At 46.6% G+C, this 144179-nt stretch overlaps 1 protein-coding gene across 1 annotated transcript; it reads left to right on the top strand.

Moving 5' to 3' along the window:
• The first annotated feature begins 74728 nt into the window (after positions 1-74728).
• Positions 74729-143939, top strand: LOC126541301 (clavesin-2-like). Its single transcript, XM_055076542.2, has 8 exons — positions 74729-75361; positions 118514-118818; positions 127634-127793; positions 130316-130377; positions 134710-134903; positions 138077-138187; positions 138253-138352; positions 143553-143939. Exons 2-8 carry the CDS (start codon positions 118560-118562, stop codon positions 143705-143707), a joined length of 1041 nt encoding a protein of 346 aa, XP_054932517.1. The 5' UTR covers positions 74729-75361; positions 118514-118559; the 3' UTR covers positions 143708-143939.
• The last annotated feature ends 240 nt before the right edge of the window (positions 143940-144179 follow it).

The raw sequence follows: 144179 nt of genomic DNA, 5'->3' as shown, positions 1-144179 counted from the left end.
TGCTGTTAGGGAGTGGAACCACCTCGACTCAGCAATAGCTGATATAGACTCGCCTTCAATTTTTAGTAACATGATAGAAAAGAATAAGGAATGACTGCTAGAAATATTTTAGTCTTATGCAAATTTGTTTCTTACATTGTTTAGATCTGTATTTTATGTTATGTTATATTAGATTGTATTAAGTTATGCATTGTTAAGTTGTAAATGGTTGTGTTGCATTTATATTTCACGAGATTGTATTGAATGACAATTTATTGTATTTATAACATCTGTTTTATTGTTATAGCTGACTTCACTAATTATATGCATGAAACGATGTCTTTCTTTTTTTGCATTTTGTATTTTTCCAGACTGTACTGTGTAGCTACATGTAGCGTATCTAGTTTATTGTACTTTGTATTAACATGTTCTATGAATAATGTTGTATCAACGCTTACATTGTAGCAATATGCCCACCTGCTATGGTCTCGATAAAGAGACTGACAGTATTGAAAATAAATAAATTACGAGCTCCAAAATATATTGTCGCAGCACTCCTAGGGCGAATACGGCTTGGTCTTCGTCTTCGATCACGGCACCGTAGTCATCTGCAACCTCGTCGTCGGACTTCTCGGCATGATCACCGTTGAACTTGGCGAGCTCATTCGTGTTTTTCTCGAGACGCTGAAAGATAATCCGGAGCAACGCCTGGTTGAATTCGTTGAACTCGATGAAATCGCTGATCTCGTTCAGAAGTTGGGCCTGCTGAGCTCTTCGAGCTGCGCGCATCTTTTTTGGGCCGTCTAAGTCGAAGTCCTGCTTCGGGATTTTGGCACCGAATGTAAAGAAGGCCTTTTTAGTAGAAGAACGTGCATATTCGTAGGGAACCGACAAGACACCCTTGGATAAGAGAGACAGCAAGTCATCCTGGCGTTCACTCTAAAGATGCATAAGTTGTTAGCTCGCTGGAAGCGCTCGCTCCTGCTGTATGTCTATTTCCTTTCGGTTCTAATGCTAAACACTGCGTTTTTCCGCAGGGGCTTCCCCTTCATACCGACGTATCGAAGCTCAATGTCAGCACTTGTCCGATACTGATTTGAATGTTCACGGTGCACCTAGGCGAACCGAGTGCTACCAACTAAATCCTTTGTTGCAACTTTGACCCCGACTACCTTGATGAGGCGTATCTCTTCTTTGTCGGCTGTAGTTACGATTCGTCTTTACAAGACCTTGCACAGCACTAAATGGAACGGCTGGTATGCTGTTGTTTAATAAGTACTGAAGGGAGGAAAAACAGACAACCTCAGAGGCCACTATACTAATGCACAGTTAAAAAAATGAAGCCGCGCCTTTCCTAATATCACACGCACACACATTCCATAGACAAATGTCCATTCTAATTTTACAATAACAACGTAAAAATCCACAACAACAAAACAAAAACCTTCGAGAATAAGAGTCCTATTTGCAGTCTCATTATTATAGGTTCCTGCGCACTGTGCTATAAGTACACTATCATGCGTGAATAAAGAGAAAATCAGACATCCATCCGTTCGTAGCAATTGCTACAAAGGAAACCCATACGGATTCCTCGAAAGAAAGGCCTCAGAGTTGAAGAAGAATTCGTCCTGGTCCGGGACTCGAACCCGGGACCAGCGCCTTTCCGGGGCAGCCGCTCTACCATCTGAGCTAACCAGGGGGCTAGCATTTCTTTCGAGGAATCCGTATGGGTTGCCTTTGTAGCAATTGCTACGAACGGGTGCATGTCTGATTTTCCCTTTATTCATTACTTCTCTCCACCTTGCGGGTTTCCGCAGAACTACTACGTCAAACGCTTGCCTTTGCTTCGTGTTATCGATAAATTCGACTTCGCCCTGCCATTTGCTAGCCGCGTGGTTAGCTCAGATAGTAGAGCGGCTGTCCCGGAAAGGCGGTGGTCCCGGGTTCGAGTCCCGGACTAGGACGAATTTTTCTTTAACTCTGAGGCTTTTCTTTCGAGGAATCCGTATGGGTTTCCTTTGTAGCAATTGCTACGAACGGGTGGATGTCTGATTTTCCCTTTATTCATTATTTCTCTCAACCTTGCGGGTTTCCGCAGTACTACATTATCATATGCGTACTCACACGAATCCCACTATATTGTCATTGTTCTGCGAGTTATAAAAGCAAACACTAATTATTTGCAAGAATCTAAAAAGAAGCAAACTAATTAGATTGTTGTCCGCAAGCAAATCTCTTACAGCTATCAAAGCACATATCTACTTAGCGGTGCGCAACCAAGAACCAAGTATTATGGTTACAGAAGAATCACGCTTATCCAAGTGGCTCTTATCGCCTAAGTAGACTGTCTGATGATAATATTTCGCACAGTTTATGAGCAAGTTCTCAAGAGAAGCGTCAGAGGTGTCGGAGAAGGGGTGGTTGGATGTCGACACTATTTTAGAACAAAAAGAGCCCAAAAACATTTTCGTGCACTTTTTGTTCGCGCACATAGTGTACCAACTAGCCCAACAGCAAACTATCTGTGACGCAGGTCACACGCAGGTCAAGAAACAAGATATGTAGGCCATATCCAGTCGTAAACTGCGTAAAATGACGCAGAACATATGGTTAATTTTCATTTAAAAATAAACACGTGGACGGCTTGCTGGATGAACCACATAACTTCTGATAGTGTGCTACGCAGCTTCTAAAACGTGAGCCCTATAACATAAAATTGCAATCTGTTTTTATTCCGAAATGCTGGTGCGAAATCTAGGTAACTGCCGACGGCAGCATCAGGTGGTGACCCGCAGCGTTGTTTGAACCGACGAACCAAACACTCTCCTAATTTTTAGGAGGTCACTTTTGTTTGCTTTCAAAACGAATAGCATTGCCTATCTTGACAGGTTTTTCTTATCTAATTGGCTGAGAACAGGCGAGTGCCACGCAGCAGGGGCGATGGTTTCGGTATGGCCGAGCTGGTGCCGTGAAAGTAAAGAACCGGATGAGGAGGGTTGTGCTGGCGTCTACGATTGGTCCGCTTCCCCTTATTCAGCTTGCGGTGGCTGATCGAAAATCGCGGCGGCGTGCAACGGGAGGTTAAAAATGCCGCTAAAACGGATTCTCAGCCGAGTAGAGTTGGCAGAGCAATGTCGCATACGTGCCCAGAGGTCTCGATAACGTTATATTGTGACGCAAAATCTTATACGCAAATAAATCTATTCTTCCCGGGGGCTCCATGTAGAAAGTGTCACAGGGACCGGCGGGCAGCCATCTTGTCTTTCTTTCAGAACGGGGCAGTCTCCGGCTATTCAGAAAAAAAAATTCAGTTTTGTTTGGCATATTAATGCGTCTTAACGCATACACGTCACTTTGACTAGTGAGTTTTCGCGGTTTTGTGACGTCGCGTGACAGACAGGCAAATTGGGCGCAGCCCGAAAAAGTTTGACCAATAGCAATTGGTCAAACAACGCCTTCTTCGCTAATGGCTTAAAGGGCATTGAATCAGAAATTAATATATATCTTTCGTTCCGTATAATTATGCATAATTAGTGCATAATCATATCATGTCACATGGGGAATTTTCGCAATTTCGTGACGTCGCGCCACAGACAGGCGTAGTGGGGGGTAGCTGCAAATTTATTTCACCAATCATGGAGTGCTGACTGCAAAATTGGAATACAAAACTTTGGAATAGCTTTACGTTATAGTGCCCGCGGTTTCTTTTATTCTTTTTTCGGAATCTTCTAGTTTGCCGCAAATTGCCCCCATATATGGAATCTATGAGAGTGTTCTAATTCTATTGATTTAGTCAAGCACACACTTTGGCGATAGCACTCTTGTAAATATATACTGTATTTATATTTGCTTTCTTATTCGCAGCTCCTACCATGGTACTCGCCCTTCCTGTTGTAATCCCATGAGGGATATAGAGTATGTAAAATAAATAAAGAAATACGTGAAGCCCCGTTCATTGCCTGCAGTGCATAGTAATACATTGAAAGTTTGATTGACGCGCTCTTCTAGATGAGACATATGGACAGACCGAAAAATGATTACAGTCCAAGAGAGAGAGAAAAAATAATGCAGAGAAAGGCAAGGAGGTTAACCAGAGGTAGTTCCGGTTGGCTACCCTGCGCAGGGGGAAGGGTTAAGGGGGATAAAAAGAGAAACAGAGTGGAAGGGGGAGATAGAAAGAAAGGGAGATAAGCACGAACAAAGCGCGTACACTATAGAGCGGTAGGGGGCGGCATTCTTAGAGTCTGTCGTGAAGCCCCGTAGACCGCAAGAACCTTAATAGTGCGAGTAAGGCGTTCAACGCGGATGTTCTTTCGGACCATTGACCTAAAGCTTTTAGTTCTGAAAGTGGACGATTGTCCAACTGGTCCAGTACTCTGCACATCACTTGTCTCTCCGCACTGTGTCGCGGGCAGACACAGACAATGTGTGCGAGCGTCTCGTCGATGTTACATGTGTCGCACGTGGGGCCAAGACAGTCCAAAACAATTCTCAGAACTGGATGAGACTGCACACCAGCCAAATATATTAAGGATAGCGATATAAGCAAGTTGCTGCTCTATCATGTCGAAAATTCAGCTCTTAAACCCGACCAAAAGGAAGGGAGAGAACACACCACGAGCGCTTCACCAAAGTGCTCCTAGCTGTAATGATCAGCTTGGCCAGCTGTGCTGTAGCCACTCTACTTGCTGTAGTAAATCAATTTCAGTTGTAGTTTATTCCTATTTGAGATTACAAACGTTACTGAAAATCCCCTAGGCCCTTAGCAAATACTGCTAGCTCTGGGCCCACGCAAACGCATACAAAACACCATTGCAACTCAGGTTAACAGGTAATGTGATTTGCAAGTACCGATTCCGCTAACATTGTTGTTAACAGGATATTAATAAATTTGTTATAGCACAAGAGAAAAACCAACAATAGCAAAATTCGGTTCTATTACAACACAGAAACATACTGATTATGAATTATAATTTGCTTAAAAACGTACAAATATCTTGGATTCTCTTTTATCCTCTTCGGAAGATTATTCCATATTTTCGTTCCAATGTAGGCTAACCTGCGCCTGCCGTACAAGTTGCTAACAGGTGGCACGTTAAAATTTTTGTTCAGTTGTGTCCTTGTGTGTCTGTGTGGTGTGATGAAAATGGTACTTGGAAGGGGGTTATTGTCCGAAAGTATAGCATGAACTGAGCACACTGCTTTGAAATCTCTAACAATGAGGATTCGCATAATGTTAGGTTTTTTGGATAGCGGTTCTGTGTGTTCCGTATATATAACCAGAATCACAAGGTGTTCTGTAGTCACTACACCTGTCCTGCTGAAAATACTCCGTCGAAGCAGGAAATCAGAACGCCGACGTAACAAGTGACCTTTCGTCCCAAGGCCATATAATCCATGTACGTGGTTTCCAGCATCAAAAGCCCTGCGGATGTCAAGAAAACTTACGATTGTGTATCGGCCACGATAAACACAAAACCATTGTGTTTTACCGTTTTGCACATACACGACGAGGTGAAGAATGGGGTCCACTATACTTCTCCGTGCACAAAAGCCGGACATCTGTTGTGGGAATGCTCCACTAACTTCGAGCCACCACTAAAGTCTGCATGTCAGTGCGTCTTGCGATGTTTGATGCTGCCAATTAAGCGAGCATTGATTACATACTGTGTCAATGTCCTCGGTTTGATTTACAAGGACAATCACCCTCGACGCATTCCGACGACCGGGCGATCCGGCACTCTCCGTACAGACACTACTGCTGGAACACCACCTCCATCTCTCGTCGGCCAAAAAGACTGCGGTTCCACATTTGAACTTCATGAGGACGACTGGCCCGTACGAACTTCTTCGACTGCGTGCTGCCGTCCGCTCGTGTGCAGGCATTCATCGTGTCTTTTTTTTTTCTTTCCCTTCCTCTTTTTCTATTCTCCTGCTCCCCTCCACCAGCGTAAGATATAGTCAATCAGACGCTTTTCCTCTCCTTGTGCATGGGAACGAAAGGCTGGCGTCGCGAGGTCTAGCAATGCGTGAAGATATGAAGGCGAATCAGAAGGCAGTTATTCCTGTTTCTCTTAGCCAAATTACGGCTAAAACATCTATTCCCAGCCGTGGATCTTTCTTGGACCGGCCCGGCCTTATCTTCCGGTAGCTCCGCGGAACGGCGCTGTTGTTAGTTGTTGAAGATGGCGGTTGTGCTTCACACGTCCACGGCGTACGAGCAACAAATTGTAATTCGTTTTCTATAGAGCAAGGCAGGGATGCCCATCGAAATCAACAGGGAAATGCAGCCCACGTATGCGGAATGAGAAGTTTGAGATGGTGGTGTTGTGAGTTTGCAAAAGGCCGTAGAGACTTGCATGACAATGAGCGTTCGGGGAGGCCGCGTGCGTCGCTGATTGACAAAAGGGCACCTCAAATTTAGTACTGCGATGGGACGAATGTCTAAACCGGTGTGGTGCCTAAGTCGAAAAATAGTGTAACATACGTAGAATAGTACGTATATTTGTAATTACCTGTATGTGCCTTATTTTGGCTAACAAATAAAGCGGGCAGATCCCCCGCCTTGTGGGAGTCGATGTTATGCGAAGCAATCTGTGTGGAGCCTACCAAGCTAACGAAACTACGATGGGCGAACCAAGACGTAGGCGGCTGTTTCAGGACCTACATGACACGCATGTCATGACATTCATATCATGACCTATCATTTATGTTCGTCATACACTTTTGTCATACTATGCCAATTTCGGTACATACCAGGACGTACGCGGCTTTTTCATTACCTACTTGACACAAATGTCATGATATTCATGTCATAAACTATTATTTATGCTCGCCATACACTCTTGTCTTACTACGCCAATGTTTGTACCTACAAAATTAACGAAACAACCTGAGAGCAGCAAGACGTAGGCGATTGTTTTGTGACCTACATGTCACACACCTCATGATATTCATGTCATGACGGATAATTTATGTTCATTACACACTCTTGTCATCCTATGCCAATTTTAGTACATACCAACTTACCTAAACGACCATGAGAGCACCGAGACGTAGGCGGCTAGATAGATAGATACTGTCAAATTAGCAAATGTTCACCAAGAAATGCTTCGCATTTAAGATAGGGGCACAGGCTTTCTAATTCGCCCTAGTATATTCTTTACTCAAACAAACTAGAACGTCTGTGGTTGGTTGAAGGCTCACGCAATTTTAAGTCTCACAGCGAAGCATGTGCCAATGGGGACATCCGAAGCGGACTACCTGCCAGAAATTTTGAACACCTGGTGCTTTTCGACGCGCGCTCAAAATCGCAGCGCATAACTCTTCATTTTTTACTGACATGATATATAAGGAAATGTTGGCGCGCAAATAGGGCGACGGCTACTCCTTGGCTCTTGAATATGTGGTACACACAAAATGCAGTTGCAGCATAAACCATAGAACAATTTACAACATAATTAAAACAAAATCGCGTTGTCACATGCAAGTCAAAGTAACAAGACGAGATCGCAAAGACGCACTTAAAACGATAATGCCAACAGCGATGTCACATAACTCTCACAAACACTCAAGCAACGTTGCTAACCACAGTAATATCACATATACACCTTGAAAATAAAGATACAGCATTATTTCATGAGAATTTTTTCCGTGCGTTATTAACGGCCAATGTGCTGCTATATTCCAGAAAAATGTGCTATGCTATTAAAGCGCGCTTTTACGTTGCCTTTGTTGGCCATGACGCTAACTTCTTCAAACTGAGAGGTCTACGGTCTAGTGTCATTAAAGACGACTTAAGTCGGCGTAGCTTGGCATGTCATGATGCGGAAATTCAACAAGGGGATTTGTGTCTTTGTCAAGAAAACCACGACCACACTGATGAACTTCAGCGTGGCGAATTCTGAGTCAAAAGTGTTTTCTGTAGGCGGTGCCCGGCCGTAAGCGATGAATAAGGGTTTCGATGTTTCTATCTAAAGGTAATTGAATGTTGAATTCAATAAGTGGACGAATAAGAAATTTAGAATTTATTAAATTCTGGAGCCATATGAAAGCGGCCACCATGGTCGACAATCAAAGCCACGATCTCTCTCATCAGCGTAAATCAGTAAGCGTGGAGCCGCCACCTATATCTTTGAAATGTTTAATGAGTCTATTGTGTACTTATGGCACCCAAAGAGATTCCATGCTTTAACATAAGCTGTGAAATACGCCTTGGACGACACGCTCGTGGTTTTGCAAACGTCTTAGCGAGCACTGCCGCCGCCTTCAGGAAACAGAATGGCGAAGAAAGCAGTGAGGACGCTTGTGACACCACAATCTACTCGGGTGAGAGCAATGAGTTTTCAGACGACACTTTTTGGGGTTGTTCTGTTCTGCAGGGAGAAGAGATAAATGGAGCTAAACTTTCCATCTGGTTCGCCTAGGTCTGCTGTAAGGACTCTGCAAGTTCTTGAGCCAGTCACCATCATTTTAGTTGAAACACCTAAACAGGCAAAGTTTATCTATGCATCTCGAGATTCTGGCGCCAAATAAGGCAATGGCCTCAGAATCAACACGCGCAAGAATATCCTTGCAACAGATGTACAGTGAACTTACGGGCGCGTTAAATAGCTTGAGCCAGGTAACAAACCTCGGTAGTATGCTAGACCGCTCTCATGTTTCGTCCGACAAGGACGTCGCCATTGGTGTTATCTACGCGTGCATCATCGATACGAGGCAATGGATAAACGTCCTTCTTGGTGATCTTGTTCAGATGGCGATAATGGACACCAAATCCCCAGGTGGTGTCTCTTTTCTCGACCAGGACAACTGGTGAGGCCCGCGGTCTAGCGGAAGGCTCGATGATGTTCTTCTTCAGCATCTTCGCGACTTCGCTTTGAATGATGCTGCGCTCTGCAGCAGACACGCGGAAGGGGCAGCGATGGTAGGGACTTGCGTCGCCGGTGTGAATCCGATGAGTGACTACGACTGTCTGGCCGAGCGGGCAGTGACCGAAAAAAAATATCGCGGTAACTAAACAGAATGCGCCTAAGGTCTTCAGTTTGAGCTGACAGAGGCAGAAATAGTGGGCGCTAGCGGAGATATCTCGTACTCGTGGACGGATGACAGAGGGGCCACTGTCATGTCACCGGGATGAACATGTGCAACAGACCCAAACTTGAGAACGGGAAGCCAAGTAGAATTATCGACAATGATGACAATGGTACTTGGGAGCGCGACGTCATGCTGTAGAATAACGTTGACTAGCGGAGAGACGATTTAGTCGCCATCAGGAACTGTGGTCGAGTGTGAGAAGGAACAGAAGTAGCGGCTTGAGGCGGCAACCGGGTGAATTCGGCAGAACACAGGGATGGATGATCTGCATCAGAAACAAAGTAGCTGTCAGCAGGATGATCCAACTGCACAACACCTGTAGCGCAGTCTATTAAGGCAGAATGGGTCGAAAGAAAGTCCAGCCCCAAAATCAGGTCATGCGGACAGCTCTAGCACAATAAATAAGATGGTGGTTTGATGGCGGGCAATCGTTACTCGTGCTGTACACATGCCGACAACCGGTGGTGTACTGCCGTCGACAACGCGTACTGTGCACGGTACGGCAGGCGTGAGGACCTTTCTGAGTCTTTTGAGAAGGGCGGCACCATTAGAGACATCTGCGCACCGGTGTCAACGAGGGACTTGACAGGGACTCCATCCACCTCAGCGTCTAATATACTTCCCAGGGTAGGTAATGTGATCAGAGGATTTGCAGGCCGGGTCGTTGATGCAGCGTCACCTCCGGGAGCTGCACCGACTAGTTTTCCTGTGGCACCTACGCGGGGGAACAAGAACGGCGGGCCTGCGGTGAACGAGACCGATGACTTAGGGGTGATGGTGACTGGCTGGTTCGGAAGGTCGGAGGTACGTTGTCAGTATTCATAGATGAAGGACGCACAGAGAAAAGGGGAGCACCTTGATCTGGACGGTCGGACGGGAAGCTCCACCTAGGGGGCGATGACCAACGACGGCGGCAATGACGAGTGATATCTCCAACAAGCGCGCAATTGAAACAAATCGGATTATATTACGCTGTCCTCCAGTCGGCCTGGTTACGACAGCGAGTTAGAACCGCTGAAAACGGGGAATCAGTGCGTGGGTGGTGCGGGTACTGACTGACAGCGGCATCACGAATGGGGCAGAGAGACGGAAGGCCATATTTGCTATCTCTTGTCTGACAACGGCCTGTATAAGCGAGAAAGAACACGCTTTGTCTGGGCAATGCTAACCAGGAACGGCGGGAGGCATGGCTTCGAGCTCGCGAAGAATTAACCGCGCCAAATTTCCTTGTCGAGACAGAGGAGGCCCACGTGGCTGCTCCTCACATGAAGACGTCTAAGCGGTGTTTGGTAGCCTGTTGAACTGCTGCGTAATGCGGCGACTCTTTATTAGTTTGAAATTGCAACAACCTTTGATGATCTCGCCCACAGAGTCATAGTTCTTGCAGATAAGCAGGTTAAATGTATCATTTGCTATGCCCTTCAAGATGTGGCCACTCTTGTCGGTCGCGTTCAAGTCTTTGTCAACTTTACGACAGAGCGCAAGGACATATTGAATATATGCTACGCAAGATTCTGTTGACATTTGAGCACGGGTCGATAGCTTCTTCGCTGCCAGCTGACGGCCAAAAGGCTTTCCAAAGAGGTCTAGAAGCTTCTGCTTGCAGGCGTCCCAACTGGTTAGGTCGTGTTCATGGGTCTCGTACTATGCTAACTCTATGTCTCGGAGGTAGAATATCACATTCGCTAGCATTAACGTCAGGCCCCACCGATTATTTTCGCTTACACGTTCATACCAGGAAATCCAGTCTTCAACATCCGTACCATCGATGCCATTGAAGGTCCCTAGGTCTCGCGGCTGGGACAGCATGACGGAGGTCAGAGTCTGCAGCGCCGGAGGTGGGCGGTCGATCATTCTCGCTCTTTGGCTGTCAATCATTGTGTCAGGGCTCACGCGGCGACCGCTGTGGAACTCCGTGTTGATTGGCACCCCGCACGCCCACCAAAATGTTGTGAGGCGGAGACAAGCACGAATGTTGTTTATGCAAGGCGAATGCTGAAGGCACCAGCTGACACTAGAACATGGCGGCCGAAGCGCCCCAGCAACAATACTTATTCGTCATCGTCTCTTGTCTGCACGTCCTGTTCTGCATCGCTACACTATCGACGTGGCCATTTCTAACGTGGCTCCACAATACTACCAATCCACCTACAGATAGAGCTGTTATCACGCAAGTTTCTTGCATCGGCAAGTCAAGGGTGCCAATGTTATATACAATGGTCAGTCGCTTCTGTCACGCGTCAAGGTTGACCATTTGCGGCATATAGCTCGTCTCTTCATACGAAGACCACTTCCTTGCAGGAAATGCATGAAGCATGGACATGTTACCAGTGTGTACACAAACGAGACAACGTGCTTCCCCTGCCCCGAACCTCACAGTACTGATAGGTGCACCGCCACCGCTATGAAGTGCTCTGTCGTGGACCCCGCGATACGTCTTCCAAGGAGTATCCTCTAATTCAGGAAGAAATGCTCATCTTGAAGCAGCTGGTGAGTGACCACTTCTATTACCGAGAGAAACTGCTGACGTTATTAGAAAACAACGCCGACCACGCTCCTGTCGCCAACGTTAAACAAAGGCCTCCACAGCTTCCATCATGCACATGTGACGTCTGTCCCCGCCACCTCCTTTGGCACCCAGGCCAAGCATACTTGACTCCAAGAGCAAGGATGCCAAGGAGAATGATGGCAAGGACAATGAAGTTTCGTAGAGCGCACCTGCTGATTCTTGCCTACACTCCGAGGGTGCCATCCATCCTCTGACTTGGAAGGCACAGCAACAGCAGGCAACTGCCCATCAGCTCAAGAGAAAATGCCACAGAAGGACCGTTAGGCCGTCCTCGTGGTGCAGTCACCAATTGATGCTTGTCGGATGCTGCTTAATGATCAGCAGACACCGTCAGCTCAGAGCGCCTTACGAATACTGGAGGTCTTGCATCCAGTGCTTAAATGCCCTCAATAGGCATCGTGGCCTTTTGCAAACCAAGATCCTTGACCAATGGCCATGCGCGCCGTTGGCGCAGAAAGCGACGGAAACATTCATGCAACACCTCAAGTCGACAAGTCTCCGCGACCGCATATACACTTGCTGTGCATCTGCACCTGTGCGCACAACTAGTGCTCTTTCTTTCCCACTTCTCTCTTTTCGCCTCTATATCCCGTTGTCCCAGAGCAGGGTAGCAAACTGTATAGTTGCGTCTGGTGATCCTCGCTGCAATTCACCTCTTCCATCTATCTTTCTCTTTCTCGATGCAATCCAACATGATAAAACGCAGCTGTACGTAGGTGCAAACAAAACAAAAAACGAAAAAAGGGGCCCCGGTAGCGCAATTGACCGCCCAAGCTGCCAGCAACAGCGCGGTTGCATTGTATACGTTCTCTCAGCCATTGCACAACGAAACGATGTCAAATAACAGTCCTGAAGCACGACGCAAGAGAACCAAACGTCACAGCCTTGCCGCGTAACTGGTTTTATTTACCCAGAAAAGAGCAGTCGAAGAAGCCTATTTATAAACTTTGCCAACCAGCGGGACCGGATGTCCCCCGACGATAGCACAACAGTATAGATGAGCCTCAGATCCCTCGTAACCTGTTCGGTTCTTTAATAGGACACTGAATGTTCTAGTTTCGTAACACCGGCTAAGCGCTGGCTATGAGGAAATACAGAAGCGTCTACAGTGCAGCGGCGACAACTTGTTTTATTATAGCACTGTATAAGGCGTAGCCCAGACTGAAAGTGGAGCGTTTAGGGCACTAGCCGTTGATTTTCCGCTCTACGGGCGCATTTCGCGTGGCGTTAACCGCCCCACTGTACTTGCTCTGCACCATTACGTACCCATAGAGAACTTCAAAATTTTATGGTGTCTCGGACGTGCGCACTATCGAGTGCCATAGCTTGGCTATGAATCTCATCAATTCGAGATGCAGTTGCCGGAATCACGCTTTTTCGTGAGGTTTCTTGCTTCTTTTTTTTCTATAACCAGGCAATTTGTTTCTTTTTCTTTTTCTTTTGTTTTTGCTTACGCGTAGTATCCTAACATCCTTGAGCAAATCTGTTTCCTGCAGGGCATGGTTTAATCAGATCAAAGCAGTCATTATTAAAACTAATGTGCGAAACGAAATTGCTTTTAATTATTTATGCAACGCTCGGTATAGCGAAATGATAATAGGTCAAATGAAGCTGAATAATCGTGGGTATATAATGAGTTAATGGCAGGGACCCCGTTTTCAAAGAGTGCACTATTATTTGCATTGTCTGCAGGGCCGACAGTGTAGCAGACAGGAGGAGTCGTGGTCTCCGTGCCCCTCCTCCGATGCCTTGTCATCACGCATCATTCGATACAACTGAATGGAATAGTATAAGAAAAGGCGATCAGCCGAGGTGTCTATGATGCCTGTATTTCTCTCGTTGCGTGGTAGCCCCACCTTCGCTGACAGAAAGAAAAGGAAAGGCAGTGAAGTTGCGCAGGTTGCAGCTGGTTCTCCACCATAAAATGGGGGAGGGGGAAGCTTGAAGAAAAGAAAAATGTAAAAAGGAAAAAAAGGGGGAAAGAATAACAAGGGAGGCAGGCGCACACACAACAGAGTTGCCCGTGCGGTCGGGTAAACAACTGTGCTACAATCTGGGGGATCCTAACAACAGCTGCGTTTTCGTCGAGGGACCGAATAAACTTATATAATGACTCCTGAAATACAAGGTATGGAATAAATATTGTGCTACCTTTATGACAAAAGGAAAAATACAAGAGCGCCACTATTACGAAATGGAGGTGCATTTATAAATTTGATTTTCAATACTGCAAGTCTCGTTTCCAGGCCATAGCAGCCGTGTGTATGATGCTTTGATTTGTACAAAAAAAGATTAGCGAAGGGTCAGTGTAGATACATCTAATAAATAACCGCGTCCATGCACTGAACATACAAGTATTAGAACATTCAGTACACTTCAGACGCAGATTATATGAATACTTAGAATAATATCACCGCGCACATGCCACGTACATACACATATATAGGCCATTGACAATTACGTTTGTCATGGTTGTCGTAATTTACAAAGAGCGAAAATAATAATGAAATGTGGCTAGTGGAAAGGCGCATTCTTGGTGTCACCTAAATACGTACTATACCTAAGCGCTAACGACAGCTGAACTCTTTCCGAGGTTTAGTTGCTTGCCTTTCAGACGAAATGCCATTTTTGTGAGGAGCAAGCAGTTCATTGCACTCAGTGATAAATAAAACTTCAATATACAGTGTGTGGACAGTTTCAAATCTTTTCGAGTAGCGCGCGCATTTTCACGAACAGATGGGGCCCAAGAGAGGGGAAGAGAGTAGTTGTGTGTGTGTGGGGGGGGGGGGGGGGGGGGGTGCACGATGATGGGCGTGAAGTAGGAGAGAGGTGGCTGGGATTAAGGGAGGGGGTTGGGGTAGGGCACGGTTATCAAACCGGTCCTATATGCCCACGTGCAGCCACCGGCACGGATTCGGTCTCGCGATCGACACGAAGTGTGGGTTCTCGCACTTTCGGTATTTGAATTGCACGAAACTGTGCTTAGCAATTTCCCTACCCCGGAACATCGAACAGCCTCCATATAATACGTCAGTGGAAAGTAAAAACTATCCCTCTGCCTTGCAACTCCCGCACAGGATGGCAGAAAACGATCCTGTGAAACGGCCGCGTAAAATTTTTCGCTGAGTTGGTCTTCTTGCTTTTGATCATATATGACCAAAAGCACTGAGCAGAATCTCAGTAAAGTTGTTACCACCATCCCCCATATAATGGCGCTTGCAATTTACGGCCGCTCTTTGGCTCAGCGAGAGCGTCAGCGTTACAAATTATGCCTGCGGTGCGGCATTGGAGTTTCAATATTAATAAATCATTACTAACGCTGTAGGGCATTTGGGTGACCGTGAATGAACGAAGAGGCCCATGTTTATCTCAAGGAAGCATGGAGTCGCGGATACAATTCACGCTCGTTGGGTGCACGCGGGCGTGTGTGAGGTTTGTATGTCTGTGTGTTTGCTTGTGCATGTGAGACTGATTTTAGGCGCATCAAATGGCCAGACATTTTTCACTATAACATCGAAAGCTTGTCATCTTGCATGTTCATTCTGGCAACGCGTTTGCACGTGTTAATAGTTTATAATACCGAGATCTCACTCAGCTTCTTTCTTTCATATTGCAACACGCCGGCTGGTCATTCCATTAATATAACGAGATTCTATGAAACGACAATCACGGGCCTTTTACAGCGCACGTACAGAAGAGATCCCGCCGAGCATAAACGCACGTTGCAAGGCAGGTCGGTTAACCCTAAGGATCCTTATCGACGTCGCGAGCATTTGAATGCTGCACACCAGCCTTCGCGCGCCCTCCAATCGAAACCAGCGCGCCACACGTAATGCAGTTCGGGGACATGCAACAGCCGAAGGAGGAGGAGGAGGAGTAAGGGCGACGGCAACGTCGAACGCGGGCAGCGAGCGAAGACCTGCATGCTGGATCGGGCGGCCACTGCCGTTGCATCGTCGAGGCGAGCGTTGTCGACTGCCCAAGCGGCGGTGGCTGCTGCCTACATACGAGAGCATCGGCAATGGCAGAGTGGGCCAGCTTGTAGCAGAGATTGAGACTTCCGACGGCTGGGGTCACGGGAACGGAGCAGGCTCTCTAGGTGACGTCGAGCGAGAGGAGAAGAGGAGGTGAAAAAAAAAAAAAACGAGAAAACCAAGAAGGCGGTGGCAGTCAGCCAACTCATTCCGTAAGCTTATAAGCGATCGCCTAACGCGACTTGCAATATAGCTGCGTGGAAAATAAGCTCGTGTGTCCGCGCCGAGCGTTTAAAGCCCGTCTTCAATCTCTACCGGGTCACATTCGCACAGGTGAAGGAAACACAGCTGCCGCCACCACGGCAGCCTCACACGTGCAGCCATATGCAGAGCTCCTGTGCCGACCCATGCGGGGAGAAAATTTGGACAGCCATTAATCGCCGACGCCCGCAGTGAAAGCTACCGGCGAGCTCTCACACCGGGAAGTGCATTATAGGGGAGGGGGGAGGGGCGAGAAAGGCTGCTCCTGAATTGCAAGCACGCCCGAGACTATACGTAATACGTGACATCACAGTCTCCCCGGAAAGGAAAAGGCAGGCCTGCAGCTCGATTAAACGAAAATAACCCAGAGCAGGTACAAGCCGGACGCTTATCGGAGAGCCTTCTATGTTTCTTGTATTGGAAGCGAGAGATTGCGGCCACGATATAACCGCCGCGCCCGCTGGTCGCGCAGCGCTTCTTTTTCCGGGATACAGACGTCTGCGTGCCTTTGTTGCATAAGGTATTTTGCATAAGATGCTGGGTGCAGCGGCTTTCTGTCGCCACCGGCGTGAGCGCGCCGGCAAAACAGTGCAGTGCTAGGTAACATGGACTCTAAGACATGACCCCACGAGCGCTGTCGCGATAACGACAGCGAAGAAAACTTTCAACGGGAAAGTGTGCGTACTACGTAGTGACATTCACGGCTGTGACTGTTTTGCAAGGCGCCTCTCCCGCTCTGTGAATCGAGATTCTTAGAAGAAACTCGTCGCCTTAGTTTTTTTTATGAACAACTCTGTTAGTTTTGCAAGATCGCATCGAACTGTTTGCGTTGACTACGGTCGAATCGTCACTCATTCACATCGTGCTTACTGTGGTCACATCTTGGTCACCTTCTCGCTCGAGGCAACGTGATTCGTGGTACGGTAATGCTGGCGTGCAAAATTTGCACACAATAATAACGATAAGGAAAGCACAAAAGCCGACACAGACGCTGCGTTTCTCGTTCTTCTTGCGCCCATGTTTTGCACGTCCGCCGATTCGTATAACGTGAATTCTCACAAACTTTCTCAGCTTCTTTCTTTCTATACCAAAAAAATATGAGTTTTTACACTCATCACAGTGCTACGGACGATTTCTGATGTTTTGGCTAGATTATATGAGCAACGAAAATCATGCCAGTTTAAAAAAAAAGAAAGAAGGAGAGAGAAAGTGAGAAAGGAAGAAAAGTAAGAAAGAAAGAAATCATTGCGTAGTGATAACATTATTAAAGCTCGAGACCTGTTAGTCGGAACGAGGATTTCTTCACTAAACGCTCACTTCACCAACGTATGTCACCAAATCAATACCAAATGCTTGCACGTCCTATAATGAAAAAGCGGCTGGAGGTTTACGAACTTTGTAACGCTTCTTATTAGAACCAATTGAGAAATAGCCTCTAATAACGACGCGCGAACAAGTACGTATCATTGACTGAAATAATTGTGTCGTTTTGTGGAAACCTTTCAATTATAAAAAGAAAGTAGCCGGCACCAACATTTCCTTGAACACACACAACTACAAGAAATAAGAAATAATAATAACAGGGACCACTAAGTGAGATTTGCTTACTTCTTGCTGCAAATTCGCGTGATTGCACTAACAAGACGCTCATTCAGTTATAGAAGAACATTAAGCAGAGCCGACCCACATAAATAAATATGTCGCATTGTTTGCGCAATGCTGGCCCCGCGGGGTAACGCGAGGCAGTGTCTGTAAAGTGGTCACCGAAGCCCATGCTCATGCACACATTATACGCATAAGATCTTCTCAAGTATTGTTTTTTTTTTTATCGACCACCATCATGCGGTGCAAAAGGCATCCAGGTTATGAACGTATAAAGCATCGCATGCGTTCGCCAATGTTATTGGTTGTGACAAGGTCGATTGATGATTTAGTGACATTCCGCACTATCGGTGTCTTGATGTCCTCATGAGGCAACTCAAAGAAGGTGTCAATTACCTCTTCTTCTTTCTTTCTTTTTCTCTTTCTTTCTTTGTTTGTTTCTTTTCTTTTCTCTTTTAGCGTCCGCGCTGAAGTCTCCACGAGCTGCACGTTGTCGCGGCACAGCGTGATTTCAATGACGGCCCTTCCTTGACGGAAGGGGTGAGAGGATCGAAAGCAGTGGCAACTACAGCACCGTCGGGCGCTCCTTGAAACCGCAGGGCTGGAAAGTTCGGTTTCGTGCTTCGTGCTGGGCACGGAGTGCTGGTTTCAGGTTCTTACCGCAGGGCTGGACAGTTTGGTTTGGTGCTTCGTGCTGGGCACGGAGTGCTGCTTTCAGGTTCTTGTAACCTATTGCTTGAAATGATTCTTTTATACTCTTATGCTTATTTCACTAGATACTGGTTATAACCAAATGTACGGTGTTAGTTTCAGCAACATAGTAGCAGCTTGTATTTATATTTTTTACCATGTTTGATGGGCTTTTTTGTACATTGATACATTTGTGCTGAACTGTTTTCACGGACACCTCGCCGAGTTCACTACTGTCCCTTTATTCATAATCCAGGATGGAGGCCTCGTCAGGAAACACGCTGTGCCCGTTTTGTTTTGGCTCATCTCGTTGGCCTGATACATTTATGTATATGTATACATGTCTGAATAAACGTAAATTTAAATTGAAGTTCTCAGATTGTAACCACTGCTGCTATCCACCAAGCTCCCTTTCCCGCGACCTCGAAGATGGTCAATATTGAGTTACTCGAAAGCAGCACTGCAGTCTTTGCTATCAGTCCTGCGGCGTGGACCACACGAATAACTGGTATTTGAGACTAGAGAACTAATCCATACCTCGACTAAGAAAGGACACCACGTGACATTGTAGTGGCTTCCAAGTCACTGCGGCGTCATAGGGAACGAACACGCCGATAACGCTGCTCGATCGGCTCTTCAAGGCGACGAAGAGGAGCCGATACCATTATCAAGGACAGATGCCGCTAGAAAACTTCGAATGCTCAGCCGTGATATCGCGTTCTCCATGTGGAACGCATGAAGTTTTCAAAACAACCGGCTGCGCAACCTAGACTCCTCTCTACGCCTTTGCATTCCAGCTGAACTCTGCCGCCGCGAAGCTATCCTGCTTTGTCAAATATGGCTAGGGGTGGCGTTCACCAAGTCTTTCGCTTCGTGAATCGGATGGGCCGACGACGCCTCGTGTGATGACTGTGGTAACGAGGAGACTACTCAGCACCTTCTCTGTGACTGTCTTCGCTATAATTTACAGAGACGATCGCTCGCAATCGCGATAGCGCGCTTTGACCGAAGACTTCTAACAGAGGATGTTATTTTAAAATGCCGCCATCACAAGCCATCGCAGCAGAGGGCGATGAGGGCGATGAGGGCACTGTTGCAGTTTTTAAAGGCAACAGAATTGGACAAGTGGCTGTAGCCTGAACAGATGTTGATAGTGCTGCAAGTGTTACTGTGCTGTGCGGTGACAGTATGCGGTGACAGTGACCGACTGTGATTGTGTGTCTATGCTCCTTTCTTTCTTTATCTCTACTTTGTTATCACTTTACCTCCCCCTCCTCTTTCCCCTCTGGTTAACCTCCCTGCTTCGCCCCTTTCCCCTCTCTATCTCTCTCTCTCTCTCTCTCTCGATGGACATATAAAGTATACCACGTCCCTGAGGAGTGGTGTATACCGACGCTTCGTGCAAGGCGTGATAGCGTGCCAGACCTTAGACATTACTGATGGCGCAGTTCACTAGGGCGAACAGGAGCACTCAAAAGCGTCCTTAAGGTGCACTCTCAAGAGCAGCTGCGTTTAAACTGGCGAAATGGAGCAGGAGCCCTGTGACCCAATACCAGAGCAGGAGCAGGTTGGCGATGCCCAGAGCTGTTCGAGCTGCTCTTGCGCAAAAGGTGGAGTGCGAAGGAAGTCACAGGACGCAAACGCATCGTATGCTTTTATATTGGTTGATTGTAACTCTTATCCGAAATAATTGCCTGTAGCCTGTTTTGTGTTGTGTTTTCGTCATAGTGTTTTATACAATAATTAATAGAGGGAACTTTGGCGCCAGTGTCTACAGGAACTGCAAGCCAGGTGGTTCAGCCAGCATGGGAATGATGGCTAGTTCATGGTTTTGCCTAAACTTAGTCCTTTTAGCTTCAAACGGCTTAGCAACTTTGTAACTCGTAATTTTCAACGTAGCACTGTGTAATAAACAATTAAGTAAACAATAATAAAGTTGTCCGACGGCTGGATTCGAACACAGAACATCTAGCACAGAAACCTGATATTGAAAACATTACGCCATGGACCCATGCGTGGACAAGCGGCATAGGACGCCCTTCTGAGTCTCTCGCCGGGATAGAGTTCCCTCCGATAATTACTAGAGAAAACTCTGGCGCTGCAAAGTCTATCGTGAAGCCCCGTAGACCGCAGGAACCTTCACAACGTGAGTAAGGCCTTCAGCGTGGATGTTCTTTGGGAGTACTGACCTAAAGCTTTGAGTTCCGATAGTGGACGATTGTCCAACTGGCTCCGTACTCTACACATCACTTGTCTCTGGGCGCTATGTCGCGGGTAAACATAGATAATATGTGCGAGCGTCTCATCACTGTTGCATGTGTTGCAAGTGGGGCTGTTGGCCATTCCAATGTAGAAAGCATATGAGTTCGTAAATGCAACGCCCAGCCACAGACGATACAGCTTGGTCTGTTCACGTCGTGGTAACCCAGGCGGTAGGTGCCGCCCCCTACCGCTCTGTAGTGTACGCGGTTTATTCGTGCTCGTCTCCCTTTCTCTTTATCCTCCCCTTCGACTGTCTTTCGCTTTTTATCCCCCTTAACCCTTTCCCCCGCACAGGGTAGCCAACTGGAACTACTTCTGGTTAACCTCTCTGCCTTTCTATGCATCCTTCTGTGTCTCTCTGGCGCTGCAAGCATTCAGCCGCCATGGGAATGATGCGCTCCGAGAGAAGGTGCGAGGGTGAAGGTGTATCGCATTACCAGCTTGTTTACCTTCGTGTGGTGATTGTCACGAGAACTTGGCTTCTCAGCCACCGTTGTCGCCGTATACACTGAACAAAAACAACGGAAACCATAGAGTTTCGTACAATAATTGCTATGGAGAATTCTGGGGCAGCAATCGTTCAGCCACCAAGGGAATAATGGGCAGATATATAGTGGATGGATTTGTCTGATCTTCGCGCTTGCGGATTTAGACGTTCTTGTGGCTTTGTTTAGTACGATTTATAAGCCTTCATTGTCGTAAATTTCAGTGAAATTTGTACTTTTCTCGGTCCAGAAGACACTGCGAACACACACACAATCGCTACTAATTGCAGCAGTCCAGCCTGTCGAGGTGGCCAAATCAAAACGCGTCCAGCGTCTCAAGGCACTGGCTTGCCCGCGATAAAGTGATAAGAGCGTTTTATGTCGCTTCTCGATGCATGTGTCCGTGGCGTAATAGTTTCAATGTCGGGCTTCTGTGCCCGAGGTCTTATGTTCTGCCGTCGGACAATTTTAATAATGTTTACTTAAGTATTTATTACACAGTACTTTATTCAATATGACAGTTTTAAGAAGTGGTGGAGGCATTTGAAGTCAGAAAGACGAAGTTTAGGCAAATCCGTGTACTTCCCATGATTCCCATGCTAGCTGAACCGCAGAACAAGAAGCTCCATGGTTCAGAGTCTTCTTCACTTAGGAAATAGAGGTTGCTCTGAAATTCCGGACAATGAAGGCAGATGAAGCGTAATAAACAAAACCAACAAGAACGTCTGGATAGACAACACAAGCGTGAATATCAGCCACATTCATGTACTGCCCGTCAGTCCCAGGGTGTCTGAATGATTGCAGCGCCAAAATTCCCCCTAGTAATTATTTTAGGAAACTCTGTGGTTTCCGTCGTTTTGGTTCAGTGTACGGCAGCATGATGGCTGAGGAGCGAAGTTCCCGCGATAATCACCGCGAGAAGGTAAACAATCTAGTCACGCGAAACACCTTGCCCTTGCACCTGCTCTCGGAGCGCACGGAACGTTTCAATGGGGAAGAGAGCAGTTGTGCTCTCGTTGAGCTACTGCTGGCCCTCTCTGCTCTTTGCCTCCGCTCTTGTTGTCCCAGTGGAATGCGACTTAACGCAGCAGCACAGGGAAGACTAGGGCATAAGAAAGCGCAAAATAGACGCCGCGAACGCTGAACTAACGATTGAGCTTTATTGGCGACGAACCCGCATTTTTAGATACAAATAGTCGGTTTCATTAGCTAATTAAAAGAACACCAGAAACAAAAGAAAACACAAAATAAATATGTGATTGCATCTTTCGACAGTCATCGTTTATCACAGCGCGTAGTCATACTATAGAACGGTGCAGGAAACGAAGTTCTTTTGATTCTACGAACCAAATCTGTCCACACACCGTGATAAACAAAGGCTGTCCAGAGATGTAATCGCATATCTCTCTTGTATTCTTTTTCTGACCGTGACCTCGAAACTGATTATTTGTGCCTCTAATGTCGGATCATCGGTAGTGGTCCTAAGTTTTTAGCTCATCGTTCGTTTCGTCTCTATTTCACGTTCTTTTCTACTTCTCTTTCCTGTGCTGCTGTCTTGGTAAGTCGATGGAAATAGCCCATCAACTTGAGCTTAGCTAAGAAGATGTTGGTAGAGAGAGTTTACAGGTGCTCTGAGAAGTGCGCAAATGATCGCCACTCGCCGCTTGTCTCTTACCGACAATCGTCTTGTAAGGCAACGGAGGAGAGGCATACAAAGGCATCGACGGTACACCACCGGATCCATCTTGACCGCACGCGCATCAGCCGTCGCTTCTGTTCCACAGTGTGAAACACGAGAACGGAAGCGTGTCCACTCTGTATGTGTCCAGAAGTGAGTTGTCACTAGCCAGTGGAATCCGTCACGTGACGCTAACGCACAAGCGTTATGGATGCTGTGCTTTCCAGCCTAGCGGAGGGGAGCTGTTTTGGAGCGTGCAAACCCGTGCCAAGCTATAGAACTCGCGAGCTCAACGTAACCAAAATTCATTGTGCGTAAGCCCGCCTAACGCGATGGTTGCATTAGCTGTTTTTCATTTGCTTCAGCGACAATCATGCGTTACGCCGGCTGTTCCTTTTATTTATTTATTTATTTATTTATTTATTTATTTATTTATTTATTTATTTACCCTCAGGGATTGCACATTGAAGAGAGGAGGGGCATATTACTACTTATTACTATAATACACAAATATTCATAGTCTACTTCCTAGAGTTTCAGGTTCCGCGGCAATGTTGCGCACAAGAACGAAACTGCTAAAAAACAAATACAAGAAAATGCGAAATTTGCGAAGTACTTCTGTGAACGGTGCCACGTGCGCATGATTGCACGCTGTCACGCATCCAACACGAGGCCTACGCGCTCTGCATTCTCTTTTGTATACACCTCTCCAATTAATGCTAATTACAGACCCTGTAAGGTGACTGAATTAAATATAGTCCTGCACTTACGTTCGCTGTGCAGCGCGCACTGGAAATTTTCCGTGGTCGCGGAAAGGCTTCACGACTTCGGACCGAGCATATGAAATAGGGAAAACCGGCGGATGTAACAACATTCGTATATTAATTTAAAAAAGAAAGGAAGAAAGAACACAAACGTGTGAGGGTCTGACACACCGACATGCTTTGCACGTGGCGCCCTATATTTAGAACTCACTTTGCGCAACGCAGCAAGGTACTTTTCCTCGACGGCGGTGCAGAACAGGCAGGTAAGGAAGCATTACAAAAAAAAAAAAAAACTACGCGTTGACCATTTCTCAGCCCCTTCACTGTTATGCCGTTCTAAGTTGGCCCCCAGTCCTCTGCCGCCACCGGTCGCTCAGCAGAGAGTAGAGGAATACGCTTTTAACACAATTAGTTTTTTCATACCCCTATTGTTGCATGCAGTTTCGTAAAGGAAGTGGTACGCGTGCGGGGTTCGATGGTCTTGATTAGGTATGAGAAAACGCACGTCCGTAGTGCAACGTGAACTTGCTTCCCGACCGTTCTCCGTATCCAAGTTTCGTTTACCCATTGTTACTGCGCTTTTTCATAGCACTGCGGATGTACGGTGCGGCGTCGAGGAGAAAGCTTTACTTGATGGTAGGTAAGTTGAACCTAGCGGGCTCGCGGCACTCCGGAGAATGAGGCTATGAAAGCTTGTAGTTCGCATCGCTGTACTTTGCCCTCAAGTTCCCTGCGTCGTGGAGGAAACCCCGAAAGCAACGTATGGAGTACGAAGCTTCGTTGTAAACCTTGGCAGTTTACTGCTTTCGTCTCGCAAGTGGTGGAAAAAGTAGGCGAAGGATAGACGCTGGGAATGGGTGCGTCAACTTCGGCCAGCCGTGAGAAGTGTGCTACAAACCCAAACTTTTTGTTTTTGGTGTGCACTAAGAATTATTATTATTGTTATTGTTTCTTTTGAAAACATATATAGATTTAACAGGAAAGCCAAAGCGAGGAGCAGGCTGGCACCTGCCACCGGCAGGGGCACAGCGCCTCCCTACTTTTCTGAAGGGAGGTGACAGCAACGAAGAAATGGAAGATAGGAAGGAGGGGAGGAAAGAGGAAAAAACGATCATTACGTTCAGGCAACAGGCAAAGAACAGAAAGTGAGGGATGCCGATCACCGAGTCATGTTTGTCGTCATCTCGTGTCTCCGTCCAATTCGCGTCGCATCGGCTCAACAATGTGCCAGGGCTTCCAACCTCAAGTTTGCCGGCAGTCGCAGGCGCCATTCCTTCTTCTAGATGACCGCAGCGTCTCCAACGTATCAGGTCGCCGGCACTGTGAGGCGCTCGCGACGCCCGCGATGTTTTCAAAATTGCTCTTCGCGTCACCGTTGTTTCGCGGTGGGGCGGCGGTCGGGTAGCCAAGTATAGCCCGGTACTGCTGCACGGGAACTGTCACGACGGTGACCGAAACACTCTATAGCCGGCAGTCACCTGACAAGTTTGACGGTTTCACGAGTGAATGGTATGAAAAGTAACGCAGGCAGGGTGGGGGTAACCACCGTCCACCAAACCAAGTAAGTCGGAATGCGAAAGTGTTGCTGTTTTACTAAGGGCCAAACAATGAAATCTTCCTTACCTCAGTAAGGAAGCCTTCATTGCGGTGAGGCTACCTTATGTCGCTCTGAAAGCTTCTTTACTGAGGGGCCCTCGGTGAAGGCTTACTTGGTGCTTCCTCAGCATAAGGTAGCTCCAAAGCTACCTTCATGCGTCCTTACGCCGCTCCTGGCCCTGAACGAGCGCTTCACCCCACTGCTTAACCACGTGACGTTTGCTTGCGTATGCACGCTGTCGCCCACCTGCGGAGAAGCGCTAGCACGGTACGTCTTGCCAGGCATGCTCGTTTCAGTCACGCGTGCGGCATGAAAGCGTTGCTAGGCGTTGCTAGGCGTTGCACGACGCCGGCATGCCAGCGTTGATGGAGCACATCAAGTTTTGCACTGTAATGCGCTATTTTTTTAAATTTAGTAAACAAAACTAGAAGAAAGCGTTCACGCTTCTCTATATTAGCTCTTCAATTTAAAGATTATGCGACGATACAACATTTTTTAATAGAATAATGGTGTTCGCGTAAAGATTTTAAGAGATAATCTCGAACCCAGGCATGCGGCAACCGCTCCTTACGTGAGGACGGGTGAAGGGAGCTTTCAGAGTACGCTTGCTTCCTCCATCGATCCTTCGCTGTAAGGAGGCCTCACGTAAGGTTATGAAGCGCTCGAAGGAAAGGAACGTTTCATTGTTTGGGCCTAAATGTTTTCTATTATTCGCGGCGGCGTTGTTGCTTCGCACTCGTGACGTCAAAAATACCGATGCAGCTCTACTTTAAGTGCTTTGAGCGACACAGTCAGATTGAAGGAATCAGGCGCAATTTTTGGACTCTCGCATTCACGCACACGCTCCCTGTCTTTCCTCCCCTTTTGTCTCTCTCTCTCTCTTACGGGGAGTGTACTTTGGGACCTTGAGTTACACTTAAGGCTACGTGGTGCTAAACGGGAAAACAGAGCGCACTCGCAGTAAAAAAACAATTGGCGACTGACTCAAATCGCGTTTTTGGAAGATGTAGTTAAAATTTAAAAAGAACAGAAACCTTCGAAAAAGTTATTGCTTTAGTTGTATTATAAATAAAAAACAATATTAATCTATACTTACTCAACAACAGACGAAAATATTTTTATTATAAGAGTGTTGAAAGTCAATGCCCGCCAAGACGAATGCCTAGCCAATCCAGAATAATTTGTGGCGTGCGACAAGGCGGCATTTGATCCTGCTAGAACAAAATGACAGTGAGTTCTGTTATGATTATGTTGTTAACAGCTGTTCAACAGCTAAAATGAACATCTGTGTCCTTTTTCTATGCATTACATGTTGTATCGTTGAAACCGCTGGCGGCGAGGCTACGCACTCGGCCAGCAAAGTGCCTTCCATGAACGCACTCCGACCGGAGTACACTCTTCTGCGAGTACACTCCGCTTGCGTCGTTTAGATTTGGGAAAGCGCACTTAAAACCGAGTGGCACTCTCCGTGAGCGCACCTAACTTGCCCGCTTGACAGGGGTGTTAGTATAAAAATCCGGCAGATCCCACGCCCTGTGGGAATCGATGTTATGCGAAGCACTGTGCGAGGAGCCGACCAAGTTATACGAAACGACCATGAGAGCACCAAGACGTAGGCGGCTGTTTCGTGACCTACAGGTTACACATGTCATGAGTGAGACTCATGTCATGACCGATCCTTTATGTTCGTCATACACTCTTGTCATAGTATGCCAATTTCGGTACATACCAAATTAACGAAAAGTAGACTTAGGCAGCTAGAGAGATATTATCAAAGTGACAAATGTTCGCCTAGAAATGCTTCGTATTTGATAGAACAGCAAGTTCTACTTCGACGCAGTTAGTGTCGGCCGAGTGGCACTTGAAACGCACATTGTGCTTTTTCGTGCTTGTATGATAGCGCGCTGTATCGAGAACAGTGGCAAAGTACGTGTTTGATAGTCTCCTCGCCGTCGCAGGGACTGCAAGCCGCGCTCTCATCCCCACTCGGAAGGCGAAAGTTCTTGTGTAAGTGACACCAAGCCACAGTCGGCAAAGTACTGCTGTCTCGAGTCGAGAGAGTCCAGATGGGGGTCGAAGTCGAAGGGACGAGTCCCGTCGGTGTAAACATGTGTGCGTCAAGCTTAGTATGTTTCATAAAGTTCTGATGGCTTCATTTGCAAGCACACGAATTTTCATTGCAGCGTCTGTTCTTGAGAATGGAACCGAGTCTTGCTAGCCCTCCTCATGTGCAGATCATGCTGCTGCATCGGCATGTTCATTGCCCATTAGGCCACAGTGGCTTGGAATCCAATGTAACGTGATGTCGTGTCCTTGCTCGATGAGGTGGTGAAGCAGCAGTCTGATTTCTAGAACTAGTTGTTCCTGGGGTCCGCGGCGTAAGGCAGATACCAAACAATGAAGAGCAGCCTTGGAGTCACTGAACACGCTCCCTTTCTTGGGTAGTTCATCAGAAATTACACGAAATGCACAACGAATAGCAGCGAGCTCCGCGGCAGTCGATGTAATCTTGTGAGGTAGTCCAATTTTCATGGTGGAGGTATTCGCAGGAAAGATCACCGATCCTACAGACCCATTCACCGTGGTTGAAGCGTCAGTATATAGATGATGATGCTCGTTGTACGTCTCGTACAGCAAGAGCAGTGAAAGCTGCTTGAGTGCTGGATACGAGAGTTTGGCATTTGTTCGCATTTCTGGTACCATTAGTCGAACTTTTGCTTGAGCCAAGCACCATGGGGGAAACGGAACTCTCGCTGGAGCTGTATAACCTGATGGAAGGTACGCACAACAGGGCAGGAGTGTTTTACAAGAGGAGGCACGTGGTCGATCCATTGGCAGTGAGGTTAGATGATGGGCAGGGGCTCGAGCAAGGTGTCTTACGTGTTCCCTCAGCGCTTCCATGACTATATGGGTCTTGGCTGGGAAATCGTGCACAATCGCAATTGTTTCAGCTGTTGACGAGCACCGCGGCAATCCAAGACACACTCTAAGTGCCTGGGCCTGGCTGCTTTCGAGTGTACGGATATTAGTTCTGCAGGTGTTGGTCAGCACAGGCATGCTGTATCGCAGATACCCAAGAAAGAGCGTCCTGTATAGTTGCATCATTGCATGTACTGACGTACCGCAGGCTTTTCCTCCAGGAAACTTGAATACATTAGAAACATCCGTCAGGCGCTTCTTTAGGTAGGCCACATGATGACTCCAGCACAGGTCACGATCAATGATTACGCCTAAGAATCGGTGCGTCCTGACATAAGGTATGCTTTGACCGTCGATAGAGACATTCGCATTTTTCTGGTGAGATCTTGAGGTCTTGTTCATTTAGGTACGTCGATGTGAACATCGCAGCTTTTTGAAGCCTTGCGCGTACCTGCGACCATGTCACACCAGATGCCCAGACGCAGACTTCGTCGGCATACATTACATTTTAACTGTGTTCGGAAGTCGTTCCACGAGACCAATGAGTACAAGGTTGAAACGCGTGGGACTCAAGGCACCGCCTTGTGGAACTCTATGGCGTGTATAATATTACAAAGTTGGGCCAGCTTCAGTGTTAATAGAGTCTGCCTAGGTAAATAACTGCATGTACAACAATATAATTGATCGCCTAGGCCCACTGATTGCAATGCTTCAAGTATGGCGTCATGAAGAACGTTGTCATAGGCTCCCTTTATATCTAAGAACATTGCGACAAATAACCTCTTACACGTCTTTTGGTGTTGAACATTTAAAATCAAGGGTTAGACTTGTGTTATCGGCCACTTGATTTTTTTTTTTAATTTTTGACCTCTTAAAAGAACACCTGCTGGTTTACGCGCAGTATGAATCTATAGAAGATGAAGCTATAGTAGTTCAGCCAGGAAGCTTATATATGTGTAATTATATAAAAAGATTAGTCAAACTGCAAAATAATGTTGGACCTTAATTGGTTGGCTGGCCAAAAGTCATATTTACACAAATACCTGCGGAAAGAATGGTCGTTCTTGGTACTAGTCTCACTTGTATTTTTGATTCAATCACTGGCAGTATCGGTGAGTCTGCACCATTTCAATTTTCAAGCGGCTCAAGTTCGTGCCTTCATCTGCTGGACGACATCATCGTAAAGCGTACATTTTCTCGTTTTCGTGTTTAGCCTCTTCTTTAGCCGTCGTGAAGCTTAGCCTTATTCACACAAAAAAAATATGGGGTTTAGCGTGCCAAAACCACTTTCTGATTCTGAGGCACGCCGTAGTGGAGGACTCCGGAAATTTCGACCACCTGGGGTTCTTTAACGTGCACCTAAATCTAAGTACACGGGTGTTTTCGCATTTCGTACCCATCGAAATGCGGCCGCCGTGGCTGGGATTCGATCCCGCGACCTCGTGCTCAGCAGCCCAGCATCATAGCCACTGAGCAACCATGGAGGGTCTTATTCACAACGTATTTGTGCGGTTCAAAACATCGTTTACTTGCGTCATCCTTTGAGTTCCTTCGTGAATGCAGCCCCATCGCAAGCCTTGGAACGGAGAATGTGTGCCTGTTTGGAATATCGAACGACAACCGCTGTGTTGAAACTTCCTGCAATCCTCCATACGCCTCACCAACCAGCACATTGGAGAGCGTCCGAGATCTGGCAATGCGCAGCAACAACGGTGCTTGTGACGTTGTAGGCCATGCAATCCGGGAGAGTGAGAGAAAAGAAAGACGTGGTCAGCGAACGCGAAGATGATGGACAGAGCTAATTCTGTTATGCGCTATGCTTGAAAACAGAAATTAATGACATGCGCAGGTGAAGGGGGAATGCAAAGAAGAAGTCAGATATGCCTGCACTGTCGAGAAAATTCAAAACCAGTCAGAGCCAATGTCAGGGCCAATCCAGCAACACACGCATTGAAAACACGATCAACTCTTTATAACTAAGGGGAGGGGGGGAGGGGTTCTCGATCGTGCGCAGCTGTAGGCTATTGGTTATATTTCAAATACACCAACCCTTCCACCCTTTCCTCATGGTTTCCTGCTTGGACCGGATACCTCCCCATGGAGCAGTTCCAAGTTATCGCAGAATTTTTGTGCCAGTAAGAGGGACTCACAGTTAATTGGCACTGTTTGCTTTCTCTAGCCTTCGTCAATTATGGAAAGCTGGTCGAGTTCCTGAGTAGAGTCACAGTTGCATATATCATTTAAAGGCTCTCTTTCTCCCACCCCCTCCTGCGATTACAAAAAAGAAGCGAAGAACAATCGTCCAGGTTCCGCGCATGGCAGCTGCAACACCACCTCTCCTCCTTCTCGCCATGTGAAATGACTTCCTCCTCTGTTGAGCGGCGGCGGCGTCACAATGGTTTGGAAGTGCACGATGTTGCAATCATGCCAGTGTATACGATGGAGCGCATGCGGCGACGTGAGCCCCGCTTCGCGTAACATGTGACTGCTTAGGCGAGCGAATGGTCGTGTGGGGTTTACTGCGCGTGCAATTACAATAACGTGCAAGGGCGAAATTATGCGTTGCTATTTAAAGCGCCAGTGAGGTAACGCTCTCATTGACCTATTACGCGTGATGACGCGGAAGTTCTATGGCCGACGCGAGAAAGGAAACCTCAGCGACGCGGGGGCCCTTCACAAACTCAGAATGCGTGACCATCCAGGGCAAATACCTGTATGCGAGCGTTGTCAAGGAGCACTAGTTGGTGTCTAATAATAGACTCTTTCGGTGTATACGCAGATGATTCCCTATGAGGTTTCGTAGCATTTTGATGACTGGACTCAGCCATTAGCGTTCTACCTGCTTGTGGCAGTCAATTGCACACATACGGGACATGCGCGTACGTTTAAATAGACTTTATATAGCTTCATTTTCGATGTTGTTGTAAAATGACCGACACAGCAGCGATAAAGTGCCAAGGTACTGGTTGACAATGGCCGCTTCCTTTCTCTCTCTCACGTGCACACGCATGCACCCAGACACGCACACACGCACGCATGCACACGCACAAAGTCTCAGCAATGTTTTACCAATGTGAGGTCAGGAAACGCCTTACCAGCAGACGGAAAACGCCGTCACCAATTATGAGGAGGCTGAGAACACTGCCGGCAGTAAGTTCCTCGATATACGCCACTGTGTAGAGGACCGCGGAGGAGCCCTTTCAGTCGTGGACTGCGCAAATCTCGCTGAGCTTGGGCACCGCAATGTAGTTAGGCGAAGGAGAGGCGCTGGCTCTTAACTCCCTGGTAGTGGGCACGCGCCGTCTCTAGCACCAATTTATTCCCATTTTTACTTTCCGACTTCGCCCACCCATTCCTACGGTTCGTCTTTCCAGATCGTGGCAGTGGAGCGTGGTGAGCGCATTGCTAGCCGACCAAGTATAACAGTACTTGCGTCATACTTAGTACAATCTCTACCATAGCAATAACACGAGTATTTCGCTGCATGTTTCGCTTACACTGCTTTTTCTAATGTTACATTAGAAGTCACTCGAAACGCTTCCCGTGATAGGAGCTGATATCGAACATAGGGAGTTGCTATTTCCCGTTCACACTGTCCTAGACTGGAAGTCTGTGTAGGAGTGATAATCGATCGAGACCTTTCCTGGAGTACTCATGTCTCCTACCTAAAAAGGAAATTAGTCATGATAACCCACTTGATCAGATTTCTTGCGGGAAAGTCATGGGGTGCGTCTGTGAGTGCGATGCTCCAACTCTATAACGCACTATTCCTTGGTCTCCTGCGCTATAGCTTACCTGTACTATGTGGGACCGGCAAGACCAACCTCCGTGCCCTCCAATCTGTACAAGCTCAAGCTCTGCGAATTTGCCTTGGTCTTCCCAGATGTGCGTCCACGGCAGCAACAATAGCCATCGCGCATGACCACCCCATCAACACGTATCTTCAAGTCGACACCTTAAGGATGCATATCAGGCACTTCGCCCGACTTCCATCGCATCATCTCGCCTCCCTTCCTGCCGCTCGACCTCGTTCAGCGTTTAGCAAGATTATTGCCGCCAACCATGGAACTTTACCGTTGAACTTCACGCCTGCAGCACGACCATCTCAACCGCTGTGGTGCCTCCATCCACTCCAGGCTCTTCTTGTTATTCCCGGTATTAAAAGGAAAACGGAGATGTCAACTTTCGCCCTCAAACAAACCGTGCTTTCAATGCTACATGAACAGCACAGAGGACGCATCCACGTTTACACAGACGGTTCTGTATCCTCTAATAGTTCAGCTGGAGCAGTGGTGATTCCCGCAGAGTGCGTTACCCTCAAGTTCAAGACATCTCACATCACATCATCGACGGCTGCAGAACTCGCAGCTATCCGTGCTGCTCTGGAGTTTATTGTTCACAAATCATCACATTCATGGTCCATCTTATGTGACTCAAAGGCAGCTCTTCAGTGTCTGATGTCCCCTTTCAACCATGGACCAAATGAGCAACTAGTCGCAGACATCCGACTACTCCACCATCACGCAATCAACAAGGGACACAACATCATCTACCAGTGGATACCGGGTCACTGTGGAATTTCAGGAAATGACAGTGCGGATGACGCTGCCCGGTCGGCTCATAATGGTGCCCAGATTACACCCATACCGCTGTCAAGAACAGATGCAGCCACAAGTATTCGCTCCCTCGCCCGCGAGCTTACACAGAATCTGTGGAACACCAGTGCATTCACTAATGCACGTCTCCACAAATTGGATCCACGTCTGCAACTCCGCCTACCACCAGGGTTGCCACGAGCGGAAGCAACACTTCTGTGCCGCCTGTGGCTCGGCGTGGCATTCACAAACTCCTATTCATTCCGCATTGGAATGGCCGACAGCCCTACTTGTGACACCTGCGGCTGCGAGGAGACGATTGAACACCTCCTTTGTGACTGTCCCCGTTACGCAGTGCGAAGGAAAGTGCTCGTGACCGCTCTCGCAAAACTGGACAATCGCCCCTTTACAGAGGAAAAAGCTCTAGGACACTGGTCCAGACGGGCTTCGGCACTCAAGGCCTTAAGGGCTTTGTTGAAGTTTTTAAGGACATGCCAATTGTGTGACCGCCTCTGAACGTTGTAGCGCGTAGTTTCGCGTTACTGTGTCAATTTTCTTTGTTTTTCCATTTTTTTCCTCTTCTTCTTTCTCCTTTTATTCCCTTTACCCCTTTCCCCAGCACAGGGTAGCCAGCCGGGACTTACACTGGCTAACCTCCCTGTCTTTCCTCTCCTTTGTCTCTCTCTCTCTCTCTGTCTAGTTTAGTGGTTCATCGTTATAATGAATTCTCGGGAGTTTTTTGCACTTCACACTATTTTTCCGCCAGTCAACAGAGCCTGCATCCCCTAGACACGAAATTAGCAGGTCCATAGAATTTTTAACAAGTGCGCCTACCTCACACAACGATCTTGTACGTGGCGTATTCGTGGTTTGAATACGGTACAACCTAAGATACGTATTCACGTATCATAGGTTGTAATCAATTGTTCTGCCCTAAATCGTAAGCAGACAGCTGGAAAAAGAAATGCTTTGCAGTAGCAAGTCGGTGAATGACAAAGTTTGCTTGACTGGCTTGGTGACGTATTGAGAGCAATTTAACAAGACGGAGAAAAAATGGCCTCTTTCTTTTCATGGCTGGAAAAATTCGTCAGCAACACTTTTAAACTTCCTCTTCCCTTTCTAAACCCCTGAGCAAAAAAAAAAAAGAAAAAAGATAAAGGGAAGAAATGTGAGCAGTTACTTCTTGACCTTGTCGTAAGTACACCTGCAGAGTTACTCGTGTAATATGTAGTATCATTTTTCTTTATTGCACTGCATTGAACAGATTAGCCGAGCAGTCTGAAGCCGCAAAATGGTTAACAGATAGAATGTAGGCTATCGGTTATCCAGTTTTGTTTCAGTATAATGAAGCAGAAATTTTGACTAGTTGTTTTAAACTAGGCACGATGGAAGAAACGCGAACATACGGGCACACAAAAACAAAGGAACACATACAAAGCGCTGCGCAGTAATGTTTTGTTCGTGTTCCTTCCTCTTCCTTGTGTACCGTCTGGTCACGCTACTTCCATCATGTTTTGTTACATTATTTTGATACTTTCAAAAGGCTTTTACAAGCGATAAGACTTTGTTCCCTAGGGGCGCTATAACGTAAAACTATTCCACAGTTTTCGAATTCTGTAATCAGCGTTCCACGATTGGTCAAAAAAAAAAAAAAAATTCGGGCAACCCCAACTTCGCCTGTCTGTCACGAAGTGTAACGAAAACCGTGGTACTTCCCCATTTGATATCACTGTACACACCAATGACGCACGAATAGACCGAATAAAATAAAAATAATTATTTCTGATTCGACGCCTTTCGCCATTAGCGCTCTGTTATTGATCAAAAGTATTCACGCTGTACCCACTTCGCCTGTCTCTCCCGCGACGTCACAAAACCGCGAAATCTCACCGCGTCAAAGGGATGTGCACGCGTTAACGATGCATTAATATGCCGAAAAAAAAACTGAATTTTTTTCTGAATAGCCGGAGACGACCCCGTTCCGAAAGGAATATAAACTGGCTGGCCGCCGATGGCTCTGGCACTGGTTACTCGCACCTACCGGAGAGCATGGGTTTATTTACGTATAATAAAGCTTTTTGCGTGGCCGTGTAATGCTATCGAGCGCTTTCGGCCCGTATGCGACATCACTCCGCCAACACTTCAGTGCTAAGGATTCGTTTTAGCGGCATTCTTAATCTTCAGTTGCACGCCCCCGCAACTATCGACCGGCCACCCTTAGCTAGTAAGGGGAAGTTGACCAATCGCAGACGCCGGAACCACCATCCTCATATGCTCATCAATTTTCATTGCACTGGCTCGGTTCGAATCCCTCTCCACTTGAGCGTGCTCCAAGCCTCTTGTCAGCCAATTAGATAATAAACACCACTTAATGTAGATAAGGTTGTTTGTTTTGAAAGCCAGCAAAAGTGACCGTCTATAAACGAGGAGAGCGTTTGATTGGGCTGTTTGCACACCCCTGCGTGTCACCGCCCGATGCTTGCGTTGATATTTGAGTAAATTTGACGTCAGGAGATCGGGGAAAAAATGGAATAGATTTACGTTATAGGGCCCCAGAATTGCATTCACAGACCCCTTGAACTTTTTATTATAATAGTTTAGGCACAGTATTTAGATGACTCAGAAATTGCACTACTACGGATTACATAGTGTTATATACCAGTAACCGGCACTGATACGAGCACGTGAGTCAACTTGTGTTCTTAATATGCTTCTCGCAGTGTTTTCCTTTCTTACTTACTCGGCAAATTGGGAAGCCAGCATTCTTACGCTAGGAGCTGTTTTTCAGGTTACAGTTATGTTATACCTCTTTTCTTGATTTTGAACTTATACTTTTTTTTAGCGCACTTGCTTCCTTTGCGCTGGCGTACTCGCACATTCGCGCACGCCTGAGCGCGCGCATTCGCGGGCGCGCCAGCGTTCATCCACACCCAAATGCTTTCAAATACGCACATATAAAGACCTGCTGCGCATTCGTAAATGCACACAAGTCCGTGACAAGTTCCATCACAAACCTCTATTCTTGGTTTTGGGACACCTCGCTTGAAAGAAGCCGTTCACAGCGTCTAGGCTACGCTCCAGCACGAAGTACTGCTCTGTGGACTCCACGTAGCCGCTTAAAGTGTTCTCTCACTTTCGTAGCCCCAAGACTGCTTTTTATAGGCATAACTTCTTCCGTTGCCGCCATGACTACAGCTTCATGGCCAGAGAGAGAGGGGGAGAAAGAAGCAAACGAAACACAGGGAAGTCATTCATAGGATCTCTACGGTTGGCTTTATATATACATATATATATATATATATATATAACGAGAAGAAAGGGGGTTAACCGAGGGGCCCGATTTTTATTAGTCATAGCATAAGAAGCCAACAAACATCATCAAGCTTATTTTACGCATATTTCCGGCGTCAGTGCATTTCCACGTCACGACATACCACTCAAAAACGAACGCTTCCAGACGATCCAGTAAAAACGAAACCAAGGACAACATAGGGGAAATTACTTGTGCTTAATAAATGAAACAAAGAAACGATAAACTAATGGAAATTAAAGTGGATGACAAAACAACTTGCCGCAGGTGGGAACCGAACCCACAACCTTCGCATTTCGCGTGCGATGCTCTACCAATTGAGCTACCGCGGCGCCGTTTTCCCATCCACTTTCTTGGGTATTTATGTGTCCTAGTAAAACCCTGGGAGTGTTAGCCAGTGCCACCACTCAGACCTTGGCGGCGGACGTGGAACGTCTTTTCTACTAGTCCAGCCTATGTCACCCTGCACTGTAGTCAGGGTGATATGTCGCATTTGTAGTCTTCCCGCGAGCGCCCAATGCGAGGCGACCCACTGACATTTGGTTCCCATCAAGTCCTGATTGTACCCCTGATTTCAAGCAAACTACCGCATTTTTAAAAGTAAGTCCTGGAACGCGATGCGGCGGAGGCGAGCGTTATCTGGAGGTGTTGTAAGGAACCGGGCGCGTCGCTCCGTGGCCTCCAATATTCGAGCAGACGCCGTGGCCGGTCTATGACTGGTAGAAACGCTGCAAAATAGGTTTGCTTGAGTTTCCGCGTAACAGAATGATGTTTTCTCGAATTTTCAGATTACAATCCGACGCTATCATGTGTGTAAGTCGCGCTTTACGATTTTTCTGACGTATTTTACGTTGAGAAATTCGATTAGTTTCGTAGCTTCTTTGCGCTGCATGGAGGGTCCGCGTGGTTGTGTATGCGTGGTTGAGTTTGCGTGGCCCGTTATGGTTTTTGGCGAAACGACGGTCGACGCGGAACGTCGACGCCGGACTATTTGCGACACGGGGCCCTTAACGCTGTCGCGTTAAAAAAGCAGGCGCTCTGCGCAAAGCCCGTGCTGCTGACAGGCAGCGCGTGTGCCTGCAGCACAAGTTCAGCCAACGTGCCGCTGGGAAGCTCTCCAGCAGTGTGCCTAAGCAAGTTTATGATGATGATCACAACGACGACGATAAGAACGGCGACACCGCTGCCTTTAAAGGTCTTGATTTCAGATGCCTGCGGCCTTCTTATTATAATGCTTACGTTTTCAGACAGCCCTGTTACGGCGTTATAATCCAGCGCGCAAGGAGCTTGCGACAGACAGAGGAAACAAAGTGCAACGTTTGACAAAATTTCAAACAGAGCGCAATAATTAGCCGGGAAAATAAAGAACAAGCTGGCATGGTTAACGTACTGGACTCGTTTCTGCTGTTTTCTGGTAGTTCTATCACGGCCTTCCGCACACCGCCCTCTTCCACGATATTCTCCTTTATGTCCGCATTTACGATAAGGCTACAGGTGTGTTCGTTGCACGGCCGTATCACGGCACTTCTAGGCGTTGCGATCATTGTGGAAGCAAGACAACAACGCAGCACTTTTATGTGCGTGTTTCGGCGTGTTTCGTAATCCCGGCATGGCGCGGACAAGCCGTTTAGTTAGCGTCCACCTTGGCTTAGCGGGTTGGGAACCGATATCAATATCGGGGTCACCGAATGGCTTAGCACGAGAGACTCTATTTCGGGACTCGTGGAGCTGAGCCCCCTTTTCCTGTCGTCGCGGTGGGCCGAAAGAACCGCGACGACAGAACCGGTGACAGAACAAGCACCTGTGGTGGTACCCGTTATTATCTTTCCGGTAGCACAGTGTTTGGGCCGAGACGCACGAACGCTGACATTGTTGTACCGCCAAATACGCGGCAGTGCCCCTAATTTATGCATTACAGGTAGCGGAAAGCCAAGCAAGGCAAATTGTCGGGGATGCGGCGTCCAACTGAACGAAGCTTATTTTACGCATATTTCCGGCGTCAGTGCATTTCCACGTCACGACATACCACTCAAAAACGAACGCTTCCAGACGATCCAGTAAAAACGAAAACGTGTATGCAGTCAGGGCCTAACATCAGCGCCGCGGGAAAGTGAAGTCAGCTTCCTGTTCTTCCAAGTGACGCTTCAGTGCACGTAGAGCAGTCGGGAAGGCCGCGTTCGCCATCGGTCTCCGGGAAATACTATTCAAAGCCAATCTAGACTGATGAAGCGCAGCGGGCTGGACGAGTTGGAAGGCGTCCATTAAGGGCACCGTGCTGTATGAAATGAAGAAATGAAGAACATAGACGGACATAAAAAAAGACGAGACCAGTGTTTTCTAGAAACTGAAATTTGTTCAGGAGGATTCGGTGAGCTCCGATTGGTGAGCAATAACTAGCTTTGTATTACTCGTACCAGATTCAGATTCAGATTTATTTATCTTGAATTTTTTTCCAAGAAAAGTACAGAAGCTAATAGTACGGCAATACCTTACAGAGGCCTCTGTACCAGTTGTACAAAAATATAATACGTAGAAAGTAAAAAAGTTCGCAGCATGTGGCAATTTTCTGATATATAATATATATACTGTACGTATACATTGAATATATCAAGAGCTAGACAGTACCAATTTTCCCTCTGTTTATTGCGGTACTTGCTTTTTTGTCATGTGACACTGGAAGCCGGTCTTCTCGCATGACTGAGTTCTTAAATATATTGCGTTACCGGTGGGCGACATTGTGTAACTTGGAGGCAGCTCTACAAACTCAGCAATTTTGTCTGAGTCCCGGTTATCGCAGGCATCTAGTACACAAAATAAGGCACTTTCACCATCAAGCGCTGAAGAATTGGCGTGAAATTTTTTCGTGTCTGCCTAGTGATAGCGGAATTGTCAACGTTGATGGTGCAGTTAAACCTGCGCCTTCTGATCCCCAACATGATCAGCATGCACATATACTCGTATATCACTGTCGAGAGTGGATATGCTCCACGACAATTTACACGCACAAGAACACAAAAGTCCTATAGAGCTTCTTAAAGGCGACGGAACTGGAGGTCCATCTGTGACTATGTCAATAAAGAATCATATGTGGGTGTGCCTTAACCCATAAGCTGGTGGGTCTTCCTCTTTGCCCATTTCCCATTCCATAGTGTAGGTTAGCACACCTGGCAAGACCTTGGTTGACCTCCCAACCTTTTCTCCTCCTGGTCATCTTTCTTCTTCTTTTTCTGCTTTGTATTCTGTGAATTTCACTTGCATGCAGTGAGAGAAGAAATATGCTGCAGACCGAATTTATGCCAATTACATTGGGCTGAGCAGCACAAACCAGGTATTTTTATTGAACCGGGAGAATCTGCCTGGCTTTGGGAGCGTTCTCACACTTCTTTGAATGCGATGTATCGCTGTCACCGCAAACACAAGGGGAAAGCTTTTTTCATCAGTCTACATATTTAAGCACGCCATCTATGCTCATGTTCACTTACTTAATTATCCCTCTAGCAGCTCTGTAGAGCTCATCCGAAGAGATTATTTCTCCGTCATGACAAAAAATGTAATTACCATTAGATGGAAAAACTATCATGTGTGGGACGAGGAAACGAATACAGTGGGCAAAAAATTATTGTGCCTAAAAAAAAGAAATTTTCATCCCTACTTCTCTCTGAAATATTTTACAGACTGTATACAGACGACCACAGAATGGTCTCCTGTCATGACATCACTCCTGCACTACATACGATCCCACTCAACAAAAGCAGAATCGCCATTCCCTTAAGAAACGCTTAACTCAGACAAACCCGGCATTGTAGTGAAAAAGTAGGACATCCTGTCCTACTTTTGTCTGTTCTACATGCGGCATGTTAGAAATGAAGCCACGGTTGTGTTATAGACTTGCTTCAGGGATTTGAACTGAATGCATCACATACGTTATGTTACTATTTACCGCATGCATTTCCCGCCTGCTAACATGAAAGCGTAAGTATTACAGGCCGTTTATTCTTAGACGGAGGGCACCCACACCCTATATATTGCTAAAGAAGAGGGAGTTGCGCATAGACAAAGAAAAATGACAGCGGGAACAAGAGTGTATCAACTGCTGTGGTTTCATTTTCATAAACGCAGTAGAGTTTTGTTTGTCGGTTGTTCTTCTTGCTTCTGCGCTGGGACGTGAAGTTTCTCCGATTATTATCGGCAGTGTTGATTAAATGCAGGCAGGAAGTGAAGAGCAGATCGAAAAGCAATATTTATAGGCAAGCTTTCCTGTATACATGGTAAATGAAAAAAATGAATTACAACTTGAACAACTGAGAAACAATTCGACTGTTTCAATGACTGTTAGAACCCACACTCGTTCTCACGTACATAGTACGGAGCCTCACTGATCTATCAGCAATCCTGATTTCAGAGAAAGCACATCGTCTCGATTATTCTAACTCAAACAGACAAAGAAAATTTCGAGGATGCGTAATCTTAGCCTCTAAGAGTGGAAGGCGATAGCATTCAAAGATCCCTGAATGCTTCTCACGCTTCCCTCAACGGCGGCTTATTTACCCGTAATGTTTACAGGGAAACGTAATGTTACAGGGAAGACGAAGTGCCTTTCAGGCAGAACGCCGAGTCTTCCAGCTCTACTCATTTTGTAAATTTCTTGGACTCTGCCTTGAACTGCTGTTTCCTCCTTAACTGCGACGGAGATGGAGTCTCACGCGCGTCCGCCGGACTCGGCAGTGTCCGCGACGGCTGCCTCCAGGAAGCGCAACGGCACCGAGAGCGACACTGACAGCGACGACACGATGCAGTACTATGTCAGCGGTGAAGATTCTTGTGACGACACCTTCGAGCTGGTGCGGAGTCGTAAAGCAAAGCGAAGATTTCTCAGCGCATCATCGAATTCGAGTGAGTCCACCGTGAGATCTTCGCGCAATACCGAGGAGCTCATCATCCTGTTCGCGCCAGTTCTCGCCACTGACAACCTGAGACGCCTCAACAGGCAAGCCGTGTCTTCACATCTAGAGGCGCTAGTTCCGAATGAAATCAAAGACATCAGAGTGAACACCCGTAAGAACGTCCTTGCGATTGACGTAGAACACGCAGCTGCGTTGGATTCTTTGCGCAATGTCACGGAACTTGACGGGATGAAAGTCCGCCCTCATATTCCGCTGGGCAAACAAGTCAGTACTGGCGTAATTTACGATGTTGACGAGACCATTGTCGACTCCGATCTGTCGATCTTAATCAAGCCGGCTACCGAAAACACCGTCATCACAAACGCGTTTCGTCTCGGCACGTCACGGTGTGTGAAGATCATATTTAAGGGCGAATCCCTCCCATCGCATGTAAAAGTGGGCCACTTTCGACACGCAGTTCGCCCATTTATACCAAAACCGCTGCAGTGTTGGAAATGCATGAAGTTTGGACACGTGAGTAGTGTGTGCAAGAACACTTCCGTCTGTTCTCGCTGCACTGGGCCCCACACCACTAACACGTGCAAGGCCAATGTGCTGAAGTGCACAAACTGTAGCGGCCCTCACGATGCATCCTCGAAGGAATGCCCTTTGATACGAAAGGAAATGGCAATATTGGAAAAAATGGTTAGAGACCACTCGTCTCACCGAGAAGCAGCAGCATCTATTAAGCGACGACGATCACGTCGCCGACGTCGATCAAGAACCTCCAGAGCCTCTGCAGAACGCCAGCCGCGGACATTACCACCCGCTCTTCCGCCCCGGCCAAACGCAGTCAGCTCAAAGGACACAGGTGCATCGAACAGCACGGCTGCTGACGCTTGGCCTGCACTCCCGCGGCTACATGCCCCTACTGAGCAAAATCAGAGCTCTACAGCAAGGGATACCTCATCTGTTCCTGATAAATTGTCAGACCAGGATCAACAAGTTGTTGTCATGATAAGCTCTCTGATGAGTGCTATTCGTGTTCTCCTGGACAAGCTACAGACACCAACAGCTCGAAGTGCGTTGCAAGTGCTGGATGCCATCAATCCGGTTCTTGAGAGCCTTCAGAAGTCCAGTGCTTGAGGGCTTCTACAGCGGAACCACGGCTCATCGACAACAACAGCGATCGTTCCGGGATTATGTCAGAAGTGCCTCCATATTCCAATGGAATGCGAGAGGCTTGAGGTCACGTATTTCGGAGTTGCGGCAGTTCGTGTTTGACAACCACTTCCCTATACTGGTTATCTGTGAACCGAACTTATCAGCCTCCATAAGACTATCAGGGCATGAACCTTTTGTTTCAACCACGTGTGTCCGAAGTAGTAAGGTTTTGGTTTACATCCGCAAAGACCTTACGTATTTTTCCCAACCCGTAGCGCCACACGACGGTAACCAATATGTCTGTGTTACTGTGAAAAAGAAGAGGCTGTCTTTTACTCTTATTGGCGTCTACCTATCCCCAACCAGTCAGTTTGATAGCAAAAGACTAGAAGATATCATGACTGCTACTCCCGGTCCTTGGATAATAACAGGGGATTTCAACACTCACCACCATATATGGGGAAGCTCCAGGATAAACTCGAGGGGCAGTTCACTAATATCTTTTGCATCTGGCCACAACCTATGTCTTCTAAACGACGGAAGCCCGACATTTCTGCGAGGAACAACGTACAGCAGCTGCCTTGACTTGACTTTTGTGTCACGTTGCCTGACTTCGAGCGTGCAGTGGTTCACCGATATTGAAACCCATGGAAGTGATCACATTCCGACCTATGTGAGAATCGATGGATTAGACGTCGCATTACCAGTTGTATCTCGCCAAATCGACTGGTCAGTCTTTCAAGCTCGTGTAGAAGACACATGCAAGAAACGTATTGCACGCAAATTAGAAGAAATAATTGCTGACGCAATGCAAGATTGCACGCGTTGCTTCACACATTCATCAAAGCGTACAGAGAATGACATTGAGTTGGAAAGGCTTCGTGCACTACGTCGCCGAGCTGAAAGGAGGTACAGGCGCACGAAGTCAATTCTTGACCTCAGAGAAGCTCGGCGCATGCAAAAGAAGATAAAGCGGCGAATGGATAAGCTAGCGGATCAAAGATGGAAATGCTTTTGCGAGTCACTGGACCCCCGCAAGCCATTATCCCGTGTGTGGCGTACCCTACGGGGTCTTAGCTCAAGCCCCCAGCAACGACGCCCTTTCAACGCCCTTGCTCTCTATGATAACCGACGCGAGATAGAAGTTGCGGAGGATTTTTGTGCGAAAGTCGCCGGCGGCACAAATTTAGTCTTTGACATGAATTTAGGTGACATCCCCGGTCCACGAGATACAAGTATGGACGTTCCATTCTCTATGGAAGAGTTAGAAGCTGCTATGGCGCTCTGTAGGTGTTCATCTTCACCAGGGCCCGATGGGATAACATATAGTGCTTTGCGCCACCTAGGTCAAGAAGCACGAAGAGAACTCCTCAGCCTTTTTAACAGCTCATGGCGAGATGGTGTCGTCCCACAGGAATGGAAACGAAGCCGCCTGGTACCGCTACTAAAAACTGGAAAGTCACCGCTCGAACTGGCATCGTATCGGCCGATAGCACTTGCCAGCTGCGTCGGGAAACTCATGGAACGTATGATCCTCATGCGTCTCGAATGGTACCTTAAACACAACAAAATTTACCCTGACTCAATGGCGGGATTTCGACGAGGCCGTTCATCGATTGATAGTGTCATCGATCTGGTATCATCTGTAGAACAACAAAAATCTCGGAAGCGATTATCAGCAGCACTCTTTCTTGACGTGAAAGGCGCCTACGACAATGTTTCCCATCAAACCATTCTAGACGCACTTCTGACAGTTGAACTAGGAGGGCGAGTATATCGATGGATCAGAAACTACTTGACACGAAGGTCCTTGTTCGTGCGTACGGAAGATGGTCCGACTACCGACCACTACACATGCGGAGGCGTTCCCCAAGGCGGTGTTCTAAGCCCTGTTCTTTTCAACCTCGTGCTTCTTGGGCTGGCTGAATCCCTACCGGAAACAGTGAGTGTTTCAATATACGCCGACGACATCTGCATCTGGACATCAGCGGTCACTCGCCTGCAGGTTCGCGCAAGGCTACAGCAAGCAGCAACACAGGCATCTGACTATCTTCGGACACAAGGGCTTACCATCTCAACAGAAAAATGTGCGTTAGTCGCTTTTACGCGAAAAGCGATGTCTGGTTATCCAGTGTACATCAATGGCCAGCCTATCTGCTACAAGAAAAATCATCGGTTTTTGGGTGTCACTGTTGACCGGGACCTCTCTTGGAGCCCTCAGGTTGCCCACTTGAAGAAGAGGCTCACATCTATTGTTCACATCTTCAAGTTCATCGCCGGCAAAGCATGGGGATCGTCAGTGGGCTCCATGCTACAGTTATATCGAGCACTCTTTATCGGATTTCTACGCTATAGTTCTCCCGTGCTTGCGAAAACATGCAAGTCAAATCTTCGAGAACTTCAGAGCGTGCAAGCACAGGCACTACGTGTTTGCCTAGGCCTTCCGCGGAGCACCTCAACAGCAGGAACCATTATAATGGCTCAAGACCATCCAATCACGACTTACATCAGCACCGACTCGCTTAGGGCCCATGTTCGTCATATTTCACGGATTCAATCAAGCTTTCTTGCCTGTCTGCCAGAACGACGACCACAGGCATCCTTCTCCAACGAGGTCAGCAAGCATCGTGCCTCCCTACCATCGGGCTTCACACCATCAGCACGTTCAACCTCAGCTTTGTGGTGTTTAAAACAACCTCAAGTGCGTCTTACGGTTCCAGGGATAAGAAAGAAGACCGACCTGCCTACCTTGGCCTTGAAGCAAGCAGCTCTGGATTGTTTGCACACTTTCTACTTTGACCGCGTCCACATATATACGGATGGCTCTTCCACCCAGACCAGCTCCACCGGGGCAGTGGTTATACCATCACGATCACTAAGCATCCGATACAAGATTTCTCACTTGACAACATCGACCGGTTCGGAGCTTGTTGCCCTCCGAGGTGCCGTAGATTATATTAACAACCAACCGGCTAATCGGTGGGCAATATTCTGTGATTCAAAGGCGGCCTTACAATGTCTTCTGTCATCTCTTCGTCGCGGGTCCTGTGAACAACTAGTGTCGGAGATACGAGAAATGCACCATGGTATCATAGCGAAAGGACACGACGTCGTGTTTCAGTGGCTGCCTGGCCATTGCGGTATCTCCGGCAACGACGTCGCTGACGAAGCTGCTAAGAAAGCACATGAAGGAGCAACCCTTGTTTCTATAGCTTTATCGCGGACTGACGCAGCCCAACACTTAGGCAAGCTAGCGCACCGTATGACATTGGAGAAGTGGCACACACCTGATTTCACTCAACATCGATTGCATTCCCTCGATCCATCTATGCAACTGCGGCTGTTACCAGGGCTTCCGCGTAATGAGGAAACAATGCTGTGCCGCTTACGCTTGGGCGTCGCATTCACGAATGCATATACGTTTTTATTTGGAATGGCTGATAGCGCCGAGTGCAATGCCTGCGGTGTCGAAGAAACTATAGACCATCTACTGTGCTACTGCCCATCATTTGAAAATGAAAGACAAGAACTCTGCGCAGCTCTCAACCAGTTAGATAGAAAACCGTTCACCTTGAACAAGATCTTGGGACCATGGCCTCGCATATCGCAGCTACAAAAGGCCACAAAAGCGCTGCTGCGATATTTGAAAGATACAGGGTTGAGTCAGCGTCTGTGATCCGGACTGAGTGACTGAACGATATCCCCGGTGGACTTTCTCTTCTTTCTTTAATCTTTCCGTCCCCGTTTCCCTTTCCCCAGTGTAGGGTAGCCAACCGGGCTCAGTCCTGGTTAACCTCCCTACCTTTCATTTATCATTTGCTCTCTCTCTCTCTCTCTCTCTGGCGCGAACGCTATGAACGAAGGCGAGCATTGTGGTTCTTTTTTTGTTGGTGTGCCAGGAACCTAAGGGCCCGCGCAGCTCCTACTAAAGCAGATCTCAAACGGCAGCTCAAAAATGTTATAGTGTTAAAAGGGGTTTGTGTTAGAGTTTCCGCGTAACAGAATGATGTTTTCTCGTAATTCAAATTGCACTCCTACGCTATCACGTGTGCAGGTTGTGCGTAAGTCGTACTTTACGATTTTTCTGCGTATTTTACTTGTGAAATCGAATTAGTTCAGTAATTTTCTTGCGCCACATGGAGGGCCTGCGTGGTTGGCGGTGCGTGGTCAGAAAATATTTTCGCCGATGCGACGTCCAACGCGGGACGCCGGACGTGGTACTGTATATATCGGACACCATTTTCTGTAATGTGACTATTAGTTTATGTGTAACTGTGAGTTTCCGTGGGTCTATGTGGTTATATGTTAGTGAGTGTGGATTCGGACACTTGTTTCAAAACGTGTCGTGTATACAATTCTTCGTACTTTGTATATGTTATCGTTCTGGTGGAATTGTGCCGTCATTGTGACTCAGTGTTTGTATCGTCTTTTGTTCAAACAAACTTTTTATAAAACACCGACTCCGGGATTTCTACGACACGGCGCGATTAACGTTATCACAGTAAAAATGGCGCTAGGGCCGTTGGCCCGTCCCACAGATGCAATTGCCAATGAGCGCTAAAAGTTCGTTAAGCCACAACGTGAAGCGATGAGCTTTCTCTTAAAAGTAAACGTATTGGAAAACAAAGCTGTTTTCCTTCTTCCTACAGCTCCGTTCACATATCCTATTTCCACGTAGTCAGTAACGGCCTCAGCAAAACACGACGGGCCCACACAATTTATTCCTAGGCCATCTCAAACCTCGGCAACGTCTCTAGCCCACAAAGGTCTCGGAAGCCGGGGCCCCAGCACCGCTTATCGCAGCCCCAATCAAGGTTTGTCCACATGGAAGAATTATGACCAGCAGTGGCATCCGAACTCTGTGTCTGCAAGACAACATTACCCTAATGCGCTCTTCGAATGCGCACTGCACTTCTATACGGTTCGCTCTGTAAGTCGTCATTGGGCACCACGTGGGCTGTTTTAAGCACTCAACAAACGATCCCGACGGTTGCCGCCTGGACGCGCCGGGAAGACGACCCCCGCTCCGTACTTGAAACATGCGGTCATTATCGCTAGGCCACTGTAAACATCGGCGGCGTATCCAGGACTCGGGAGCCGGCGTCACAACACCAAGTACAGCAGTCCCACTCAAGGTTTGTCTGCGTGGACCTATTATGACCGTCGGTGGAATTCTAATTCAGTGCGCACAAAACCGCGTTCTCCGAATCCGTTCTCCGAATCCGCACTGCCTCCCGCCCACTCTCGGCGCGCACCGTGACTCGTCACTGGACACCACGCGGGCCTTCTGACCCCTCAAAAACACAAACGGTTGCCCCCCGGACGCGTAGGAGAGTGGACCCCTCTCTATACCTAAAACACGTCGGCAACTCGCGACACTTGGGAACTATAGAAAACAATCATGCGACCTTGCAACCGCCTTTGACCTTTTGACAGTTTGTTTTGGCTTATTGTTCACTGTCCGCTAGGAAATCTCGCAACACGCGCAGTCAAGACAAGCAAGTGCCTATCCAGCTTTTTTTTTGTTCCGGTAACGCCGCATTAATTGAAAGCTTTGCTGAAATGAATGAGGCATTCTCAGCAGACTGCAATGTGGAAAGACCTACTATCTGTGCATCGAGGCCTGACGTTGCCATGGCCGATTACCGAAGGTCCTGGTTTTTCAACCTGAAAGTGTAACCTCTAGTCCCGCTAACACCATTAATTTCATTTTTCTGTTTTCAAATGCCTCTTCCTCTAAATTTATCAGCATTTTCTTTTTTACGCGGAAATTTCAGCCCTCAGTGTCGCTGCAACAACTTATCTTGGATATACTTCGCACGAGCGCATTGGCGCTAAGGATAGCAGAACCCCTCAGACCGATGCGTATACCTGTGTTCATAAGCACATAGTCCACACTAAGTAAAAACGCTCTTTGTGTTCACACCACCGCATTTTCGCTCGTTAGTGACGAAATCTTGCCTGTGTTGTTTCGGCCCTGTTTACGCTCTACTTGCTGACAATAACAACACAATGCCTAGCCACTTCTTTTCGCTCTTGTAAAGCGATCCTCGCCAGTATCGCAAACTCGGGCAGAGCTTTCGAAAGTTCTCGTTTGCGTCAGGCCTCTCGCTTGTTTCAAAACAACCCTTCAATCTGCTCGATTTTCTTAACGCCTTTTTAAAATCCGCCGCCCCACAGTGCACCCATGTGCTCTCACGCACTTCTATCTCAGCGTGTCCCGCGCTTGCACCGACCTGGCTAGCTTTCAGCGACCTGGATCTGGAGGGTTTCTTCGCCTTCGACACGCGCAAAAGCTGTTGCAACGTTAGGCGGGCCGCTTAATACGCACGCACACACACACACACCGACGCACCTCCATTCTGCCGCAATAGTCAGGAGAGCCGTCGCTTATGCATGTGCTAAACTCAAGGCCAGAAGATTCGACCGACGAGCCGCCACTGTCGGCTAGGCAGCACTTTTCTTCCTTCCGAAGAAGTGGGATGAGGGGGGGGGGGGGGTCGTGTGTGTTTAGTCTTTATTGCCTTTTTCGTTTTATTTACGCTCGCACGTCACAGAGCCCCGGAGAGCGCCGAACCCTACGCACGGCAGCGAGTGAACGTTGTGAAACGAGCTGCCGGCGGCAACAGCACCACGAAGCAGCCTAGCCAGCCTGTGGCACACTTCCGTTGCGCGGTCGTTGAACGGGGTCAGTGGTTCTTTGTACTCGACGCCGGCGAACGGCCTTCACACGATCACGGGATGGCGGAACAAGTTCCGTCGGAACGCCGCGTGCGCTGACCGCCGCAGCTGCGTGTGCGGCGGGTCCGGAATCGTTTTTTTTTTTTTTTTTTCTGCCCGTGGGCCTCAGCGGCCGATGCCGCTCACTTCCGATGTAGAGCAGTACAGAAGGGCGCGAGGGAGAGCTCACTCTGTGGCGCCTGTACAGCCCGAGGGTCCCGAGCCGCGAAACGAGAGCCTAGAAGTCTTGCCTCACCTCAGTCGGAACAGTTTGAGAAGAGCTACGCTCAGCTGAATTCGTATACAGAGCATCCTGTGGTCACAGGCAGGGCGTTCACCCAATAAATCAGCTGTTTTGAAATTCTCACTCACTTGCAGCGTCGCCTTCACTGAGAAATTGTGGTATAGGGAAGATTGGATCGTGTCGACTCGGAGTTATTATGCGGCCAAAGCACCAGCTGTGTTACTCGCAAGTATTTTCCCTGTACTCATTAGAACTCTGCTTGTCGTCAGCTTCCCTTTTTCTCTACTGCCCCTCGAAATACAATAATTGAATCCAAGACGGAAAAAAAAGCTAAACGCATCATAATCTTCGATCATCATATGCACTAAGGTTTCGGATCGCTGTGTTGGGTCTCGCGGATGAACGCCCACGTCAGGGCGATATTTCTTGTAGTGAGGCTGCTAGTGAGGCTACGGGCCTTCGATAACGTTATTTGCGTGTTTCTTCATTGTCCTTATATACTGACTACAATTGTGTAGGTTGACGCGAAATGTAAAGGTCTGCCTTTCGGACTGCCTGAAGTTCAGTGGATGCATGTCGACATTGTTTTGTTCTATAGGCGAAACCGTCGCGACACTGTAGAATGAAACGATGCGTGCGTGCGTGTGTGTGTGGGGGGGGGGGGGGGGGTGGTACAACAAAAGACGTAGCTGATGCAGACGATGATACCGTGCCGCCTGAGACACAGGAGCCAAGGAGCCACATTCCTAAGCCTATGCTCAAATGTGAGCTGTCAATGATCATGGTACACACGCTTTTTTTTTTTTATTGGCTCTGAAGATATTCAACGTTTCATGAAACGCAGCCTGCACAAAGCTTTGCCTCTTCATACTGCTGAGCTGCACGCTCTAGTGGAAAAGAACCATCACATTACATATTAATGAATTCCCGGTCACTGTGATCTACAGTGCGGTGAACTTGCCGATGCTGAAACGAACGAGCTCTAGGTGACTGGGAGCCACTGCTGGTGATTTTATTTTCAAGAGCAGGTGTCCGCTGTCTTCTCTCAAGCCTTACACTAAACTTGACAAAAAAGCATGGGGACCATCAAACGTATCACCATAGTCGCCTCCAGAAATTGGGGAACAAGATAACATTTATGCTACCGCCGATAATGCAGGGCAGCAGTGCTAGTCTTCTGCCCAAGCTTAGGCTGGGAGCAGCTGTGCCAAGTATGTGTGGGAGGGAGAAATCAAGGAAAGGAAAAGCAGGGAGGTCAAGCAGACGAATGTTCGGTTTGCTACCCTACACTTGACTATGACAAAGGGGAATGAAAGGAGGAAAGAGGGAGCGTGAACACTGCGTGCGCGCAGGAGGGTGCACTGGACTTGAAGTTACCTCAGGCCGGTGCACTTCAAGTGGCTGCACCAGTGCATGGATGGCCTTTTCACCAGCGACGGATGCGGCCATGGTCCGAGTATCTCTGGCTAAGTAAGTGGTCTCGAGTCTATCCGGCTTAAATTTTTCAGGAGAAAGAATCGTTGAAAGTAGCAGCGAGAAGAGGTACGCTCAGTAGTTTCCTCGCACCTACAGGAGTCGCACGTCGGGCTATCAGTATTTCCAACACGATAGGATTAAACGTTCGTAAGCGCCACTTCCAACCATATGCGTGCGGTAGAGCAACGTTGCTTGGCAGCGGGAAAAGCTAGATGGCACTTGTAGCAGTAGCGAGGGGTCCAGCTAACGAAGCCTGCAAGATGTACTGACTCGCCCAGCTAGCTACTGTGCTGCGATTGGAGACCCTCGGTTACGTCCAGGAAACTCGTCTTGTTTTGAAGGTAAGCAGACGAAGTTACTTGGCAGCATGCGTAGTCGACAAAGGTATTGGAAGCGTCTGGGTGACTTCGTGGGCACACCCGGCAGCCTTGTCAGCAAGGTCATTGCTGACGACGCTGAAGTGAGCCAGAATTCACTGAAAGGTGACGTCGAGCCCTGTTTCCAGAGCGCGAAGGGGTATTAGGTAAATACCCCCCCCCCCCCCCCCCCCCGGTATTAGGTAAATACACCACCCATGCTCCGGAAACAGGGCACAACATAGTTTTTTCAGCGGATTCCTGCTCACTGTGGCATCGTGGGCAACGATTTTGCTGACAGAGCTGGCCGGTCTGCTCGTGAAGGCTCCCAGACGCGCTCAATACATATGGCAAGGATGGACGCTGCCAGGGATATTCGTCTGCTTGCAAGCAAAAAGTCACAAGCATCCTGGAGTTCAAATGCCTTCAATTGCCGATTGCATAAGCTGGACCCCTTGCTACGACTATAACTGCCAGCCTTTATCTGCCGCTTGTGGCTCTCAACCTTACTCTGCCTCTTATTGCTGGGAGTGGCGTGCACGAACGCTTATTCCTATCGTATGGGAATGGCCAAGAACCCGAGGTCCGACTCCTGTAGGTGCGAGGAAACTATCGAGCACCTATTGTGTTTCTGTCCCCGCTACGACGAACAACGCCTGTCTCTGCGGAGAACTTCAAACCCACTAGACGCGAGACCGTTCTCTGAGACAAAGATACTAGGACCGTGGCCACACCATTCACTGGCAAAAAAAAAAGCGGCCGTGGCTTAGCTTGGTTAAGCCTGGTGATTGCGAAGCTATAGTAGCGCCCCTGGTGAGAGGAGTGGGAGTTAGGCCGCCGTTGGTGGCTACCGCCTCGCCTCGTGACGGCGTGAGATGGGGCCCCGTTTTTACACAGCTGGTGTGACGTCACACCGACTGTGGCGCCCCTGGTGAGAGGAGCGGGAGTTAGGCCGCCGTTGGTGGCTACCGCCTCGCCTCGCGACGGCGTGAGATGGGGCCCCGTTTTTACACAGCTGGTGTGACGTCACTCTAGGTCACGTGGTGTAACGTCACGCAGCGAGGTCACGCTAAAGGTCAATGGTGCCTACCACCGCCTCGCCATGGAACGGGCTGAAGTGCGACCTAAAGTAGTATTGCTTCGCAATAAAAAGTTATTGGTCTGCAAGTACAGTACTTGAAGTGCACTGGTTTAAAAGACTGCTTATGGCGTCCCTGTGAATACTCCAACATACATGCACTCAGTGCTCACTCTCTTCCTCTTTTCCGCTTTCTCTACCCCCTTTTCCTTACCTCCAGTGTAGGGTAGCAAACCGGAGGCATGTCTGGTTGACTTCCCTGCCTTTCTTCTCCTTGCTTTCTCTTTCTTTATCATTGGGATAGCCGGCCCTTCCTTGGCATATTTTAACGGGATCTCATCATTTTATAAATACAAACAACAACGGCGATGCTACAGCAAAAAATAATGATGATGACAAGGGCAATAAAAGTGGCAAGGCTCATGTTTCGACGTGATGCGGTCGCATCTAAAGCGCGTTCCTAAAGCTCGTGTCCCGCTACAAACTGCACATAGTACGCGACATGTGTTCACGTTCAGTTTCGCTCTTAATTTGCCCTGACGGTACATACGTCTCAATACCCGTACGTAACAAATATTGTGAGCGAGAAGAATAAGGCAATGCGAAGTTCGCGTTGTTTCTTTAGTCGCAACCATACGAAGCAACAGATAATGAAACCACAGAAAACGTAGAAATTATTTGTTGTTTTATCGAAATGTACAAATAATAAGGTAAATGGGAATGTATATTGTTAGGATCGGCCTGCAGCTATTTCAGCCCGCTGCACATGTTCCGATCCAACCGGGACGGTGGCGCACTTCAGAGAACTGCGGATAACCGGCAGCCACGTGCAGAGGGGTCAGCTCAGGGGAGTTCTCGAGGGGAGGTAATCGGCGGAACCTCCCCATGCGCTTTTCGAGACACCAGACAATGTGCTACTCGGGCGCGCCACCCGGGACGGCTCCGTGTCCGACGAAGCAGGCTTTGTGCGCAACACGACAACTCCGCCCTGTTCTGCTATGAGTGGGGGAGTTGCCGCGGGAACGCCTACAGGGGCTCCTTCCCACGCGCCGACCAAGACGCAAGACAATGTGGTACCCGGGCGCGCTACGCGGGTCGGCTCAGAGTTCTACGAAGCCCCTCTAACGTCGGCTCCGGACCATTGCACCTATGTGTGTGTGTGTGGGCGTGTGTGTGAGCCCTCATCCTCCTCCAAGTCGAGAGCCCGCCTCCTCCAAAAGGGCGGGTCATCTACAATGAGGTCAAACTATGACGTCGAGGGGAGTGCTTATAAGCAGCGATTGTCGGCTGCTAGTGTGTGCTCGTTGTCGTGCTCGTTGTCGTGCTCGAAATGTACTCGTGAGCTGTGTGCTCGTAAGCTGTTTGCTGTATGCTCGTCTTGCGGTCCCATTTAGGAGTCACGCTAGACTGTCGATGCATCTCAGGTTCAACTGTAAATAACATGTAAATAAATCCTGCTCTCCTAAGTCCCGACGAAGAGTCAAGCTCCTTCCTACAGCTACGACTGCCAAATCTTACATCTGAATGGCAGCGGTGAGATCGGCCTACAGCTCGTAGATCGTCCGACAACTCTAACAAATGGTGGCAGCGGCGAGATCGTCCGACGAATCTTACAATATAGAGGAAAAGATGACGAAGCTGGATTCCCCAGCTGTCTTCATTGTCTGTTACTTCGTATGGTTACCACATGTCATGCATGTTATACAAAAGGATGATCGTATGCATTTATTGTACTCTAATCCTTCGCCATATTCGCACGCTTTCTCGTTGACGCATGATGAGAGCGTCCGTTCTGCTCTCGTTGTTCTGCGAGATGCCTGGTGACGAGCTGCCGTTTGCACTTGTTTGTGAAATGCCTGGTTTACCAGCAGCCCGTATCTTTGATTGTACTCTCACCGTGAGTCTGGCGACAACATGAATCATTTTCTTGGTGGTTTCGTGTCGCCAGTAATGAATCCTCTTGGCTGAAATCTCACGAATAAATTTCTGATGAGGCGGTAAGCCCCAGGCACCACTACATCTGCGGCTTTCAGTTTACCCTTCCATGCATGGTATTACATGCGCTTGAAGTGGAAAGCTTACGACAGGAAGAAGAAAAATGGGAACGAAAGCGCCGCCTCTTAATTTGTTTGCTTTTTGCGTCTGACGCACCCCGCAAAACTCTAGAGCCAGCGGTCGGTCTAGAATCTCGTGCTTCCTGCAGCACATCAACGCTTTCACTGCCTCACCGCTGTGACGCATGAGCTAACTCCGTTTACCTGGCCACGCAATGTCGACTCTCGCCCGACGTGGCTCTAAATGGAAGGAAGCGCCGGCCAGGCATACCAGGCTCGACACGCTTCCGGAAGCGCTGACTCGTCGGTTCCGGCTTCCTGTTCCCGTTGCACAGTTAAGAGGCGATTCACCTGGTAAGTAGGTCTGGAGCAGGACCCGTCAAATGCGCCCGTGTAAGCCGCGTTCGTGAATGACGCGTTTTTGTTTGGCCACCGCTTTAAGCGCGAACGGTGTGGCGGCGACCTGGTCAGGTGAGGCGCTGTCAACGTAGCTGGAGAAGAAAGGCACGGTCAGCTTTTGCTGCTTTCTTGACCGCCCAACCTCGCTTTCTTGTGGCAGGTCAGCTCCGTGAAGGTGACACTGACCTTCGGTGGCAACAGTGCGTTGTTAGCGTCAAACGGAGCTCCCGTGTACGAGCGGAACTCTTTTAAAGGCCCTCGTGTCCTTGTCGGCGACGGTGTGCCTCACAGAGGACCCGTTTCACGGGCTCACTTGTTTTTCTTTTTTTTTTGTTTTTTTTTTACGTTTCTCCCTAGCTTTAACATTGCTGAAACGGAGCAAATGTTTTCAAGGATATCGGAAGCACCTCGTGCGTGGAGAATAAAGGGAGACGACCTCTGGCTCCTTCAGTAAAAAGCTATGGGATACGGCTACACGAACTATGTATACTTTTGTGAAACACTAGTTAAATTGACATCTCTTGAATAAGCATTTCAGATGAACGAACATTTGTAACATTTCATGGCGAAACCATGCTCAGGCTACTCAAGTATAAACTTCAGCATACTAATTTAATGCAACTTTAGGTAGTACGAATGCTTTTCAAGGTACACTCATGTGTTTATTGTCTTCCTATTTATCGCTTTTTATTGCTGCTATCTCCAAATGATCGTTGGGGGAAGTGCGCGTACCACAAAGCAAGACTAATCATGCGAATCTTCGTGACATTCGTAACACTGGCGACGCAGGCTTTGAACTGCTTCAGAGATAGAGCCAACCGAATTGTCTAAATTGATGTCGTAGTTAATTTGCAAGGACCATCACGCATAGTGGTGGCGGTGTTATAGACATGGATGAAGGAAATAAGCTAGAAGAGAGCATTGCGTCACGCTGCCAACCTCGGCAAGCGAACTGTCCGGGGAGTAATTCCCTCCGCTTTGGCCCGCGGAGTATGGGCCCAATATGTGACCTCCGGTACTCGGTGTATTGGTTGGCAATGCTTGGTTCCCGGTAGCTTTTAACTGATGCGGTACTTGTTCGGTTACCCTGCCGTGAGTTTCCCAGTAGAGCTGGAGCACTAAAACTTGCCGCGCGCTCTGATATGACAATCGCGTGTTGGGTCGATACGTTTGGCTTCGATAGCGTTGCGCAATGCTCTCCCCTAAGTCTTTCCTTCTCCCGTGATAATATATATGTAGATCATCGCACAATGGAATTAATTGTGCCGGAGGTGGCGCTTCAGTGCATTGACAGAGTGACCGAGTTTACACTGCCATTTTTAATGAATACACAACTGGAATGAAATGTATAAGGTCGTATTTGGAAGATGAAGAAATTCTATGAAATTTCGTATACAAATCGAAATAAACTTCTTGGAAAATTTAACACTGTTATGTTGTTGTTTTTTGAGGTGACAGCAAATCTTTGCCCACGCGCGCCAATGTTTGCTTCGGGAAACACTCCCGCAAGCTCTCAAGATATATTTAAAGAACATTTGGAACTGCAGGTTACCGCGAGGTCAGTGGGACGAACACATCGCAAGTCAGCGCTTGGAATGTTTGCTAGCGCTCTATACGCGTGATGCAAGCGCAGCTATTCTTCCGCCATGCATGCATTTCTTGCCACCAGAGAACATTCTATACTCAAATTTATGTTTTAACTCAAGGCAAAACAGAGCGCGAAAGTCATTAAGCACACTCCGGAGAGATGTGTAATTTCGCTGTAGCTATAGGACAATAAACAGCCTCTTTAGGACACATTGAAAATGTACAGCCTATCTAAACAAAAACTCGCCACGTTGAAAAAGTAGAGGCCGTGTCAAATGGTCAAGTGCCGCCTTCACAAAACTAGTCATATGAAATAACAGCACGCGACTGGTCAACATTACTGTACAGACGAATCACGGCAACGACCGAACGGCAGCATAGACACTGGCCAATTACGAGCACTTGTTGCATCGAGAAAAAGAAAACATAGTGAACTCTAAAGCCTTTATAACTTTCTTTATTTCTTTCTACCTTTAAGGATCAAGGGCATTACAGAGGGACACTTGCTTCAGTTCCAACTTGAACTGGACTGTACGGTTCAAAGGAAGCAAAGTAATGCAACATCTGTTTTAACCCAATTTATAAAATCAATCCCAAAGCGAAGCTCTCGTAACAGTATTCCTGCTCCTCCAATTCCCAATAGGTTAGTAAAACTTCTTGAGCGTGTTGGTGGGATTCATTAAACATGGTTTCTTGGAGCTAGATGGGACACACAAAAGGAAAGACAAACACACACACAGCCTCACGGGTGTCTTGAAGTGTCCTAAGAATATCGCGCGAACTATTTGCAATCCCATCCGTCTGGCTCTATTAGTTTCTCAGTTACGCGTGTAATGCAGTGGGCATGCTCAAAGCCGAGCCTGTCCATTTGATTTCAGTGCAGACTCGATCTAGATCCGTTGTTTCGCTAAGCAAGCTGATCTGCTAACCACGCAATATATCGTCTATTGTTGTAGCATGTGCAGGTCACCGTGGTCACAGTCGCCAGTTTCACTCGTCTTTCAATGTGTTTTACGACGAAGATTTCGAAATCAGGAAAAATAAATCAACCTTGTATCACCTTTAAACGGTGATGCCTGAGGTGGAATAAGAAATAAAAAAAGCAGGTTATGGTATCTTCCCAAGTCAGTGACCCATTTCCCGCATTACGCAACATATTTCTACCACTGGATGATTGAATCTTACCAGAGCGAGCCGTGGTATGAGCCCCGCACTCGCTGTGCCGTGACATACAATTAAGGAATACGCCGACCTATCGCAATGAGCACTGCTCGCGCGCGCTATTATGTTCCGGCTGGACGGTGACGCAAGACGCGCAGCGCGTTTCGTATTCGAGTCAAGGCTGGCTGTTTGCGATGTCGGACAGTTGGTCCGGGGCGCGCACTGTCTGGCTTGAAGCGGCTCGTCTGCGAACGCCGATGAATGGCAGCAGCTACTGTGTGCGCTAGATGTTGTGTATCATAATTATAACTGTGAATAAGACGATATTCACTTTCGTAGACACCACTGATGGGTCGCAGCACAGAACTCTGCCATTAGCGTATGCGGCCGTCGACTTGCCAATGATATGACGAAGAACGCGATTCTCGACATGCCTATATATGGCTGTCACCATCAGGCGGCTGTCTGAGGATTAGCGAAGAGCACCTGCTTATAATAACACGGTTACGTTACACTTTATCATATTGTGTTAAGGAACCCAATGCAAAAACAAATCACTCTGTTTTTGCTTCGGGTCCCTTAACACAGCATTAGAAGATGGGAATATGGGGCTGCAAGGGAAGTAAAAATGCTTTAGTGGTAACCCGTAAGATATGGGCATCTTTCTCTAATATCCAGGTAAACAATTAGCACTTGGTGCTTCTATGGCTTGATGTAAATGTATATAAATGTAACTATGCGGTGTCCTAACATGATGGAAGGCATCAACGTCTGACCGCATATAGCAGACATAACTTTCACAAACGTAACAAGGTTTCATGCCGTGTACGGAGCCATTTAAATATTTGTTTTGCTAGGTAAAACCCCCAATTCAAGCAAATGTTATCTACGCCAGTAAAAGAGAACTCCTACCAGTGTGAACTTTCCTTTCCGAAGCATGGTAACAGTGACAGCGTAACTTTCCAAAAAACGAAACTGAGCCTTAACCGCCACTCCCATCCACCTTAGGGAAATAGAAAACTAAAGAACTTATTAGAATAGCGGTTTGGATGAGTTTATCTCAGTCCATGGCGTGATTGCAGCGCTTGTGTTTGTTTTTCCGTTAACCTCACGTGTGTCTTCCCGCAGTTCGGTGTCTTGCGCTGTAGTGACGCCGTGATCTAAAACCAATCTTCAAAGCATAGAGAGAGAGAGAGAGAGAGAGAGAGAGAGAGAGAAGAGAGTTTAACGGAAACTGAGGGTGTCAGTCCCACTATATGCATAATCTGTTTGCATGGCTAGAGCACTTTCTACTTAATCGATCCCAGTTCGTTGCATTCAACAACCACTTCTCTACATCTAGCCCTGTTGAATCTGGCGTTCCTCAAGGTTCAGTGTTAGGCCCTCTCCTTTTTTTGATTTATATTAACGACTTACCCAATGAAATTTCTTCTAACATTTGTCTCTTTGCTGACGATTGCGTTATTCTTCGTGAAACTTCTGACGCCGATGATGCTAACATTCTGCAAAACGACATTAACGCTGTCTGTAACTGGCGCGACCTGTGGTTAATGAAACTAAACCCAAGTGCAAAACCATGCGTGTAACCCGCCGTGAACTTCCTCTTCCGACCTATTACCTTAGTAATACTGCCATGGAAGCAGTTCCATCCTACAAATACCTAGGTGTACATTTAACCTCTACTCTTTCCTGGTCTTTACACAGCGACAGCGTAATCAATAAAAGTAATCGCATGTTAGGTTATATCCGCCGAAACTTCTCTTCCGCTCCGTCATCATTAAAGTTAATTTTATACAAGACGCTAATTAGGAGTAAAATGGAATACGCTTCGTCAATTTGGGACCCATATGCTGAGACACTAATCCAGTCTCTCGAACGTGTTCAAAATAATGCATCGCGTTTCATCCTAAGCAATTATAACCGCACGGCTAGCGTAACTTCTATGAAAAACATTCTCCAACGTCCACCACTTTCTGCTCGTCGCAAATGCTCTCGCCTGGCTTTGTTTCATAAGATATACTTCCATAATTCATATCTGCGCGATAATCTTATTTCATCCCCAACCTACATTTCTTCTCGCATTGATCATCATCACAAAGTTGGAGTTTTGCAGTGTCGCACTAGAGCTTGTCACGAGTCTTTTCTTCCTAGGACGTGTCAAGAATGGAACCACCTTCCCGCCGCGTTGATTGCAATTGAAGACCAGGCACAATTTCGTACGGCCATAATCAACACAATCGCTTCGAGCTTCACATGTGTATGACTACATCACTTGCTGCCTTCTTTGCTTTCTTTGTTATGTAAACTTTTTTTATTACCCCACTCCCCTCTGTAATACCTTGTGGTCTTGAGGGTATAATAAATGAAAAAAAATGAAATGAAAACTGACAATTTCAGATGAGGTTTTGAGATTATATGAAGAGGAAAGCAATACAAGAGGTGGAGAAAATGAAAAAAGAAGAAGAAGAAAGTTAAGAATAAATAAACAAATCAAGTTCAGACGGCAAAGCGGAAACGCAATCCGAGCCACGAATGCATTGCTGTTGTACTTCAGATCATAGAAAACAACAGTCAGTAGATGCTGATTAATGTTTCCTCTGAATAGGAGCGCCATCGCAGTGTTCTCGTTTAGCATGCTGCTGGTATAGACTGCCGCTGCTGCAATTAAATCCTAATAAAAAAATTTTGGCAGTAGCATGTAAAAGTGATGCAGTTGGAAAGGGACCGTAGTTATCAATCTCGTCGTGCTTCATCTATAAACGCCATTCTGGCGTTTGCAACTCTGACCAGAAACGGTTTCCCTGAGCGTTCGCGAAGCCAGAGAGCGAGGGAGGCACAATCACGACACAGGTGCAAACTCTCAGTCGACGCCACTGACTGCGGTGGTTGCCGCACGACAGCGAAAACCGGTATCTGGCCTCAAAGGGGTAAACAAAAGAAAGGAGCCAACTTGCGGTATTGCCAGCAACCTCATGCTGACAGAAAAACGACAGAAGAGAGAAATACGCTTTCCTTTGTACGACAGGAGCCCAGACTTCCATTCAGCAACGCGTTGCTCGCCAGACATCTCGTGCAGCTTCCGCAATAGCAGCAGGAGCGACGGGATGTACAGCCTACGTGACTCTTATAGGGGTGAACAAGAGCACCGCTCCGTACTGCGCCAAACGCTGAAAGGGAGGGCTTGCAGTATGCGGACAAAACCGTGCGCGCCACCTCCCCGAATCGCGAACGATACGTCGAAAAAGCTTCCACGAACCAGGTCGGGCGTGCCGCTTTCCTGGTGAGCGCGAGGAGCGGAAACGTTTCGCCGGCTGGTCTCGATGAATCATCACTCATCGAGGGCGGCTATCTTTGGGCCAGGTGCCTCCGCGAAGTGAAGATCACATTTTCCTATGGGCGAGAAGAGAGGCGGATAGGTGGCAGCAGGAAAGGTCACCGCCAAAGAAAGGCCTCTGTTTTCGAAAGTTTCGGTCATTCCCGCAGCAGCCACCCTGTTTGCTGCATACGGCCTACTCAACGTATCTTGTTCTTTCACCCTTCGTTCTCCCTTAAGCCTGCATTTGTTACCGTAAGAACTGGGAACCGTTTAAGCCCAGCGGATAGCATAGTACCGGGGTAGCATAAGAAAATAAATGAGGATTGTAAGTTCATGGCTTGGATAGCACAGAGTTTCGGTTGCCACTCATGACGTTATTGTGCAACGATTATCTGATGATAAGTGCTAGCTGAAGAGAACGTGATGACCTTAAGCGTAAATCAAAGTCACTAAAAAGTGCGCATTCACTTTTTTTACTTGCATTAAGGTCTACTTGTACTATATTTTGTTTCTCGCTATGTACAAGCCCATGAATTTCAATGAGCGAGAATAACATTCAGCAACATCATGCATGCCACGGCCAACCACTACAACTGTGAATTGACGTAAAACCTCTGGGAATCGGTACCGCAGCCAGAGAATCGGCACTGTCCCATGCTGATTAAAAACGTTTCTTTGGTGGTACGGACAAGCGAGTAAGGCAGAAAACAAGCTAACAAACAAACAAACAAACAAACAAACAAACAAACAAACAAACAAAAACATGTCAGGTCTAATAAGAAAAAGAAAGCAAGAAAAAAGAAAATCCTCGTAATGTAGACTTCAGATAATTGGAAAATGAGTAAAAATGTTGCTATAGCAGTACGAAGTGTTCAGTTAAGAGAGAGAATCAGCAATACCAAAATAAAGCAGAGAATACAAACCCATGTCTCCTCAAAAGTTAAAACAGAAAAGAAAAACAATTGACCTCACCGCATTTGACCTCGACTTTGATTACCCGAGTTATTCCACACGCACACACACACATGCACACACACAAAAAAGGGGCAAAGAAAAACAAAAACAAACAACAGACTTCAGAGAGTCCTTCGGATCTGAATTCACTTACTGCGGCAACAGAATTCTTCACACAACTTCCTTTACGTGCGATATAGTAACGCATGTCGTGTAATCCGAAATACATGAATAGATATCAGCACTTTCAAACTGCTCAGCTTTAAGTCAACACGTTTTAATCATTTGAAACATGTAGCAACGCTTTATCGGACCTTACGTTCGCAACTGTATGGTCAGCTTTTATTGCGGTAGCAATTATACGCACACTCCATCCGAATTTTCGCCGTCGTCGCTGTCGCCATCGGCGTTGCCGCTAGGCTCTGCATATATTTAGCGAAACGTATTCTATATGCCATGACATGCTGTAGGGCATGCTGAAAATGTGGGTTATTGCTAAACTATGCAATCACTCAAGTTGCTCATACCAGTTCTTACATTCTTCACTAAAGCATTCCTCAGAATTTTGAGAATGGCTGTCCACAAACACATGTCTAGAAACATAACGCTCACAGTGCATGCCTTAAATCTTCCCCAACTAATAAACGTTAGAAGTGCAAAAACTTTATCAGAGCTCAACGCTGAAATTGATGTACTTTTACTGCCGCGGCATTTACCGGCAGCGTAATTGTGCCTGTGCGATGTCATTATAGGCCCTACGCGACGTGGTAAATCTTTAAGGCTGCCAGAAATTTTTGCGCACCTGCGTATATCGCGTCTGCGTTAGTCGTAGCCACGATATTTGGAACAAACGCCGAGAAGTTCAGGTTCCGCGCTAAACCTTGCTGTCGCAGTCAGTTTTTCGTCGTTCTGGCGAAACTTTGTTTTTTTTTTCTTCTTCTATTTAAGGCGATTTGCTTCTTTTATTATCGCAAAATGAATCATTCAGAGAATCGTCACGCCTTACGCTCATTTTCGTTTATTTCGTATTTCATCACAGTAGATACGTACTTTGATGTTGACGTAATAACTTCCGAGAAGCTGTGTAAGACAGTCCTATTTTATGTTTGCATCAATCAAGTATAAGACAACGTTCAAGCGTTTCTTGGACGCGTAGTATACTTGAAGTCATCTTGAAATGTAAAGGCTCCTTACGCTGTTCTCCTCATTCAATGTGTTTGTGTATAGCAATGTTTAAACAGCCACTGATGAGGCAGTTGCTTCGATAAAGACTTCTCACTTTTCAAGTTCGGTCAGTCGTTTGAAGGCCCTGGCTGGGAACTTATCCACATTGGACGCAATAACTTGTACGATGTCACGACCGTAGTTATGCCAGTGTCACATAGAAAATCTGAGCTAAAAAAATAATTTTCCCCTTTAGATTTGCAGTGCTGACATGTGGGGTACCTGGTGCTGCAAATCATATGAGTTACTAATAAAAAGTTTGCGGCGTTGTCATTGTGACATTGTTGTCGGTAGCAATATCTCCGTTGGATTTGACATTGTTACTTAAGATAGCCTCTCTTTTTCTTTTTTGCGCAATCGCCATATTCTTGGCACGTCCTTCATTCTGGATGTGCGCCATGCTTGAGGATCATCATCATTATTGTCATGCACGCCTCGTTTGTGCCGGCGTTACTGTAGATCTAAGGTTTGGTTTTCTTTGGTGCCTACCCATGTGGCTCAATCCTCTACGGAGGATCGGCTATGAATCGGGCGCCAGTAGGTAAAAAGGCAAGACTACTTAAATATAATTTTGTAATTTAAGAATGTCAGTAAATTAATACTAATTGTTAATATCAACTTTCAGTCTATATGATTTTAAAATTTAAAGTGAATATTCTTGGGTTCATACTTTGTGTTTGTGCCTTCTCTTTTGTGTTCATAAGTCTCTTTGTTTCACTTACAAAATTAAATATGGCATCACATACGTTCTATTGCAGTGTCCTAGTGCCGACGCTGCTGTTGTTTTCACGACTAGGATGACGAAGATTGTTGCTGTTGTTCTTTAGTGACCTGGTGCACTTACACCGGTGTCACACGGCCACTTTCAGCCGCGATCGAGCTCGATCCGGATCGAAATTCTCGACTACGATCGACTCCCTCCCGCAGCTTGAGCAGAGCAGACAATCACAAAGAAGAAATTCGTTCCCGATCGTGTTCAAAAGTGCTTCTTGTGACACTAATGTTACTTTAAGGGACAGGCCATTATACGAAACATTGTACAACACATCACCATTTCCTCAACAACTTCTATGCGATGTACACAGCGTCATCCTCGTCCTCTACGGTGTTGCCTGTTATGGCCTCTGGATTACTTTGTTCAGACCGCCGTTTTCCGAGAGCGAGAAAGAACAATGAAGAGAACGGATGGCGTCTTAACCAGATCCCAGCGCTCGCTTTGCTACCCTGTGCTGAGGGAAGGAAAAAAAGGAGGATAAAAGATGAAGAAAAAGACAGAGTGCAAAACATCAAAGAGATTACAACGCACGCGCAAAGTCAAAGCATGATGAAGTCCATTTATCCGGAAGAAGCTCACGGTCTTCTGTGCTGACAATCGGCGAATCCAGTTTTGGAGTTTCTATGCACAAAATGACGGTAAGTTGTGGAACATTCTGCTGCTCAAAGGATGCCACCAATCCATTCGAATACATCGCACGACACATCACATATACAATGCACATACATCGGGCTTTGAGCGGATAGTTAGCTTTAGTTCGGGCCAAACTACGATGCCACCTATTCAAATACGTGTAAAGCGCAGAAGCGATTTTGTGATATAACCACGGGGCTGATTTTAATTAAATTTATTGCATTTGAGAGAGAAAGACAAACTTTAGCGTCTGCTGGAAGCATTGCGATTTGAGGGTTTCAGTTTCCATAAGACATTTTCACAAATCGGTAAGTTCGCAAAACAAATAGAACCACGAAGTTAGTAAATTCATAGCTTTGCGCCAACAACAGGTACAGCAGTTCCGTAATTTGAATTCGTTATAGCATCCAAAGCTAACAAATTTGATATATGAATTTGTCCCTTAAATGAATTTGTTACATTGTTTATAAGTGCTTTGCAAAAGTCCTACTCACATAAAAGTGGTTCATTAGAAAGCCATGTATAATGCATCAATTTTCTTCTGTATAGATGTGCTATTAAATGCAAGTTACAGAATTGTGTTGTCATGTTCCTTCGCTCAGTTTAAAAGTTGCGAACTTGAGAGTTTCGTTTCCTGAAAAACTTCAACAATTGTTATAAAAGCATTGGTGGCGTAAATCGAAAATTCGCTCCCAACAGCCACCAGAATTTAACTTTTTATTTTAAATGCAACAAACCTCATCGAAGTTAGTGCTGTGGTTGCCGAGAAAAAACATTTCACCTTTCCCATGTGTGTATATAGGAGGCCCCGAGCTAAAGCTTCCTCTTAGGAGTACACGGATGGCGTCCATTAACGGCCGCAGCATGAATATGACTTGTCAATCTGCAACTGGTACTTCATCAGCAGGTGTAGCGCCTACCAGAGAGAGAGAGAGAGAGAGAATCGACACTTAGGCGAAGTATACCTCAGTGTCTTCGCTGTCACTAGAAACGTTTCCTCATTTCCTGGAGGCTATTCTGTTGGAAGACCACAAGCCTAGCTGTGACTCAAACGATTGTAAACCCACTGCTGCAAGACGAGGAGCACCACTTCTCATGAAAAGAAGATGAAGTGTTTTTCTAGTAGAACACAGCTGAGTCCGGGATCATTTTTTCCCGTTGTTTCATTGCTTTCAGACACTGTGTGTAGTGCAATACTTTGCACAAAATGCCCAGCATTAATCTTCCGCGCAGTGGTGAATGCGTCCCGCAAGTATTTATGGATGTGGCTAGATAGCTGTTTAAAATGTGAGGCTGAAATTTGTTTCCAGTAGAACACAAAAAAAAAAATATACGGCACTCCTTTAGTATAAGCGAAGATACCTCATCACGTTCTGTGCTGTGCCAATCCCTTTCGCCATGATTTCGACGTACCCAAAGTAATTGATGACCCTAGTAGGATGTGTGTAAAGCCTAACATCACGTCATTTAGTCGCAGTTTCCTCACTGATGCTACAAAAGTAACTATTGAAATAAAAAAAGAAGCAACTACTAACTCGACCGATATTCCCGCCATTTGAGCATAGGACGTATTTTATTGGTTAGGAGTAAGTCTTATTAGAGAGCTTAAAACCTGGCAAGTCATTTTAGAGTCTTTTGAACCTCAAGCAATGAGTTCAGAAAAGTACTCTTTCTAATGAGCGTAGTAAGAACTATTTCTGTTTCCTTAATCTTTGTGTATCAGCAGCTTTTCTTTTTCTCAGTTCCAGAATAGCACTGGTCATCCACGAAAAAATTGGCTTATGGTGATGCCTCTACTTACGGGGACAGTAGACTGCACTATGTACATGGCTTCCGTCAAGGTATTGCTTAGTAAGCTATATAGCTGGTTTCCACCTATGCGGCGCATTGCTAGATCATTTATTACTAGGGGTTGGCGAACATTGGAAGTTGCGAATACGAATACGAATAGTAAGTGTGTAATATTTTATTCGTATTCGAAAATGAATTATTGGGTATGTTCGAATACTCAAAACTAACCAAATATTTTGCAACAACTGACTTCTTAAGCCTAGTCGCTGTTCTCTGTCTCCCAAACAAAGGCTAGCTAATGAACAGAAGTGTGACAACGACAACAGTGTTCGAAGAAATGTAAATATAAAATGTATAATACAAGCCTTGTTTACGGTTTCGTGGTGGAGGCATATATGACAACCTATGATTTTCTTTTTTTCTTACACTCCGTTATTTAGTGTTTTTGGAAGTTTAGTTGTGTGGGCAGTTTTATCTTTTACGCTACAACCAGTAGTGTTTTCTTTGCAATAGACCTTTTTACATGTGTCTACAGTGGATAAGTACTTCAGCAGCTTTATTTTTTCTGTTTCCGCAATTCGTAATCTTTTTTTTTTCGGCAAACATTAATTTAGTTTTATATGCGTAAGCCTTTGAATCAAGGAAACCCGTCCATCAGTCCGTCACCTAAGACAGTCGCTTTCAAGATAGCGTCCGCAGCAGCGAGCGAATTCACCTCCTTGCTGCCTCTCGCTTCAATGCGAACGAAGCGGCGAGAATACAGCACGCACGAAGTTATCAGCACTGGGCGCACTGTGTCCTCATCGCAGAACACTTTCAAGATACGGCCCGCGCGTCTCACTTCAACGTCAACTAAGCGTCGAGAACAGAGGCCCGCGTGGCAGCGCCATACGCAGCCGCCGCCTGACTACGGTTCATCACGGTCGATAATGGTTCGACGCGGATTAATAAGGCGCTGAAGAGCGATAACGGCTTATAATGACAGGAATGTCACCTGCAGTAGTTTGCTTGCGTCATCAAGCCACCTTACGCCGCCGTCCGCAGCAGTTCGTGTCGCGGCAGCGCTGTCGTTTGTACTGGCCGGATCAAGTTCCATAACACTGATAATGACACCGGCCTTCGCGGTGATGTGCGAGTGGCGTAATGCTTGCGCATGCTCAGACAACTCCCAGAGGAGTTTCTGCGCGATTTCTTTTGGAAAGCTAGTCATGCAACGGCCGTTTCTTCTTGGAGGGCTTGTTTGCAACCAGGATGTGGCTGACAAGCTACTCATGCAGCTTTTCTAATGACACTTTGTGATCTTGTGTTTAAAACTGATCCTATGTTTCTGGCAGTTAGCTGTCCTTTTTGCCGTAGTCAGTAGAGGCATGGTACCTAAACATACCGAAATAAATATTCCCGTGGTAAATATATGCTTCTGCCTCAGACTGCTTGATATCCGATTCGAAAAAAAATATATATATTGGCCCACTTCTTTTAGTTACTAAAACGCGTGGCTTTAGAGCCTCAATATCAATCTTTAACGAGTGAGTCGCAATCCATTGTTAAGTGTTGTTTAGACAATATGTGATTACGGTAGGAAAGTTATCGGAAATTACTGTATCACAAGCGACACTACCGCTTATCGATGTATATGTGGTCAATTGAACTTATTGGTGAGAAAGTGACCCTGGTAGGGCTCGTAATAACGTTATAAAAACCATAAAAACGAGGGTAAAATAGTCAATGCTATCATCATTTACAGAGTCAATGTTAATGTCCTCGCGTATTATTGTTTTTCTATTCAAGCTAGTCAACTGCAAAAATAATGATTCAAAGTAATGCATAATATTATTCATGTTTTGGTACAGGGCATGCTAGATGGCAATTGTTATGGTGGAAGCTTCTGCTACAAGAAAATACAATTCGTTCAAAGACATCTACAACAACTAATGAACTACATGGCATTTGATGTTGTTATTGAATAGTCCTACATTAAGACCTCGCATCCGCGACAGCCTATAGGACTGCAAAAGAATTAGTAACCTGGGATATTCTCAACAGAACCAGGTTTCATTCATGTTTCAGATACAGCAAGAATATCGAAGTGAAAGGAATTACGTGCTATACAAATAATCAAAAAGTATTAATGTTCATGTGCAAACTGCGTACGTTGCACTGTACCAGCTAAGAACAAGGTTTAGTCAGTTTTCAAATTAGCGATAATTGACACAAGACCACGTTAGCAAATATTGCTCATTTTCAATATGAACAACGTAAACAACGAAAAACAGGTAGACAAATATTAAATCGCCTAGGTATAAGGTATCATGCCCAACATGGCGTCAAAGTAAATATGCCCAGATACATCAGAGACATGATAACCATCCCTCCAGTACCCAAGAATAGGCATCCTACCCACCATTAGGGTAGACGGGAAAGCAGAGCACGCAATATACAGAAGAAATTCGGTAACAGCAACGACACCACATTCGTAGACGCAGCTAGATACAGACACAAGTGCGCCTACACAACAGGGGTGATAAAGTAGGAGGGAAAATTGCACGACGAGCGCTACAGTCAACCCGCTACACGCAGAAACCGCAGAGGAAATAGCTATTGCGCTAGCCATAGCACAAACACAAGCGGGCATAATCATCAGTGATTCCCAGATGGCCATACGAAACTTCGCCAGTGGTGGAACCTCCCCAGAGGCACTGCGACTCCTAAAATTAGCTAATAACCGCGACAAAAGTGTCGATCTCATCTGGACACCCGCTCACGCACTACCAGACAGTAACAATGAGGCGGCGCACCGCATGGCTCGAGAACTTACGGACCGAGCCTCGATTAGCCCCGCCTCACCGACTACCGATGAGTAGGAGTGGTAAGATCGAATGACCAGATTTCACGAAATTACACAGCACCATAGATTGAAGAAGCGTACATTCCCACCGCCGCACCCAAAATTCAGCAAAAATCAGTCTGTCGAACGGCGGAAGTTACAGACCAGATCCTGTCCGAGTCAAGCTATTATGCACCTAATACACCCAGATTTATACACGACGGACAAGTGCAGACATTGCGACTCTGGAGCCACACTGGAGTATATCCTATGGCAATGTACGGCGGTAGTACAGGATAACGGTGATGCAGCCTCGAACAGCGACAGCCTCCGCGCGCGCTGGGAGTCTGCGTTGCTCAGCTCGGACCTGCAGCACCAACTCTGGGCCGTCCAGCGAGCCGAGGAAGCCGCCAAGGGCCAACAACCCTTGGCCGAAACCTAGGCGGCGTCCAGTCCAGCCCCACCAAATCGCAGGGCACTGAATAAAGTTATTTGAATGAACGAACGTTAGAATGCTCTGCATTCCTAACAATATCTTTTTTCCATCTACCACCCAGGTAAATTTCTGATTCTTTGCGGAAAGCTTTCTTTGCCTACCATTTTTTGGTTTCGCGTGGGTCGCTCGAGCGTTCTGTCGGTTGCTGGTCGGCGGACCATGAACCTCGGCCTGCCAGCACACGACCCAGTGCTCTAACCAACCATGAGGCCACGGTAAATTCTTTTCTTTTCTTGCCTTCAATCAATTTACACAAAGATACATTATACAATAATACCAGCGCTGAAAGGACTGAGGAAAGGAACAATCAAAACCCTGGCATGTACATCGGCCTTTATAGTCTAGGAAACCAGTAGGGTTCCGGTTCTTGCAGTTTATACACTTGAACCAGTCTGCTTACAAAATCGCGACAGTAAATTCTTATTCGACTCGTGTCTTCCTCTGCATGACGATCGGCCATTCTTGAAATCAAATACTATGTAGGCCCAGAAGCATTATCATATCAATGGCATGACTCCTTCGTTATCGACTGGTAAAATACCTGATGCCGCAGCTATATATAGGTAATTTTTTTTAATGTTGTTAAGGATGTGTAAACAAAGGTAACCTCCCCAGCAGTCTAGAAAAAAACTTGTTCAGCGTCCCAGGTTTTCTACAAATGAAACAAGGAGTGCCCCAAGGTGCGAGCGTTCCTCTTCCTACCGTATATGTCTTTACTTCTAGCTTATTTGTATGCAGTTTGAACAAGAAAGACTTACCACCTCCCATAGCAGCCATGTTTCTTGCCCTCACGTACGCTGCTCTCGTGCCATCACCAACCAGCTCTTTGCGGTGCGTGCCGATGATAATGGTTTCCATACTATTGCACACACCCACGATGAAGGATCGGCCAAGAAACATGTCCACGCGTTGACTATGATGATGATGTTCATACTATGGCACACGCCCACAACGAAGGTTGACCAAAATATGGGTGTTACACATTGTGTCAACGCCAATTAGCTCTTTTAGCTGTTGGCTGCGTGTTGATGACCATTATGATTTCCATACTATGATCCATACCCATGACGGGGTATTGCCGAAGAAGCGCTGAAACTTCACGTGCCAACAGCACCGCCGTAACACACGGCCTATAGCGAACAGTGGACGCAGTTTACAGAAACACATGCCACGATATTGCATCGGCAAATTCACCGCATACCTTGAAGCGCATGTGTCGAGCTTGTGACCCGTCTGGACACCTACAGGCAAGAACGTAGCTGCGCATGCGCTTCTCGCAACCCGCATGGCCATGGAAAGAGTGTGGCTGAGCCCATCGCGCTAAGTAAATATTGGTACAGGCGCGCGTCTGTTATCGTTAAATATGTAGTGTCATTTTCATGGCCTCCCCACCAGACGGTGTCAGCATTATCTAGTCGCACAATCAAACTGCCGTAGTGCCTCCAGGACAGCGCTGGTTCCCCATTGGCCAAGAAGCATGTCCACGTGTGAATTATGATGATGTTGATTATTTTTATACAATGGCTCTTAACGACAACATGGGTCTGTGGTACATGGGCTGGTACATTTAAAATAAGTAAGAATAAATGAAGAAACAAACGCCTATTTAAGATTTGTCTCATTGCACGGGAACGCATGCACGCACCAGTTTACACCAAAGACGCAGGAATGAAATGAGTAAACTTATGTTTTTTTTTTTAATTATGGGGTTTTACGTGCCAAAACCACTTTCTGATTATGAGGCACGCCGTAGTGGAAGACTCCAGAAATTTCGAGCACCTAAATCTAAGTACACGGGTGTTTTCGCATTTCGCCCCCATCGAAATGCGGCAAATTATGGTTTTGATTAGCCGCTTCACGAAAGCGTGGCTTCTCATAGATTCCAGCATGTGCGCTGGATCTACATAATTTTTCCCCTTTTATGTTCAGTAGCCTTGCCAAGAATAGTTCTGTTTTCTTTGCATAGTTGCTCGTTGATTTACATACGCTTCTCCAGTATCTCCGAAACTAAAATCTCTCGGACTAAGTTATTTCTCTGTTTTGCTGCTGGGAATGCAGCATCATGAAGCGCGTGAGATGCGAAGTTGATGAATGCGTTCGACTTTTCTGTTTTCCTAGCGGCACAATTAATCGTTGTAAAGCTCTGTGCATGTCAGTGCAACTACTGAAATTTTCCGTACTTCCAGCCCTGTATCCGCAAAATTTTGGTCAGGTTTCTTAGGCCCTTGGATCTTGAGCTTTTGTGTTCGATTGTATTGTTTCAGTTCAGTAAATTATTAGGGCGCAGCTCTTAGGAGCCCGTTCCTGGGTTGAGCGTCGGCATCCCTCGGCGTAACCGCGCGAACGCGTTTGTGCCACTGCTCGCACGTCGTTGTCTTCTTCCACAGCTGGCTCCGATGCCGCTCATCATGCCAGCGTTCCCATACTGCTCCTCGTGCTCGTGCCACTGCTGACGTCTTCGTTATCGTCTTCTTTCACAGCTGGCTCCGATGCCGCTCATCATGCCAGCGTTCCCATACTGCTCCTCGTGCTCGTGCCACTGCTGACGTCTTCGTTATCGTCTTCTTTCACAGCTGGCTCCGATGCCGCTCATCATGCCAGCGTTCCCATACTGCACCTGGTGCTCGTGCCACTGCTGACGTCTTCGTTGTCGTCTTCTTTCACAGCTGGCTCCGATGCCGCTCATCATGACAGCGTTCCCATACTGCACCTCATGATCGTACCCCTGTTGACGTATTCGTCGTCGTCTTCTTCCACAGCTGACTCCGAGCTGCCACTGACGGCACCGGGCCACTGCCAGTCGATTCGGTGATTTCGGTCTCAACTTCGTCGCCTCAATATATCGCGAAATGAAAACACGTATACAGATGCGCTGAAATTTCGCATTAGGGAGTATCGTAATCATAGGACATGTTTTCTGGGTTTTCTTCAGTTGATCGTGTTGCAGTCTACTTTCGTTTCCCAGCCCTGCTTGTTCCTTCTTCAATTTTACAATAGTGACTTCTTCGAAGCCTTCGTTCACGAATGATAATGCAATGCGTACTTTCAGCGCACACTTTCCAGCTCAAAGTGTCAAATGTACTGCTGAATTCTGCCAGTTGTTCTAGTTTCTTTTGTGAGCCTTCATGACATGTCGCTTTTAGTGCATTGCCAACGTTATATCGAAGCAAATGCCTCCATGCCCAGTTAGTTTTGGTGTCAAAAATAGGGGAAACCGATGAGGCGATGTGAAATCCGTCAGGTCACGAATTACGCCCCCACAGGCAACGATAACTGGCCATTGGGCTTAAGCTGGTTTTCTAAGCTCATTGCTGTTCTCCGTGTTTGACTTAATAAAAACTCAAATCCTTTCAAAAATGTTGTACTAGAGGTCAAGAACAAAAAGTGAAAAATCAAAAATGACCAGGCATTAAATGCAAAGGAACGGAGCATCCTTCGTACTTCTCTGGTACGGTGAAGCGCTTTAAGCAACACAATGGCTTATACTGAAAGCGTACAAGACAAGCGGAAATTATTGAACAGTTCGCGGTTATCGTCACATTTTAAAGCCACTGCACACATTAACGCACAGCTAGACAGCGACAAACGCAAAAAAGATTACTTCCCTATGCCTATCCAGGTAGCTATCCCACATTTTTCATTTCATGGACATTTTCCAGCAAGAATCAGCGCAAACGAGATAATGCAGACACCTACTATTCCTTAGTAATTTGATGCGGTGAGAGAAAGAGGTCTCGAGGTCTCTGTTCAAAAACCTGGTAACCGCGTTCTTCCAGCTCTTGGCCTGTGCTGGTAACCTTCCTTTTTCTTCTTGAAAGGATAGGAAGGACGAGAAACTTGACAGCATGCGATCATATTACATGGAATGACCGAGGCACAGTTCGCGTGTCGCCAGAGCTTAAGAGAATAAATGCTTCCTGCGGCGCCGACATTGTGACGCTTCACGCCGCGTACATTCCAATTGAGTCCGACGTCGCGTGTTTGCGCCGGCCATAGCGGGGTCGCACGTGTGGTGGAAGAGCGCACGTTGATCGAATCGGTGAGCTACGAGTTGCGACACCGCTCTCGCGGAATCCTTGGGGAAAATAAACCTGCTTTGTCAACGCTCATCGTTGCGCAACGCCGCAGCGGGCATCAATCTTTTGGAACCATCCCTTTCGGCTGATACTTTCGTCCTGTCAATGCACTCCATAGATACTGGATGCTAAAGTAAAAATTTAACAAGAAGCGCGTCCACGCAGAGGCTTACTTTGTCCATTTACACTCGCTTGAAAGTTTCTGCCTACATTGATTACCTACCTGCGACGAACAAGAGTGACGATGTCGATGTGGCTCCAGTGAACAATCACTGCCGAATTCTCAGGCCCATGGTGAAATTGTACCGGTATGTCACAGTGCAAACAATACGTAGCAGTACAGAGGGGCATTAGTATCAGAAGTAAATATGCGCATCTATCGCACATGTTGGAATATGTGAAGCGAACCTCCAGTGAAGCCGCTAATTAAATGTGATGCGTAACTAACAGCGATGCGTATTGTGTTCACTTTGATTCTTTGCAAAGTGTAATCTAAGGCAATTTTTTATGCCTGTGCACTACGCCGCTCGCAATCTATGTCTAAATGCAAACACCAAATCAGACGTCTACGCAGTGATGTTACGACCAGCAAGGCAATATACGATGCCTGTCGAGGGAAGTACGGTGATGACAGATGTACACATAGAGAAGTACCGTACATATATCTACATACATTTAAAGATTTTTGCCTCGTTTGTCACATTGGCACGTGCCCATTCTGGAAGCTGAGCTAAGAATAGGCTCACACCCAGTGACACATACAACATGGCTAAATTAAAGAAAATTAATTTGATAACCAAATTTGTGTAGTATAACTCGCTATTATCTTATGAGGTCTATGTGCTTTTGTGGTACCTATGAGCCGACAATATATGTTCTATAGGAATTTATTTTCTTATTACACACAATTGAGGTGCGCTTACTGACACTTCACTTCGTCCGTCAGCAGACAGGAGCTTGACCACGAAAGCGGAAAGCAGACCACAGTCACGCCATACATACATATTGCATACTTTACAATCCTGGCACCATCTTAGTCCGCAACTTCTCTTACGCGGTTGCGTAACGAATATCGCTTCAGGAAAAGGAAAGGGTCCCACCCTTCTCCCAGAAACCTACTTTGACTAAACGTAAATGTAACAGCCGCCTTCTGGTCGATCTAGTCTTCCGTGGTTCCCCTTCTCGCCTCTCTTTTACGACACCGATTCGCAAAAGTTTTATTTGTTATCTCGAACTTACGTCGCACGGTTGCACTTACCACTTTCTACGGACTTCGAAAAAGAGCCAGCACGGCCACGGGTTTTGAAAGTCTAAATAGACATGATCGTGCGTCAACCGGCTTCCACTCGAACAGCTTCCACCAAGTATCACTCGCCCGTCGCATCTTTCTCCACTTTCCCCGCCTAAACGCTACCGCAGCCACTATGAACCCGTTCGGGTCATCGACGTGTCATTCGACTTCGACTCCACAACCGCGCTATCCGGCACTGTAAAGTCGACGCACGTGACCACCGAGGAGATGGCATATCGCGGCACCGCCGTAATGATGACGTCAGAAAGAGGGGCCCACGCGGCGCGGGCCGGTAGGCCGCCGCGAAAGGGAAAGGGTTTCCTCCCCCCCGGTCGACGAGGGTGAAGAGAGGCGTGCCGTCGGTGGCGGCATCTGATCTGGGTCAACGAGGAGAGTGATTTTTCGGCCCCCTTTTTTCCGGGACACGCAGTGCACAACCTTTCCAGTCGGGCCCGGATCGGAAGATCGCCGCCCGCGTCCCCCTAGTGCGCTCCGACCTGCCCGCTCGGCGGAAGTTACCGTCTGCCGCTGCTCGCCTGTTGCCCCGCGGGACGAACGCTCCACGTCGCGCGCATCGGGACCCAGCGTCACGTGCACGCACGCTTCTTTCACCGCCGGTTCGTGCAACCACCTACGGTCAAGAGCACACGGCGCTCGCTGCTTGCCAGCCAGCGTACCTGGTAGTGCCGACTGTTCAGCAGTTATTCTTGAGAACTTCGCAGGAAACAAAAACAAAGAAAAGCATATATCGAGTTGCCTTGTTTTACTTTCGCGAAACTAAATCGCCACTGAGTCGTTCACAACGAGTATAAAGTGCAGTGAAGCAAGCGTAGCGTATCGTGAAGTCGTGTCCGTACATTTGCCGCGCTATCAAAGTACACTTCGGGACGAACGACGGAGTTCTGTTGCAAAGGGCGTGTGCTGTCGGTTGAAGTCGCCTGGGATCTCCAGCTGTTCCGTGCCGGAGACAACAGTGACGACGACGTCTTCTGGATTTTTGAAAGCTGTGATCGTCTGACCCTTACTGCAGGAGGGGCAATCACATCGAAGGCGTACTTCTGACCAGGAGGAATCACAGGTAAGCATTGCCAGCATTCCCTAGCGCAATATTACGTTCATGGTGCACATGGTAGGGCGTAGAGTTTGGCAGTTTCATTTGGTTGGCGTTGGCAGATGTGCTGCAGGCTCTGCGAGAGTCATAACAAGGATTATCCGGTATATTTCGTTCCCTGTGATCAGTGCGTACACAGAATTCCAGGGCTTTATTGTGAAGCGTCAATGGTTACGTCAATTAGATGAGTGTTTGCTCCACTGTCCTTCTGGGGGATAAACCATAACTACCAACTGTATTTGAAGGTAAGAAAAAACTAGGAGATGAGAACGCCGAGACTTGAAGGGCAAGAAAGCTGAAGAAGAGGGGAGAAAGTAAAGTGAAACGCAGATTCCAAGTATTTGAGGAGCAAGAAAGCGAGCTAGAAAATGAAAGCTTTTGAATCGGTACATTCGCTACAACGTTGTCTCTCCTCTGTGTCTGCTTCGGGGAGCAGTATTGATCAAAGACCAACTTCAGCGCGCAGTTAATGTATAGACCTATAATGTTTTCACTCTTGGTACGTTATGCCCTCATGTCCATTAGTGAACCCGTGCTGACGACCGAATAGATAGCGTTGTTTAGTTGTGCCTTTGTCTACTATTAGGATTGGCTTGTAAACGACAATACAGTGAATTAGGATTCTCGGGCCGAGAATACGCAAAGATGAGCCTAGGTTGACGGGTTGGCTATCGTGTACCATATGGTTCAGAAAGATAAGAGAGCAATAGTTTTGATTCGCACTCACACAGTAGTGCAGACTGCGATTTTTTACCAACGTATGCGTCGCTACACTTGATACCACAGAAAGGAGAGTCACCAAAGATTAAAGCTTGAATCACTGTAAGTGGCGTAACATAAAAGTGCCATATAGTTCATTCTATGGTGAGCTAGACGCATTCACACCGCGGCCCTTTTGGCACCATCTATAAGAACCGTAACTTTAAAATGTGCACTCAGTGACGATCGCTGAAACTTTTATACCAACCATATCTATACGTTGTGACCTCCATGCTTCAATGCACCTAGAAGCAAGCGGAAGGAACTATTGCCCACCCAAACAATATATCTAATAGGACCAATCTACGGAACCTATAAAACAGAATGTGACGTAGTGATTGGATTTGCAGTGCAAAATTACGAAATGTAAGCATTTGCGTCGAACAGATTAAGGTGTCATATACCTAAGCTAGGTCTTGCTCCAGCTTAACGTTATGCAATAGGACATGGGGTGAATATTTCGAAACCACTTTCAAGCCACAGTGTCGACAGGTAGCACAATTAACTTTGTTCCGTAATGTACCGGACCATTGACTTAAAAAAGGTATCGAAATTCAGGCGTGTATATTTCGTCTCCTCTTTTTCTTTTTCGTATCAAGCAGCAATTTCACATTTTCGTGACTTTATAACCACGGATATTTGGCTAATTGGCTACATTGTAGAAGGAAGCAACACTAGAATTCTCGAAGCATGCGATATATCTTCCTTATTTATTTATCCAAGTTGTGCCTAGCTTTCAAGCAAATATTTTTATTAGAAGGGTTTTACACTTTAACTTCAAAAAGTGTGACTAGCACTGACCATGCCACTGGCTGCATGGTCACAGTCATACATGGTTTAAGCACTGGAACAGCAGGCAGTATAGCTCTCTGCCGACTATAGTGAAGCGCAGTTATGATTACGTTGTAGCAAAAGGTTGTTCATGAAGCAACACAAATTCAAAAATATAAGCGCGCTATAGAGATCAAGGGCACTTGCATTTGCAAGCCGTTTTCATGTGGGATTTTATGCCCATGGTGTTTAGCGGTGCTGAAAATTAGTCACAGCGCCTGATAAAACACTCCAAGAGCGCAGGGGTAAGAATTGCAGATGCACGCATTTGTATAGAGGTAGCTTACATTGGACCATTGAAGCCAAAAGTGTATACTGTGTGCCAGCCAAGAAATTTTTGTGCTAGATTTTTTTAGCAGCGCTGCATCGTGTGCCGTTCCAGTGACCTCATGCAAATTCCGTCACCTTCCGTGAATTTAACGAATGCGAGGCGCGTGAAGTTGGCTCCCATAATCTGATATTTGAATTCAACGAAATTTTTCGACATTGTGAAGGCCTTTTTCTGAGCTACGAAAAAGTACAATTAATAAAGCTAAGATCGAATTATTGAGTGAGGCCAAATTAACCTAAGCCGAGTGATACAGCGTCAATTTGCGAAAAATTCGAATAATGTAAATTCGAGAACACGTTCTGCAAGAGCGCGTAGACCTGCAAAATATTGTCTGGATGCAAAGTCAATGAATACTTTTCCTGAAGACCAAGTATGTTTTGCCGCATTGAGCATTTGCCCAACTAATGGCGGCACTGCTCCCCATTCAAAGGAAGACCATGGGCCATCCGCGACTGCTGTCGCTTGACCAAATGGTCTGTTCTTGTTACGGGAATACCGTCTATGTATTTCACCCCGTAAAATAGGATCACTTCGTTACACCGCTATTAGCTGGAGAAACTGCCTTTCGTGAAAAAGTTATTAAAGTTTCATTTCTTCCTTTCTTTCTTTCTTTCTTTCTTTCTTTCTTTCTTTCTTTCCGTGCGCCGTGGTTGCTCAGTGGATATGGTGTTGGGCTGCTGAGCACGAGGGCGCGGGATCGAATCCCGGCCACGGCGGCCGCATTTCGATGGGGGCGAAATGCGAAAACACCCGTGTACTTAGATTTAGGTGCACGTTAAAGAACCCCAGGTGGTTGAAATTCCCGGAGTCCTCCACTACGGCGTGCCTCATAATCAGAAAGTGGTTTTGGCACGTAAAACCCCATAATTTTTTTCTTTCTTTCTTGCAAGTGGAAGGACTTGTCGTAAGGCATAATGATGTAAGGCACAAGCAGCTCTCCATCGTGTATTAACAGAAAACTTGCCTTTCAACCAACTGTCCCAGGAACTGAGAATTTGCCGTCTTACGCTCAAAGGTCGCAGTTCTCCAGCAGATCTCACTTTAATCTGGCCTCGAGACTGTCAGTTTTGAACAAGGTGGAGATGCAACAATATACATAGGCAACTGTGTTGTACATATTTCTCAGATACAATGTCTTAAAAGATTTTTATACTATTGGATCCGTTATCTGCATTGTGCGCAGTGTAACGTCTTGGTCACACTTTACTGAGCTTGTGCAGCTACTACGGAACGAGTCAAAACTGTAAGATCTAGACCTATAACCATAAGACAAGTTTTAGTAGAAGCCCCTTGTGAGATATAATGACGCGTAGTTTAACTGCAAACATGCGATTCCACCAATGACAAAGGTTTGGAGTTACCCACACAGAGAGGGTATAAACAAGACATGCAAAGATCCAATCCCGGTCTTAGTTTTCATTGCTGTAGCTGTAGAAAGAGTTATTGTTCTGTTAAGAATTCCAGCTAGAACGTGTCTGTGCAACTTCATTGACATGCTTTTTGTATTGTTCCAGCTAATGAAAGCACTGTGACATATCTTCATTGGGTGTTAACTCGTTCAGTACGCCATTACCCGCATCCTGTCTCAATGTCTCCAATAATATACGAGCATCGAATGACTGCAGAGTCAACAAAGCCTATGCGGCTCCGCGGTATTTATAAAAGCTGGTAAAGAGAAAGTGCAGTTAAGTATGCGTATTTTTATCGCAAAATGAAAAATGAAGACAGATAAAACTTCAAAGGAACAAATATCGGCTACTAAAATAACCGGTGCCCGTTCAATGAGCCGACTTATGAGGCAGATGCAGTACGACTGCGTGGTCGTTTCCCATTCCATATTTCGTAAGGTCCCATCTCAGTGCATCTCCTTGCTAGTAATTGGGGCATTGAGGGGCCTTCAGTGAGATTCATATATAATAAGGCACAATAGGGAAATGTTGGGTGAAGAAAGGGTTTCTCGCTGCATATGGCAGACTGAAGACTCCATCTTCGCCGGTTCTTTTTTTTTTTTGCTGTTGTCTTTCGATGCACTGCGGGAGATATATTTAGTAACCTGATGCTGGTGGGCGCCGGTAATCAACATCACGGTTTGCAATGGAAGCCCGGGAAAGTCCCAGCGACAAGGAAAGTCGCATGGTTTCCTTTTCTTTTCTTTTTGTTTTTGTTTTTCTTTTGCGCAGAAAAGAGAAGTCCCGCGTCTTCAACCTGTGTACACGTCTTGAGGACGACCAATGCAGGCAGCGCCTGTGGCTCTCTCCATGTCCCTCTTTGCAAAAGTCATTGAGACAAAATGTGAAGCGAATGAACCTTCCAGATCCCAAGCATGACTTAGTGGGACCGAGCATCGTGAGACAGCAGAGCGATATGAGGATACTCGTTGTTAGTACGCAACGGGGCCTGGTGTTTACCTCCTTGGAGTGGTGCAGCTATTACTATTGTTATAAACGCCCGCTAATAAGCGCTTTGATGATGCACGCCATGCGAGATACATGACCATGCACGATCGCCATGCATATTTGTCAAGAAACAAAACAAACATCAGCCACCTACAAGGAAATTATTTCGTCAACTTTCGAAACTGATCTTTGGCGCTGGCCAATATTATCGTCATCATCATCGACATTATAAATCACCCACGTCTTGCGTCAGCTAACGCCCGCAAATTTCGCAACCTTATTTTGCCACTTAATCCTCTGCCGTCCCCTATTCCATTTCCCGACCTCTTGCACTTGTTTTATTCCTCTGAAAGACTACCGATTATCTGCTTTGCGCTGTACATGACCTGCTCAACTACATTTCTTCCTGTTAACTAGAGCACCTGCTACAACCGGTTTGTCTGCTGCATAATAATCAAGTTCACTCCTAGACGGTGCTGGCTGAGGCTTTCAATCACTTGTTGTAAGTCTTAAAAGCAGATTGTCACCTGGAAACCACAAGTTGCTGAGATGCTCCCCGTTTATCCTGACACTTGGTACTTCTCATTCTAACAACATGAATGCTTCTTCAAAGATGCATCATATGGAATTGGAGAAATTTCGTCTTCTTGCATAACGCTTTTCATATCGGCATTTTTCCTGCCTGCCAAGGTATGGCGTCTTACTACCGCAAGTATGATCGCAATCCGATACATATATGTACAGTCTATAATAGTAATATATATAGAGAAATTTTATTTACAGAAAGGGCCAACAGAACAGTAGCAGATATATTACTTGGCAATGCATAGTATACGCTGAACAATACAATGCCGCGCAGCTTTCTCTCTTTCGATGACGGCGCGGCGTAAAGGGATTCTAATTTATATCTAGCAGCACGAACGTTTGGCACGGATAGCCCAGGGTGCACTCCCCATCATCGAACGGCACTTATCAGTGCCTTGGCCTCTTCTTATCAGCAGTAACATCAGCTTTCATCCTTTTTCCAAGAGCAAGACCGATGTCGACGTGCTTGAGGCTCAATATTATAGACGACGCAATTCGCCGAGTGCCTAGTGTTCAGTACCTATAGGTGTCACCATTGACGGCAAACTATTCTGGCGAAGTGCTGTTGAAGATGTTGTGGCTGCGTCAGTTCAAAGGCTCAACGCAGTTCTTCGCATGGCAGGTGTACGTTGGGTTAGCTATCGCATGTCCATGCTGAACTCAACGCTGTACTGACAACAAGCCGCTTTATCTATTTTATATCGCCATCAAAGAGTCAATTCGAGCGCTTGGATACAGTACATAAAAAGAAACACCGTTTGGCGATGGGTGTTTCTCACATGGCTTCTCACAAACGAAGCCAATTCTCTTCCACTCTGTGCCTATTGGTATTCCAAGCCTTGTTCAATCAACGGTTAAGGCTTGGTCAGCCCTGCGTATAGACAGCGTGCTTCTCCGGCGACTGCGAACGAGAACACGGTCCCACTTCCTCGCGGCACTGAAAACCTTCCGACTGTTAAGTTTCGAACGTCCTAAACCCACCATGGTCTTTTGAAGATGTTACCTGCAGCGCCGGAACACCCAAAATACCAGCGAAACGTACCATTTGAACGGCTGGTGCAAAATTTCTTGTGCTGAACCAATTGAACACAGCCCATCGAAACCACTTTCAAGTCTACGCCGACTGGTTGGCGTGCGTACATACACAGAGCTGCACAGCGGCATTCTTTACACTTTCCTTTGACGTGCAGCTTTTCGAGCGCGGTCGGGAGCCCCTTTCTTGCCACATTGTAACGGGGGCAGTCACAGAGGAGGTGCTTGATCGTCTCCTCGCAGCCGCAGTTGTCGCAAGCGGGGCTGTCGACATTCCAATGCGGAAGGAATAGGCGTTCGTGAATGCCACGCCGAGCCACGGGCGACACAGGAGTGTTCTTTCCACTCGTGGTACCCCTGATGGAAGACGAAGTTGGAGACGGGGATCCAATCTCTGTATCGCCACTTAACAGAGGAAGAACTTCTTGGACACTGGTCCAGACGGGTTTCGGCACTCAAGGCTTTAAGTGCTCTGCTCAATTAATAAAGGGAGCATGCCCTTTTTTATTTCGCCTACCATCTAATAGCCGCCTGGTTAGCTCAGATGGTAGACCGACTGCCCCGGAAAGGTGGTAGTTCCGGGTTCGAGTCCGGGACCAGGACGAATTTTTTTTTTCCGAGGAACCCCTACGGGTTTCCTTTGTAGCACTCAGCTACGTTTTGGTGGGTGTCTCACTTTCCATTTATTAATTACTTGTCTCCACCTTGCGGGTTTCCAGAGAAGTATTACGTCATGCTCTGCTCAAGTTCTTAAGGGCTAGTGAATTGTGCTGCTGACATTGAAAATTGCAGCACGTACATTGCGTTACTGTGTGGATTTTTCTCACTCCATTTTCATTTGCTTCTTCTATCACCTTTATGCCCTTTCCCCAGCACAGCGTAGCCAGCCGGTGTACTTACACTGGCTAATCTCCCTGTCTTCCTTACCTTTTTCTCTGTTCATCTTTTTCTTGGCGTGTCGTGGTCTGGTCGTCTGGATCACTTAGTTTTGTCAACAACTGTATAAAGTGCTGCAATCACCACCGCTTTGCAAAAACAAATTGTTCATCCTGCCCAAGTTGTCATTATTCTCACAGACTCAATGCAAACGGTATATAACTATTATATCGTGGCGTGCCTCGGGAGATGTTTCCTTGGTAATTTCTGGCGCTTCTTAAATTTCTATATTTTTAAATTTTAGGCACATGATAGCGCTTCGCGCGCAAGAGCTCCAGCTATCTCATTGGCTTCAATTATAACATGTGATGCGATCCAAAGTAAAACTTCAGTGGATACTATCACATGTTGGAATTGAAAGTAGTGAGATTGCTGGCGCTCCTGCGCGCAAAGTGCTATCATGGGCCCCAAAATTGAAAGCTCCAAGGAATTTTATAGAAACTAAGAACGCAATCTTCAATCATTTTCGGATGCTCCACTAAACTCAACATCAAGCATGTGTGGCCCAAGGACTTACTCGCGAAGACGCTACCCTGCTGTATCGCATTAAAACCTACTCTACTTGCACCCATGCTTGATTGTTTAAGACTGGGCGATGTGCTTCCCCGCTGTGTGCTGTATGTGGTGAGATCGGTGATGTTGGACATTTTATTTGGTTAAGCTCACAGTTTGCTCCACATTCTGCAAAATGACGGTCTTACACATGCGAGCTATGAGGTTGTAGTGTTTCCTGAAGGACTCACAGTAATCTGAAAGAGAGGTCCACAACTGTCCCTTGCATTCCATCGAGACATGTAGTACGGCAAAGTCTCGCGAAACACCCTTGCTCAAATTGTATGAGATGCCAGGCGGCAGTAGTTCCTACTGCCGGCTAATATTGGCAGGCTAAGCCCACCTGCTGCTACACCACCGCCACCACCACCATCTATCGAGCCGAAACTCTACATTGATTACGGTAGTCTGGTCCAAGTCTCAGTTGTATAACAGCTTCAACATTCGAGTCCTTATTACCATTGTAGTATGTATTCTGCCATGTCGTGCTGAATAAGCCAGTTTTTGTCAGACCACCGAAGTTAAGCTGCAGTTCTCTCGATTAGAGGGGGCACGGATTGCTACCTTTTCCGTGGTGCTATATATTAGTTGTCCACTTCAGCTATACTGCTACAGTGACCACGACAGATTACACCACTCCCCAACCCATACGCCAACACAGTTGATATACGTTACCTCTCTCTCCCCTGCCATTGTCTGATAGTGTCCGCGGTATACACAAACGCCGGAGGATTTTTACTACCGATGAAAAAAAGTAAGCATACGTAACATCGCACTGGCCCACGGTGTTGATCGATTCAAAGATGTCGTTAGAGCTGCAGTGCTCTTGGTTCTCGGTTGACTCAGTGTCGAACTGCCTGTTACGAAAAAAAAAAGTAAAAAAAAAGACAATATCCCTCTCTGAACCGCACTTAGAGAAGCAGCTTCCTGGAAGAACAAAATATAATCACGTCAAAGGGCAAAAGTGCGGGGGAAGTGTTCGCTTGGGACAGCTACTCTTTACCAGAGTGCCGGTTTCGCGTTTGGAAGATCCGTGTCTCGTCAACTAAGACAACGCTGCGGGAGACCCCTCTTTCAGCAACCACTGCGGCCTCTGAAGCCCCTTAGGACGCGTGACCCACTTGCTGTGGAAGGCGAGGCGGCCGCAGAGTTAAGAGAAAGAGAGAAGCGCAAAGAGAGAAAGGGGACGTGCGCTCAGTGACGAAAACGAGACATCGGCTCCCGCAGGCGACACGTCGTCGTTATATTCGACGCCGTAAAAGACAGACCACACTGCCGCGCGATCATTCCTGTGCCCTTTCTCGGCTTCGCAGTTCCTGCTCAAAATACACATTAAAAAAAAAACTAAAAAAGTACAATTAAACAATGAACTTGAGAGGCCGCAAAAGAAAAAGGGGGAGAGAGAGTAGCGAGGTTCCGACGCAGTTGCGGCTGGACAGATATAGATCCTACGCCGCAAGCGGTCCCCTGAGCACACATACACGTGCGCGAGAGTGCGCACTCGTGCTGAATGCCCTTTCTCTCTTTCTTTCTTTCTTTCTTTCTTTCTTTCTTTGAAGCGCTCAATGCACACACGCACACACGTCTCTCAGGTAGGGAGCCCTTTTGAAACAAAGGCAGCCAGCCTACGCATAAAGCGCCACCTGTGAGGTTTAAATATAGTGACGGCCCGTAGGGCTGTAGTCGCTCGTCGTTAGCAGATATCTGATAGAGGCTTGCACGCAAGACCCGAGGACGTTAAACGCGGAAATGAAAGGGCTTATCTGTTCGTTAACCGGAGCAAATCACGTGCGCAGTTCGCACACCGATCCGCACGGTTTTCAGAGACCTTGCGAAGGGCTTAACCGTAGGGCTTAACCTTAACGGGCTTAACCGAAGGGCTTAACCTTAACTGCTCTTAACCGTATTCTCGGTGCCGCAAATCGAATAAAGAGCAATTGGATGCGATGAATTCAGACTACATAGGCCGTAATCACTGCATCTGTCGTGCCGAACATTTCTTTTTATAGCATATAAAAGCTTTTCCTGCAGGTCTAATTGTTCTTACAGACTCTTATCATAGCTACTTTCTTGGGTCTTTCTTTATAACCGGGAGACTAGTAATGAGCGATACTAAATTAGTTTAAACTAGTAAATGTATCTTTTTCAGAGATCTATTTTCGTCTGTTTGGCGGGGAAAGCCTGATTATTACTGCAGAAAGCAAGGACCAAATTTGCCTTATTGAAAAACGCGGGGAAGCCTGAGCGCCAGTGTGACATGGTTACGTCACGTATTCCGAAGTTTCTTTTTCTTTTTTCTTCTATGTAGGTCGTATTGCTGAGCGAAAAGTTCTTGAGCGTTGTTAGGCTGGGTCACTGGGTGCTTTATAGTGCAGTTCACTCCTTCTTTTACCAACGAACCATTAACTGTATACCTTGGTCAACGCTGTCAAAATCCGTGGCGCCACATCGACCTGTGTCGAGAACTTCAGCGCGGCGTCGCCACTCGAATTTCATTTTCGTGCGTTTTCCGGCTTGCCGATCCTCATGTACGTTACCTTAAAGATGGGTTGTTTCGATACTGCAAGAGCGTATTGCAAAATATGTAGCCGAACATTGGAGCTAACCTCATCAATCTTATTTTGAGCCCCTTTCAATTGTTTGAGATCAAACATCCATGGGACACACACGAGCACCCCTTGGCGCTCTTCTTCGTCAAGCGGTCTTGTTTACTGCATACGCTTGACCTCTTACAAAGGCTCTTACGTGAGCATGTTCGAAAAGAGGAGACACAACTAAGTTGGCGGGACGCATGCGTTTCACTACAATCTATCTTTAGCCGCGGCCCCCCATCGATATTGCCCGTGTGCCGTCACAGACCGAGCCGGATCGCTCAAAGTGCGCCGCCAGCTGGAACAAAGCAGCTTCCGCCCTTCCGCCAAGCGAGTCCATTCCCATTCCCATTACGTAAAGAAAACGTACGAAGCTACACGTACGTACGTATACGAAAACTCGGAGTCGCTTCCGTGCACCGGTGAGCGCGAGCGAAAAATAGTAACCACGGCGGAGCGCTCGGACATACGCGTCCAGCGGGATGCGCCCGTAAGGTGCCCGCGGCTACGGCTTTCCACTGACACACGTGAAGCTGTTCGAAAGAAGCGCAACGCAATCGCAAGTTTAAAACAGTGACGTCATGTGTACGCGACGGCCCTGCCGTGAACATATTCATAGGAAAAGGGAACCGTCGTTTTCACTAAGCATACACGCATGAACGTTGGATGTGCATTCTCGAGCGCCAACTACGATGAACCTTACTAGTGTCGTTGTTTTTTTTTTCTTTAAAGTTGCGATCAGACTGTTGGTGTAAGATTTAGAAACTCTCCAATCAAACATTTTGATGTTGTTCGCTAATGTTAAAAAACTAGGCTGAGAGGCCAGGGCACGCGTTGAACTGCGTATGTTTGTTTCTCTGTGCGCGTGCTCTTTCCTAAGTATATAGTTTCATCATAACAGCGGATCTTTTCCATTTTTATCTAACTGTCCAACCGGGCCTCAAGCTTTAACCAACTACATGTCAAAGCTTATTGTTTGAAGTGGCAAGGGACGAAAATCTTTCGTGAGTTTCACTCTATATCGTGTTCAGAGAGGCCGCGCCAGCAGAGACCCCGGATTCTATACTGCTCATTCGTTTAGGTTCGGTGTCTAAGTAAACCACTCTGGTCCTCCTTGCGGCGGCCGTTTCGTGCAACTGGTTTATTAAATGATGTTATCTTCGCAAAATAGGCCACTGAAGGGCCGCCTATCCCAAACATTAGAAATAAACTCGAACGACTAAGAAATGTGCGGAAAAATCGAAAGAAGAAAGCACAAGTATATAGGGACCGACATCACTGCACGTAGGCATGGCACACTTTCGTAAATAAAATTACGAAGCTTCGCCGTGCTCTCCTACTCCAGTGGTATATAACACCGTCGAGAGATGCGCGGCGATCTCGACAGTGCAGCCTTCATCATCTATCCTTGCCTAGTTGCCCTCTTTCGCTTTATCAAGTTTCACGTTTACATGCAAACACCGTACAGCATACTTCATGTGGTAGGCACGGGACCCAATTTCCTGCTGTCAAACTGTGCATTTCTCACATTGGCCCGAATTTCCCACTACAATGTTGTAAGAAACACAATGACAAATCTACGTGTAGCACAGACATAAGCCGTTTTCCCTCGTGTTCTCTGGCACGCAACATCCTATCGTTCCGCTCTCGCCACCACTGAGTGGCTTTGAGTGACGTTCCGGTCATTGACGAATGCCAACGAAATCAAACAGCACTTATAAGATAAACGCACACGCTGATTAATTTCTTTACACAGTGTTCGAGCACACATAATTATCGTGTGCGGCGTGAGCTCGCGTAATTGCGCGCACACGTTTCTCTTTAACTGACCTGTTTCTGCAGACTTACGAAACTATCCGCCCAACAAGCCTTCCCATGTACGGCTTCCGCGATAAAATTAGCCTGAAGCCCATCTATTTGTCCTCTTGGTTCGACTTCGCCTCTTGCATGTGCTGAAATTTCACACACTGCGCCTGTGCGTCGCCACCAGTCCTTTGCTTAAAACGGAGGCCCGACGTAAAAAGCCCAGTACAACCACGCGGCGACTTCCGAACGCACGCACCCATTCACAAAAGTTGATGCCCAAGATTTTCCTTAGATTGTACCGTATCGGCCGTTATCTTTCAAGGAACCGCCTCCCAACGAGTGTTACGCAATCAATCAATGAAAGCGCACGGTAAACAATAAAGAAACGCGTCGCCTAGGGTAACGTAAAGGCAGAAATCAGAAAGTAACAAGAAAAGAAAGTGCGCACAGGAAGGAAGCTGCGATGAAGTGCCGCGTCCAGCCAGGGGCGTATAAAAGGAGACAGAGGAAGAAAGCGAATGCTGAGAGCGGGCGTAATAGGAAAACGGTCGGTGATAATTTCCAGGCTGCTATGCTGTTTTCTTTTCCCAGGAAGCGGGCAGTACGGAGCTACGCGGCCAGCGTCTTTCCTTCTTCCTCATCGAGGTCCCTAGTGAAACTCGCTGGTGAACGTTGCTCTCTGCAAAAGAAGCCGCCACGTTTCCTTTGGTTGGGAATTCTTAGCGGGGTCAACACTGCGCACGAAATGAAGTCAGAAGTGGGCCGCGGCTGGTTGCTTTGTATAGTGAAAGTTCTATACTCGACGTTATTTCCGGGGCTCCGGAGAAGGTCCTTCAACTTGCTTTCGGCCGCCAGCTCGCAGTCGTTGGAGGTTAAAGCTTGGCGCAGAGTCCTGTTATATCATAATGCAGTCTTTGCTCGATGGAACGTCGTTCTGGAACGCTGTCCTTAGCAGGATCATGTCGACAGGCTTGTCTCTGCAGGTTGGTACGTGATTGGCGCGCGTATTGTGGGAGTGCATAGGTCGGTGGCTTCGCTCTTTGCTTTCTTGTGTACTTATATTCGCAACTAAAACCTTGTGCGTACGGCCGGAAAAGCCTGTACTGCTTGCGAGATGGACAAGTCCAAACTTAATCTGTAACCCGAATGAAATTACGTATATATGGTAGAGCTAATCCATCGATTCTGAAATCAATATTCTATACTGTACAGCCCCATATGAATTTGAGAAAGATTCTATAAAATGCATGGCACTGTAAACAATCTAGCTGCAGGGAACAAGTTCTCACATTTTTGGTAACCTCGCGACATCTCTTCTTTCCGCCATCCGCAAGGCCTATCCGACAACCTTGTTGTGTCTTTTTCTTTCTTCCTTTTCTTTTTAGTGGAACCAGCGTGTCAATTTTTTACCAGCTCTCAATGACAGCTTTTCCTTTGTTTCACCTCAGTGTCGTTCGCCTGCTCGTACCTCTAGGAAGGAAGGAAGGAAAAAGTGGAGAAGGAAGGCAGGGAGGTTAACCAGTTTTGCCTAACCGGTTTGCTACCCTACACATGGGAGCGGGATGGGGGGGATGAAAGATGGGGAGAAGAGATAGAGGGCACATAACACGGCACACACATCATTGGTTACAGTCTGTCACTCTTGTGTGGTACGTGACATCACTGTCACAGTCGCTTGTCCAAGCCCGTATCCTTCATAAACCGAAGTAGTCCTTTCGTCGCCTTCAGCTGCGATGTCTTCAGTCGGGTTCTGCGTTAGAGGCTGCTTATCTCTCTACCATCTGCATCGATGCGTTCCGCAAGAGCGCTCAGTGGAGCTCCACGTAATTGGCATCATTGAAGCGTCAGAATATGGCGGCAGCGTTCAAGAACAATACGGACAAGGCTGCATTGCAAGGATGAGCCACAAATGAAAGCGGCAAGAGGTGTTTCGGAAGAGCGCTCGCTTTCTTTTCTCCCCCCACAAAGGGCGGGCTGAGAACAAAAGGTGTTTCCGGAGAAAACTAACGCATAGAGGAAAGGAGTAGCACTTTCGCTCGCAAAGAAACGCGCCAAGAGAGGAAAAAGAGGGTTGAGCGTAAACAGGAAACGCTCCTCCGCGTTATAAAGCGACTGAGCTCGAATCCAATGTCGCTCGCGGAAGTCGGAAGCCCACCATTTCCGGTCGCGGTTTTCTTTTTTTCTTTCTTTTTTTTTTTTTTTGCGCGCAGCTAGCGGCGGGCGAAAGTGCGAAGCTGGGCCCTCTATAGCGGGGCACGCACGTAGGAGGGAGCCGTGTCGGAACTTTCGGCCGATTAGCGCCGCGGGACTGCTATAAGGGCCTCTTCCTGCTATAGACTCTGGAGGAAGGAAAACTGCCGGAGAATGCATTCATGGCATCGATAAGATCGGGTGCCTGCTGCAGCCGCGTGCGCATACCCTGTAACCTTTTTTTTTTCTAGGCGCCTGTAATCGAATGTGTTATGTATTCCCATCTGAGGGTCGTATATTGCGACTACCGGTTGCGCCATGTTGCGCAACGGAAAGGGGAAGCTGAGGGAAAGATGTCGTGTGCCCGAACAGGAAGGTCGCCTAGTTACGGAAGGTCTCACCATAGCGGATATCGGAAACGGATACTTTTCACGTTGATACCGTGGGCGCCATCATGTTCGATCGCATGGTGACGCGTCCTTTGCTTACCTAGGCGGCATCCTTTGCCTCCGTGTTTATAAGAGATGTGCATGACGCCATGTTACCGCTCAGCAAGCCTCTGTTTCGGCAGTCATCCTAGACAGGGACAGGGTGAAAGGACCTTTGGCTACAGCTTCGGAGGACATGTAAGCGCTCTTGGAGTTCATCACGCCTTGTCCAAACGGCGCGAGCTGCGTATACGGTGCTTGTATACTAGAAGCGGGGCTAGAGATGTATACCGAGCTATCCAAACTTTCCGCTTCTGAAGCAAATCAGGATTAGTGTATTTTGCCTTTCGTTATGTAGGTTCCAATAATTTTGAAGCCCAGATTGTCACGTTTCTGACTCAGTAACGTTTCTCGGTGCGGTCAGGATATTATTGTAGATTTTCTGCCTGTTCGCTCCCGGGTGTGCTCAGTTCCGATATATTTTTTGTTAACCTTTTGCACAGTGCTTGGAACGTATATGTTCTGCACTTCGTAATAGCTTGTAGCAAAGACGAATTATAGCTAGTCACTCACTTACACTGTGAACCGTCACGAAACCTTGAGCTTCGAATATTCGTGTGTTCTTGGTGTCGTCCGTCCCCCATGCTTCGGCGCATTGATTCAAAATTGTGACCAATCCCTTATCTTTCATAAGTGGGCTACATAGTGGGCATAAGTTTGAGTGTGAGTTGGAGTGGGTGTCTGTAGATAACGTGCGAGAAACTTGCTATGCTAGTAATTTGCTATATATACTCATTTTATCACTGTGCAACGAGAGGTACTCACTCTTGCCGACGTTCGGTGGTTGAAGTCCTTTCTTTTGGAAGTTAGCAATCCAACTCTGGCGGATGAGTGAATTCTTTTATACTCTAGGTAATCCGTGCATCGCGAAGGAACGGCAACACAGGCAGTCCTTGTGTAGCTGTGGTGAACTTGGCCACACAGATTCTTTCCTTTCCTTAATGTGTCGGTCGCTATCTCCCCAGCCAACTATTGTACACGTCTACCCATATACCGTTCCTCAGTTTGCAGCACAAATGAAGCACAGTGCGTTAGCGATTACCCAGTTGCATTTCCTACAGCTGATCGCACAGCATAGCAGTGTAGAAGCGCTAATGATTTCGCGTTTGTGCGCTTTCGCTTGAGGCGATGTTATGCACGCCGCCGCAAGCGCCATCTCATTTCTCTAGAAAAATTATTCCGCGAAGAGGGTCTATAGACATCACGCATTTTCATACGTTATATCTAGACATGTTCCGAAACTTAGGTTACACTATACCTTGTCAGATTGTTTAATGAACTGTGAAGTCCTTGGTCGGACAAGACCTGCTGACCTTCCCATGTGCTTAATAACACGACGAAGGTTTTGTAGTAACCATGATAAACTCACTTTGTGGCGATAGCAATTATAGGTGAACTGTCGGCGCGTTTGCGGAGCCATCGGCATCGTCTTGCTGTCGTGGTATCGACGACGCATGCGCGACCCGCGCGTGGTGCGTTAGGTGTCAATAGAGAGCCGACATACGCGCAGTGAGGTTGGCTGCAAAACCGAAGAAGCCTGGTTGATGCGCCTTAACGCTCAAATGGCTTTGCAAAGAAGAGAGGGCGGCGTTCTGCTTGCGCTGGTGGAACGAGCCTCATGCGCAGAAATAGTAACGTTCTTGCTATGTGCACTCCACAACTTACAGTGCGTGCAGTGGTCTGAGCAGAAAGAACGGTAAACTTCAAGCTACAAAGGCCGACAGTTTTCTTTCGGCGCCATCTCATCCACCACCGAGGTGCGACACCAGGTGGCCTGCTGGCGGCACTCCTTATGATGATGAGGAGGAAGTGGCATGTCCTTTGAAACGGGGAGGTGACAAATAGCCACCTAGCCTGCTTGAGCAAATCAAATATGCTATACATGCTTATTATGCTAGCATTTTTGCATACATCTTAACTTTGTTTGTCTTCCTCTTAACTTCTCCATCTACCCTGCAACGCTAGCTCATCACGTCAATGGTATGAGACGCGCGTTGACTGCCCGGGACACGCCGGACACAGCAGCAGTTGCCCGGCGTGCCAAAATCGCGCAATCGTTACGTCCCCACGTATTGCTATAACGCCGTCGGAAGACCTTTAGTGAAACCTTAAACCTTGCTATCGCTTTCAATGCATTGCCCTTCCAACGAAAGTACATTTCTTTTATTTTCAACTGAACTTCACGACTCCACAACAGGGTAGAGGTTTCTGCTTCCAGAAAACCTTGACCGGTTCCAACCTTCCTTATCTCTAACCCGCTCTCAACAGTCCGGTGGCTGAGTTGACGACAAAGCAGTTCCGCACATGGGTCTACAGCGTGTCACGGAAAGTTGCCCTCCGTCTCGCCCTGCTTCGCTTGCTACGCCGTGATGCCACGCGCTTGCGATCCACGACGCGGGGGCGAGAATGGCACGTGACCTGACAGCGAAGACTACGCACGCACTAGGACACGCACGTTTTTTTGCCAAGCGCCCTGGTTGAGCCGGGCGGGAGCTTCAGAAGGAAACGCAGCAGGAGACGTGCCGGAGTAGAAGGAGTGTGTCACCTCGGGCTTACCACGGAAAGCGCTGTCAGGGGAGCCGCGCCGCTTAACACGCCTGTGCTTACAGTGTCGAGTTTGAGCGCAAACTCCTTGAAGTGAATCCCGTGGGCCAATCCGCGTTTTCGTCTGTGAAGTTAACGCACAGTTCTGTCTACTCCACTCGGCTTCGGCCTCTTTCGCTCCACCTTCTGGTCTTCAGTGAACTACTTCGAAATCTGGATGATCCCACAGACATCGCCTGGAGACGAGCACTTCGTCGAGCAACCTTTTGACACTGACGCTAGCTTGGAACAAAGAGGGTGAGGACCTATGCTTGGCGACTTCTGACGCCTTAGTGTGTCAGAAGTATTGTGGGTGTGCATTTAGAGATTACATTTTAATTTATTCAGTCTTCACGTCCAAGGTCAGCCCTCAAGGAAAACTATTCGCTAGAATCGTTCGTAAAAAAAAATTTTAGCCAATCATGATGTTAAACATATTCGCAAGGCAGCCGGCGAATGGAAAAGTGCACGTGCGAACTAAAATCGTTCTTTGTGAAATCGCCCTCAGATCTCGTCATACTTCGGAGAAATAGGTATTATTCGCATGGTTACTACTGCTCGGATGCCACAATGTGAAGACACGTCAAAGTGTGCTGTCAAATAGTATTGCACGCAAGGCAAGTGACTTGTTTACGAATGTGTATGTGCAGCACTTACCTGTATTGTATGCATTCATAGGCAACGTCTCCAACTACATGCCATCTCCAATTAAAAACTGTGATTACATAAGCACCCACATACCCCATCTAGAAAGAAGTTTTCGTTTACACTGAACTACCCGCTCCATGAGCCTACCATCCGGTATTCCGTTTCTTGATTCATTAGATTTCGTGTGCAAATACAACTGGTAGTAACAAATTATTTCTGGTCCACTCTAGAAATAGCGTTAAATGTAGGACACTGAATTTCTTGCGTTTGCTTTACGAAAAAAATGTGTGATATCTCTTGATGTTTATCCTACTTTTTGTGCAATGGCGTGCCTGTGTGTGTTGAGCCGTGAAAATGCTATATGCGGTGGCATATTCCCCAGTAACGACAATCACATTGCTCACATAAGAGTGAGGAAATCACTGCCACCCTGAAGTCATTGCGGAATGCATTGTTATGCAACTCATTACAGCAGTATATAGAACAAAATGGCAGAAATTCCCCGTTTCTGAGTCCTTTGGGGGCAATTAGGTGACTTTTTGGGCATGTTGGTAGGACATGAATGCAGCTTTTTGCGCACAAGACGAGGGCGAAGAAGAGGCTGAGACACACGAGCGCAGACTCGCAACATTGTTTTACTTTGAAGCGAGTGGCCACATGTATAGCAGAATATGGGACACATCACGTGTGCGCTGCCCGCAGAAACCACACTTGAGTTACTCACTTTTCAAAAAAGCCTCAGCTGCAAGTGACACGGGGAATCGCCTTCACTTTGTTTCTGTTCCTAATCTCCTGCAAGCTGCTCAGGTCAGAGATGCACGAGTTCCTTGTACAAATGACCACATCGAAAGTAGTGACTGAGACAAGTCTTATTTCAATTATTACAATGTGTCCTCCTTACCAGGTTGGATTTCATTGAACTCTAGACTAAGCGAATGCTTGCCCTCCACACAGGCGCATTAACGTTGCTGTAGTTTATGTCCTAATCCTACTTTTCCGCAAGAAATCGGTATGATGCACACGACGCCCATGACGAGAGCGACGCCCTTCACTACACAGGCGAACGCCCGTATATACGCTACGCTTGTCGGTTTTCGTCTGCTTCTAGAAACGTCGAGCAAACATTAGGACGTCATTACTAGAATCTCTTTTGTCAGCTTTGTCGTTCCCACCAACGGTCTTAATGTCTCGTTCCACGCAGAAGCATGTCCCATCGTGAATTTATTTCGTACGTAAACGCTGCTTTGCGCTGTTACGCCCGTTCTCAGGCTGGAAATACACGCTTTCTTTTGGGTGGTACCCACCTCCGACGGGTGAGGAGAACAACAAATACGCCCACTTTTGAAGCGTCTACGTAATTTGGTATGTTCGCGTGAAGGCCGTCCAAACGTTGAGCGCTCGCACAATGTGACGCTCTACTCGCCAGCGCCACTCATAATATGACTCCAGGAGAAATTGGCGAGGCAGGATAAAAAAACAATAACAAGAGTTGGTATGACAGCAACCGCCGCCCGTCGTTTTTCTTATGTAGGGCAAGGTCGGCGATGCCAAATGAGCAGAGAAGTCAACGGCCGTCGCTCGTTACGTAACGAGAGTCAGGGTAATCGCACTTCTGCGACGCGATGGCCGTATGTCAAGGTCCAACGGCGACGGTGGCTGTAGTACGTTGCGTGCGCACGCGTGGGTGTGGCAATGCTTTCCGCCTGTGCCACTCCAAGTGCAAGCGGCAGTGGCATCACGGCGCATTCAGTTCAAGGCAAGGGTGTACGTGGTGAAATGCATTGTCTAACGAAGCGGCTTATGTTTTCGTCACCTCGTTCTTACATACGGCGGCGTCCGCCTACACTGTCAAGCTTCTGTATATTGTCACGTAGTAGTGACGGTGAAGAAGGCAGCAAAACTGTCATTAACAAAACTAGCGCTTTATTGGGCGAACTTGTGCCCTCAAAAGCAGGCTGCACTGTAAAATAATTTACACCCTAAAAAGTGAGAGAGGGTGTATATGTGTCCTAACTCCCACCCTTAGGGTGTCCGTTATTTAGATAACACTCTAAGGGTGTGAGTTATAGACACATTTGAACCCTTTTTCACTTTTTAGGGTGTAAATTATTTTACAGTGTACATTCAAAGAACAACGATAGTGGCGAACACACTCGGCGATCGTCGAAAATCTGATCAGCGGGTCAAGCGCATCGGCTTTTGTAAATCAGTCATCGAATGCTCCAGAGTAATCGCTGGGACCCGCGTGTCTTCCACAAAGTTCTACACTACTCGCGTCGCGCATACATGCAATCAGATTACACAAGGTTCTGTGAAAAACAGCAGATGGAACCATCGATAACATTCCAGAAACTTCCAATACATGCAGGCGCGTCCTGTGCTGTGTGATAACATTTGTTGGGCGGTGAAACATGTCGCCAGATGAACGTGTCATGAAGTACACGTGTCAATATACATGAAACATTTTGAGACGGCGATACCTTCTTCTAGATATATGAAGCAAACGGATAATAAAGCCGTGGGAAGCATATGACAAATTAGGTGTTAATCTAGATTTAAACTTATAAGTAGTATGGAAAAATATAATAAAGCAGGACAAAATGACAACCTTCAACAGGCGTGAGACAAAACCACGTATTCCGAACTACGCGTACGATGTTCTATGGCTGAGCTGTACTAGATTTATCCTTTGTTACTCATGCAATAGTGCTTCCCGGGGCTGGTTGCTCATTCAATACTAATATTCAAATACAAAAATATAAATGCACTTGCTGATCTGCTATGCGAGCGTTCACCTTTAAAGGAACACTAAATAGAAAAATAATTTTAGCTGAATCTATTAGTAGAGTTCCCTTCCACAATACCAAGGCAGCCACTCGTACCGGAAAAAATACGGTTATTAAGCCAGAAAAGACACGAGAACGAAAGACTGCTGGCGACGCCGCCTTGAAGTTTCCGTACCAGGTCGCCTTGACGTCATGAATTTTGACGGTGTCTGCATGGGCCTAGTTTATTCGTTGTTGGTAAATATGGGCTACATTGTAGTCTAAGACAGACAAAGGTTGAACTTGGCAACCTTCAAAAGCTTTAACTAAGCTGCAACGGCCGAAATGCGAAGAAATACTTCGAAATTCGTGACGTAAGACTGACGTAATGATGCTGGGTTTATGGCACGAAATTCATAAAATGGAACTTTGGCCTTGATTTTCTCTCATACTAACCAATCTCTTATCAATAAATTAAGAGAAAGAATAAACAAGAAAGAAAGTCCTAAAGGCATAATTTATCTGTTTAAACTGACTTTATGTTTCTCTAGTCTCCCATTAAATATTTGGATTTAGTCATTCCGTTCGTAGGATGAACTACACCTTTAATGAAAGCTATCTCCGGCTTGCCTTTTATAACATGAAGCTTTCGTAAAGCTCGCCTGCTGCATAGATATTCATTTAAATAAAAGCTTGGAGGGGGTGCTCCTCATTCAGGAATGGCAGAAGTGCCTTAACGAGCTTATGTTGGATAAGCCGACGCCTACAACTGTACCTCCGATTCGTTCGTAGTGTGGCTGCTCTTACCATCTATCCTCGAGTAGCCCTCATTACTGGGTAGAGCCACAACAGGTGGCGAATGTTCGCGATAGAAGATGGAACAACCCACATTTGGTCACTCCACTGGTTCTTTAGGTGTTGGACCTCAGACTCAGGTGACGGAAGATGTAACGGCTGCTCTAGCCCGTGTTTTACGAAGAGAGACTTCCTCCACCCGGTAAAGATTATGCGGATGGGAGTAGACACATTGGGGGATTAAAGTGGATGTGACCCGACGACGGTGAAGCGATTTTTTTTGGGAGGGGGGGGGGGGGGAAACGGAGAGAACTAGGATCTGAATGAAGGGCATCAGGTGGCATTTCTGGTGCCAAATATTAGCGCGCATTTCTGTCCGATAAATTGCTCGGATGGGGATGAACAGCTGTGGGGTGTTACGTTCCAAAACCATGATATATTTATCAGGCACGCCGTAGTGGGGCACTCCGAATATATTTGACCACTTCGGGTTCATTAACGCGCACCTTTACCGTGTTCGTGAGCATCTTTGCATTTCGCCCTCATAGAAATTCGCCCGCCGCGGCCGGGATCGAACCCTTGACTTCGAGCTCATCAGCGCAACGTCATATATCTACTGGGTTATCGCAGCGGGTTGTGCTGGATCTGACCGTGTCCCTCCACCCAGCGTACATAGACGATGGATGGGGATGACCTGCGAAAATTGTGTATATATTGGCAAATTGCTGACGCCTTGCAAACTCTCTTGAGGTATACTGTACAGCGCCATTTCCTGGGCTCTATTGATGTGATGGAGATACTAGAACAGAACATAAATCACCGCATCATGATTGTCTGAAAGATTAAATCGCTTATTAAAGGTCCGGGACACCTGTTCGTAGGTTAACGTACCAGAAATTTTACCTGCCTGACTGCAATCAGAGATTGCGTTTTCACGCTCTCTGTCGATTATTATTCTTATTAGTACTTTTTGCTTTGAAAACGTATATGCACTAGAGAGGAGAGGGAAAGTGAGAAGCAGGCTGGCAACTGGCACCCAAAGGGGCACGACACCTGCCTACTCGTCAGAAAGGAGCAGAAAGAAACATAGAAATGGAAGATATGGAAGAAAGGGAGGGAAGTGGAAAGAAAGAACAAGATGACAGAGGTTCAATAATTAAGCAGAGCACACACAGTATAGCCAGTCACTACAGGTCGCGCCACTAAAGAACGTCAAAATAGAAGAAATAGTTTTTGAGGCCCCGTCACCGCGAAAACAGAAATAGGCCACAAACGTGAACCTAAGTTGGTTTCTTTTAGTCGATTGGGTAGTCGACCTATTCTTCGCACATCTGTCTTCGTTGCCCAGATACTTTTGGCAACTTAAAAGAGTACTCCTGTCTTATGACAATTTTGTCTGCGTTGCACATGCTTTGTCTTTTCTTACGACGCCATGCGCATTTGCTTATGAACTTCTTCCTTGTGGTTTTCCGTATGCATGAAGAGGTTTCTGGGATTAGAGTATGCATGTCGTAATATATATATTGCACCCTCATCATGCCTCCATCATGGTCGTTACTGTGGTCGTCAACTCAGCATCGTTGCCATGATACTCATTGTCCTAGTCATTCAGTCGTCCTCGGGCCAAGTTCTGTCACTCGCCTACGCATTTCGCTAACCCATAGCCCGTTCGCACTTTCCTAGTTTGAACCTTTCAGGTTACTAGCGACACTGTAATGCATTCTTGAATACTTACTTACCTTTGCGGCCACTACCTGCTTTGTTGTAGAGGCCTACTGCCTGTTAGCCTTCTCGAGTGCAAGTTAGAACTCTGTATACGCAACATGAAGTCGACTCTTTTTGTGTCTACCGCCACGCGTCTGCACCGCATGTGAGAAGCAACATCACTCCCTCCGGGGAACTCTGTTGTACAGCTCTGAGCATCTCGATTGGAAACGTATCCCGAGGGTTCATATATTAGTCCTTGCATGTTTTCCTTTAACAAATCAACTAAAAGGCAAAACGGAAGCAGGCCGGAAGTACTTATGATAATGCCCAGCACTACAATTACTCTTACTGTTCGCATAGAACTAGGTGCGGCTCGAGAAATAATTGCCAAGAATTCGTGGGCACCACGGCGCCAGGTTGGCCTCTCCGCTCTCTCTCTCTCTCAATGAACCCGTTACACCGTTGGCTCAGTAGGTCAAACAAAACACGCGCGTTTATTATTCTACTGCATGAGAAAGCACGTCCCATGGCTAGAAATAGAAAATAAAAAACAAGAACAAAAAGTGAACGCACAAGAAGTGAAGCCCCTAAAAGTTTGTTCAGAAATGTCTTTCAGCGACGTTAGTTGTTCTTTCACGGCTATGATGGTGCACAAAGCAACAGCATAAACTAATATTACAAGCAAATATAATGAAGCTATTTTGTTACTTTGTATGTGGTGCGCATGTCGAAATTGCTCGCAAGGTATATATCAAATTATCGCGCAATATACTTATTCATCCACATCTCCAAAATGTTCCCACCACTCTTCCCATACTCGTGCAGCGATGCTATGTTTCTTGAACACAGCTGGGCGAAAAGTCAACTCCAAACGAGAGAAGACGAAGTGCTCAGGCAGGCTCACGGACGAGGAAGACAATCCCGGAGTGGGGTTTGGAACTCTTGAAAATGACACTTACCGCGATCGTAGTGCGCATGAGCTTCTGCGACTGCGCAAGCTACAACGTTGTGTTTTAGCCTACCTTGACCGTGTGTGTTGTCATTCGTGACACTTTACCCGGATAGGAAAACGCGTAGGGCCCGTGTGGTGCATACAAATATTGAGGCGCCATTTTTTTAACCATTGTGCCTTCCTCGTCTCGCTTATCATGTATGGACAAGTGGCCTTTCTTGTCTAGAGTGTTGCCACTCTGACACCCTTTCCGAGCCTCCTCAACAAAGTACTAATAAATGGCATGAAGCTGCATCACATTTAGCGTGAACACTATAAAATGGCTCGAAACGTTGAAGAAACAAGAGCGCGGCTGTACTGTCGATTGAGCTTGCGTTTATTTTGGTTTGGTCAACGGAAATTACGTGCGGAATAGCGTCAATCGTTCCACTGTAGAGATGAACCCATTGTAGAAGTGCTTTCGTGGTTTCTCTTTGCTGTAGTTAATCACGTTGCCGCACAAGAAATGTTTCATGCACTTCGCTGGTAAAGTAAATTGAGACACACAAACTTTTACGTGCTTTCAATAGGTTGCCTCCTAGTTATGCGTGGGGTGTTCCAGATAAAAATTCGGCTTACGTGTGGGAGTGCGAAAACATTATAGTCCTTTCCCTAGTCTCTGTGTACCGCATACGTAGCAGCACCCCGGGATCTCTCTGCTGCACCTTCACGTTACCAATGACGCACACACTGGGCCACACCTTTAGTCAGCCAGAACCGTGGAGCCACCGTGGCGTCGGGGAAGCGTGACCCTGGAGGCCAGGGTTCGATTCCCACCCAGGTCGAAATTTGCCAAATTTTGCAATTCACTTTGTTTACAGGAACCTCCCTGAGAAATGTGACGTCAATGCGAGCGTTTTTGAAGTGCTTTTACTCTTTGCGTCGTCGGCCATTTTTGCTACCATTACTTGGTCACGCCACCGACGACGACGCTGGATTTTCGCGCAATGGGGCATATAATGCTTTCGCATTAATAAACGTAAAATCTGGTGAGATAACGTGGAATCGGACAGCGCAAATGGCAGCACCATTATTGTCACTGGAAGTGAAGCTGTAATGGCGTTCCTTATATGGCTTTCTGCGCTGACTTCCGTGCCTGTGCCTGAGCCACCCAACAGCTAAGTCGGTCATCACTGGGTCGCAGAACATCACAGGATATTGGTGGGCTGTGAGCTAATTGGTTCCTCACGACATAGACATGCGGAAAAAAAGAGCGAAAATGTATAATGGTTTGTGGAGATGAAGCTTAACGGTTTCCGTCTTAGCGACAGGCTTGATATGCTGCTCACCGTGAGACGGTGAGACGGGAAGAGATCAATGAAAGGGATTTAGGTAAAAAGAAACAAAGCACACCCCAACTAACACATACAAGTAGCGCGAAATACGCACGAATGTCATTTAGACTCTCGTTAGGAGATGTATTTCTTAGGAATGCTATATAAGCGATTTAGCGGGGTGCAGTTCACATCCCGGGCATTGAAACGATCCAGAATCGTCCCCCTGAAATCGCGTATTATCTCGCATGCTTAAAGCGCTCCTCGAGACAGCCATTGAGTGAGATGGTAAAGCATCCTGAAATGGAAATTAGGTTGTCTAAGCCCTCGTAAACGCCACCGGTGGGACACAGTTGCGTTCTGGGAAACTTAAGTTTCGATAAATACGTAGCGTCTCTTGTAGGCGACTTACAAGCGAATGCGATATAGGCATGCTCGATCACAGCTATCGAAAACACGTGACATATGAACGTCACAGTTGGGGCCGAAGCGATTATGCGACCTATACTGCTGCTCCGTGTCACGTACACCACAGGCCATTCCGCAGGAGCCACGCAACGGCTGACGCAAGCGCCACTAGGTCACTTCCTGAAAATGGTATCCGGGTCGGCTTGGATGAGTCACTGTGCAGTTCCAGCTGCAAGGCCGGCGGCGGGGACGTTGCCGGCTGTGCAACAAGGGGCACACCATGGCATAGCACGCGGTGGGTTAAACTGCGTGCCATTGTGCGTGAGCGTACCCGTAGTGGTGGCTTAGTGGTTACGCTATTTCACTGCTAAGCACGAGATCGTGGGATCAAATCCCGGCTACGATGGCCGCATTTGGACGGGGGCGAAATGGAAAAACGCCCGTGTAATGGGTGCGAGTTAAATAAACCCAGCTGGTCCAAATTAATACGGAGTACCTCACTACGGCGTGCCTCATAATCAGATCGTGGTTTCGGAACGTAAAAACCTCACAATTTTATTTAATTGCGCGTGAGCAGTTCATTAAGTGATGTTCTTACAGGCCTGCGGACCTTATGCATTGCAGTGGCGCCCATGAATTACTGGAACTCGCCCATCCGATGGGTGGCTGCTGCTAACTTCAAGTGAACGCTGCTCGTAGTACAAGCAGTCCACTAGCTGTGGTAGATGTGTCTGATGGCTGAGCTTTTCGGAGATTGCAGCCTTCGCTACCGGGACCCCGATTCTATATGGTTGATGATGCAGCCGTAACCTATCCGCCAGTGTAAATGAGGCAGTGAGTAATGTATGAGTTGTATATGTGCTCTAGTGCAAAATATACTCGATCTAGCCAATGTATCTATGCTTTCCTCTTAATTCTAGGTATAGAGGGCGAAATGTGCCATGTAAAGTACTTCCATGCTACAACTTAAGACATGGAAATTCGCTGATATTGTCACGTGGTCGTGACGTTCGTCAGCATCGACCCGATGCTGACGAACTTCCTTCTTTTGTTGTTTTCTTTGCTACTTCCGTTTGTATGCAGCATCGGGTCGATGCTTTTTTTAAGAGGGGGGTATTGACACGTGTACTTATCTGTATCGGGCAACCACGTTTCGCCGCCTAACAAATGTAATCGCACAGCGTGGGACGCGCCTGCATGTATACGAAGTTTCTGGAAAGTTATCGATGCTTCTATCCGCTGTCTGTTGTCGCTGAACCTTATGTTATCTGATTTCATCGCGTGACGCGAATGGTGTAGAACTTTGTGGAAGGCACGCGGGTCCGAACGATTAGTCTGGAACATTCGACGACTGCTCTATAAAAGCCGACGCGCTTGACCCGCTGATCAGATTTTCGACGATCGCCGACCGTGTTCGCCGCTATCGTTGTGCTATAAGTGTAGCCTGTCTTGTGGGCACAGGTTCGCCCAATAAAAGTTTTGTCGTTCGCAGTTTTCCTACTGTGTTCTTCTACGTCACCACCACGTCACAATATTGTAGAGGAAGCAAGCCTTGCACTTCATAATCACAAATAGCACCAAGTGGATGGTCCCCCGTTCTCTTACCCACTACCGCATTTCAGATCGAAAGAGCTCCTGAGTGCGAAAAATTGGTAGTTACAGACGCCTGATTCCCGTCATGGTGCGCACGGTCGATATATTCTTGGGGACGCCAATACATACTCTAAGTGTTTTGGCTTAGATGCCTTCAAGAAGCTTGAAGTTTGCTTGAGAGAGGCTTTGGAGGCCAGAGAGAGCATATTGAAACACGTCTTCAAAGAGCAAAATGTACTGCTGAAGGATAGAGTGATCGCAGCATCCGCTTGAACTACTGGAAAGGTTCCGGGAGGTATCGGCAAACGAAGCGAACTTCTCCTTCAAACTCCGTACATGTGCCTACCAGGTGGCGCATTTGTCAAACGTTACTCCCGAGAGCCTGTGTTTTGCAGCATAAGGTGGTATATGACTCCTTGCAATATGTAAAAAGTAGCGACACATAGCGTTTTCTGAACGTAATGGCACAACGCTTCTCGAGCGACATTTTCTTGTCCTCTGGATAGCAGATACGGTAAGCTTAGGGCAACGCGCTGCAGCGCTCCATTCTCGAGTCACACGTTTTGTGGTTCTGATTATCCTGAAAGTACTCAGACCCTGACTCACGAAAAATCGAAGATGGCATCCCTAATTCAATACCAATAGTCACTGCAGAAATCACAGATTGTTCTTCACGTAATGCCTTCTTTTGGTCGGTCGGCCAACATAAAATATCCTGGAGCGTAAAAAAGTATGGAATTATTTCCTCCGCGTTTGCTTGAACGCATGACCTATCGGTTGCCAGCCAGGTGTTCAGACCACCACATCACAGAACGTCCTGTGAATTGATATAATGGTATATGAGCACATTATGCAGTTGGACGCATGTAGAACACCATACCATATCAGTATGAAAACACGGGAGCGCTATGCGTAACATTGAAAAGGCACTTTTATTGTGCGTGTGTGCAAACGTACTCGTCGTCTGACAAATAATAAACAGGAAGCAGTTGCCACAGGAAATGGCTTGAATGAGCTCTCTTTACCCATTGCAATATGGCGTCAACTCTTTGTAAATTGCATAAATAAATCGTGAAGTGTATGTGTAAACGCATCTATCAGAGGAAACAGTGGTCCTCCTCAGCAATTGCCACGAAGTCTCCGTCACTCTCATAAGCGAAGCAACGCGTGATTTAGCATTTGCCTTCAGTTCCCCACCACAGCGAGGCGGTCGCTTCAGCTCTGTGTCCAAGTGCCCGTGAAAAGGTGATGGCGGCGTTATCGGCCCCGTGCACGTAAGACGTGCCGTAACTCGTGCCTTCTGTGGTCCGTACGCGCGCGTCCGTTCTCCGTGTTTCTTTCCTGACACCAATGCCAATGGGAGCGTGAGTGTTTTTTCGAGTAAGCCGTTCGGCCGCAAGTGCTTCCTCCGGCTTGAATGCTGCTTAGTTGCGTCTTCCTGCCCCTGTTGTTTCCCGGATGCCGACGCGCAGGAAATGCTCGTACTCACGTAGAGTATGGAAAACAATCAACTTTCCCGACAACGGAACACTGGTGCACGCGAGGATAATGGGGTTGTTTGGCTTCAACGCCGGATAGGTCGCATTTGTTTACTCTAATGTACACATCGGAGAATGAGAAGGCAGCACGCTTTTCACGCTAGCCTTTCTCCTGGAAGTTATACGACGCTGCTTGTTGGTTGCATCGCGCGCTTGTTTACTCGTGATTGCATAGAGCCTTTACCGTAAGTAAAATATTCTGCGTGCTGCATATTCAATAAATTATTACTTCGTGTTTAGCAGCTGCGACGGGATGCGTTGTTTGTGCTCAAAAATATCCTCGTATCCAAATACTATTATGTACAGCTAAAAAGCAAGGCACTAAACAACATATAGATACAGAAGCAATGAAATGAGAAAAACACTCGTGAGTGGTTAAAGAATGAATTCTCGCCAACAGAACTATGCATATGGAAAAACCCAACGCCAAAGAAAACAGCCACAAGCACATGCATGTTGGAAGCAATGTAGAACCAGCGGGTGGCTTGTGAATCCGTTTATCATGCCTAAATAATTGAGTTGGCGCCAAAGTGCATAAAAGTTATTTGATACGAGAAAGTCATCGTAGGTTTATATTGGGATAAACTGGAACGTACACCATGCCAATTGTTTAGTATCATTCTCAAAGAAGAAAATAAGTCACATTGTACGAGATAAACCACGCAGGACTTTCACTTCACTTTTCGCACAAACAACGCCAAACATTTGTCAAATCAGACGCCAAAAAATTAATACTTGAGAGAGAGCATTACAAACCGCCACGATGCTATGAATCCCAGAGAATAATATTACACTTCGTTCAGTTTCAGCCCGTTCAATGTTACTAAACTTGTTGTGCCTGTAACAAATTATGTTAGATTTATGATTTGGTGGTTGGTGCTTACTATCGTACGCTAAATTTTCATTTCTGGCACAATTCGCATAATTTGTGTGCCTAATTTCTGCAGGCCCTTCTTCCAGCATCGTATAATGTCCTCATTATAGATGAGCACAACCCTACACTGACTTGCATGTTTGCCCTCATTTGTAGATCATACGTTAAAAAAAAAAAACGTTCGCTTCCTTTTTCGGTCCATGAGTGTTGACACGCACGCTGCTCAGGCGTAATGAGCTCTGTGCGCATGCTTTGTTTACTGTAGGACACCACGACTTCCCTGCAGAATCTTTTTGACTGCAAGAAATAGTCCTCAGTGTTTTGGGCACCGGAAGCTTAAAGTGTAACTTTTCTTGCAGTTGAATTTTTTTTTAGGTAACTTCGATTAGTACTGTCCGTTAATCTTAAAGTTCGCAAGTATGTATAACATATCAATTGGTACTCGCACGTACTTGATGGCGCTGCTCCTGCTCATTTTTATTGCGATTGGGATTATTAGAATGCTTCATGACTTTACGGTGGCTATTTGTCTACCTGTCGGACTATCAGGTAGTTCACATGAACCCGACAGAAGCGGGCCGAGTCGGCTTGTCGGGATGTAATTGGCCTGTCGGGCTCATGTACACGCTAGCCAGCTGGGCTGAATGAGCGTCGAGTCGGGCTGAGTCAGCCAGACTGAATGGGGTAAGTTGACCAGGCCAACCCGCTCGCTAGCAGCGAACATGTAAACGCGGACGGCTCAGTCCGGCCAGCGCTGAGGCTTGCGCGGAAGCACTGTGACATCGCGATTTATGCGCCGGCAGCGGTAATGGCATCAGCACCAGGCAAACACAAGCACTGCGTTGTGCAACCTAATCGTAGCGATAAGCCCCATGAAATAGATTTGTTGCACACGCGTGTGGAAACCGGAAGCCCAGTTTGAACATGTTGATCTGTCGTCTCGCAAGGCTGTGTGCCGTCGTTGTCCAGGCTTGCCAGAAGCGAGTTACGTAAACGCGGTCAGATCGGGCTCCGTCAGCCCTATTTATAACTCGACCCGCTAGCGTCGGGTTCATGTTAGCGTAGTGTGTGTCTCTAACCATTTCCCTAGCAACTACGGCGACTGGATAGTAAATGGTTTATTGGGCTGCTGTGCTCAGAAAACAGGGTTCGAAACAAACCGTCGGACCAACTGCGTATGCGACACTGGCTAGGTTCTGTTTTTTTAATGAAATTCTTGGACCCCAACTTGGTTTCTCCGATATGTGCCGCCCTTCAGTGAAGGTCTATGAGGGCTCTTGGGTCACTGGGTATCTGCTGCTCTTCAGTGAACCTCTTTGACATCAACTTGGATCGCAGGGCGTGTGCCACTAAGTATATGTCGCTCTTCAATGACAGAAAGAACGTCAATTAAGATTTAGTCCGTGCTAAGCGATGTCGAACCCTCGTCAGATTTATTCAGACAATCGTGTCTCAATGTATATTCACACGCACGCCCCGCGCGGATTTCATGACGGCGGCGCTAGATGGCGCTGCGTGTCCAGCTGGAAGCGCGACAGAGGATCCTGGCAGCATAATAATAAATAGAGCGTGTTGATGTCACTAGATTGCTTCATTGCTTCAATGCTAATCGCATTAACGTGGACATCCATCGTAAGACGGGTGGCTTCAAAAATTCGTAACCGGCAACAGAAATTTACAATTCTGAATTCCTGATGGCGCTTTTTTTTTTAGTGTAGCAACGATGCGCTAATTCTCATGTAGACAATTTGGCTGCTCAATGTTACTCCTGAGTATCCAAGACTCTGCGTAGCCAAGCGATTGTCCATCTTAGCGCATGCAGGTTCCCGATGATCTGATAGTGCGATTGGCGGAGCCTTGATTGAAGATTCGGTTGGAATGCTGCGTCTTTATTTTTATTACATCTTATTTCCTTACATTTACATAGCGACGCTTGCAATTCCCAAGACTCGTTCTCGGTTGTACACAAACTATCGCCTGTATAACGGAGGGAGTGAGCGTGGTCGCATGCTCCCTTCGAGTCCTCGCATCACGGAGAAGCCAACTTTGACGAACTCTTCTTAACCAGCTGCACGGGTATGCTCGCAGGGAGTTTATGACGCGCCCTCTGTGTACCTTATAGACTACACAACTACGCCCAGGCGGCTCTGCTCCGCCTGAATAAGCGCCTCGTTGTTGGAAACATTTTGCCACGGAGATCGCACACGACGCTCCATCGGATGTTTGTTTACGTTGCGCCTGCATGCTCTCTATCCCGTTTATCGTGGTGCTCACGCAGTATGTTAGATGGCAACGTGTGGACTGATTGGGAAACAGCAAGGTGTAGACTATCGTGTCGTTTCCTAGAGACTGTCCAATGCAGAATACCTTTATTGCGACGGGAACACCATCAATGGTGAGCGTCTGCTGTACCTGTCATTTACGGCGTCATAAAAAACGGGGCCGTAAGGCGCTTTTCCAAACGCCAAGTAGGTTTCGCACTTCAGCTACAAGACCATCTACAATATTGAGCTTAAGTTATAAGCCAATTCAACTCCACAAAAGCCACCGCGCTTACAGATGAGTGAAACAAAGACGAGTAATGTTCATTTATTTGGGATGGTAACTTAAAGCAGCAGAAGCCAACGTGTCTAAAAATGTGTGAAACGAGAACCCGCACTGTTTATTTATTTCCGACATAAATCACCATGATAACATTCACGATGTGCTAAGCGCCAGTCATGTTGTGGTAGATCCGTCTACTTGTAAACTGTCGGTTTTGTGCTCATTTGCCTCAGAAACATTGTCGCGGTGTTTTGTGCAACTGATTTTAATGAATTTGTACACACTAGTCACATGCCTCACTATGCCTAAGTACTTTAAGAGGGAAACTGCATCGCAGAAATTTGTTATCGGACTATAAAGTCGTTGCTGGCTTTAAGAAAAAAAAAGAAAGGTGAAGCACATTGTACTCCTGATCTTGGGTAAAGTTCAAGAACACTCAGCACCACTTCGTAAGTGAATAGCATATTTAAAATAATGGTAAATTATCTTTGTTTTGACGATGATTACATGCAAGTATTAGTGCAAAGACATTGAAAAGCTCATGGCAACAAAATTAAGTAAGCGGTAAATGATAAACTGTGTACCATTGCAAACGGTGTAATTATTTCAGTGTAGCACGCGGTCCAACGCAAAACGGGCACGCGTTCGCTCCGACAGGACAGGAGGCTATACCCTCGACGTTCGAATGTGCCCGCTAGGAGAGCAATCGGAGCTGCGGTCGAGGGCAGAATTAGGGTGGAAGCTTGAGGTCGCTTCGCCTTCAGAGTCTGTTGCCTACCGAATAATAAGGGTATATTGCTCAATGACTAACAAGAAGCCACTACTGGTTCGCAGTTGTAACAGTACTACAACTGCGTGCATTTTGTATGTCCGAAATCATTACCTGACTTACAAAATGAGCTGGCCTTATTGTACAACTTTCCTTTTGGCACAAAGCGAGCGAGTTTAATGTTGTCTCCTGCATTTACGGTAACATATTGTCGTTTATCATACAAGAACAATGAACCGCATATCCGTACGCCTCCCACTAGATGGCAAGGTTGAGACTTAACGCGCAGAAAGCTTCCTAATAAATATTCTCCCTATATTCGTAACCCAATTGTCTTTATGTCATTTAGTACCAATTTATTCGAAAGCGGTGTGGATTAAGTTGTAAGCGGGGGTAGTGGGGTGTTTCGGCCCTAGCCGGACGCCGAGTGCAGCCGGGCAGCGGGCAGGAAGGAACTGAGCCTGGCCCCGATCCCGGCACGATGACAACCTTTATTTCACGCAAGCAGTATATCTATATAGCAAGCACTCATGTGACAAGTGACGTCACGGACAGAACGTTTCAGACATCAGGGCGAGAGCGCCCGATAACGCAGACAGATGACACGCGGCACAGGCGCTATCAGCACAGGTAGCCAATATTCTAGTGGAGATTAAGCGGAACAAATGAAGTTGAGCATGCCATGCAATGCATAGAGCAGATAGCCGGTCATCTGTTGGAGTCACATAATGGATGCTAACGTAAGGTAAGCACAGTAGAGGGCAGCAGAGAATTAGGTGTTGTGAAGAAATTGGGAAATTTGCAGGTTGGGGTCAGCTCATGCAAGAACGAGATAATTGAAGATCACTGGAACTGGCCTTGGCCCTGCAGTGGGCATAAGATAGGCCGATGATCATGATATAGTTATGAAACAGAAAGACCCTTTAATTTATATCAGCGTGAATGACATCTACAAAGAGTGGACAGTGCAAGGACGCCTTCATACAGCACCAAGGTGAGGATTTGCACAATCAGAGCTACTTTCGTGGGGATGACAATTTTACACCTTTCGTAATCGCGACCTCGGTATTATCGAGAGAGAAAAAAAACTCCGGTCTGCAGCAGCTGTTGGATGACGACGACGCCTCTTTCTCGTCCACAAGCGCTTGCAGCCGTTGCAGCGCTCCTTGTGCGTGTACCGCGGGAATCCGAAACATTTCACGCCTCCCCCCCCCCCCTCCTCGCGCCCTTCTCCGCCACTACTTCCGCATTATTATCATTAGGCGAGCGCTCACGTGGCAGTGCGCGGTCAAGCGCATGCGTGCTGGCGCCGCCGCCGCTGCCACGCGGGACGCACATGACTTCCCGGTCGTCGCCGTCGTCTCCATCGCCGCGCGCCGCCCTTTTCGGCATCTCCGGCCGACAGACCGGCTTGCCGGCTTTTCTTCCTTCCTTCCTGCCCCATCGCTTCCTTCCGAAGGAGCGTGCCAGCGCCCCACGAAGCACGCAGGCCGTGCGGCGCTGCGGCGGCGGCGGCTGTGGCCCTCTTTATTTTTATTTTTTTTCTGTGCCCCTTCAGAGATACAGCCGGGCGGGCGGCCCTCGAATGCGTGGAAAACAAAAGAAGCGGACAAAAAAAAAAAATCGAGCAGCTAGTCCGGTCGCCTTCAACCCCCTCCTCTGCGCGGTGCAAAAGCGTGTAGTATGCGGAATCGTCTATTGTGTAGTGGTGCTAGTACGAGCGCGCGCTGGGTCTCACGTGGGGGCGAGCAATGGCACCGCGTGAGCCAGAAATGGATGAAAATAGCCGGGCCCACCAGCGAGAGCCCTTTTTGTTCGATTTGTTTCTTATTCGTTGTTTGTTCTTTCGGACCCTTTAGACTGTAGGTCCTGGTAAGAAGGAGAAAAAGAACGCAAAAGAAAGGGAACGTGAACAGGCCTCCATGTCTATAACGTGCCACGGTGCGTGAAAACGTGTCGATTCGGACGAATACGAGAGTCGGCATAAATGCCGCCGCGGCTCGGTGCTGGTCAGAGGTGTATAGATATATATAGGTATAGTGGTCGGGGGCCATCCCATCGGAGAAAATGAATGGGTTGCTCGTTCTCGCTCCAATGACTCCAGCTGTCGAAGGATCAGTCGCTTCAGCCGCCGCGGCGATGCGTGCGTATGAGATGTGCCCACGTCACAGGGCCACATGAACTGCAGTCTCGGAAACGGATTATGATAATCGCAGCTTCCACTTCCGCACTTACGAGATGCATCGGGACGAGATATAAAAATGGACGAAACTGCTGCGTGTTTCCAGCTACGTCAAGGCCCGTTCATCGCAGAGTATGCCGGGCATAATCGTTCATGATCGTGCTAACGTCACTTATATATAGTCTCCCAACCGGTTCATTCCTGAAGTTGAGCGCACGCGTTTGCAAGTGTGTGTGGCGGATCCGGCGTCATACTAATAGTAAACATAGCGTTTTCCTCTTGGAAATAAGAAAATTTCAAGAACATATGGTAGACTTTTATCGTATGCGCGCACCAATGCACAGTCAAAGCTCTATGAACATGCAATCAAGGTGGACGCACTGAGTACCAGAATACGTAGCCATCAAATGGAGTGAGAATCAACGCATCGAGTTGTGCGAACTTGTAAAGAAACGAAATATATATTGACTGAACAAAAACTATGAGGAAGTACGAAGCGCGCCAATTTGGATTCCACGAACGTGCCACGTATGTTCGTTCATCGTTCAGTTGGAGGAGACCACACGATTGAAATTATTCGTCGCAACATCTGTCTCCGTATTGACATTAAAGACGTAACGAATGTGTCATTTTCATAACTGCATGTTACGCTCGCGTGCAGTCACCACGGAAACTTGTCACTTTGCGGTGTCTCTTCTCACCCTTCCTTTCTTCGTCGCATCGGAGTATCGCAAGCGGATTACGGGTTGCCCCACGTGACACGCGCACTTATGCGCGTAGCGGCATTTCCTCAAAAACGGAGCTGTACGCATCACCTGTACCAAGCGGCATGCACTAACGCAAGCGCGATGCAATCGCTGACCCCAAGAAAAATAAGAAGAAACAGAAAGGGGGGGGGTGTATGGTAAGGAGGAAGGAAGGAAGGATATAGAGAGCCCACCATGCGTTTCCTGGAAGAGGATGCACGCATAGCCGATTTCCTAATGAGCATCTGCGAATAGCCGCGTCGGAGTTTGAGCAAACACGAGGGAGGGCCGGTTACACGTGGCCAAGCGACCGTGTCGACTCAAAACAGTAAACGACAAAAATCGTTATATCCGCGACACGGATACAGAGAGACGCGCGCATGCATTTCCCCGATCCGTTCCGCCGTCCCTGCTTCCTTGCTGTAACTCAGTCCTCAACCTCAGCAAGAGTGTATCCACCGTTCAGGTACTTCGCAGTCCTCCCGCATATGTGCGAGCGTGTCTCCATGAACCTCTATGTCTCCTCTACGTGTTCATTGCATTCGCGCTCCGAAAGCACGGTGGGGTGCGATGCGTTTGTCACGGTCGACGGTAGCGGTGTTCGTATACAGTTAGCACGCGGAGAGTACGATGCGTGCAATGAGCAGCACACGGAAACGTCGGTGTCGCCGCGGCTGCCGCTGCGCGAATTCCACGGGGAAAAGACAAAAGCTGCCAGTGGTCTCCGTAAAGCCATGCGATTGTGCACGGCCGCTTTCGCCTGCTTCACGCCCCGGGAAAGCGTGGCATCTGTGTACGCGCCAGGTGTTCGCGAGTGCAGGTCAATGCTTCGCCGCACCGAAGAGGTATGCAGTGGAAGCGGGAAAATCCTGCGTCACTTGGTCACGATCAGGAAGGAGAGGCGGTCTGCCTGGAGAGGTGTGGCCATAGTGTTCACCGAGGTCTTTCCCTTACAGCCGAGAAGGAGGCGCTCGCTTTAAACGAGTGCAAAGAGAGAGATAAGCAGGAGGAAACGCCTATTCACATCGGTGAATGAAGAGATTAGTTCGATTCACAGCTGTCAATATATAGACACATTTGGGATATACTTAACGCCGTGACTCGGGAAATTGTGAGAAAGGCGTGATCAACACTTCGGGGCTTAACATTGATATGCTGTCATTTTCAATACATGTCTACTCGTTCTTAAACAGAAGGATCGCTGTAGTCCTTACTGTATTCTAGCCGAGTTGTCTCCATAAGTTCTGTAACGTTTTATGCTGCTTCTTGTTCTTGCTTCTCCGTTCTTCGTTGGCACGTGAAGACTTTCGTGGGATGATCGGCAGCGATGACCAAACGCAGACAAGAAGGAAGCGATGTAGGCCAGATGGACACCGAATGTTTATATCTAAGCATTTACATGTAAATAGATGATGCGTAAAGCAAATCAATTACAACTAGAACGATAGAGCAAGCATTGTCTCACTCTTCGGCTGTCTCAGTGACTGTTAGAGCTGAGACTCTTGTACGGTGCCTCGCTGATCGATCAGCAAATCTGAATACAACCGAGACTCCTTTTAACGTACATTGTACGGAGCTTCACGATCTATCAACAACAACAGCGCTATGTTCCGGCTGCTTAAGCAAGAGGCAGCCCGAAGGTGAATTCGCTCGCTGTTGCAGGCGCTTTCTTGAAAACGATCGTCTCACGGGACGGGCGGAAAGACGGACGGGCGGTTTTTCACATTGGGTAAGCATAGAAATGCTTACGCTCTTAAAATGCAAGCTGTTGCCGCCGGGACGCGTAGTGGAGTAGACCTGTGCCACGTACACATAACACGTGTCTGACTCGGGGCGCTCTGAAAGTATACTAAACAAGCATGCAACCTTACAAGTTCGATAACATTTCTAAGGTAATTTTTTAAAAGTGAAAAGCCTGTAATCATAACGCACCTATAGGTGCGGTAATAGGAAAGCCTCGCACGGGATAACACCCGACAGCGACATGTTAAAAATTGTAAATTGTGTCAAATCTTGGTAAGCCGTACCAAAAGCCACCGGCAAAGATATTGGAACCCGGCTGGAGATCACCCGTGTAGGACATGTCTGCCTTAAGTCTGCTTTCCTTGCCCTTTTCTATGCGTATATCCCGTATATATCTCTCTCATGATAGACCCAAGTTCCGTTAAAAGAGTTCTACAGGAGCTCGGTCGGAGACTTACCGAATCGTTCTGCTTTTAAACAAGATCGAGAAGGGGTGCATATCGTCAGTTTACGTCTTGGTACATTCAAGCCTTTAAGCAGAGGGAACGACCTGCATGTCACACGGCTGGGAAGGCCTATTGTACCACATCAAAGAGAAAGAAGAAACACTATAGAAGCTGAAATACAAATATGCACCAAGAAAAAGAAAGAACGCGTTTCTTTTCTTGTCTGAGCCGGAGTAGCCTCCTCAGCAGCAGTTCACTCCGAAGTCGCGTTCAAATCAGTGAAAGGGACGCACTTGCACAAAGCGGCGTGAGCCAATGGCTCCGTCCTCTGTCCAGCCTCCATATGCACATACGGGAACGGACCGTGGCCAACTGTGTAAAAAATGAAAAAAGAAATACAGAAAAGAACCCTTACGACAGCGCTCTACGGTAACGGGTTCTCAGTGTCCGTTGTGAAAAGCGAGAGGAGTGCACGCTCACACGCGAAAGAATGCCAGATACGCACAAGCAAAAGACACGCAGTGGCAGTAGAATAAACGAGCACGCGTACACGTAGAAAGCGGGTCACAGCGCACACGCGACGCACTCGCGGCAGTAGAAGCCGCGGATCCAAAGGATGGCGGGACGAAAGGGGAGAGCCCGTTCTCTTGCGCCAGCAGCGGCGCCGGATCGTTCGTTTCGTTTCCTGGAGTCTCTCACGCGTGAGCTTGACTGCACCGCGGCCGGCCACTACGTCAGGGTCGCACAAAAAGCGAATCTCGACCCGGAGGGCACGAAGACCCCCACGACCGCGTGACCGGCGGAGCACTGCCCCAGCCTCTACGGATACGCGCCTGCGTGCACCCATTCGCGCTAACGGCGCCGTATACTCGCGTTAAGCGAGCGGGCTGTGCCGGCGTAATGGCTTCTTATGATATGCATCTGCGGACTCCATGGCTTTATTCACCGTATAAGACTCATCCAAGTACAGTTTTGTGCAGTGTGAAGGATCACTCGAACAGACTCGGTGGAGTAGCAGAATAATGCCAATGCTCTCGTTCAATGAAACATGGCTGTACCTGGTCCGGTGCGACGTTTTGGCTCAGATAAGAGCTTTCGCTTCAGCCCGGCGCACCTGAGGGCAACGAAGGAACACGGCGGTGACAAGACGTGAAACGATGACGTGCTCGAACTAATGCCGTTAACAGTGCAACTATTCTAACTTAATTTGCGATGAGAAAAAACACGCTCCAAAAAAAGAATAATAAATAAGAAAAAGAAATTCAGAGCTACTAACGCTTTTCCATTTGTTCTGCGATTGAAGCTTAACCTTTTTGGCGCTAGAATAAACACGCTGAGCGATACGAGTGGCTGCTTCAAAAGCGCAGCGTGCGGAACATGCAAGTTCGTAGACCTCGCCTAGACTGTGCCAGACTTCGATAGTCTGCGTAACCTCTGCTGAAGCCTTTTTAACTTTGTCTGCAAGCTTTTGACCCTTCCCTTCCCCCCCCCCCCCCTCTACCTTTGGCAAGGAGCACACACGACCCCTCAGCCGGTCGTTCAATAGTCACCAGCTCTACACTTGTATAGCCGTAGCCCTACAACATACGTAGCCCTATTATACTCGGCTTGCGTGAGTAATCAGGCTGATGCCCTTGCAGCTTTCACTGTGCTGTATGCTATTACTGCGATGGCGAATAGTAGGCGCCTCACAGGAACATGCACGTACGCGCAGGTGAAAGAAAGTTGACCGTGTTTGGAAAACATTTGCGATCACCCCCACCGCTTCACCGGGCAAGGGTTCAGGTGGGAAAGGTCTCGGGGTGCGGTGCGTGGTCATCTTGCGGCCCTAGACAGCATGTTCCCGCATGGGCCCTCCTCGTGCCGGCAACTATTTTGGTCGGTCGCAGCAGGCCGGGGGTTGTTTGCTAGGAGCCTTCTTTCTTCCAGCGCTCACAGAAAGAGGAGGAAAAAATGGTCCAGGCGAAAGGCACCTTTCTTTTCGGTATCATCTAGAGAGGGTGATAACGGCCGACAATACAATAATGGCGGCTACTACGCAGAGAATGTTCCTGATTAGAATAAGCTTCTCACCATTGTTCTTTCCGTTCGTGGACGCACCTTCCTTTATACATTGTTGTTACCCTGCACAGAGTATCGTAAAATGACGTAGGAAGCGGAACTACATGCGCCAAGCGAACGGTGTACTTTTTTGTGGGGATTCACCGGTGGGCGAAAACAGAGTGCACTGTTACAGAGCCATATATATTTCGCTGTGCTCAGCCGCAGATGCAATGACCTATAGTTCTGCTGCTGGACATGGCTTCAGAGGTTAGATACCCATGGCGAGGAGGTAGAACCTGAAGTTAGAGTGACCTGATATTTGGAGCGCGCCCTAAAAAAACTATAATTAATCCAGGAAGCTCCACGACAGTGTCCCTCTTAGCCACGGTGTAATTCTGGGAAGCACAAGGTCGTCATCTGTTGTACTGTCACTAACTAACAAAGTGATTTGGCCTTGGGAACAGGAGTGGCACTAATGAAAGCGGTTTGAATAGAGGTGTATTTCAAATGTGTAATTTTTCTCGCTCAAACTCGGGCAATTCTACTTTTGTCAATCTAACTCACTGCTGGATGTGACACATCTTATGCTGGATTCATGGTAAAAATTTGCCTTTAGATACGTTCACGAACCGTGGCCATGTTTCTCGAAGTGCAGGTTGCTTACCAACTAACGTCGTTTGGTAACAAATGCGAAAATTCGGGCAAATTGCAATAAGTCTAAATGCTGCTTCCGTTATGCCGTTGTTTTCCCGTCAGAGGTGTATATTCAAAAAACTGTGCGTAGAGTTCACTCAACCTAAGATCATTCTCAAAGTTTGTTTGATCTTCAGCTAAACCTAGTTACTTTTTGATTTGTAAATTACAGATACGATTATCTAAGAAATTGCAGACTACAGATACGATTATTTAAGAACAGCGTTCTTGGAAAAGCCTCCTTATGTTCTTTATTTATATTTTTTTAGGTTGTGTTTGGTCAATAAATAGCAATATTTAGATCTTAGCAAGACCCTGCGAAGGTCTTGTAATAGATCGCACTATCAGTAAATAAAAAGAATTAATAATAAAACATACAATGGCTATTTTTTAGAGAAATCATAATGATGCTTATAAAGTTCCCTGACTTAAGAAAGAGGAGGCTAAAGCGACTTCGCACGCTTTCTGTTGACACCTGAAGAGCATTAAGACATATGTGACCAAACTTAAAAGCGTTGCCGTAGGCTTAGCAAACAGTTTCGTAGCCGTCCTTGTGACTCCTGCCTTTGCGCTATGTCATTGGAAAGGCGACGTTGAGCGATAATCACTTAGCGTCAAAGTCAAGACAAGCTCTACTAAAAGGTTGGCAACTGCATCCCCTGGCATTTATAGTGCCTGATAATATGTCAAAAATCATCGAAGCCGATATTATTTGACTGTGTTCGATTGCTGAAACGTGTTGGGTGTTGGATACTTAGGATAACTCCTACCTTTGAGCTGCATTAATTCATTCAGTCTACATGAGCAATTATTTTTGTCTGACCACATATTCTTATTTACGAAATGAGAAAGCTGGATAGACTGCTGCTGAGGATTGACAGATTCAAGTGGACTCACTGAGAAGCAATGTTTTGGAGAAATATCTGTATTCAACGTCAAAACTTGCTCAATAGGGATTAAGTAGCTGCGCCGTTTTTGGGTGACAGCATAAATTTTGTCGTCATCAATTGCAAGGTATCTTAGTAGACGTTGTGGTTACCCTTAATACAGCCTCAATTCAATATTTCTTCCCCTTTGCCTAGTGCAGGGTAGCCAACCGGGCTATGCCTAGTTAATATCCCGGTCTTTCCCAGGTCACTTTTCTATCTCTCTATCAGTATCTCCGAAGGACAATACCTTAAAAACTGTAACTCGTTTCATATTTCCTTATGCCTAAAAAGCTTTTATGATTCAGTTTTGCTTCGAAATAGAGAAGGAAAGTCAAGTTATTCGGTGCTTCTATGTGCACGTAGCCAGCACTCTCTTGCGGGGCACGAAAGCGCCACACTTCCCGCAGTGGACCAAATATGTTATAGAAATCGGGCTTTTTCCCGAGCGTTATTCGACTGCTAACGTATTTTTTATGTTCCAGTTACTTTAGTCTGAAGTCCTCAGTAGTTTTCATATGCATTGGCCAATTATTCTAAACTTCCGTACTCTCTCTCACCCTCTCATTATACCAATCGCAACATTCTACGCATGAGTCTGTCCATCTGCCTGTCTGTCTGTCTTTGATGGTTTGGGGTGGGCATCGGTTTTTATTGCGATAGCAATTATATGGACACTGCAGGGGCATTTGCGCCGTCACCCTGAGGTTCCGTATAAAGTCCAAGCGCGATAACATCGTGGCCGGACGCCCTACGCTGTACGTATGAGTGAAAGCGTGCGAAGGTGAGCCGACGATAGTGACTCGATCTCTCGCGCGCTAAGGAGGAAGGCCGAGAGGAAGCGCGCCGTCTTCCATAGCACGCGATGGGCCGAGGGGGGGGGGAGGGGGGGAGTTGGCGTCCTACTCCAGCGGCGGCTGCACATGGCGCGGACGGGCGGGCTCCATCTTGAACGCGATATGCGATAGGGACAGAGTGCACCGAATGCTGATAGCTTCGTGTGCGCTGTGTTCGCGCCGCTTAGTTCGTGTTGAAGCGAGAGCCAGCACCAAGGTCATTCGCTCGCTGCTGCTGCCGCGCTTCGTAACACCAGTGTTTTGACAGCGAGGGTTTGCGATAATGGAGTGAGATGTGTTCATGTTTGCTTGTGCGCGCGTGACACCACGCTTTTAATTTAATAAGTAAGTGAATGTTCACAAATTTAGACGGCCGATAAATCTATTATCCTTGCTTCGTATAGCTGTCTAATAATTTGCTGTCGCAATCGACGCTTCGCCTTTCGCTCAAAACTGCGACTCTTTCTTTACCATGGTTGTGTAATGTCTTTTATCGTGGGTGCGTTTATTTAATGCAGGAGCAACACAGCGGGCGCCCAAAGCGGAGCAGGTGCAACAAGCGGGATGTCTACAAATAACACGGCCGCCGATCCGGGGGAGGAAGCCCGCCGGCGGGCCAAGAAGGACCGCAAACTGATCAAGAAGTTCGAGAAGGAGAAGGAGCGCATGCGCAGGGAGCTGGCCATGGAGGACGATTACGCGGATCCCATCAAGGAGTTCATGCCGCCGGAAGAAGAGGAGGACGACGACCTGCGCATGAAGGCCATCCAGGCTTTGCGGGAGTGGGTGCAGCAGCAGCCGCACTTCGTCAACTGCAGGACAGGTACGTTGCCACGTGCTGCGACCATCGAGCGCGAGCTTTTCGACACCGCTAGTCAATTGGCCGTCGTTTTAAAACATAGGTATTTTAGTACTTAAATTAAAATCTCAAACAGCATGGGTATTTACTTGCGGCTGACAACACCCCTGCGACTGCTCGCTGGACTACTTACTATTAGTGCGGTGTCAAGATGACTGAATCACTCTAGACAGTCCCAGTTACCATATAAATCTCTGTAGAGTGACGTCCGACACTCCCTCATTGTCGTCGTCGCACATATGGGGCCTCCTTATAAGTGCACAGGTGTCCGCCTTAAAGCGACTTCCGTACCTTGGCTTGTCCACTTTCTGAATCTGAAAAGCTGGCATGCAAGATAACAGGAACGTAGAGGAACACTCGTTATTACTTCATCGTTGGGAAGGCAGACTCACTCAACGGCTACGTTAATTACCACGAATGCTTATACCGACGTGGGATGATAAAAGCAAAGCAGACAAGACAGATCCTTGCCTTCTCTTATCTCCTCGCCTAGCGTCGCGCTGAGTGAGGACTCCACCTTGTGACCATGTGCAAGGTTTCGTTTCTGCTAAACAGCTGTTCAGACAAAAAAATTTCAAAGTACGTTGAATGGAAAATGCGACAGAAATGCGTCAGAACTACGTCGCACCTCTTTTGAGGTCCCGGATGATTTAAACTGCGTTCACCACACTGCCAAGTGTTGTATACCCTACTGCAAAGTGCTGACCGGCTTCCCGCACTTCACACATATACACATTTTTTCACTTTGACACGTACTTCTAATGCTAATGCACTAAAAAGGAAAAAAAAAATATGGGTTTGCTGCACCAATGTGATACTTGAACGCCATGATTTTACTATGTTTGACATAGTTCTATTGTGAAATTTCGATTTCCTATCACACTTCAAAACCGCAGTTTCACACTAGTAAACGCTGGAATGATTTCACTAGAGCATTACTATAATGCTACTTAAATCAAGCTAATATTCTTTACAACTCTACATCGATTCTGACAGCAACCTCGACCATTCCCTTCCGTAGCACAAGCCACAACTTACAGCGTCAAATAGCCTTGTTGATACGCACTATCATTGTTCCCACGACCATTTCAATCGCTTTGTTGGCCACTTTTTCTCTTCATCTTCTCTAGCGATTGTTGCTGATGAGAGCAATCGACACCTGAAGCACTCTCCTATAGCTTAAGGACCGCTTTTTTGGTAAGAAACTGCATCAAAGCGACAACACTGAACTGACACACAGAGGGACAGAGAACAAACGCAGTAATCCTCCGGATTCACAAGCCTTTGAATATCTGATGGCGAAATAATACAAGGCGGAAGCTGGTTGCCTTGCGATAGCGCAGGTGGAGCTCGAATTGATGGCTGTGATTCTGTTCTGGAGTTCCAAGCTTTTGATTTTCTCCACGTGCAGGGAGTTAATGTTTTGCGATGCACACAATGCGCGCAGTAAGAAGCCCACGCTTCGATTTACCTGCAAGATACCGCCCATAATCTCTGAAATAAATTTTTGTTTGCCTAGGCGTAAAGCTTGACGCAACACGAATGCAATGTCAAGTGAAGTCGTTGCCCCGATCTTCTCCAACCGTTATGCAGGCCAGTCTAAAGTTAGACTTCCGCCTTGAAACGCCATTGATCTAGAGCTGTTTCCACGGGACGGTCAGTGCCCTTTCATGCACGTAAGTGGGCCCTGGAACACCATTGTTCATTTTGCCTGCGTTCCTGCCCCTCGTAATCTATTGGCCACGCGTTTACGTCACCATGCTACGAATTGCGTCATTGAAGGTTAAAGTCGCCATTGGTGGATTTTATGGGATGTCAGAGTAAGATGCGTTCGGGGCAGGCAAAATAAAAAGAAAGATTGTTCAGGATATGCAGGACTGGTCACGTGTAGAAAGTGCAGCACGAGCTTAACCAAATCTCATTGATTTCACTGTCAATGATTGAAGGCGAACAGAAGCAGGCAGACAAAAATTTAATTCGCAGAGCGCTTCGTTCTTAAAGGATGTTTGTAATTGTCCGGTAGCTTTCACTTGTATGTTCGCTATCATCACAGTTCACTCATGCTTCCGCTCACGAACCACTTTTTCTTTTTTTTTTTTGCAAGCGAAACTATTTGGCAAAATGAGTCCTGGTATCGGGACGCTGTTTATAAATGAACAACATGAGGCAGGATGTTATAATGACAAAGCAGCTGGTGTTCTAGAATCATTCGGAATTAATGACTGTAGCCAATCAGTGTGTCAAACATACGATAATTGAAGGTGGCCAATAAAGAGAAAACAGTCCTCACAAACAGGAACATTAGGGAATTCCGTCCCATCCACGTCGGGCGGGCACAGAGTGTTGAAAATCGGGGCTGTCTACATAAGAGAGCTAATATCAGAAGTTGCTCCAATGTGCATCTTTGAAAACGTGATGCTCCGTGCATTCTGTTCCTAATTTCTTCTTCCGTAGACGCGACAGGTTGTCATATTAAAGGAACATCGTGACGAGCTCCCACTCCATAGTATTTGCTACTACTTCAGCCAGTTCTTCTTCGCCGAGTGATCGTCGCTCTGCTTGAACTTTAGAAGCAAAGCGCTCTAATATGGCGCAACGTTAATTCGTTTGTTCCTGCTGCATGAAGCTTCAAAGTCTTTTTGCTTACATTTTTTCTACATGGCTACGGAGTTCTACTTCAGGCCGTACAAGCGGCTTCCATAAAACTACGAAGGGCGGCACAGCTGTCAAGTCCAGTAATCTTGGTCGGGGTGCGGCAAATTTGACGTAATGCCGCTGGCTGATGTCGCACCGGCAAAGTGGCTGCATAGAAAGAAAAATATGAGCGCTCCTCAACGTGCGGAAGTCGCACCGTGCTTCCGGCAGCCGCCTCCTAGCAAGACTAGTTTTATTCTTCTTCCTTTCTTGCAGCCTGATGTTTTCAGATCAGACTTTCGTGGTTGTCCGGGCCGCCATTGTTTTCGAAGTAAGGCCGACATACTTAACGACACCGTACGGTGGGATAAAAGCGAAAGGACAAGTGCTAACGCGGATATATAGTATTTGAAGTTTTTACTGGGCCATTTTCCGTACTTGCTGCAGATAGCCTAGTACCTCCAGTACAATAAACGCCAGGAGGGAAAGCACCCAGTTTCGTGGTCAGATTTCTGAATCTTTTTCTTCGCAAGCACTCCTTACCATTGACCGGCAGCCTCCGCTAACAATATGTCCAGCGTAGTGATTGGGTACTTTCCGATCATAGGAACAGTTCTAGCGTAACGCCTTCATTCTGATAATATTATTTAATATATCCACAACTCTATAGGAATGCCAAGGGGTCCTCTTCCCGAATATGGACGGGTGCTATACGGTAATTCATGCAATGCGTTCGAAACAATTTTGTAGAAGTATGCTGTGAAGAACAGCAATCGATGCATGGAATTCTTCATAATGAGTGGAAAATTTACGTTGGCTGCATGAGCCTGAAGCAGGCCACATTAAAACTTTTACATGGGGTGCACAGTGGCCGCGTACACGTTTACATCGATGGTTCAGTCACATCTGCAAGCGCAGCTGCCGCTGTGGTGATACCAAGAAGATCCGTCAAGATACAGCTAAAGACGTCACATGTATCATCAACGACAGCTGCTGAACTGGTAGCCCTGCGTGCGGCTCTTCATTTCATTAAGGAGGAACCATCCCACGCATGGTCAGTCTTCTGTGATTCCAAGGCAGCCCTACAGAGTGTACTCTCAGCACTGCGCCATGGATCACATAAGCAGCTCGTCGCAGAGATCAGAGAAGTCCACCATCGACTAGTTGACGAAGGACACGATATAATATATCAGTGGTTGCCTAGTCACTGTGGCATAAATGGCAATGATCGAGCAGACGCAGCTGCCCGATCTGCCCATGACGGCGTCAACTGCGTTGTCATTCCTCTTTCGAGAGCCGACGCAGCGAAAAAACTTTCCGCACTTGCGCGTGACCTGACATTAGCCCAATGGAATTCATCCGATTTCACAAGTGCACGCCGACATACACTGAACCCTAATTTACAGCTCCATATTCCGCCCGAACTTCCACGACGTGACTGCACCCTTCTTGTCCGTCTATGGCTTGGAGTAGCATTTTCAAATGCCTACTCTTTCCTTATCGGAATGGCCAACAGCCCACTGTGTGACTTCTGCGGGTGCAACGAAACGATCGAGCATCTTCTTTGTCAGTGCTCTCGTTTTAACCCACAAGGAACTGCACTCTCAGCCACCTTAGACAAACTGGACAAGCGCCCAATGACAGAAAACAAGATCCTTGGAACCAGGCCTACTCGAACATCAGCGCGATCCGCTATGAAGGCGCTGCTGCGATACTTGAAAGACACGGGACTTTCTGACAAATTGTGACAGTACACTGTGTGGCGTAGGACTGTACGGTGACACTTCGTAAGGCTAGGAACGCCTTTGCGGGCTGCGTGACAGTGCCCACAGAAATAGTTCGTGTGTACGTGCGTGTGTGTGCTTAGGTTTTTTTCCTTTCTTTTTTATCCTTCTTTCTTTCTCACCTATTGCATCCCCTTTCCCCTCTCCCAGTACAGGGTACCCAACCGGAGATAATATCTGGTTAACCTCCCTGTCTTTCCTTTGCCTTTCTCTCTCTCTCTCTTCCAAAGAACAGATCGCTTTAGGCTCAATGCACTATACTGCGCACGCGCTCTCTCTCGCTGTTGCCTTAGTATTCCCTAATGTTTTATCTCCCAAACCTTCTCCCCCTTCAGGGTTGCCAACTGAACGATTGCCTGGTTAATACTACTGCCTTTCCTTGTTTTCGTTCTCTTTCTACCTTTGTCTTTGCAACAACCACGAATAACACAAAGATAAGCATCAATGACTGTGCAAATTGACTGCATGACGTTCTGTAAACGCGTGTTAACGTTCTGTAAACTATGTTAGCGCAGAAGGTTACACCACTTTACCCTCTCAAGTTCCCCGGTTTTCTTGTCTTAAATTGTTTTTTCCCACTCCTTTCGTATTGCTCGAAGTTCTCGTCATCGCGCTGATTATTACACCGCGCGCCTGCAGCCGGCGAATGAATATGTTTTAATGAGGAGGGCAAAAAGAATATCCTAAAAATAAAGCATCAAATGACTCAGGCACAGTATCCAGTTCATCGCTTCTCGTAGTTATTGTAAGGTAGTTATAAGCGAAAGCAGTTGGCGGCAGCGTTGTATCCAAATAACCACAGAGTACAAGCCATCACTTGCGATGCTTGAAGGGAAAAGGTAACATTGTTCGAACGTATTTCTCTCTCTTTTTTCCTAAGTCTGTGTAAAACACACACACCTTAGCGGCAACGTCTGACCTTCCTTTTATGGGTAACAAAGTTACGGTCAGGTAAGCTTTCATCGAACGCGGACACACGTGAAAATGAGGCAGCAGACAAAGGCAGCATGTTTCTAAGTTTAGTTGCAACACGTGTACTCAGCGGAAACAAAAAGCGGCAACATGACTCATGTGGGCTACTAAATGAAAATCACGTTTATTTCTATTCTTGTAACGCGTGCTGTCGACCACGCGGAAAGCAGGATGCTGTCGCCGCGTACCTTTTGCTGCCATTTTCGGTTCCACCCTTTGTTTTCGTGCCGTTCCCTGGCTTAGCGGCGCTATAGCTCAAAGACAGCGCACCGGCATAATTGCGGCCTCCGAAGCGCCGCCTGCTCAGCGCACTTTTTGTATAGCTCCCGCGCCCTTTCCTAACCGTAGTTTTGCTTGCTGCTATCGAAGCTCGCCATATGCTTTGCTCGGGCGTGTTTCTAGGACAGGCGGCCGTGTGACCTGTCAGGGTCAAGTGCGCACTCGACATGAAAACTGAGGGTCATCGTGGGTGAAGCCTCTGCTCGTATACCTCTGCTCGTACAGCGCTCGAGTCGACCACATGATTGCCCGTCGCCTTGTGCCCCGAATGCACGAAGCACGCGCCGTATTTGTCGTTCAGATCTACGACGAGGGCGTCGCTTGCGATCATCGAGGCAGCAAGTTTTCCCGGTCGCGAGTGGCGCGATTAATTCTTCCTCTCGGCACTAAACACATTCGTCCCAACTGCCGGCGTGCAGTTTTTACCACGCACAGGGGCACAGACGAGCATATGATTGCGCCTAATGCTATGTGATCAGACGGCTTTTAGTGTACTGCACCCTATAGTTGCAGAGCAATTTCACACGCTAGGACGCATGTAAACTGCATGAACTTCTGTTTCATCCATTCGCCACAATAAAGCAGCGAGTTAAGAACAGACTGTAATGTCAATCTCTCAAGGCACACGCGCGAACCTACTCCCAGGCGTGCTGCAGACAACGAAAATAGGGAAGGAACGCGGGCAAGAGCAAGAGGGTCTACCAGCGATAATAAAGATGGTTGCTTTATATCCCAAACTTTCTCGAACAGCTATAATAGACGCCGATTTATGCCCCAAGGTAGTTTTATCCAGCATGATTTCCTCAAGGTGTACCTGCATACCAGTACGAGTTTTTTCGAATTCCGTCAGCACATAGGTGCGACCACTTTCCCAAGGGTTCAAGCACTTCGATCTCCCTTTAGAGTATGCCGTATAAATCTAGCGTGTTGCGACCAGTAAACTACTTAACGTTTGGATTAAGAGATCATATTATAAAGGCTATTAGGTTATAAGCTCACGTAATTGTCAGCTGTTGATTTTTGATGCCCGTGTTATAACTGCCGTCCCCTGCTTTGCTTTCTGTGCCAGGTCGCAATTGCTTATCTACTTAAGAACATGGGGTAGACGAACTATATTTAGGTAACATTTTAGCGCAATCCTTTTAGGAGAGAATAGCATGTTTGAGAACCGACACAAAGACATCCATAGAAGAGCAGCAATGATAATATAGGCTGAGCAATGGATTTTTCGTGCGCTAGCCTCAACTAACTGGGAGAACTTGTTACAGAACCATCATGATTAACCGCTTCGTTTGTATGATTGGAATAACGCATGAGTGCAATCTACTACTACCTTATGAGCAACGAGCGTTTAGCTATTTTGGCTCCTTTTTGGAGGCATCATAAATCTGCAGGAACACCTCTCAGCCACGATTTTTAAGGTAGTGTACAGCTTTGAACCTTGCCAGGTGAGCGCCGACGTTATACATTTCGGCTCCGCGCCAGCACTGCATGTCTTATTAGTTTTGTTGTAGTCTTTGTAGTTGTAGTTTAGTTAGTAGTCTTAGTTAATTTGCAATGGTATACAACACACTTCGACTAGTATACTTTAAAAAGTGTTAATTTAGGTCAGACATAACACACAACTTGTGGCTTTCATGAACATTGTACATTTGAAGTCCACGCAGGAAAACCAAAAATGAAAACATATTAACGTGTGCGCGAGCACACATGTAATTAACGCACGCACATATTAACGTGTTTTCCGCGAGTTTTACCCCCGCATTGTGAAACGAAACTTAAGTTGAAGCTCATGCTTGACTTGATCTAAATGACGCCTATCGTGAACGCGTCGCAGGAAACGCAGTAAGCGTCTTTGGGCACGTTAACGCCAGGCGTCATTTAAATGAAGTCAAGCATGGGCTTCAACTTAAGTTGCATTTCTGAATACGGAGGTTAGTTGCATGTGTAGATGTCCTTCTTGGCGCTTTGATTATCGTATCGTACATTCTGAATGCTTCGAGAAAGTGCAAAGAAAGTTTCGTTACTGTACGAGGGAAGCAGGGCTTTTTCTTTCTTCTTCAGGGAAAGTTACCGAAAGACATCCTTGAGAAGTCTAAGATTAAAGAAAAAGAGATGACATTCCTATCAAAAAGAAATGCGTAGATTTCAAGTCCTAAATCTGAATTCACAAGGCAGTTTCCTTTTCTCTAAAGCGATCAGTAATGATATGAAAACGGCCGATGGAGATAGCTTCCATACGACAATAAAAAATTGCGAAGCGGATCATTAACTCGCCAATTCGCCCCTGTTTCTTGAACAAGACATCACTGCGTAAGTCTTATTACGTTATAGAAGCATTGACTGTGCTCGCACAATTTCTCACACTTATGCTTCTTTTCTACTGCGCTTAAGCACCCGTCGTGGTTGCTTAGTGATAAAGAAACAAAAAAAGCCGTGGTTGCTTAGTGGCTATGGTGTTGGGCTGCTAAGCACGAGGTCGCGGGATCGAATCCCGGTCACGGCGGCCGCATTTCGATAGGGGCGAAATGCTAAAACACCCCTGTACTTAGATTTAGGTGCACGTTAAAGAACCACAAGTGGTCGAAATTTCCGGAGTCCCCCACTACGGCGTGCCTCATTATCAAGTCGTGGTTTTGGCACATAAAACCTCATAACTTAATTATTTTTTTTTAATTTACTGCGCTTAAGTGTGGTAGTACAGAGATAATCGCCTTCATTTGCTCGTATACATAGAGGCATACGTACCTGATGTAGAGCAAGTGCTTCTGGCCCGCAACAGCCAGTCGCGGGAAAGCACGAAGAGCTCTATGCAAGATTCCGTAATAACTGCTGCCTATATTAGATCTTTTATAATATTAGTACAAAGTAACACAACATAACACTGAAGTTTCGAGCAGCATACTGCGGCCGAAGCCATCTTCCACTATGGTTACGTGTCAAGTGCTCACGTTGGCCACAGATGCCATGTGTAAAACAACAGTAACCTAACGTCTAGATAAAGGTAGTTTGGCGCCTAGTTTCCCGCCTCTCTCTTTCCACACTCTAGCTTGCTTTATTCCTGTCTTTGTCGGCCTTCGGACTTACCCTTCCTCTTTTCTCTGTTGTAGATGACAAATTCCTGCTCAGATTCTTGCGGGCACGCAAGTACTGCATGAGCTCTGCGCAAGAGACCCTGGACAAGTACCTTACGGTCAGAACGACGTACCCGATCTTCTTCAAATGCCCGGACATCTACGAAGAGTCCTTGCGTGATCTCTTATCGAAGGGGTAAGCTCTGTGGCGGCGAACAGCGGACTTCACATGCGCGGGGACACAAAATGCTGTTTTTCTCTTGTTGCACATTTGAAGGAAGAAACATTCCTCCGTTTAACGGGCAACAGCGTGGATGTCAAAAGTGTAGCACGTAAAGGTTGCTGCTTTAAAATGTGAGCCACGAGTGGCAGCAGCAGGGAGCTGAAACCAGTTAGGAAGAACGTCTTGTCTTTTGACAATAGAAACGTTGAGTGTAAGGCCTGGACTCCGCGACAGAGCAGCAACTGGTATATTCCCATCCCCACATGTGCGCACTTATATATTTGTTCCTTCAATCATTTATTTCAACACATTCAATACCCGAAGATGTTACAGAAGGCAGTGACGAAAGAGGAAAGTACATGCAGTAAGTGGCTAGCTCGTACCGTAATCTTCAATGGGAGATTTAAATGCGGAGACGTTGAGAAAGGTGAAGACGGAGGTGGGCAGGTGATGCCATTCTGTGGCTGTGTTCGGGATGAATGAATCAGAAAACAAATTAGTGCGACAAAAAGAGACGTCGATTCTATGATATTACTACGACATGGCACAGAAGTTCGCTCGCAAAGAAGTTTACCTCTAAAGTGTGGATTATGAAACATATAGAGGAAAATTAATAAACTTGACATTTTCCTGCGCAAAGAAAGGCTGAGAAGCTGCAAAGTGAGTTTCATCGATGATACAGTCGAAGACGTTTGACAAAATGAAACGCGCAGTATGGTATTCTGCCGATTCTAGTTGATTAATAAGAAATTCTTGATTAGGATTTCACAAACTCCAGGACCCTACACAAAGTGTTTTCTATAATGTTAATTTAAAAGACGACGGTGCCCTTAAAATGTTGCGGCGTAAATAACCTACAGTTTGATTAGCATTAAAAACAATATAGTTAACATGAACTTCCCAAGATAGGTTCGCAGTTGTGTGAACTCCCAGATAATTATAAGAGGTTACTTCGCCTAGCAGCAAACCGTCACTCTTACAACAGGAGAGTAACAGGTGGCCGATTTTCCGGATATTCTCATTACTTTACACTTTATAGGATTAAAACTTATACTTATTTGCCATGCGTGGCAGCAGTTATTTGGTAGAGTTAAGGTCAGGCAGAAGTGCTATAAAGTTAGTGTCAGAAAAAATTACGTGATAAACCTCGCGGTCGTCAGCATATAGCCTAATAGATGATTGAACTACGTTAATCAGTTCGTTAATATAAAATAAAAATAGAAGGACACCGAGCACAGAACACTCTGACACACCCGAAATAACGGGACATGAAGGGGAATCAAACTCAAAAGTTGCGCTCAATTAGAAAGAATGTTTTCAATCCAGGGAATACTGCTAGGATCGATGTTTAATTTGCCTAATTTGAAACTTAGTAGTGGGGGAGAGACAAGATAAAATGCTTTCTTGAAATCTAGAAATATTCGATCGATGAGATACCCATTGTCAGGAGCGCTGAATTCTTAATTATAAAAAGAAATTGCTTGCGTATCACATGAAAATTATTTATGAAATCCACGTTGTTTAGACGTAAAAAAAAAATCATAATGCTCGAAGAAGTTACATAAACTTGAGCAAGCGGCATGTTCAGAGACTTGTTAGGGGATGCAGTTGGTGAGATAGCTCTCTAGTTAAGAGGACAATGAGCACCACCAGATTTGAAAAGGGGAACCGTGTTGCCCACCTTTAAGTGACCGGATGAAGGGCCAGAATTGATAGACTGTGAAAACTGTTATGTTAAAGTTATGTAACTATAGATTTCAGTGTTCTTCACAAATTTTGAGCTAATATCGTCAGTTGCGCAAGAGGACGATAATTCCAACTTTTTTTATTAAGTGCTAAACACCAGAATAATCTATGGGCACAGGATCTATCGGTGGGTAATTCATTACGCAATACCTAGGAAGATTATTTGTCAGCGTATGGGAAAAAAACATGGCGACCATTTCATTTAATACAGAACAACATCGCGAATACAGGACGGGGGCGCCATTACTATTGTTCAAAGTTATTGTGTTATCTCTAGAACCACCTAGAATGTCCCAAAACTTTTTGAGATTTACTTTAGGCATTGATGGAAGAGTTTTCTAGAAGAAAGCAGCTTTCGCTCCAAATATAACCTTTATATTCTAGAGCAGCGATGCGGTACATTACCACTGCTCAGAATTTTCGATCGCTTAGCTTTTATTCTTTCGTTACTACGATCGGTACTTTTTTTTTTTTTTGAGAAGGGGATTTAGAGAAGTACCGAATCAAACCGAAAAATGTTAGCAAGAAATGATGTTTGCAAGAACGGTGAACATTTTATTTCACTATGTACTTTGCACACTGTGGTCAGAACCTTAGAGTATAAAATGTATTTGCGACGGTAATATACACATAGGCTTAACTCGTGTGTATTTGCCTTCTTAGAGGTAAAAAAAATATTTCCAACAACAATGTGCATGTGAGTTCAACTCACGAGTATCTGCCTTCTTCTTGCTCCCTTCTTCGTTTAGCTACTTCTTCCCACTCTTCGAAAAGGACAGTCAGGGCCGCACAATCGTGTTTGGATTAGCAGGTAAGTGCGTCTGAGTCACATTATTCAAAGAACAATGTCTGTGTTAGCTTAAACCTTGCCTATTCGGGCATGTACTTCAAACCATGGGCCGTAGAACGTAAAACTATTCCGATATGCTTTTATTCCAATCTGTTGACGTTAAATTTGCGTAAGCGCCGACGCAAGCATCGGGCGGTCACCCGCAGGGTTGTCTGAACAAACCAATCAAATGCTCCCCTCTTTCATAGGAGGTCACTTTTGTTTGCTTGAAAAACGAATAACATTGCCTGCACTGAGCGGCTTCTCTTATCTAATTGGCTCACAAAACGCGAGGAGCATGATCAAGTGGAGAGGGATTCGAAGGGGCCGAGCCACTGCACTGAATATCGATAACCGGTTGAAGAGGGTGGTGCCGGCGTCTGCGATTGGTCCGCTTTCTCTTACTTAGCTTGCGGTGGCTCGTCGATAATCGCGGCGGCATGCAACGGAAGCTTAAAAATGACGCTGAAACGGGTCCTCGGCAAATAATAATTGTGAGAACGAGGTCGTAAACGTGCGGAAAGTTCTCGAAAACGTTACACGGCCACGCAAAAAAGTTTGATTACACGCAAGTAAACCCATGCTCTCCGGCAGGGGCCTGTAGCCAGTGCCGGAGCGATCGGCGGCAGCCATCTTTTATTCCTTTCGGAACGGGGCAGCCGGCGGCTATTCCGAAGAAAATTCAGTTTTGTTCGGCATATTATTGCATCTTTAACGCGCACGCGTCACTTTGACGCGGTAAGCTTTTGCGGTTTTGTGACGTCGCGTGAGAGGCCGGTGAAGTGGGTGCAGCCCGAAAACATTTGACCAATAGCCGAGGGCTAATGGCAAAAAGGCGTCCAATCAGTTTTGTTTGGTCAAAATATGCATAATCAGTGTGTACACGTCATGTCAGATGAAGAGCTATCGCGGTTTTCGTGACGTCGCGTGACAGACAGGTGAAGTGTGGGTGGTCCAAAAAAGTTTTTTACCAATCGCGGTAGGCTGATTGCAAAATTGGAATAGAAAAGTTTTTAATAGTTTCACGTTATAGCGCCCCATGAAACCGTTTTCTGTGATTGAGTGTAACAGTTCTACCGTGCACGGGACGGAACGAGCAGCACACAGAGACAGCGCCGTGCCGGTTGGCCACTTGTTTTGTCCCATCGGGTAGCGCTGTTTTATCCCGATCACGAACCAACCAGCGCGATGGTCAACCGTCACGAAGCTTTTTTTAAGGCTATACATGGCGAGCATAGGCCACGTATAGCAACGAGTGTGCGCTCGTTGTTTCAGATAATCCGTGTTTGAGATAATCGGCCACTTGTGCGCCAAGTAAGTAAAGCTTTAGACATTACAATGCTACATCACCTCAAGAGATGACAAATTGTTTTAACTGATGTGGTGCAGTGTCCCGGAGCGACACCTTTGAAAAACGAGACGCCGTAGTGCAGGATGGCCAATTGATTTTGATCGTATGGGCATGGGTGCAAAAGCGTTTCTGAACTTTGCATTTAACAGAATACGAGCGCAGCGCACAGGCAGTCGAAATCGTGCCTTCAAGTGGAGCAGCGGAACTGCTGAGCTCACTTTTATTGTTCCTTTTCTTTTTTGTCTTGCTTGGGTGCAAAGAATGGGTACTGATTTCCGACGTCAACGCGATGGCACGGTACAACGCGTCTTCTTTCATCTATTTAGCACATAATGAGGTACATTTGTAAGGCAGTCAAAGGCTACCCTCAACCAACATTGCACTTACAAGGAACTCATCCCATGCCTAATGTTTTTTTTTTTTTTTTAAGTTTTCTAGTATCACAGTAAGCCTATGCTTAACTTATGCTTGCATTTCCTCTGCTCCGTGAGCACTGGACATCTTCCTACAACTTCTGAAGCGTTTTCCATTTCCTATTCTATCTGACAAATCTTTTATCACGCTAAGTGTCCAGCTCACACACAAAACAGATACGAAGGCGAATTTCCCTGGTCCCTAACTTTGTGTTTTTACGTCTCGAAAGACGAGATCGTGTTCGGATTCGCGGATGCTAACCCTCAAAGGATTTCAAAGAATCTCTAGTGAAAGAATAGGAACTTCAGCTCTATTGTCGTAGGATCGGCGTTCGTTTGAGGGCAATCCACCGTGGTAGCTTAGTGACTATGGCGTTGCGCTGGTGAGTTCGAGGTCACACGCTCAACCCGAGCGTCGGCTGCCGCTTCTGAGGGTGGTTCAATGCAGAAACACTCGTGTACTTCGATTGAAGTGTACATTAAAGAATCCCAGATGGTCAAAATGAATCCAGATACCCTCAATGCGGCGCGCCCCATAACCAGATCATGGCTCTGGCACGTGAAACACCATAATTTATTATTTAATAAGTTTGAGTAGAATACAAGAAGCCTCACTTCACAGTTTAAGCTGATCTGCAATACAAGAACGTGCGATATGATGAAACGTCTGTGCTTTGTTACAGCAAGGGCGATCCGACCCCTGTGCAAGAAATCCCTTGGCTTCCAACGAGTCTTACAGGGGATGTTTCCGTGTGAAATGGACGAAATAATTTCTCTATGCTGACAACCAAACGCACTCTTCTGAACAAAGCTTGTCTTTAAAAATAAAAGAAAGTAATCCCTTTAAAAATCCTACAGCTCGCTCGATTTTGCGGTAGTACCTAAAGTCTTCGCTTCTCCTTGCGACATTGGAGGCGGTCACCGCCCAGTGCAATGTAGAAGTTGTTTCGCACTGCTCTAGCGCCTATACTTCACCACCAATCGCACATTCTCTAAAACAAAGAGGCGTAACAGCCCTTACTTTCAGCGCCAAATTAACTAGCGTGAAGCCACCAGTTTCGATACTTCCAAAGGCTTTCTGCGTATGTTTTCCGCAATCGATGCCTACAGTTACTGCAAGGATCACGTTCCTTGAAACTTGTTGAGAGTCACTTTATGAATTGTCATAAAAACATACGCTTGATATATAAAACTAGAGCCATTGAACCATAACGGTGAGTAAGAAATTGTTTTTGATAAGTCAATCAAAACCTAACATGACACAATCTGACTCTGAAAATTAAACCCGAAGGCAATTGCTAACTAAACGTTCCTTCACTTTCATGCTTCATCTGGCGAGACTTGCTGATTTCTTTGATCTAGCGCTTATTTTGTGTGACCTGACATCAGCAGCACAACCCGCCATGCCGGTGGATGCTTCGTATAGATATATACAATTCAATTTGCGAATAGGCAATACACTAATCATATTTAACAGGGAGAGGCGGACTAGTTGGTGGTCGATATTGGAATGCATTGTGTAACCGCGCAAACGACAACGGACGAAGAAGGAAACACACTGAACAAGCGCTTGTCCTGTGTGTTTCCTTCTTCGTCCGTCATCGTTTGCGCGGTTACACAATGCATTCCAATATAGACCCCCAACTAGTCCGCCTCTCCCTGTTAAATATCTTCCTTTCTAGTTCAATGGGACCTGTTCTTCCTTCCTTTCTATGTGTGAAAAAAAAAATCTGCGCTTATTCTGTGTGTTTTCTTGTTCGTCCGTTGTCGTTTGCGCAGTTACACAATGCATTCCCATGCTCTAATCACTGCTTCTCAGAATGCAGATTTACATCCGTGTTATAGCCAAATTTCCTTCAGGAATACATTGGCCTACCCATATCGAAGACTGCTTGAGACAAGCACTTCTTTAGAAAATAATGTCAAAAGCACTGCAGCTGTGGTCCGGTCTCGCGAAAGTACCTCAAGTACAACAGGAGGTACTTTCTCACTAAGTGAACAAATGCAAGAAATCTCGCATTCATGTTTGCCGCGCAGAGTTTAAAAACACTTATAAGAGGGAAACGAATAAACTGGACGAGTGCTGGACGTGAACTGAGTTTATCTACAGCACTGAATGATCAAACAACCCGCCGTGGTTGCTCAGCGGCTATGGTGTTGGGCTGCTGAGCACGAGGTCGCGGGATCGAATCCCGGCCACGGCGGCCACATTTCGGTGGGGGCGAAAGGCGAAAACGCCCGTGTACTTAGATTTAGGTGCACGTTAAAGAACCCTATGTGGTCGACATTTCTGGAGTCCTCCCCTACGGCGTGCCTCATAATCAGAAAGTGGTTTTGACACGTAAAACCCCATAATTTTTTAATTATCAAACATCTACAACAAGCTTTGTCCCTGTCACGGCCGCCCGATCAAGACGCACGCGGCCGTGCTGCAGATTACGCAGGAAATTTTATTTAACCGTGCATAATATAGCCGTACTGCACCGTGCCGAACAAAGAAACAGAAGACGAGATCATCTACAGTTGACGAATTGTCGGGGATTGACGCAGGCGCCCTGGAGCCTCGCATCCACAAAACGATCGACATCTACCGGGCGTTCTCTATGAGCTTCGAGGCGCTGCTGGAGGACGAGGACAACCAGAAGAATGGCCTCACATACATCCTCGACGAGAGCGGATTCAGGCTAAGTCACTTGGCGCACGTCAACCTTAGGGATGTCCAGCGAGTCATGATCAACGGCGAGGCAAGTGCTCCTCTCACTGATAGCCTTGTGCTACGTTTTAAAAACTTGGCGTGCGAATATATATGTGACACCTTGAACTCCCTTCAATTAGGGGTCCGGCGCTGGCCCTCACTTTAAGAGTGCCAAAAACAAGAGGGGGGAGTGCGGGGAGACGGGGGGGGGGGGGGAGGGGGGCTGCGCGACCCGGTCTTTACTCGAGAGCGCACCCACCTCGTGGTACCGAACTGAGTTGCATGACGGCACGTGAACGCGGAACACGGCAATGCATGTATGCCACCACCCAAACTCTATTTTTTGGATGGGTTCTAGAGGAAGCAACGAGTAGCGCGCTCTTCAGTACCGGTCGAGGCGGAGCGGGCTGAGCGACGATGGCGAATGGCAAATAGGCAGAAAGAAATAGGTCGCCCACTTGAGCTCCTCTAAATATCACTGCAACTGCCAGTTCCCGCATTAGAGTGTGGGCCGCGGCGCATGCCTCGGATGCAGCGACGATAGCGAAGGACATGTCGAGTGACCTTTTGATCCCTTTGCGAAGGCGTCGCGCCTTTACACATAACTGATGGACGAATAACAGAAAGTATCTGTAAGCAGTACCACATCATGTAAGTACCATGTAACGGCATAAGTATATGATGGGTGAAACGTTTATGTTCGAACCAAGTGCGAGCATTCTGAAACATGGTTTTTCAGTACTCAATAGTTGCAGCGCTTCAACAGAGCGAAGAGAAATATGGAGAGAGGCTGGGGGAAAAGCCTAATTTAATTGTTTTAGGTGGTACAATCAATGCAGTTACCTCCAAGTCCATATGTTTCGCGCCAATCAGAGCGACGTTTCACTTTTCCAAACTTACAGGAGTATGAATAAAACGATAATGGAAAAGACAACATCACGGGGCTAGAATCCCACCATGCCTTTAGATATGGCGATTTTTCACGTTAATGACGTAGAGAAACTGGTTGTACGCATCTTTCCGTTAAGTAAAACTAGAATGTCACGCTATTTCGCTTTCTCTTTATTCTTCAATTGGAGTTCCGTCTTTCTTGTTCTTCTTTTCTTTGTTGAAATGAATATTAGGAGATGTTGGCGCCTTTATGGCGGCACCGACTTGTTACTTAGCAAAGGAAACAAATTTGCGTAACAAGGGAAAAAATTGACACAATATATGGCACTCAGTAGTACACCAGATGAATAAAAACTATACAAGTCTCCTTTTCTTTTCTGTTCTTTTTTCACGTTGGAACCGAGTAGTAACCGGAGCTCCTAAATGCTGCCGACATCTCCTCACATGCATTTAATTAGCAAAAAAAGAAAGAAAAAGCACCACGCATTCAGATTAGTTATGCAGGTGAGCGAGCGCTATCAAGAAAACGCAGCTTCGCATCAGTCAAGCATAAACTTATTTACAGCCCAAAAACACCACACGCTGTTTATGTGATTGCACGCCACCTTGGATAAAACGAAATTATTGTCCTACAAGTTTCTTGGGTAAGTGCCCAATCGTTGCAGAAACAATGCCTTCTGAAAGAAATCGTTCTTGTTTCACTCGTGCAAGAGGTGGCGATTGTACTAATAGCAAATCATTTCCAACCACGTTGGTTCAAAAGCCACCAGACAGAGCAGCGAATAGACGGCCGCTATTATGGCTATTGCTCCGGGGAGACGCACTGAAATAATCCAGTAGCCTCTTATATTTCCCTATGACACAAATATTAGAAGAAAAATTATATTTGTTTCACAAGCCGCGGGTGCCTCTATTCAAAATTAAAGTGTACATTCACATCTGAAATCTTGAATATCTGCGCATCCCTCGCCTATGTGCATTGCAGTTCTATTCTACATCAGGAACCGCAACTCACTTCGTGCGTTAAGTTAAACAAATAAATATATATTCAAAAAAGCCGTAGTGTCAGAGCACAAACTGAAAGATAAAACGAATACGTTGCCTTATAAATCTAGAAGAGGACGAGTCAATTCTATTACGAGCACTTAACGTGTGTTCGCATCTTTACTTCCATCATAGATTTGCTGAACCAGAATAAGATGGCTCATCAAGTGGCAAACAATTCCACACAACACGTAATGATTTCACCAAAAGCATATACCATTCCGACTATCAAGCTGCGAACAGTGTTTGTGAAAAGCGGGACACGCTTGAGATATTTTGCAGAAAGGACATCTCTTTGATACCGAGCTGAAGAAACATGGATGAAAAAGAAGAAATGTTATTGTAAGTATGTGCGACTGCTGAGAAATCTCGGATCCACCATCGACAACTGGCAAAAGCATTGATCTTGTTGCAAGCAATATATATTACAATGTTCCTGTGATACAAAGGTTACGCGGTCAAAACACAATAATTCAAGTTTACGAACATAACCTCTAACGCTCGCGTAGTTATTTAATTGCTAATGCATGAAAGCAAACTATCAGAATTCCTCCTTTCGAGTACATCTATGCAATATCAGAATTTTTTACCTAAAACATAAGCGTGGTAATACTGACAACAAGAAAGTAGCATTCCTTTCACAAGTTCATATCTGGGTAAATATGGAGCACGTTAAACACGTCGGCTTGCGATTTCATTTATCCCCACTAACATTCTTGTCTCTGATCATAGAAAACAGGAAGCTGATGTTATTAACATAAGGAGCACCACAAGACATGCACTCGATATGGTATTGAAAGCAGCATAACATGAAACCAGGTCTAGTACATAAACTGCATGGAAATCCACAGATACAAAGAACTTAGAGCACTAATCTTGTTGCATGAGTAAATATAAAGGCTGGCTGCAGTGCATGGCGATTTCCAGTCAGACAGCGTGGTCAACTACTTCACTGTTGTTTGCTTTCACTGAAGTCCCCAGCAAAGAAAACAGAAAGAGTTCAAGCCGAAGTCATAACTGCTGTCACTGATCTACTGGTAGAGCTGAACAAAATACAAATTAACAAGCTAAAAAAATCGTCATAGAAAACGTGTTAGTTGAAGCCGAGTAAGCAGGGATGACTGGTACTAGCAAATGTGTTACTATAGACAAGCATTTGTGACCTGGTGGAATTATTTATGCAAGGTATAAAAGTAGAACGAGACCAACCAATGCCTTATATGTACTAACATTACACGGGCACTGACAACAGCTGCTGTGCCACCTGCCTACGTTTGTTCCCCGCAGAAAGGCTGGCCCATGCGCCACAAAAACATCCACTGGGTGAACGTGCCGAGGTACATATCGGCCATCTACGAGCTGGCGCTGAGCATGTTCAGCAGGAAGCTGCAGAGCAGGGTAACAAGTTCACACTGTAACTCGTTCATAGCGCCAATTTCACCTGGCCGAATTTCGTCATCCAGATGTTCGTCCACTTCGAGGTCTCCAGTCTGCACGAGCACATAGACCCCCAGATCCTGCCCATGGAGTTCGGAGGGACCATACCGATCAAGGAGATGGCGGGTACGAACTTCACTGTCGCCGCAGGTGGCACGAACGAAGCCTAACAACATTTCACAGGAGAAAGGGTCAACTCGTTGAACAGAGCAGAAGTCCAATACTGAGTATTTAAAGGCCAACTGCAACGAAATTTTACTTTGGCTAAATGGATAATAAGTGGGTGGTATATGATACTGAAGCAATCTTGCCAGTGCATTAGGGCTGGTAATTGTGTAATTTTATTATTATACACCTTCAATAGCGCCTAAAGGGACGACGTCTGTACCTGGTTGTTAGCGGGTATGGCACAAGTCCCATCACGTCGCCTCCGAGAATTTTCAGCGCGCTGCAGCCAACGCAGGCGATCCCAGTCTCGGAGGTGATGCATAACGGCCGTCGAGCGGTAAAGGAAGCCTTCGCACTTTTTTTGTTTTTGGTATTTCTAGCGTAAAATTATACGTGGGTGCGGCCCTATATTCACACCATCTGAAATTAAGCTTTATACGAAGTCCAAAATTTGGTAACAGTTTGCTTTTAAAATGAGAAACGCTGGTCAAAAGCGGACAAGAGGAATTGTTAGTGAAATATTTTGCGCGCACAATCGACAAAAACACAGTAAAGGGGGACACACACACTGTGTCCTTGTCAATTGTGCGCGCAAAATACTTCACTATGAATTCGTACCAACTTGCCCAACTATTCGTTCTGCTGCAAGAAGAATTGTCTTCATCAGGAAGACAAGTCCCCATATGACCACAAGTTCCCTGGCTGAACGTTGCGAAACGTTGCCTCCAGCCTTAGACAATCCTTGTTCGATCATTGTTGCTCACTACAAGTGTCCGTTTTCCTGTGAACCTCTGCCCTGTTTAGCACTCAGCCTGCGCCACGGAGCTTTATAAATCAGTCGGGAAAAACCCGTTAGAAAGCAGGTCGAATTCCAGCTACTTTGCCCTTCCGTCTAACGGACGGACAGGGAAGACTGAAACGTTTTTACGCAATGATAAAAGCTGCAAAAACTGCTGTTGTGATGTTATGGTTATGCTCTTTCTCTATTGCAATAATTTCTCTTATAAAGCTACTATTTGCAAAACGGAGGATAACCGGCACACAAGTATATCTGAAGTGCAAAAAATCCTGAAAAAGCGCATTTCTGATGTTTTTATTTGAAAAGATACGTTACAAAATTCACCTGGTACGATAGCTCAGGTTATAATAAAAGATTATCGTAGTTCTCGGGGACTACGTCTTCTAGATCGTATATTCAGGGCGATGTAAAAATCAGCCAGGATCAACGGTTACAACTGTGAGGCTGTGTTTTGAAACTATTGTTTTGTTTATATTCTGGATTTCTCTGTAGGATGCTTTGCAGTAGTGCCATCGCGCGCTGCTTCATGGCTTCCGAAGTCAGTAGGCTTGGCAAAGGTGTCCCGCGCAGTATGAAAAGGTTTAGGCGCAATGCATCTTAAACATGTTTAGCCCCGATTTGTTTCACATCACTCGGTCGCCATACGTTGCACTGTGATATCTGTATATCTGGCACATCACTATACACAAGATAGGAATATTCTATGTAAAAAAAAATTCTACCATCACTGAGGATTTTTATTGTTATTGCATCGCCCTGTTAAAAACTGGTTCAGCAGTTTTATTTTTTTTCTAGTATTTAGCGAAGCGACTGCAGTAAAGTACAAATGAGCAGAGCAAACGTGTGTTTTCTGGAAAGCTGATCGCCGGAAGAGAGCCCAGTGAATGTGTGAGCTCTTTGTACAATTCAAGCTGCCGACAACTACAAGGCCCAATTTCCGCATGTTCTATTTTCTTTGAATTTCTCTTCAAAGCGGAAGTCTTACAGTGTCAATGGTCTCCTCGATGCTTATTCATAAACACTTAATTAAATTAATCACCTTCTTTGGCCAGGAACGCCGGAATGCGTTATTACCTTTCACTTAGACCACTCAGAGAAAAAAAGGAAAATAGATATTCTTTGAAAGAAAAATACCACTCAGCTCTCTTAAGCTATCAGAATTATCTTTGTACAGAATAAACAATTATGCAGTGTTGAAGTATTACCAAAGCATTTCTTTTTAGCCGTTTCTAGTGTTTAGTGAAGATACGCGCTTGTTATGGGAAATATTTAAACTCTTCCATGTTTCAAGGCTTTCGATCGCAAACAACTTGGCAGCAAGCATGGTTATCCAAGGATCTGCGCACATTCTGAGCACTCGTTAAAGAATGCGGGTGCTTCTCTCAGCATCCAGCCCAGCATCTGTGCATGCGCCTGTCAAAGGTCCAAAGAATAAATTTGATACAGCTGTAAGTCTAATAGAATCAATGGTGCAGCTTAATTGCAGACATCTTCAATAGCTACACATATTGAACAGAACGGTGGTGCCTATGCGATGTCTTTATATATGGTTTGTTGATGAAGTTCTTATAGTTCTAGCCGCCTCAGCACAGTAAAAAGACATCATATCAGGTTCAGGTTGCTCGGTGTGTGCATCAATATCTGTCAAATATCGCCGATGTCATACTGGGTGTGCAAGAGAACCAGCATAGTGGGCAATGTTCATTTGTTACAACGCACAAAGCCCATGGGACATGTGTACGCAACAACCGGTCACGTGAACTCCCCGGCTATTTACACTTTCTTTTTTTTTTTGCTAAGTTCACATAAATGAAGTTCAGCTTTGTGTTAAGTTTGGAGCAAACTAAACAATCAGCTATCACATATTGAACAACAACATCGGCTAGAACTCGCTGAGTTGTCAAAACTGATCAGCAAGAAGTAACTAAGGGATATTCAAAATTATAACGTTGGAAAGATTGAGGAAGCAGTAGAAAATGACCGCAACATGAAATCAGTGAGAAGAAAACTTGGCATAGGACAAGGCAAGATGTATGCGGTGAAAGATAAGCAGTGTAATGTCATAAGTAATTTCGATGGTATAATAAAAGCAACTGAAGAATTTTATACTGGCCTGTACAACACTCAGAGCAGTGATGAACCGGATACAGAGGCTCCTTATATAACTGGCGATGACCTTAGAATGGCCTTGCAAAACATGACCCGCGGAAAAGCGGCAGGAGAAGATGGAGTAACCGTCGATTTAATGAAAGATTGAGTAGATGTTATGCTGAAAAGCTTATGGCCCTTTTGCGCAATGCCTCAAGACTTCAAGTCTACCATAGAGCTGGAGAATGCTAACATTGCACTAATCCATAAGAAGGGATCGAGGTATTAAAGAATGGAAGAATTATAGGCTTATTAGCTTGCTTTCAGTACTGTGTAAAGTGTTGATCAAGATAATTTTCAATAGAATCGGCACAATACTTGAATTCAATCAACCAAGAGAACAGGCTGGCTTCAGGAAGAGATATTCTACACTGATGAATATGACTGGGTTACACCCACATCATCAATCATGTAATTGAGAAATCTGCGGAGTACAATCAATCTCTCTATATGGCTTTCCTAGATTACGAAAAGCATTTGATTCTGTAGAGATCCCAGCTATCATGGAGGCATTTCGTAATCAAAGAGGTATACGTGAACACCATGGGAAATATGTACAAATGTAACACAGCTACCTTAGTGCTCCACAACAAAAGTAGAAAGTTACCTATCAATAAAGGGGTCAGGCGAGGAGAGACAGTCTCTGTAATGCTATTCAATGCATGCTTAGAAGAAGTATTGAAGCTCTTAGACTGGGAAGGTCTATGAATGAGAATTAACGGCGAATATTGAGCAACCTTGGTTTGCAGATGATATTGTCCTGTTGAGAAACACTGGAGATGAACTGCAACAAATGATTGAGGACCTTAACTGAGAAAGGGCAATAGTGGGGTTTAAGATTAATAAGCAAAAGACAAAGTTAATGTTCAATAGCCCGGGAAAGAAACAGGACTTTATGATCGCCACTCAGTCTCTAGAGTTTATACAGGAATACGTTTATCTAGCTCAATTACATAGAGGGGACCTTGGCCATGAGAAGGAAACTTGGAGAAGAATAAATATAAATTGGAGTGCATACAGCAGGCATTATGAAATTCTGAATGGGAGCTTACCAATGACACTGAAAAGAAAAGTGCGCAGTCATTGCATTCTACCGGGGCTAACATATGGGGCTGTAGTTTGGAAGTTAACGAAGAAGCTCGAGAACAAGTTAAGGACAGCGCAAACAGCGATTGAATGAGAAATAAGCGTAACGTTGAAAGAAAGGAAGACAACGATGTGGATCAGAAAGCAAACGCGGACAGCCAATATTCTAGTTGACATTAGGAGAAAATGAAGGCAGCTGGGCAGGCCGTGTAATGCGTAGGGTCGATAACTGGTGGACCATTATAATTACAGATATGTGCCAAGGGAAGGGAAGCACAGCCGAAGACGCCAGAAAATTAGCTAAGGTGATGAAATTATGAAATTTGCGGGTGCAAATTGCAATCGGCCAACGCAAAAGATGGGTAATTGGAGGTCGCCAGAAGAGGCCTTCGTCCTGCCCAGTGGACATAAAATTAGGTTCATGGTGATAATGATATTGACGATGACGATGGATCAATAAGCGTACCCCTGCAACATCAATAGCTCTATTAGGTCCGCAAATGACTCTGGCCATGAAAAACTGTAAGGGTAGAATCAAACAGAACGAGTCCTGTAGTGCTTCCTGTACACAGTGCTTCCTTTGTATAATCTATATCAGCCTTCCTAGTCTTGGGCAAAGTCTTTAAGGCTCTTCAGCGGAGCATCAAGGACTCGGCTCAAGTTTTCAAGGGCTTGTGAATTGTGCGACCGTCTTTAAATGTTGTAGCGCGTAGCATCGCGTTATAGCCTGAACTTTCTCAAATTTTTTTTCTTTATTCACCTTCTATTCTCTTTGCCCCTTCCCCCAGCACAGGGCAGCCAGCCGGTACTTACACTGGCTAACCTCCTTGTCTCTCCTCCCCTTTTGTCTCTCTCTCTCTCTCTCTCTCTATGTAGTCCACATTAAACACCTGTTCAGTGATACCCCTGCATCTCTTAATGCTGGCCCTCTGAGTACTCACTCATTCCTTGACATTCCTTCACCCTTGGTTGCACTATTATACGCCCCTTCTCCCTCGCAAGATAAATTTCAAAAAAGCGAAGCCCTTGGCTTGTGTGTTATGCGTATGCCACCTTGTTCCTGATGTGAGTTAGAGACCCTTTCTCTACGTCAATGCACTAATGGCACACTGCTCTATACCCAAGCCGCCTGGATCAAGAATCTCGAGGAGAAACGGGAGCTGCTGATGTCGCTTGACCTGATGGGTGTCGACGAGAGCAAGCGGCCCAAGAAGGAGAAACGCCAGGGCTACAGCCTCATGAGGCTATGGAACAGCATCACGCGGTTAGAGGTCTACTGATCACCCACCCCGGACGGACTTGACACTGACGACACCTTCGCAGCGCCACAATTGTGCTATAGAAATGTGGACATGCGCGCCCACACTTTCTCGCTCATGTGCACACCTTCTTTTTTTCATGTAATTGCGATACTCTCGCCTCACTGCGGGACAGCCACTCAGCCAATGCAAGGAAACGATGCTTTTGTTGATTTAGAATAATAAACACACACAACTTTTTTTCACTCTTCAATAGGACAGCTGTACTTTCTGAAAGCTCGATGGGGGAGCACCGGCCAGTTAATAGGTAAGTACAACGTAAAGATAATAAAACGAGAAAAAAATGGGGCGGGGGGTGGGGGGGGGGGGGGGGACCAGTGCAAGCACCAACAAGAAGCCACACACGTCTGATATCCGAGATATACATAGTTCAGTCTGCTACTACCATTTGGAGCTGCTTTCATGAAAATGCTATCCAAAAGAAAGTCATTTG

The sequence above is a fragment of the Dermacentor andersoni genome, chromosome 2, assembly GCF_023375885.2.
Source record: "Dermacentor andersoni chromosome 2, qqDerAnde1_hic_scaffold, whole genome shotgun sequence".
In the NCBI taxonomy this organism is placed as follows: domain Eukaryota; kingdom Metazoa; phylum Arthropoda; class Arachnida; order Ixodida; family Ixodidae; genus Dermacentor; species Dermacentor andersoni.
Note: the sequence above shows the minus strand (reverse complement) of the source record. Positions and strands in the feature narration are given on the sequence as shown.

Bases quoted from the DNA above. Each gene is read 5' to 3' on its own strand.
- LOC126541301 (XM_055076542.2), top strand. From the start codon at position 118,560: ATGTCTACAAATAACACGGCCGCCGATCCGGGGGAGGAAGCCCGCCGG. The intron at 134,904-138,076 runs GCAAGTGCTCCT...TGTTCCCCGCAG, and splicing joins GAGTCATGATCAACGGCGAG to AAAGGCTGGCCCATGCGCCA. The intron at 138,188-138,252 runs GTAACAAGTTCA...TTCGTCATCCAG, and splicing joins GCAGGAAGCTGCAGAGCAGG to ATGTTCGTCCACTTCGAGGT.